Consider the following 125450-nt stretch of genomic DNA (forward strand, 5'->3'; position numbering starts at 1 on the left):
AGTATATTAATTGCCTGTCTCCAAGTACGCACGTACGTGCCCCAAATTGTTCGATAAATATGATGCATCATGGATACATGTCACAATATTATTTTACGTACAACAAACAAATAGTAGCAGTTAGAAAATAATTTGCCGTAATCACCATATATACAGTAATAATGTGCCTTGTATATCATGCTGTAACCCTACATATATATATACATATACATATATATACATATACATATATATACATATACATATATATATATATGAAAGGCACACCAGCATCTATCTTTGTAACCTCTCATAATGCCCGTGTGGATCTATCTTTGTTATCTCCTCCTGTTTCTTTCCCTTCGGTTGAGCCGGTTTTTCAAGGTGTCCAAATGCGAAATTACGATAGGTTCTATTATCCACTAACTCTGCTGGTACAGGTGCTAGCTTGGTGCGGGAACCACCGTTTGATGCTGGTGTTGGTGCTCAACCTGGTCCTATGCTCGGTGGCCTGTCTGCGCCATCACATCGGCAGCCGGCTGGTCTGGACCCTGCAATGTAGAGCGGGCCACCTGCTAGACCTACGCCTAGTGATCCTCCGATCGCACCTCCATCTGCGTTGCTGGTGGTCCGTCTTGTTATTTGAATGCATCTTCATCACTCAATGGTTGACCAAGAGTCCGAGCAAGCTTGTTAGTGACTGCCATGGGTGTAGACACAGCCTTACAGTTCTCCATATGAGCTCGATGAAGAAGATCAGTAGTATACTTACGTTAGGTCAAATACATTCCCCCTGAACTGTAAGTGGCCTCAAGACCAAGAAAATAAGTCAACCGACCAACATCCTTGATGGGAAACACACTAGAAATATTACTTAGCAACTGATCAATAGCTGATTGAGAGGGCCCAACAATAACAATATCATCAACATAGACGAGCATATAAATGAAGATGCCATCATGATGAATACAAACAACGATGTATCTGCAGTAGAAGGTTGAAAACCAAGCCGCTGAAGTCTGTCACTGAGTGAGAGTGCCATGCTTGAGGAGATTGTTTAAGACTATAAATAGATTTATGAAGTTTTCAAACAAATGTAGGATTATATCAAGATCCTCAAAACCAAGGGGCTGCTGAATATAGACATCTTCATCAAGAAATCCATAAAGAAAAGCATTGCTCGCATCCACCTGACGCAAATGTCAGCCTCGAGAAACTGCCAAGGAGAGAACAAGCCGGACTGTAGCAAGCTTAACCACAGGACTGAAAGTCTCAAGATAATCAATACCATATTGTTGTGAGAAACCACGAGCAACAAGATAAGCTTTATACTTTTCCACGGAACCATCTGGCTTTTGTTTCAACTTGAACACCCATTTGGAGCTAACAATATTTGTACCAGGCGAGCGAGGGACTAGCTGCCAGGTGTGGTTGTCTTGAAGAGCCCAAAACTCAGTTTCCATGGCTTCCCGCCATGAAGGATTAGCCAATGCAGCGCGATGGGATGATAGGAATAGTATTGTTAATGACACGACTTGACATGTGATTAATGAGATAACACGCAGTTAAAAAAGCTTCATCCCAAAAACGAAGCGGGAGAGAGGAGTGTGTCAACAGTGCAAGCCCGGTTTCATGCTTCATCTCGGCAATGTCATTTTGTTGAGAAGTATGTGGACATGATATACGGTGAGAAATGCCAACATGCTGAAAATAGCAATGAAGACGATGATACTCGCCCCCTAGTCAGATTAAATAGTGAAAAATTTGGAATTAAGAAGACATTCAACATGCTTTTGAAACATATAAAACATGTGTTTGACATCTGACTTATGACAAAGCAAAAATAGATCCAACAAAAATGATTGTAGTCATCAACAAAGCTCACATAAAACTTGAACCCCCCCCCCTCCCAGGAAGGAAGAGCAGGTCCCCAAACATCGGTATGAATAAGCTCTAGGGGAGCAGAGGTTACATGACCAGAATTATTGTATGGAAGTTGATGATTTTTAGCACGCTGACAAGCATCACAAACTAAGGACTCATGACTAAGCATGCAAGGCAGATTATTGGAGCCCACTACGGACTGGACGACAATTGAGGAGGGGTGACCGAGTCGTTGATGCCACTGGTGGGACGAAACCTTGACACCAGCAAAAGCATGACGAGTAGACGATGAAGACGCACGGCCAAACAGAATGGGGTAGAGACCACCACAGCTTCTACCTTGTACAATTATTTTCCTCATGACCGTGTCCTTGACAAATAAAGAATCCCAGTGAAATTCGACGAATACATTATTATCATAAATGGGTTTATGAATTGATAAGAGATGACGACTAATATGAGGAACATGAAGAACATCTTTAAGACCAAGAGAAATAGTAGAGTCGGGAATCATAGAGTGACCAATATGCGAAATCATCAAACCTGCACCATTAGCCACTTGGACTTGATCCTTGCCGGTGTAGCGCTCGTATACAATCAAGCAATCAAGGTCGCTGGTGAGATGATATGTGGCGCCCGTGTCTGCATACCAATGCACATCGCCAATTGATGCAGAGTTGTCGGCGTGATAGCCACCATGTGACTCGTTCAGCTGGAAAGCATGATTAAAGCACTGGCGACATTTGAGCACTTCATGGCCGAACTTGCCGCAAAGTTGACATTGAGGACGGTAGCGACCACCGTCACCACGTCCACGGCCACGACCTTTGCCACCCCCGCCACGAGCACCGTAGCCAGCAGTGCCATCCTGCTTGTGAGGGACAGGACTAGAGGAAAAGCCACCAAAGCGAGTGGCATTGTTGGTGGAGGAGATGAAATCGCCCATCGAAGAACTGCGAAGCTGCTGCCGAGCCTCAAAACTCAAGAGAAAGGGATAAAAATCATGAAGACTCACGATGGTGTTGAGGACGGTTAAAGACGCCATCAATAGGTTAAACTCAAGTTCAAGACCCACCATGATGTAGCCGATCACTTCATCATCCTGCAGTGGGTGGCCGACATTGGCCATGGTGTCCGCGAGGCCCTTCATCTTGTGATAATACTCAGTGACCGTCATGTCGTTCTTCTTCAACGACGCCAACTGGCACTAGATGTTGACGATACTCGTGCGATTTTGTGGGGAGTACATGGAGTGGAGGGCAGTCCACACTGCCTGTGCCGAGGTCAGGGAGAGTATTTGACCAAGGATCTCCTCGGTCATGAAGGAGAGAAGAGCACTGAGAACCATCTGGTCGATCTGAAACCAACGCATGTACTCAGGATTGGGCACTTGCCGAGCCGCCTCACCCGTCCCCTCGATCATCATCAGAGGGGGAGCTACCATGGTGCCATCCAGGTGTCCAAACAGGCCCTGGCCGGATAGCACAGGCACAACTTGTGCCTGCCACAGTAGGAAATTGGCACACGTGAACCTGACAGTGAGGAGGCCACTGAAGGATGAAGGCGACGGAAGCGTGGGTAATGCCACACCAGTGGAGGTGGAGCTGAGCACGGTGGCAGTGAACGAGGTCACGACGCTAGTGGTGGACATGACACCGATAGATGGGATCGGGGCTAACTGATACCAAGTTAGAAAATAATTTGCCGTTATAACCATGTATGCTGGTGTGTCTTTCATATATAAATATATATATGCAGGGTTACAACATGATATACAAGGCAAGCAACCATCCCTACAATTATGTGATTAGGATTGATTCTTGCTATCTATACAAAGATCCCTACAATAGGATTCTTGCTATCTATACAAAGATCACAGTAGCTAGATAATGTTTTTTAGTTTTCTTCCAATAATGTCTAGAGTGGCAATATCTCTACTATACAAAAACACGAGTTAGTTCTCACGTTACCTATTCCTCCTACTTTTCTCTCATCTAATAAAAATCTCTAAACTTTGAATAATTTATCTACTTTTTCCATGCACTCTCGTCCTTCAGCCTCCCCGCCTCGTTACCAGCTACGAATATGGGACCTGCTTTACTAATAAAAATAAATAAATAAATTAGGAGAGAAATTAGCGGATAATCTTCTCCTCTCTTTTTATTTTATCTGAAAGCAAACTATGATATCACTCCCAACGTATTCGTTCGACGACGCTCCCATGACGTCCCATGACGTATCCACATTTTTATACTTTAAGTTTGTATTCGATATTACCGTATCTAATATTTATATTTACGTTACAATACCGAAAGCCCTCGGCTATAATATAATGTATAGTAGTGCTACGACGACGTACTCGATCGATCCCGTGCTCGACCTCAATTTTGTGGCCGGGAGGGGAGGAGAGAGCGAGCAACATGCAATTGTGTTTTTTCTTTTCTTTTTGCTAGCTAGCTAGTGTGTGCGTGCCACAAACTGAAATTCCCTTGCATGCATTTTAGCTCGATCGATTGATATTACCCACAATGACAGACAAATTATAATAATTATAAGAGTACTCTAATTATAATACATGCACATGATGCAAGCAATGCACCAAATAAACCAGGTGACACATCATCACATCAACAACGCTCTCAACGTATAGATGTTTAGGCAAATTTGCCAATAGGATACTAAAATAGTGTGGGTTTGTCTTCAGCACATCCTCTTGTTTGATTTTGCCCGGGAATACGTGGTTTTATCTTCAGGACACTACAATGAATAAAATTAATCTAATTTCCAGCTGACGAGGAGAGAGAATAGTTTCAAATGACACTAAAACCACATATTCCTGATGTTCAATAGTCAAAATCGAACAAGAGGGTGTGCTGCTGGAGACAAAGATACACTCTTTTAGTGTCCTTTGGATAAATTTGCTATATATTTAATTTCAATTCGTTTGATGTTACTTCAAAATGTCCCATTATTTATATATAGGAGCGAAAAAAAACTAGCTGGATAGTTTAACTGTAATCTAGATACTCATACATATAGCATGGATTTTGTTCGATCATTTGCATGCAGTTGAGTGCAGGACACATGTGCGTGCGCACGTGCTGTTTTAATTTCCTTGTTAGTTATTTGCTAGTGATAGCAAATTAAAGGATATATGGATCAGCAGCTATAGAGCTAGCCAAGGTAATTATCAAGTTAGTTATAGTGGTGATCTAACTCGTATCTTAATTTGCACGTACCATTAACTCCTTGCATGCGTACATTTGTCCTGGGCTTTACTTTTTTCTATCGTAATCAGCACGAGCTATTATTAACGTACGTACCAGCAATGCATGCATGCACATTCGCTTACGTACGTGCGTGTCATGCACATTATATATACGTATATGCTCGATTTCTAGCTTAGTTCAGACGAATGCTGACGAATGCTGTGTGTGTATATATCTTTATTTTAGGTGAACTAATTAGTTTTTAACACTTTAGTTTTGTACCCTAATATGGTGGGGTTGGCAGCGACCCGGCAGTGGGATGCAGTGGCACCGCTAGCCACAAGATTGTAGGAGGGCCAATCGGTAGGAAGTAAATTCTATAGGATCGAATTCGATGAAAGATCTTTTTACTTGTAATGACATGTGTCTCTTTCATCTCTCTTCTCTTCAGCCCAGTCATTGGATCAGAGGATGTGTGGTTGTATCAGGATTTCACAGAGATCTTTCGTAGAAAGGTCCTATATAATTTGCTTCCCAATTAGCGAGTAAGATTCAACCAATAATGGGAGGCAACAACGACTGCCAAGAGAGTCGGAGAACAAGACTGAGAGAGGTGGAGGTCATGGTGGTGGCCTTTTTGGCAACTTAACCGATTTCCCCTTGGGCCTTGACGCTCTCGATCAGTTGCTTGCCAGTCCACTTGTCGCCTGGCACGCACTTCGCTCCCTCCTTCCTTGAAACTGAAAAAAGGTTGAAAATCGAACCAAGAAATGAAATTGAAACAAGAAAAATGTTTCAAGTAAAAAGTTTCAACTCAAAAAAAGTTTCAAGTAAATATATAGTTCTAATTCGAGAAAGTTTCAAGTAAAAAAAAAATTCTAACTGGCGAAGGTTTCAAGTCAAAAAGTTCCAATTCAAGAAAGTTTCAAGTCAAAAATTCCAATTCGAGAAAGTTTTGAGATAAAAAAGTTTCAATTCAAGAGAAGTTTCCAATTATATTCCAAGATAAAAAAAGTGGCGTGGAGGGAGTAGGGCAGTCCGTTCTTACACATCATCAGGGGCGTGACAGGAGGAGCAGGATGGGAGAGATGAGGCACCTATCTTAACATATCAATCAACGTAAGTCAAGGAGGGGAATTAGTATTGATATTGATTGATTACGTTCCATAATTTGTGGTTTGCTCCGTATATCATGTGGGAGGAGGGGGGGGGGGTCCAACTATAGATCTTAAGCATAGGATCAAGATGGGTGAACGCGGTAGAGGTCATTTGGATATGATGCATTGCCAGGTACGTGTGTGCTAGGGCGAGTGGAAATTTCCTTGCCCTGCAGATATTGCTGAGGTGGCCACTGTTGGAGCTGCCCTAACAACAGGCTCCACAAGTGCAGGGGGTGGTTGGTGTTTTGTGTGAAGTGACAAATTTGATGTCAAGAACAGGCCATGCCTGTGCATACATTGCCAATGCTGCATGCTGATTGAAACAAAACTAGTTCCCTCCTTCCTTTGACTTGCGTCGTGTTGTCCCTCTCCTATCTGCTCTGCTGTCGATCCATCCATCCCTGTCTCTCTATATATATCTCGAATTACAAGGTGGTCGCACACAAGCCCAGACAGAGACCCCCAAAAGGAAGAGATCGAGGGCAGACAGCAGGAAATCTATTGAAGGCAAGACAGGAGCTGGTGCATGCCTGCCTAAGCTAGCTAGCTAGAGGAAGAAGAAGAAGAAGCTAGCAGCCCTGAGAAGGAAGCCATAGCGCCCATGGGGAGGGCTCCATGCTGCGATAAGGCGACTGTGACGAAAGGGCCTTGGTCACCCGAGGAGGATCGGAAGCTCAAGGAGTACATCCACAAGTATGGCACCGGCGGCAACTGGATTGCTCTTCCCCCCAAAGCTGGTAATTATCTTAATTTGGGTTTGATCTATCTATCTATCTATCGTCCGCAAAAAAAAATCTATCTATCTATCTATCCAAATGAATCGCAGGGCTGAAGAGGTGCGGCAAGAGCTGCAGGCTGCGGTGGCTCAACTATCTGAGGCCGAACATAAAGCATGGCGACTTCTCTGACGACGAGGATAGGATCATCTGCAACCTCTTCGCTACCATCGGAAGCAGGTGCCTAGCTGCTACTTGCAGTATCTTTCGATATGTGCGTACGTGGACGTATATATATACGCGTACCATCAGATCGATCGGAGGTTAATTCACTTCAACTTTTTTATTCCTGCATGGTTGGATATGCAATGCAGGTGGTCGATCATTGCGGCGCAGCTCCCAGGGAGGACGGACAACGACATCAAGAACTACTGGAACACCAAGCTCAAGAAGAAGCTCATGCATGCCCATGGCCTGCGGCCTCCCACCACCCATAGCCACCACAGGTCCAAGCAGCAGCTCTTCTTCTCCGCAGAAGCATCTCCATCGCCACCACGAGCTGCTCCCTTGTTGCAGCAGCACCTATCCTCTCCAGCTCATAATTATCATCACTACAGCGGCAGCAGCAGCTATAGCTCCAACAACACTTGGACGTCTCTCCTCTCCGCCGGTAGCACCGGAGGCCTCCTCATGTTTGGAGGCAATGGCGAGCAGCACATGATGAGAACATGGTGCTCGGACAATGGCGGCGATCTTGGCCTCTACTTTGAGCTCTGCAATAACAGCAGCTTCCATGGGCATGGCAGTGCCGTCGCGGCGGGCTTGGCCTTGGAGAGCTTCGTCTTTGGCGGCTTGCAGTTGCAGGACGATGAGGATCATCACAAGGCGTTGCTGCTTGCCGGTGCTGCTACCCTGGACCATCAGTACAACGCCGCCGCCTCCTGCTACGAGGAGCATGATGAGGGGAAGCCGTTGGTTAATGTGACAACCGGAGGCAGCGGCAGCAATAATGGTGCCGGTGGAAGCTTCTTCTACGGCTACGGCGAGGAGAGGAGCAGTAGTGCTACCGCAGCCGGCGTAAGCCAACAAGGGAGGTTCGTCATGTATTAATTACCCAGCAACGGATGCACTACGGGCCGGGCGGGCGGGCGGGCGGGATGGTATGCGATCGGATCAGCTACTCCATGTATCAATTTAGGGCCGGTCCTGACATTTGGTGGGTCCTGGGGCAAGTAGAAACATAGACCCTTTTTTCAAAAACCACTATAAGCATCTTAAATTTCTGCTTGAGCTGAGCCGTACAGATTGTAAATCATGTAGGATTGCTTTTTTTTTCTTTACCATTTATTAAGATAAAAACCACAATTACCCAGTTTGTCCGATCCTGTATAGCTCAAAAGGCCGGCCGAGGCGATGTACACCAGTAGCTGCTTGACAGACACGTACGTACACCAATACTCCACAAAACGGCAGCGCCTCTGCATGCACGTCGTGATGGTACGTACTAAACCGCGCGAGCTGACACGTAGGTTTGGTCAGGACGCATGCGGTTCAACGCGTGTGCAACAGCAACCGGAGAACAAAAATTAGGGCGCGCCAGGTGGCCGCGGGTTGGGTGTAGTTACATCTTGGGTGTGTGTAGATTACCCTTCTTATATATATACACACTTGAAGTGTCACATACCTCTGCTAGCTAGATCAGCTCGATCACAACAAGTTGATGATGGCGTCAGCGCTGGCCGTTGCCGCCAAAACCTCTGTAAAAAAAGTCATAGATGATAGATGCTAATCGTCATAGGTAAGTCATAAGTGATATGTTAGATCTGTCATTAATAAGGTCATATGTGACGGTACTAACCGTGGTCTGTCACTGACGTGCCGTATCATTTGGTTCATATTCTCCATAAAATCCTCCAGATCATTATCATTGAAACATAATATATCATCGTTCCTGAGATCATGACTCATATCACCGGGTGTAAGGCCTTGATCCACACTGTTGGTATGGAGGCCCCGATTCATCTCTCATTCATTAAGATCTTCCTTGTCATGTTTGTTCCAACATTTATAATTCTTTTTAAATTCATGCAAAACCAAGTGTGCATGGATATTGTCTGATTTTGAGAACTTCTTATCATTTTTGCAATCGCGATATGGACAATATATTATTGTTTTACCATGATCTTTCATATCCGTCAAAGCAGTACTCCTGAAATATTTCACCCCGCTAGGTACTTCGGACAACTCCGGGTCTTAAGATACATCCAACTTCTGTTCACCATCTATAATGACTGCTGCAGGGAGACTCGTCACTTATGTCAGTAATATGACCCGTTACTTATGACTGCTGCAGGGAGACCCGTCATCAATATGAGAAGTGACGGGTAATATTATGACTCGTCACTAATGACCTGTTATCAGTGATGGGTCAATATCTAGTTCCGACCGAAAACTACATAAATGACATATCGTATAATAACCCGTCACTAAATTGTATTTACTTTATTTGTTTTTCAGTTAACCTTAGACTGGTGTCCGCGACCTCATCAACTCCAGGACCGTGGCGTAGTTGACCGACCTCCATATATAGCTCGATCTATGTCTAGTGGCATAAGGGCTGAGGGGAAGCAAGAAAGGAGGAAGAATGCATGCATGGGTATAACGGACATTTCTTAAAAGAAGGAAGAAAAGAGTCAGTACAAAGTTTGCAAAAGTGGTGATATATACGAGATTAATTAGCTGTTCTACAATGTAAAAAAATATTTCCTCTTAGTTAGTACTGTAATTGACAAGTATGTTAGTCATAAACCTGTGCACGGTATTGTTTCCATTTTTTCTGTTAGGATAACAGTCGTGTGTTTGGGGCCTGAGGCGTGCTCAGTCCCGGTCAAGGCCCCGTTGCGTTCATGCCATGGTGAGCGAGTCATGTGCGCTGATCTCGCGCTCATCGTGGCGTTGGACTCGGACACTCAGTTAGCCTGGGGTATATTGTTTTGCTTCTGCTATATAAGCCACCATCGTTGGAATAAAGAACTGCAACGTTCCCCGTTGGCAGAAACACCTATGTGCTCAACTCTCTCGTGTTCCAGGCGTTCGCGTGCATGTGTGCGCGTGTTCATCTGCGATCCAGCGACAACAAGTGGCGTCAGAGATGTGTGAGGGGGAGTTTATCGAGATGTTGTAGTAAGGGTCACGGTCTCCATCACCTCAGCCTAGGCCGCGTTCTCGTCCGTGACAGCAGCGGCGAGCTTGGCAATGGCAGTGCCAAGCGCAAGTTGGTGGTGCACCGAGTCATGAAGGAAGCTTGTGACGCCGTTCTCTATCCTATGTTGACATGCACAAATTACACCGAATAGGCCCTCGCCATGAAGGTCAATCTGCAAGCTCAAGGCTTGGGACGTCATCGAACCCGGGAACACCGACTTCCGCGATGATCAACTTGTGCTGTCAACGATACTACGTGTGGTCCCGCCGGAAATATTGTCGGTGCTCACCGTGAAGGAGACTGCCAAAGAAACGTGGGAGGCCCTAAAGACAATGCACATGGGGGTGGCTCACGTGCGAGTAGCTAACGCACAAAAGCTACTGAAAGAATTTGAGAACATATCGTTCAAGGAGGGCGAGTCCGTGGACAATTTCTCCCCGTGCATCACTACCATGGTCAACAACTTGAGTGTTCTCGGTGAGTTTATTGATGATTTGAAGGTCATCAAGAAGTTTCTCCATGTAGTGCCTCCAAGGTTCATGCGGATTGCCCTATCGATTGAGACCTTACTTGATTTGAGAGCAATTTTAATCAAAGAACACTAGGCATCTGTGTGCGGCCAAAGAATGCTACGACAGTGGCGACCTTGTGGACAACATCGACTGCTTGCTCCTTACGAAGGAGGAGTGGTAGGCACGTGTGAAGAAGCGGGACCATGGTGAAGGTTCCTCTGGAGCATGGTGAAGAAGCAGGAAGGGGCACAACAAGACAAAGGGACACGATCGTGGCGGAGCCAATCGCAACGCCGGCGACACGTAGAGCGATGGCAATACTCCACGATGTAAAGTGAAGTGTCGGAATTGCGGGATGTATGTCCACTGGGCCAAGGAGTGCTGCCAGCCGCGACGTGAACGGCGCGAGGAAGCTCATCTGGCAAGGGAAAACATTGAGCAGCCAGCGTTGCTCTTGGCGCAGGTCTGCAACATTGCGCGTGCGACACCACAGGCGGTGTTCCTCAACTAGGAGTGTATGTACCCTAGTGCAAGTAATCACATGACCGGGTGCCGGGGTGTGCTCACATCCCTGGACGAGTCCATTTGCGGCAACACTAAATTTGGAGATGGCTCTGTGGTGGAGATCTGCAGTCTCGGCACAGTGTTGATGCGTTGCAAGGACAATGGACACAAGGTACTGACTGATGCGTATTTCATCCCCAAATTGCGAAGCAATATCATCAGCATTGGCCAATTGGAAGAAGGCGGCTGCAAGGTGGTGATTGAGAATGGTGAGTTGATGGTGTTTGATCAAGAACGGGCTCTGCTGGCCAAAGTGCCTTAGACTAGCAATCGCTTTTACAAGCTCATGTTGAAGCTGAGTGCGCTTGTGTGTCTATTGAGCCATAGCACTGATGATGCTTGAATGTGGCATGCTAGATTTGGGCTCTTGAATTTTCGGTCACTATGGGAGCTTGGGCTGAAGAAGATGGCTGAAGGAGATGGCTAAAGGAATGCCAGGTATTGAACACGTCGAGCAAGTGTGCGATGGCTGCATGCTTGGAAAGCAGTACCGCAACCCATTCCCTCAAGCAGCTGCATTACGAGTAGTGAGAGGGCTGGAATTGGTTTATGGTGATATGTGTGTCAAGATCACCCCAGCAACGCCTGGAGGTAAACATCACATACTGTTATTAGTCGATGATTTCTCTCGGTATATGTGGGTGGAGTTGCTTGCATCCAAATCCGAAGTTTTCAGATACTTCAAAAAGATCAAGGTGCAAGTTGAGAATGAGTGCCAACTCAAGATGAAGGTCTTCAGGACTGATCAAGGTGGTGAGTTCAATTCATCTGAATTTACCACCTACTGTGAGGAACTCGGCATTAGGCGTCATACTACAGTGGCGTACACTCCCTAGCAAAATAGTGTCTTAGAGCACCGAAATCAAACCATATTGGAGATGGCTCGGTGTCTCCTGAAGAGCATCAAGGTGCCGCTAGAGTTCTGGGGAGAAGCAGTGAAGACCTCGGTGTACATATTGAACCGATTGCCAACAAGAAGTCTCAGTGGTCGCACACTGTATGAGGCTTGGTTCAACAAGAAGCCCAAGGTACAACACTTTCGCACATTTGGTTGTGTTGCACATGTTAAGAAGCTCGGGCTTGGGGTAAACAAGCTTGCGGATCACTCCACTCCAATGGTCTTTCTCGGATAAGAAGAGGGAGCCAAAGTCTATAGGGTGTATGACCCGGTGGCCAAGCAGGTTCATGTCTCCCACGACATCAAGTTTGAAGAAAGCTAGTCACGAAGAAAGCAACAAACATTGACCATTTGAGACAATGGCCCCTTTCGGACAATAGGGAAAATCCGCCTAAAATCATTTCCTAGCCAAGGAAATGCTGCACACGTGGTGAGTTCTTGCTCAAGTCAAAACTGTATATCCTCAAGTCTTCCAAAGGGCTGGGATAACCTAGCGTCCTGTAGTGCTTGATCTCATGGATGTTGCCATTGTGAACGAGGTGTCAGCCTTGTTCACATACACAGACACTCGATCAGGCACAATTAGGGGTGCTACTCGGCTCGCTTGATGGCAGGCACACTCACGTGTTTGGTCGAGCCGAGCTCACGGTGGATCAAACCAAGCCGAGATGGAGGTGGGTCGATTGGGCAGATGGGTTGGCTGGGCCAGTCAGGGAATTAATACATACACTAGTTACATGCCCGTACGTTGCAAAGGGAGCAAAAAAATCACAAGAAAATATAGTCAGCTGATGAACCATATGCTTCACGTAACATAGCAACATTGCTTGAATGATAGTATGTTTAGTACGTTCGTGCATGGAACTTGAATAAAGGATGTCCATAATCACAACCAAAACTTAGATGTTCGCATGAGTTATGCGCTGGCACCTATGTTGCAAAAAAACATCTTTCATTGTAGAAGTGATACTTCATGGCACGGAACTGTCGGCTTCACCAAATAGAGCCAAGTTTCATACCACAACATGATTAAGGGCTAGAACAAAACACAAATGAGTCCACACAAAACCTATCATGCCACAACATGGCCCTGATTTGTTCATGAACACCTGATATAATTCAGCAATAACTTGACAGATGACAAACAAACTTAATCAATTTAGTTAAATATATAACTAACATGGCAACTTTGTGACACAGATACAATACAATTGAGATTTCCCTAGTAAGGATCATAATGTAAACTAATCCTAGGATATGATGGGCTTCCCTCAATACTCACTATAGTAGAACTTTCTCTATTCTCTTAAAAAAAAGGAATAAGGGCTTACTTCTTTCCCAGATCACTTCCATGATAGCCTAAATAAACCACACACTTAATAACAAAGTGAGTTCCCATGTCCAATGCAGCCAGCAGTCATGAACCATGCCTTCCAGTGACTCTTCATGATTCCAAAGTAGAAATAACTTGGTATCTTAGGTAAAAAAAAAGGCCAAGCTGGAATACAAAGTTGACATACCTATGAAGCTTGAACTATTGTTGAAATTGAAATGCCAAAAACAAAGAACAAATCTGAAATATTTAAGCCAAGCACCAAGATGTTGCAGATGTATGGCTTGTTATTATCCCTTCTAGTGATTCAAGATTTGTGGGTCTAAGGGTGAATCATAACAGCACCGCTTGCAATAGTAGTGAAGATTACTGAAAATGTTCTCCAAACCATAACGACACATAACTTGGATACCTACTTATAGAAGCTACTGCACCACAAATGATCATAGCAAAAACTTGTAGAATGAGGAACACGAGGTCTAATAACTTAGACGCTCTTTGATTAAAAATAAAATAAGGTAGTATTGGTTTTTTATTTCCTCAATTGCCTACATGGAACCATTGAAAACTCATTATGTGGATAACCATCATTACTAATAATTATGAACATGATATTTTACAATGAATTGTTATAGCATTACTGAAAAGACAAACCAAATCAAGAAATTTGTGCATAAAAGTAGCATTACTGAAAAGACAGCATGACATGTAAGAAATTAGAACTTGCATTATATATGCATCAGGTGCAAGCTTGCAAACAGAAATTTCAAGTGAACTTTTCATTTTTTTCCAGAAGAACAAAGATTGTAATCCAAAATAGTTTTCTTAAAATGGGAAGAAAAAACATATCCTTAGTTTACTTGGAGTACAATAGTCAAACATGAGCACAGCCACACTACAGCTGCTCGGAATTTATGTGATGAAGAAAAATCCAAATATATTTCCAGAATATCATACCCATCAGCACAGCCACACTGCCAGGGCAGGAAGCAATGCACGTCAACAACCTTCCACTGCCAAACTGATCTTCATTGTGCGGGTCAAGTGTGTGTCCTTGTTCACGCTTCTCATGCTTCCTCTGACATGGTTTCTCTTCTTTGTTTCCTCAGCCGGAGCCTCACCTTCTTGTCCCTACACATATGAACATCAAACATTAAATGTTCCATTAAGGGAATAAGAACAGCTACATTATATTAACTTAATTTCTTGTTTGAGGTTAAACAAGGAATAAAAAATAGAGATGTGTATCCATAAGCCAGTATCGATTAAGATGGTTTTATTGTGCTTCACATCCATTCAAGACACAGGTATCACTGCTATGCACTTCGTTATTGAAAGACCAAACAAGAAAGTATGTGTTTAAAACATGATATTGGCGAGAAAACTTGAGTTCATAGACAAAAATAAAATCTAAGTATGTAATGCCTGATAGGATTTATATAAACCATGACAGAACAATAATTATGCACTTGAACCAATGAGATGACAGAAGGAGTACCAGCTTAGTATGCAATAAGTCACAACGATGGTGCTTCGTTAATGCACTCACTTGCGATTTATGCAAATAACAATTGTAGATATTTATGCACTCACTCACTTTCTTATGGAGTTATCACAACAGCAGCTCATTTTTTTAGAGGAAAAAAATAGCTTACCTATTATGTCCAATTTTCTTTCCATACATAAACTTAATCCAAATTGTACCTAGTGATTTTGTTGATCAGTTAATTGGAAACAACACTAAAGAATTAAGTAACCAAAGTAGAGAGGTAACAACTCTTAAATGTTGTAAGGACTGAAAACTTTCTTTCAACAATCATGCACAAATTTGATAGCAATCTAGGAGTTTCCCTTCCTAATTTGAACTATAATATTCTATTTATATTACAATTTTAGAGAGTTTTCCTGTACAAGGTCAAAACAGCAGGACTTGAAGCCTAACCATGAAATCTTTACATCCTCCAAAGTGACTTGGTGTTGATTCGGAGGGCAAAAATTAAGGCACTTCAACGAGCTGTGAAATAACAAAATTCTCTCTGAGGCATTTCAACAAACAGGTCATGTACAAGTGGATCGTACAAACCTGGAACGCCGTTGTGCTAGCCAGCGATGCAATTTAGTAAAAAAAAAAAAGAGAAATCGTCCAAATAATATTCTAATTAATTATTAGAGGATCATTATTCATAATCACACATGCCTTTCCAACATGTACATCACAACAAAGCTTAAGAAAGAGCGATTAATTAATATTATATTACAAGTTCTTAAGCATACAACAAGTTATCATAATTTACAGCAAAAGAGAGCTAGGAGGAGACTAAAACCTACTCAACTCCTAACCAGCAAAAGAACTAAGCAGCAAAAGACTAAAAGCTATACAACAAAAAGATATGAAACCACATGTCCTTAAGCTCTATACCAGAACACTGAGTTTGGAGTAGAGTGTGCTACTCCTACCCACCACCTTGATCAGCAGGCACAAAGTAACCAAACACTGTCTCTTCCTCAACAACAGGAGTACCTGAAAGCGCAGGCATGAGTACGAAGGTACTCGCAAGACTTAAACTATATAGAGCACATATACATAGCTCGACTCCAAGGATTGTGCATTGATCATTAGCAAGGATGAACCACAGGTTAAGTAAAACATAAGCACTAAGCATCCTAGACATATATGTGAGCGACTGAAACTTTACCAAAACATATGAAAACTACCCTGCATCTAACAACTGAACAAGTGTAACTGTAATAACATATATATCAATAAGTAACAAGCGCCACATCACCATCTCCCACATACCAAACCACAAACCATACTTGAAACTCTACGACAGGGTGCAAATGAAATAATAGCATGCTCATGACCAAGAGCGTGGCAGTTCGAACTGTTTATACACCCTGTAGGGGGATACTTCTGGACCCACACGACACGAGGACCATACGGCTTGTGCCACCCTCTAAAGTGCACATAAGGCGGGTACCCGTGACAACCTTTTCCAACCAGCTCCAACCGTGTGCGACATGCAATGCTTGGCGTGGCGGTACCAGAACTACTCCCGGAACAAACTAGTACCACTTACAAGCCTGCCCGCTCACACCGTCATTGTTTAAGCCCCACAAAGCCACAGCTGTGAAGGTATTTAGCTCGCCTTACCATTAGATCAGTATGTGGTGAGTAAGGTAAGTGCTAAAGCCAACTACCCCGACGATCGGCCTTAAATGAAGCAAGCGGTCTACGGTATCCGATCTTCCTCTATCGGCCTACCCAGGGGAACTCCACATCCGGGCAGGACAAAACACCATCCTAGCACCGTCCACATCTCATCTCATACTCACCACTCATACAACCATCCCAACCTCAACAAATGTGCGTAACCATAAGAAGGTTCTATGCTCGTGAACAATGGAACGCGCCGTCGTTCGACTTCTACCGAATAACTTAAGCATAGCTAAGCATATAAGTCGAACTCGTGTCTATACATTGACAACACCTCAAGGCTACAAGGAATGTAAATACACAAGTATTCAAGGTAGAAGAATGCAATCAGCATAGGTTCTACCCATTGGTACCCGACACTGACTCACTAAATATGCATACATACATAAGTATAATTTATCAATTTTAGACTTATCCAATTACACAAGAGGGATCAATATGCTTAGTTGCTTGCCTTGTTGTTCAGGTGGATCTCATTCGCTCTCCTGTAAAACCGGCTCGACGTTCTCTAAAAAGAATAACGCGTGCAATGCCATGAGTATGGATGAAATGCAACAATGCATGCCATATGATGCGTAAAACATGTTAAAAGTGCAAACATGCAAATTAGAACAAAATTGAGACTTAAACCCATTTGAAAAGTTACTGAAAGTGCGGAACCTCCGGACATATGCGGACTATCTGCAAAATTATGCGGAATATCTGGATATTTGAGCAACTCAGGCAAACTCCGGACTATCCGGAGAATTCTCCGGATACTCCGAACATGTGCGGACCCTCCGGACTTTGTCCGGACACTCCGGATATTGATAGGAAATGTGTTTTCGCTGATTCGTTGATCGATCCAATTTGAACACTAGAAACACTTTACCTAAACATAGCCATACATTATATAAGGGGTTTAGATCCAATTAATTACGCAATGTTAAAGATTGAAACCATTTCAATGACTCGTTAAACCTTAGCGCGTATTTCATTAACCAATGAAATTCAAACACTCATCTCATGGCTCATAGTATTTTTAATGTGTAGAGCATGTTAATACAAGACTAACAAAAGTGGTTTCATAATTTTAGGATATGGCAACAACTAACCGTGACCTAAACAAGCCGAAACACATTTAATTAACTCACTAATTCTCAAAAATATTTTCTGAAGTTCCAACATTTTTAACACGTATTTCACACTCATACGAAGCTGATGCAACTGGTCTCACGTCGTTTGGAGTTTGGATGAATTAATTATGAATTTTACAAGCCTCAATGCGCCTAATGAATAGTAACTACGGACCCTCCGCACTTTTGCGAACTATCCGCACTTTTCTGCGGAACCTTCGGACAATTTTTTGGAGGTTCCGGACTTTCCAGAACTACTCCTATTTGAGAGAAAACTTTGCCAAATCGATTTGTGATCTTTTCCACTCCAAAGGGGAATATGTTTGAGAAAGTTTAGAGAGTTTAGAACTCAACTAACCACCTAGCAACTCAATTCCTAAATCAAATCTCATCTAAATCCTCATTTTGGTCCAAAACCTCAAAAACTCATGAACTTTGCTAAAACTCGAAATCGACCAACTAAACCACGAATTCTTGCCATGGGGAGCCTAAGAGACTTACTCAAGATGCTTGTGAAGCTGGGTGACTGTTGAGGAGTGGAGGAAATGGAGGAAAATCAAAGAACTCCGGTGTTTCTTGTGCTTCAACCATGAACACTAAAAGACATTAAATCCGGCTTGAATCTTTTGAGAAAACTAAAATGAATTGGATGGATGAGTAGCTTATGAGATCTAGAATGCAATGGTGCCATATGCATACCTTTAATCCTTCTCTAGAGCTCGGATTTGAGAAGAAATGGAGAGAGGGAGTGAGAGGTCTTGCTCTCCTTGCTTAGGCCGGTTGGAGCACGGGAGTGAGGGTGGGAGCAGGTGGGAGAGAGAGAGAGGGTAGGTGAGGGCTGCCCACTTGAGTGGTTGGAGGGTGGGGCCACATGTGGAGCCCACAGGTAAGTGAAAATGAGTCCGTTTTGACTGCGAATTCAACCATTTTCTCTCTCAAATTTCCTTCCCTCATCCAAATGATTTCAAACGAATTGCATTAATATTCCGAATTATAATTACGCAAAATTGAACATAATACTTAAAAAGCATGATTATGCTTAATTGCGTGATTAAGAATTTGGGACGTGACAAACAAGTTGTAACTGCCACCTGGGATTTCGCTACTAATACTCTACTGGTGCTGCCCCATGGATGTTCCTTCCAGCAATCCGTGGTTGATCTGTTTAGAACAAAATACTCTAGAATCAAGAGGTTTGGTGAACGCAGTGCAGATGAGGAGCTTACACGACGGCCATTTGGTGCTGAGGAAGTTGAGAGACTGTGGTCGATGTCAGCGAGGAGGTAACTGCAACGACAACCATGGTCACAACGGTGACAATGTTGATGGAGTGAAGCATTGTCCGTCCGTGGTGTCGTGTGAGGACCGTCGAGCCCGTGTAGATCTGTCTTCCTTGTCGGCATGTCCAGCAGGTGAGCCACCGCTAGATGGTCGCCCTCTCGTCTGTACAAAGGAGAAGGGCAACAGTGGTTAGGTTTTAACCAGATAGATGATTTGCCGATGAGCGCGGCGGGTGGTTGGCGAGGAAGGAGGAGAGGGCAGTTGCCAGTGCATGCTGGACCGGAGCCAGAAGAGAAGGGGAATGGTGATGGCAGCTTGAGAGGAGGTGGATCTCACCAGATCCACCTTGTATCAGAGTAGCGCACGTGCGGGCGAGGGTGAGGAAGCGCAATGGCTTCAAGCAGTAGTGGCGCATGGAGGGATGCTTGCGTGCGGCCGCGATGGTGGGGATGGATGCTTGCGTGGGGGAAGGGGAGCTGAAGCGCCAGGGGTTATCCCCGATGCTTAAAACTATTATTATACCAGTTCCTAGATCAGTCGCTGGTAAATAAGAGTCTTACAACAGGTAATATCAATGCCATACAACTCGAAGGGCGGTGAGCATAATACATCAACCTAATAAAACATACAGCACTAAGCCTAAGTGCATTATTATAAGGGTCCACAACAACAGAGTACGCAGCAGAGGCAACATGGAGAACATGCCACTTCACAGGCAACTCAGGTGTGGACACGACCAAGCCTACTCGTCTTCCTCACCGTCTGCCTTGGTGAAGTCCGAGTCATCCTCTAAAAGTACAAGCAAGGGTGAGTACAAGAGTACTCAACAAGTCTCAACCCTTGCCCTACGGTAGGGATACAAATACATGCATAAGTGGATGACAAAGATAAACTGTAAGATTGAATTTTGCAGAAAGCTAAGTTTTACACATGCATGGTTCATTTTATATAAAGCGGTTTATGAAAATGAAATCAGTAGTAAAAAGGGGTTGTCAAAGTTTTATCGTTGCTGTACTCCCCGTCCACGGCAACCCACAGCACACGGCCGGACCTATATTCCAAAACAAGGCACACCTTATCCACTCACTCACAAGGAGAACTCACGTAACCCATGCTAGTTGCTGCGACCGAACCGTAGTTCGTCCATGACCGTGGATACGGCTATTCAAATAGTTTTACCTTTGTAGAGTTGTACACTTTACCCACAAGCTGAGTTCGACAACATTCCACCGCTGTGGAAGCGCGACTCAACAAAACCATTAGCCACCACAGCATCATCACATTAACCGCCTACGGGAGCTAACCAGGGATTCATGACCTTTAGCTAGGCCTCCAACCGGGTTGCCAAGGTTGCACCTGCTCCATGGTTTCCCCGCTGGACACCTACCTCCAGACGATAGTAGGCTAGCTAGGGGGATTTAGACTATGCCCTGCCCATACAGGGTCGAGTGGTTGAACTGTATAGACTAGGTATAATATCACATCAACTCGATCCTTAAACAAGCCAAGGCAAATATCTCCATATGGAGCCTGCCACACAGGTAGCACTCCTCCCAAAGCCTGTCTCATTGACAGCGCTCTGACTCCCTAGGCATTCCCGGAGGAACCCTGATTTGCCCCAACTCTACCCCAACTCAAGTATTATCATTATCATCCAACAAGGTTTTACCCAACCATAACCCACACAACACCAACACCAAGTTTTACACCTTTGAAAAGCTAGGTATGATTAAATGTGAAGTAGCAATAAAGACTATCGTCCTAAGCATGCTAATAACAAGGTAATCGCCTGAGCTTAAGTAAATGGACTAAGGCGAGATCCTAAGTTTACCAAGATTTAGCACGTAGGGTAAATAAAAGAAGGCTAGCTAAGCTACCATAGGTCATAACTAGTTCAACAGTTTAAAATATGCCAACTAGTAATACTTCATGCAGTATATTAGAGTAAAACGGCTGCTACAGGTCGTGTTGATAAAGCTAGGTTCAATATGGTCAAAAGGGAAAACGGATTGAGACTTACCTTCATTGAAGTCCTCGAGGGGGTCCTGCTCGAACTCCTGGGTTCTTGGCACCTCCTCCTCCTCCTCAATGAACTCTCTGGCGTCTAGTCATGACAAAAAAAACAAGGCAAACACACCATTAAAAACAAATAAATATAAAAAAAATGGTATGAATGGATAGAGTTTGAATTTAGAAGAATATTAGTGGAAGAATCATCGAAATCGGAGTTAAAACGGAGGAGATATGGGTTTTGGAAGTTAATAGGTGGAAAAAAGAGAAAAGGGGAATATCCTCGGAATATTCCACTAAAATTCGGTTTTCTTGGAAAATGTGACAGAGTATTGTGCACGGTGGGCTGTATATGGTGTTGGGCTTTGCTAGTGGGCCATCCTTCTGGGCTGAAGTGGCCCACGGCGGCCTGGCGGGGGTACGGATGGCCAGCGGATGGCGTTAAGACACCGGGCCCACTAGTCGGGTTAAGGCAGAGAGAGGGGTGACGGAAGGGAGACGGCGGGGAGATGTCAGCTCAGAGGGGTGGCAAGGGACAGCGACGGGGAGACTTCCGCGGTGGAGCTCCGCCAGAAAGCTCGTCGGAAGACTTTTCCAGCCGCTGTTTTCGACGGCGAATGTACCGGAAGAGAGAGGGAGGTGTGGGGAATCCGTTTTTGTGATGAATCGAGTGAAGGGAGGGATAGAATGGGCTGGCGTCTTGTGGCTATAGCAGCGGCTCGGGGAGCTCGGCGTGGAGCTCAGTGAGGGCTAGGGAGAGGGGGTGAGTGTGGGGAAGGGTGGAGGCGCTTGGTGCGGTGCTGTGTGGCAGAAAATGGCGGCGGTTGGAGCTCGGTCGAGGGAGATCGACGGTGGGGGTGAGCTCGGAGGAGAGAGAGAAAGAGGAAGCAGTGAGAGTGAGAGAGGGTTGGAGGGAAGCGAGTCTTACCTCAACGTGCTCGGGTGGTCGCGGTGAAGAGGAAAGGAGCTCGGTCGGGCTATTTATAGGTGGGGAGGAGAGGCAGAGCTCGGGCAGCAAGGACGCGCTCGCTGAGCTTGGTACAAGCGACGTAATTACGGCCATAGCCGAGTGACTTGGCTCTGGCAACCCCGTATAGGCGTGCACTGGTGTGTTGGCGCGGAAAAAAAAGGGGCCGGGGCGAGCGGATGACACGGTGGTGTCCGGCGGCCGGGCTTCCTGGGCACGGTCGCCATCCGTGCTGTGGGATGTGACTAAACTAGGCAGGGAAAGACGGGAGGACGGCACAGCGGGATGGCGTGCAGTAGAGGGGGAGGGGGTCATCTGCGCTCGGTGGCTAGGCGAGCTCCAGCGTACGCGTGCGTGTATCGTGTGCGCACGGCGTTGTCCCAGGGAGGAAGAAGGAGGGGTGCGCGGGCTGGGCTGGCGCAACGCGGAAGGAAGAGAAGAAGAGGGGAGGTGGGCCGGGGAAGGAGGGAGAGGGAGGACGGCCCATGGAGAGGAAAATGACCAGGACGGGAAGAAGAAAGGAGCGGGCCGGGGAGAGAGATGGGCCGGCCAGGTGAGAGGGAAAGGAAAGAGAGACTGGGCCGGACCAAGAGAAAGAAGGTAATTGAGTCCAAGAGAAAGGATGAGGTTCTGAGACTTTGGAGAAAGTTTTTAAAATGCTTTGAAATGATTCTGAAAAGATTTGTTTGAATCAAATTTGAAATTTGACTTGGCCAAAATCTGGGATGTTACAGGAGCTTCCAGAGGCTGCAGTGGTGGTGGAGGGCGGGCAGCGGGAACGATGTCGGGGGTGGGAGCGCAGGTGACGAAAGGGGAGCGGACGGGGATGAGAGAGGGGGGGGGGAGGCAGTTCGAGAGACGAGAGAAACAACGGGAGCATGTGTGGACGGCGATGCTTGGTGTGGGTGCGATCGGACGGCGATCCTGCATCCGATCGTCCGACTGTGACTGATAATACATCGATTACAGATTTTTTAAGTAGAATGGATTTGATATAATAGACTATTCTATGTCGGGCTATAGATAAATACATACATATATATAATTAACTATATATATATTAGTTACCACCTGATAATTAATTAATTGGTGGGCAAGCCGGCCTTTTGCTGGTATTAATTGCATGGCATGCTGCACACAGGGCACTGCCACCGCATGCAGATGCAGTCCGAATTGGAAGAACACGTCACCGGCCGGCCACCTCACAGCAGCTGGAGGGATATCTTTCTTGTACGTATGTGGAGTACAAGAGAAGAGACCATGCACGATGGGATGGAGATCATCATCTTGAGGTAGGCATGCAGGGACGCATGTGTTACCAGCTGTACCCCAATATTACATCATGTATAGCTACAACTGACGAGTGTGTGTGTACGTGTACACCATAGTATATGTATATAATACGAGCACTACGCATTGCATTGCACCCAGCATTTATACGGCGCGGCGATCGAGGTAACGTTACGTAGCTAGCTAGCAGCCGGGCGGCCAAATCAACCGGCCGGCCAGTACGTACCCTCTGCTCTGCTCTAGTGTGTATATATAAGATATACGTACACGCGACTCAACTCCAGTTGTACGCGCGTGCACCCTGCAAATCGACCCACGGCAAGAATTGAAGGGGATGGATCGGAAGGACATTCGATTCGATCCATGCACGCTATAATTTTTGAGTTATCGAGCTTAATTATTGCTAGCTAGCCGTCGTCGTCGACTCACAAGCTAGGCACAGCCATGAGGAGCCTCGGGTTCGGTACTGCTGCAGCTGGGTCGCCGGCGACCTTGAGTGCGGCCTGGCGGGCGGTGCGGTGGTCCCTAGTGGTGCCGACGCTGCAGCTGGCCGTGTACGTGTGCGCCGCCATGTCGCTCATGCTCTTCCTCGAGCGCCTCTACATGGCGCTCGTGGTCGCCGGGCTGTGGCTGCTCCAGCGCCGCAAGCGCGCCCCCCGCTCCTGCAGCAAGGGCGCCGCCGACGATGACCAGCAGCAACACGACCTGGAGGCTGCCGACGACCACTGCTGTCCCACAGTCCTCGTCCAGATCCCCATGTTCAACGAGAAACAGGTGACATCACCATGCATCTTCTTCTTCCCTCCTCGGATCCGGCCCTATAGCTAGCTCCGGCAGATCGAGGTTCTTGTTGCCTGAATATATTGTTCTTCTTTAGCTAATTGCCCACTGGTCTGCCATTTTTTTTTTTTTTTTGTACAAGCGCAACCATGCATGGTTTATGCATGCAAAACAACCAAAATGGAGTGCTGTGTTGATGATACGCATGATCACCATGCATTATCTGTGTCATGTGTAGGGCCTTGCATTGGTGTTTAGATTCTTTTCTGCGCGCGGTTAGTTAAAGTTGCTGCTACGGCGCTTTGATTTTGATTTATTTGTTTCGTCGTGCAAAAGAAATCAAAGCTACTTTAATTTTTACTTGCTTTTTTCCACTGCTAGCTAGCTTGCAAGTACGTGTTTCTTGTTAATTTCTTTCCACGTCAAAGCTACAGAAATTCTTCGCTGCTCGGTGCTGGATCGCTAGCTACTTAATTAGTATGCTATAGGCATTATAATATGTTAATTTAGGTAGATGGTTTTCTTTGTTTATTTGCATGAATATTATTTTTTGAAGCAATTATATATATTGCTTGCATATACCTCTGCAGTCTAGGATTAATTGAAAGATAGAAATATGCTATTGCTAGCTAGCATGCATCGGTATTAAGTACTCGATCTGTTACACTTGCTGCTTAATTTCTACACTAGCTAGCCAGAATTTTCAAAAATTACAAAAAACAAAAAAAAGAAGCCTGACAGTATAAGAGTTTGTTTGTTTCAGCTGTGGATTATGAAAAATAGTTTATAAATTATGGATTATGAAAGCTGGATTATACAATCTAGCTCCCAGATTGTAACAATCCAATAATCAGCTTTACATCAGCTTCTACAGATTTTACAATCCAACCTATTTATTTAAACTTTTACAATCCGCAGACTCCAAGTTGAAACAACAGACCCTAATGTAGGTCAACTCTAGCGATTGTCGCTATGCTGAGATGACGATGATTTGCATCATCATGTCCATATATATATCGTCAGACTGTTTGTTTGCTTGCATTGCATTGCTAGCTTATATAGCTTTGTGTACACTCGTACGTACTTTGGTATGTATGTATGTTTATAGTCGGCTGCACATTTATATATAATATTTTGGAGATATATTGATCAATCGATCTTGTCAGAAACGAAACGACAATATATATTAGTCCAGATAGTGTACGTACTGCATGATCCGATCTGCATCTGCATGTGCGTGTGCAGGTTTATCGGCTGTCGATCGGAGCGGCGTGCGGGATGTCGTGGCCATCAGAGAGGTTGGTGATCCAAGTGCTTGATGACTCCACGGATCCGGCCATCAGAGAGCTTGTTGAGGTTGAGTGCGCGCGCTGGGCGGGCAAGGGCGTGCGCATCCAGTACGAGAACCGCAGCAACCGCAACGGGTACAAGGCCGGCGCCATGCGCGAGGGCCTCAAGAAGCACTACGCCAAGGAGTGCGAGTTCGTGGCCATCTTCGACGCCGACTTCCAGCCCGACGCCGACTTCCTCCGCCGCACCGTGCCGCTGCTGCAGCGCGACCCCGGGGTGGCGCTGGTGCAGGCCCGCTGGCGCTTCGTCAACGCCGACGACTGCATCCTCACGCGCATCCAGGAGATGTCCCTCAACTACCACTTCGCCGTGGAGCAGGAGGTGGGCTCCGCTTGCCATGCCTTCTTCGGCTTCAATGGCACCGCCGGCGTGTGGCGAATCGCCGCGCTGGCGGACGCGGGCGGCTGGAAGGAGCGCACCACCGTCGAGGACATGGACCTGGCCGTGCGCGCCAGCCTCCGCGGGTGGCACTTCGTCTACACCGGCGACCTGGCCGTGCGCAACGAGCTGCCCAGCACCTTCAGGGCGTACCGCTACCAGCAGCACCGGTGGTCGTGCGGTCCCGCCAACCTGCTCCGCAAGGTTTCCTGCGCGCCTTGCCTTCTTTAATCTTTCGGTTAATTGATTTGTCGTCAGGAACAAGCGAGCGGTACGTTGTTTAGTTTAATTCAATTCTTCGTCGTCGTCTTCTTCTTGTTGGAATCAACAAGGTGCTCCCGGAGATCCTGCGCAGCGAACGGGTGTCGCCGTGGAAGAAGCTGCACCTCATCTACGCCTTCTTCGTCGTCAGGAAGGTGGTGGCGCACCTCGTCACCTTCCTCTTCTATTGCGTCGTCATCCCGGCCTGCGTGCTCGTGCAGGGCGACGTGCGCGTGCCCAAGTACGTGGCCATGTACGTGCCGGCCGTCATCACGCTGCTCAACGCCGCCTGCACGCCCAGGTCCTGGCACCTGCTCATCTTCTGGATCCTCTTCGAGAACGTCATGTCCATGCACCGCTCCAAGGCCGCCGTCATCGGCCTGCTCGAGGCCAGCCGCGCCAACGAGTGGGTCGTCACCGACAAGCTCGGCAACGGCAAGGCTACCGCTCCACCTCCAACGAGGAAGAAGAAGAAGCAGCAGCCGCCGCCGGCGAGAAAGAGGCTATGCAGCCGGGAGGTGCATGTTCTGGAGCTCGTGATGGGGGCGTGCCTGCTCTACTGCGCCGTCTACGACATGGTCTTCTTCGGCCGAGACCACTTCTACATCTACCTGCTCCTGCAGTCCGCGGCGGCCTTCGTCGTCGGCTTCGGTTACGTCGGCGCATTCGTGCCCTCCTGAGTCCCCCATGCCGCATCGATCATATCAGTGAATGAATGAATAGCCCCGACATACATAGACATACTGATCATGCATCCATCCAACTAGAAAAGGACACAACATGCAGATCCAATTGACGGTTCCAGATCGACCATGCATATTTTCTCCTCTCTCTCTCTCTCTCTCTCTCTCTCTCTCTTTAACACCGGACTCCCTAACCAGAAGCCTACTTTGAAAGTAATTTGGGAGTGTACTGAGACGGAGCCCTCACCGGTTCAGCACCTCCTTGCGCCTTACCACCCGGCACCATACCCGTTCGCATTTTCTCCTCTCTCCTTGGTGATCGATTGTCATCCACCCTTGTACTACTTGATTGTAGCCTTGCTGGGAATAATCATGAACAAATTTAATCAGGCTCAAGTGGGAAAAGGCAACAGAAAAAATTCCTTGCCAAGCTGCTATGTATGCTTCAAGTAATGAACATAAATACTACTCCAGTAGGGAAGGAACACTAAAGAACTCTTTGACATTATCTAAATGAGTACGAGTTCAGCAACAAGCTATATTACTCACCAACAGACCTGGGCTTATTCTTGTCCAATCACGGGGCATATATCAGAGCTACTCTGACTTTCAAGAGACATTTTCACAATGTCATATCTGTGCAAGAACATATCGCCTTTCTGTACATGCATCAGTGTCGTATCTTTTGTGTATCCTGATTAGGAAAACACAAGGTGCTTGGGATATCGCTATTGATGTTATTTAGTACTAATAGGTATGCAGATGAAGCCTGTACACTCATGTGAGGTCTGCCTTTATTTGGAGCAACTGCTATGGTGGTCCTAATATCTGGTTACATGCTAATTTGTTGGTTTAGTGAATGATGCTTCATTTGGTGAACGGAAACTAGTTTGTTAATGCCTCGCAAATGTATGGTGTAAACTGGTTTATTTGGGTCTCCATTGCTTTGTTAGTACATAAGGACATGTATATGACATATGCACTTGAATTCCAGCAATCTTTGAGGTTTTCTTTTCTTCTGTTTTTGTTCATCAACCACCGTACTTTCTGTTGCCCTAATAGTATTCGCCGTGCGTATGAACATCATTTTCCATATATTCTATTTGGCCCCATGCAATTGCAGAAATTTACATGGATGTAATACTTACATTCGTGAATGCTTTCAGGAAGGCAATTGGGAAGGCTACTGATAACCCAGAGGTTGTAGAAGCAATTGGGGTGCCTATAGTTAGAGGACCATGGTATGATGCTTCTCTTGCCGGGGGCCATCGACGGAGATCTGTTTCATGTACATTCCCTGTATCTGGTCCACATGGGTCAGGATTTTTGCAGATTAAGGCTATCCGAAATGGAGGTTATTTCTTATCGTCAGATACCATGTATTTGTCAGTGTCTTTGCTTAAGTGTTTTTATTGCATCCATCTTTTTGGTGAACTAGTGCTTCTGTTTTGTTAGATTAATATGTTCAATTTTCTCCTTTCGTGTGCCTGATTAGTTGCCTGTCTGAAATAAGATGGAAGACGGAATCTGTTTTGTTGTGCAGAGGATGGTCTTCTTTCCTTTTTGCGGCATCACGACTGGGAGATACTTACCATGGAAGCTCATTTGCATGTGCCTTCATATGGTGACAAGCAGAAGACACTAGTTAAGGTGAATCTTGCAAGCAATCGCGGTCCTTCTGGTACTCGTGGGGAATATGAGCAACCTGAGTGTTGTGAACGCATTTGTCGGCAAGACCACGCGCGAAGGAAGAAGCAGCAGGCGGCGTCCACAACTTAAGAGCGCATCCAGAGCATGCTAACGACATCAAGTGCCTTGAGTCCGTTTCAGTTGAAGTTAGATTGAGTTAGTTTGAGTTGATTGAGTTGAGTTTGTTAGCTATTTGTTAGGAGATTCATTTGAGATTGTTAGCTCGGTTTGTTAGGGCCGCCTCTATATAAAGAGCACGGCGGAACTCTTAATGGACAACAAGGAATTAGCTAGCCACGTAATCGGTAGTTCAGAGCCTCTCTCAAGGGCGAACACGCCATCGCCTCCTTGTCTCAGCGAACAGCCAAACTAGCCATAAAATCTTTGGTATCAAAGACTTTTCAATCATGGGTGCCGCTGTCTTCGTGCCTAACTTCAAGGCCATCGTTGACCAGATTCTCAAGGGCCTTGAACGCCAAGACGGTCAAGGACAAATTCCCAATCCCCGTCATCGACAAGCTCCTTGATGAGCTCAAGGGCGTCATCTTCTTCACCAAGCTCGACCTGCGGAGCGGCTACCACCAAGTGCGAATGCACCTCGACGACATTGAGAAAATGGCATTCCGCACCCACCACGGCCACTTCGAGTTCGTAGTGATGCCGTTGGCCTCACCAATGTGCCATCCATGTTCCAGGCTCTGATGAACGAGGTTATGCGCCCATTTATTTGTCGCTTTGTACTGATTTTCTTTGACGACATTCTGATATACAGCAAGTCATGGTCCGAGCATCTTCAGCACGTCCGTGCGGTGTTCGGTGTTCACAGTCCTATGCGCTCACCACTTGGTCCTAAAGCGCTCCAAGTGCCTCTTCGGCGAGAAGAGCGAGGCATACCTCGGCCACGTAATCACCGGCGACGGCGTGGCCATGGATCAGGCCAAGATCGAGGCGGTTCAAGCGTGGTCGTTGCCGCGAACACTCAAGGCACTGCGCGGGTTTCTCGGTTTAACCAGGTACTACCGCAAATTCATCAACAACTACGGCGTGATCACGACACCGTTGACGGCCCTCTTGAAGAAAGAGGCATTCCAGTGGAATCAGGTGGCCACAGACGCCTTCACTAACCTCAAGACAGCGCTCACCACCGGCCCCGTCCTCTAACTCCCAGATTTTGACAAGGAGTTCGTGGTTGACTGTGACGCCTTCGGCTCCGGCTTCGGCACGGTTCTTCACCAAGGCCACGGGCCCATCGCGTTCTTTAGCAGGGCGGTGGCGCCGTAGCACACCAAGCTGGCCGTATATGAGCGCAAACTCATCGGGCTTGTGCAGGCGGTGCGCCATTGGCGTCCGTACTTGTGGGCGTGTGACTTCACCATCCGCACCGACCACTGCAGCTTGAAGTACCTCCTCGATCAACGCCTTTCCACCATTCTACAGCACACATGGGTGAGCAAGTTGTTCAGGTACACCTTGAAGGTTGTGTTCCGGTCGAGTCGCCAGAACGCCGCGGCGAACGCTCTATCGTACCGCGACGAAGAAGCAACGACCACATGAGCGCATGCCATCTCGCGCCCCGAGTTTGCCCTCTTTGACGAGTTCCAGTGCGAGGTGGAGTACTTGCCTGAGGTCATCGCCAAGCGCCACGACATCACCGAGGGCATCGAGGGAGCAACATGGACTCTGGTGGACGGATTCGTTCTGCACCGCGGTCGTATCTTTGTCCCAGAGTCATCTGTGTTGTGGCCGCAGATTCTGGAGACGACGCACGGCACCGAGCACAAGGGCATCCAGAAGACGCTCCATTGTCTTCGAGCTTCCTTCTACAACCCGCACGCCAATCGGTTCGTCCGCGACTTCGTGCAAGGATGCTCGGTGTATCAATGCAACAAGACCGAGCACCTACATCCGGCTAGTCTGCTACAACCGTTGGACGTCCCGCACGCCATTTGGGAAGACATTGCCCGCGAGTTGGAGTTCAATGTCGGCGACCGGGCGTGGCTCCGCCTTCACCAACGCTCCGTGACGACCATCACCAACCAGACCTGCGCCAAGCTCGCTCCACACTACTACATCCCGTTCCAAGTGGAGGAACGCATTGGCTCTGTTGCCTATCGTCTCTGACTTCCGCCCAAGGCGCGCATCCACAACTTCTTCCACGTGGTGTTCCTCAAGAAGCACCATGGTGACACTCCTGCTGATGTCGTGCCTCTACCGGTGATTGCCCACGGTCATGTGGTGCCATCGCCTTCGGTGGTACTGCGTGCGCGCCTCAACCATGGCTCTTAGGAGCTGCTCGTGCAATGGGTGGGACAGAGCCCAACTGAGCAACATGGGAGTGCCTCAGTGAGTTCACAGCGTGCTATCCGGACTTCCAGCTCGAGGACGAGCTGTTTCGCAAGGAGGGCGGAAGTGTTATGGACGCATTTGTCGGCAAGACCTACGCACGGAGGAAGAAGCAGCAGGCGGCGTCCACAACGTAAGAGCGCATCCCGAGCGCGCTAATGACGTCCAGTGCCTTGAGTCTATTTCAGTTGAAGTTAGATTGAGTTAGTTCGAGTTGATTGAGTTGAGTTTGTTAGCTATTTGTTAGGAGAATCATTTGAGATTGTTAGCTCGGTTTGTTAGGGCCGCCTCTATATAAAGAGCACGGCATAACTCTTAATGGACAATAAGGAATTATCTAGCCACTCAATCGGTTGTTTAGAGCCTCTCTCGAGGGCAAACACGCCATCGCCTCCTTGTCTCAGCGAACCACCAAACTAGCCATAACACTGAGAGTGAGAGTTAAGTTGCCATATTCTCTGATCAGAGGCACTGCATGCTATCTTCCTGGCCTCAGTTGGCAAAGAAGATCTTGTGTAAGCTAGGGTAGCTGGTCTGGTCAATCGTTGTGATATGTGATGAATTCAATGTGATGTGCGTATTTTGTCGGTGAGGCCGACCCAAAGAGAAGAGAACCGATAAAACAGCGCCCAAGGAGCAGCAGTTTTCTTTTTGTTGTTCCAAAATTAGCAGCAGCAACAATAAGAGTCATCTGCAAGCACACAATCATGCGCGCACGCGGTTATATTGGTTCCCCTCCAATTGTAGCTAGCCACTGGTTCATATATATATTTATCTCGTTCTGGCCAAGAACAGCTTAGCCTGGGTCGATCTGATCTGGCAGCAGAAGAGATTAGTTCTGGCCTTCACCTTCTAGATAGTAGATTGATGAGATTCCTAGATTGATTCATTCATCGATCGACCATCCAGTGCGTGCGTGCGTACTTGTTGAAATACTTCTTCTCTTCTAGGGCCGACCGAGCGTGCACTGGGTGTCATTAGATAGACAACCCAATCGAATTGAATTGATTTGAATGCTTAGGCAAATTCGAATTTGCTCAAGCATTTGTTTCCATTCCGGGTGCGAGTTGGAGATCAAGGCGGGAGGCAGCAATGGGCATCTTGTGTTGCTTCCAGTCCCACTCCGGTTGGAGGAGCGGGAAGCATGGAGGAGGAGACCACCATGCTGCTTCCTCCTCGTAGGCGGCTTCTTCTTTGTCTTCTGCTTCGTCCTGCCACAATAATGATCGTACCGAGCAGCGGGCCGGTGAGAAGAAGAGCAGCAGCAGCAGCAACGTCGACAACAGCAACCTCATCACCCTCGTCAACGAGATCGTCGTCGAGTCAGGTACCTACCTTAATCACCTCAAGGTGGGCAATTGTTTGCTTCCACATGGTGTAATGGATGATCGATTCGAATGGCGACACTCACACATGCAGTGAGCTACCGTCACAAGCGCGTGGCGGAGGAGATCCTCAAGATGGGCAATGTCACTGCGCACGCCTTCACGTACACCGAGTTGTCCGAGGCCACCGGCGGCTTCCGTGCGGAGTCGCTGCAGGGTGAGGGCGGCTTCGGCCCCGTCTACCGGGGGCGCCTCCCCTCGAGGACATCGGGGCCAGAGGTGGCCGTCAAGCAGCTGGACCGCAACGGCATGCAGGGCACGCGCGAGTTCCTGGCGGAGGCACTCATGCTCAGCCTGCTCAAGCACCCCAACCTGGTGACGCTGCTCGGCTTCTGCACCGACGCTGACCACCACATGCTGGCCTACGAGTACATGCCGTTCGGCTCCCTCGAGGACCACCTGATGGACCTTCCCCCGGTCGCGTGCCGCTCGACTAGGCCACGCGCATGCGTGTCGCGCAGGGCGCCGCGCGCGCCTCTCCGACTTCGGGCTCGCCAAGGTTTGGCCCCATCGGCGACAAGACCCACGTCTCCACGCGCGTCATGGGCACCTACGGCTCACCGGCAAGCTCACCACCATGTCCGACGTCTGCAGCTTCGTCGTCGTCTTCCTCGACATCGTCACTGGCCGCCGCGCCATTGACACCACCTGGCCGCCCAACCAGCACAACCTCGTCCACTGGGCCGGCCCGCGCTTCAACGAAACCTGATTCCCAGTGCCCTTCCAATATCACATGTATTCATCACGTCCAATATGTATGCATCCCTATATTAAGCATAGAATATTGTAGAATACAATATTTTCTCATTTATGTTATGAACTCCGGCTATAATGTAATCATATGTATTGTGCTATCACTTCTAATATGTACGTGATTGTGGTACGTACATGCTATCTTCTGTAATAAAAGTTTTTTTTGTGCGGTTAGAAATTATGTTGCGAAATCATTCAACCTACAACAAATTAACATCGTCCAATTCTTTTATAATAGTCTTACAGATACACACGATAAACTGTATATCTACCAAATAGTATTTACTCCTCTGCCTACCTCATTCACAACCGACGCCCAGGTATAATTACCTACTAGCATCGGCAGCGAGTAATCACGGACGGACGCGAAGGGGCGCGCCTCCCGTCCTAGTTAGTAATACAGCCGACGAAGTAGCATGTTTGCAAAACGGTTCGTGAAGTCCAGGTTTTTTCTCTTGCATCCCCACTATGAGCATTTGGGCTTTAAATGTTTACATGGGCCGGTTTCCACTGGGCTCCTGTTCAGTATCAGGCTTAATCTTGTTTTTTCACTGCGGCGTACTATTGAAAGTGTGTTTCTTTTTTTTAGATGAGAAAGTGTGTTTCTGGTCTACTGCAAAAAAAAAAAAAAAAGAGAAAAGGAGTGAAACCGCGTTTCTGGAAGAGGTTGACCGTGTCAAACCGAACCAAGTGTCCGTGGGCAAATGTGTTGCATCCAGACGTATGTAGATGCATGCGAACAACATGAGTATTTTTTCAAGGTTTTCAGGCTTGGATGCAACATATGATAGTTTAATTGCACGTGGTGCGATGTATATAAGTAGATGAGAGTAGTCAAAGTCAACAGCACGGAATTAAGCTTCGATGACATACAGCATGCAGGTCAGTCCCAGACTTTTCAGCTACAAATTAAAGGCGGCTGATCAGCTCTAACAACTCCATTTTTCCACCACCAACAACAACTCAAAGACGGCTGATGAGCTAAAGAATTTAGCAAACGCGCATGCGTATATGCGTAGGTGATGACCTGATGAGATACAAAATATATATATGCGTAGGTGATGACCTGATGAGATACAAAATATATATGTATCCCAGTCCCAGCTACCTGGTCCTCGACAACGACACACGCACACCAGGTAGGTATGCCTGACACGCGACGACTCTGTTCCAATTCCAAGAGAAGCGTATTTTGTCAGAGTCAGAGCATGCATGGATGGATGGAAAAGTCAGCTGAGCGAGCCAGGCCGGCCAACACGCATGCAGCTCCAGGTACGGCCATGGACTTCTTCGAATCATCTTCATCCACTCATCATCACTCGGTCGGGTCGGTCCATCGATGATGTATGAAATGTATGACCAAGTAGTAGTTGCGAACTGGTCATACATAGCTTATACCAGTTAGTAGCACAACAGCAACGAGGACGACGCATATGTTGCTGCTGATATATCTGTCACCTACCGCGATCACATATATGCAGCTATATATATCCACGCAAACCCAACCCCAAGGATCAGCCACCCATCGATCAATCGATCTCCTCTGCTCGCTCGATCGCCCCTTCCAGCAGAAAGCAGCTGCCATGGCAAGAATCAGCAGCAGATCTGGAGTTCTTGCCGTCGCGGCCGTCATGGCAGCAGCCGTGTTCGGCATGGCGTCGGCGGCGACCTACAACGTCGGCGAGCCGGGAGGCTCCTGGGACCTGCAGACCAACTACGCCAACTGGGTCTCCTCCAAGAGGTTCCACCCCGGTGACCAGATCGGTCGGTGCTTACTGGTTCATTCATTCATCTATCGTTGATCGATTCGAACAATTAAGATTAACTATATATATGTACTTTAATTTGCACGCAGTGTTCAAGTACTCGCCTCAGGCCCACGACGTGCTGGAGGTGAACAAGGCGGCCTACGACTCCTGCTCCACTTCCAATCCCATCGCCACCCACAACTCCGGCAACGACGCCATCGCCCTCACCTCCCCCGGCACCCGCTACTTCATCTGCGGCTTCCCTACCCACTGCACCAACGGCATGAAGCTCAAGATCGACGTCCTGCCAGGGGCCACATCGATATCCCCCGCCCCGGCCGGTGCTCCCAACGCCAACTCTCCGCCGCCTCCGTCGGCGCCCGCTTCCGCCGCTACCAAGGGCGCCGCCGCCACCGGTTTCGGTCTCGCCGTCATGCTCGCCGCCGGCCTCATGGCCTAATTCAATTTAATTCCCTTCCTTTTATACATTATATTGTGCTACCTACCTGCTACGTACGTTACTACTAGCAGCTAGCTAGACATGCATGTACGTATCATTTGTGTATTTTTTTTTTAGAAAGAGATATATGTTGCTGTATGTATAGAGAGAGAGACATGCACACGTACAGTACCTGTCGATCAGCTAGCATACATGCATGTAGTTTATTAATTGTTCTCTATTCCAACCTTGGAGTTCTGTATATTGATTTCAGAGGTGACAGCTTATCTTTATTGCGATCAGCTTCTTAATTGTTAACGTACGTACACTACCGATCGGTCAACACATATACTAGCTAGTATATAGGTTTCCACTTAAAATGTAAAAATATTTTTTTTATCGAAATAGTTATGATAAATTATAAAAACAATTGGTGGTGCCGAGGATCCTATATTCTAGCTTAAAAAAATTCAGCGTGAAACCTACTTTTTACAATGACTAACAAAAAGATATGGACCTCCTCTAAACATTCTATTATACATGCTCTTATAGTGTTCATACAGGGCTTAAGAGTCTAGCTTTAAGCTTGTTATTCTTCTCTAGCTCACATTCTTTTATGAATTTGATATATTTTTTCTTTCGTGTGACTGAGTCAGGATTGCTTTTATTAAGCTGTATGGCTCTTGCTTTAATTTTTTATTACATTAGAGAAAAATATTTTAGCCAAAATCTCTATGTAGTACCCATACCATTTCTAATGGACAGCTTATCCTATTCTCTTAAAGAAACTTTTAGAGGCCAGTTAACCACGATAAATATAAAAGTGAATTATCAATGCAGAGTTGCAGACACCTACACAACAGATAAGAAACTCATTACAGGCTTTACCCTTTTGTATTACACTCCTCCAAGTTCAATACTGTGCAGAGCTAGGGTTTCTTCCGCCGCCACCTACAGAGCCCCTCTCCTTCCTCTGGTGCCCTCGCCGGAGGTGAGAAGGAGCGAGGAGCCCTCCTAGTAGATCTAACCGTCTTTTTAGTATCTTAGGAACAATAAAAGTCCCGGGCCGACTTTGGATCCGCTGTTCCTCGGGTCATCGTTGGGATATATTTATTCTTAGCTTCTTGTTTAGACTGAGATCTCTAGGTTTGTTTTTCCTGTTTGCGAATGGGAGAGAGCTTTTGCTGTCCCCTTGCATGGGTTTTATTTTTGGGTCGTCGTCCTCATCGGCGATGGCGGCGGAAGGTGTTTTCGGGTTACTATTTACGATAGATTCAAGGATGGTGGCGCTAGATATTTTCTTCCTCAATCACATACGGCGGTGTAGTTGCCGATATCCTTTCATAGCTTTAGATATGTCTCGGTTTTCGTTCTGAGATGTTGGATCTTACTGTGATTCCAATATATGGGGTTTCTCGATAGATTTGGTTGGAAGATTTGACTTCGGCTGCGACGTTTTACTTTGCTTCAGTCCTATGGAGCGATGCCATGGATGGCCGAGGGGACTGGACTTGGATAAGGTGAGTAAAAGACCTAAATGTAATTTGCTTGTCTTCCATAGTTTTTGATGTATGGAGTCTATACTGCTCAAAGTTTCAATACAATACCTTCCATTCCCCAAAAAAATACCGTACAGAGCAAAGACGGCAGAAAAATATCTGCGTCTCGCCACGCCAGCACCGTCAACTGACGGTGCATTTCAAACGCTGTCTGGCTGTCTCCACCCTCACCATTTCGCCCGCTTATAAATTCGTCCTGGCGCCGAACGGGCAATTCAAACGCCTCCCCCATCCCCTCCCATCCACGTTGCTTAATCGCCTCGCTCTAGAATTCTCTAGACGCTTCTAGAAGTCTCGCGAGGGTACCGGAGGTGAACACCGGGATCGGAACCCACCGACTCGGAATTGCTCCGCCGTCGTGATCTCGGTAAGGACTGGGCTTATCTGATAGGATTCGAACTCACCTCGCTAGCTTACTTCTCGAATTCTCTCGAAGCTTCTGGAATCTTCGGGAGGTGAAGCCAGGGCTGAAGCAGGCGCTCGCGTCCGAAGCCGTTCCTCCGATTCGGTGAGTGATCTCGACTCCCCGCTAGCTGCTCTTGGTCCAATTCGAGCACAGCCCACGCACCCCGAATCGCGCTCACTCGATTGGCTTCACTTCCGCTCCGAATCACCTCGAAGGTTCTCGAAGCGTCGGGACGTTGCGAGGTGACACCCCCAAATTTCCTACTACGCTCTGATCGGTGAGTGGCGTACTCTCTAGGGCTTGTTCGATGCATTTTTCGTTGGTTCGTTGCACTGAAGCTAGGGCTATGGCCGCAGCCCTGCTGCCTTCGGCGAAATCTAGGGTTCCGTAGATAGGATGCAGAAGCTCTCGGGGTTTAGGGGCCTCGCGGGGTTCCGATCTCTCGTTGGATCGACCTCGACGGCCGTAAAGGCCGCGAACTCCAAGCCCTCCTCGGATGCTGGGGGTATTACGTATGGGAGCTTCGCCAATCTTATGAACACAGAAGGTTCTGATTTTGTTTTCACCTCTGGTTGATTTGAGAAGGCTGCCTTAATTTATGAGGTACACTGATTTCCCTTGGAATTTTATGTTTGGTTGCAGAGAAATTGGTCAAGGAGCAGGCTTCAGTGAAGACTAATCTAGAAATGGCGGTATATTTCTCAACATTTTGCAGCGTTTTTTGGTGCCTTGTGGGGAATTTTACTGAAACCAATATAGTTCGCATCATTGAATTGCATGAATCGAAGTTGTCCGTGAGATTTTGTCCTAGTTGTCCCGTCACTATTTTAGTTTCTGCATGGTTTAGATGTGGTGTCTGTTTGGATAGTGCTACTAGCTGAAAAAGTTTTCTACCAGTTGATCAATGTCAAAATTGCAAAGCTGTATTTTATGTGGATGTGCCAGTTGTATCATCCCTGGTGGTAGGACACATCGATACTCTTCTAGTTTAATCTTGTTATGGTATTCTATCATGTTTTGTGGGCTACAAAAATCATCCATAACTGTTACAGTTAAGAATTGTAACAGAAATTAAAGATACTTTAACTATCAGGTTCATTTCCGAATTTAAATCTTCCATGGAAGTACTACAGTCTCAGTTTGATGTGCACTTTGTCCTCTTTGTAAACATTATATGCTTTTCTTTCCTTTGTATGCACTGAATTATGGAAACCATGTAGGTTTCAAACCGTTTTGTTCTGCAATGGGATGCTTTGTCATGTTTAAATTTCCATTTGATTATAATTGTAATTATTTACTGTTTGACACTAGCAAAAATCTGAAGATAATGTTTCTTAGTCGTACAATGCCTGTGTACTATTTTCTAGAAGTGTTAGTATCTGCCTTCCATATTTTGTCTTCTCGATCGTAAATTTGCTCAACCTCCAAACGTAGTACCACCAATTTCTCTGAACAATCGATGAAAGAAAATATTTTGGTTCAGCTATTTGGATTAAATATCTAAGGAGATGGCCTGATAGTTATATCAGATTTTAAAAATATGCCAAATACTCAGCCATGCTTCCTACTAGATTTTTGGCAAAGTGCTACTTGAAAAATTTAGAAAAATGCTTACCAAATTTTGTCATGTTTGTAGCAAGGCTAATGGACTATTGGTCCAAATTCCTATCTTTTTCCCCCTGTTAAGTGAGACACTAGTTGGTTCTCCTTTCTAATTCTCATAATTTTTTTCGTGCTTGTTACTCAGTCCTTATGAAATACATAATTGTTTCAGGAATATTTTGTTTCATCAATGAAGAGGAGGCATCCATATGGAAGAAAAGAACATGAGCTCCAGTTGGTAAGTCCTGAGACTAAACGGAAGGTAAGATGCCATTCTTCTCAATGATGCACTGCGCACCGCACACTCATTCCAGAAAGTTGAACTTGATTGTTCTTTTATGTTTCAGGATGTAAACTTATCTGGAATTCTACAATCACCAATTTCAAACATGCTGAGAAAGGTAGAGAACGGGTCTCAGGGTATTCCTAAACACAGAAAGGTGACTCGTCCATTACTTTTCACCACTTGATCTGAGCATAGATCAGATTACAATTTTGAATGAGATAATCCACGAAATTCATGTTATCCAATTGCATGGGTTTCTGACTTTTTTTGATTAAATAGGTGACACACCATGCATACGAAGTTGAGACAGCAAATGGAAGAATCACAAAGCACAGGAAAACTAGGAGCACCGTCATGTTTGGTGTATGAGCTTTTACTGAATTCTTCATGTTTTCTTTACATTTTACTGGCTATCTGTTTCACCCATGTTTTCTCTCATTTTTCTCCAGGAGCCAAATACTGTGAGGTCATTGCATACTACTGCGGACAAGGATATTACAAAAATGAGAAAGGTATGATGGCTGTGCAGTATAAGTGAATATTTTCTTCAATTTGTTTTCATATTTATATGGAAAAGATCCACAAAAAAGGTTTTCATATTCCTGGTCCAAAATGCTTTTTCCCTGTTAGCAAAGTGTACTTTATGGTTAGTCAATGTGTCGTTAAACTTTTAGGCTTCTCTATGGAGGTGATAGTCAAAGTCATTTATACTGTTCGTTTCGTCCCGGTTTTAGATTCCTGGGAACACAGCAACAATAATTTTAGATCGAGATAATTTGCGTGCATCCAGTCATAGCTACAAAAGAGGAATCAGAAAAGCTCATGCATGGTGCCGTGCCAATGGCATGTACAGAGATTTATCAGATTATTTTGGACCAGGCGCTGAAGTTTATACAACACCTGCAAATGGCACATTCCACTTGACTTTTGTGTGCAAAGAGCGCAAGTACAAAGAGCGCAAGCTCACATTCTTCCTTCATGGAAGGGATTTGTATTTGAAGGGCTGGAAGGGTGATAAATTTGGTACCTTTGAAATACAGTCAAAGAAACAACAACATAACTACATAGAAGACCCATCATGTACTGTTCTGAAAATAGGGGAGAATTACCACAATTTTCTTCCAAGAGGTAATATTGGAAAAGTGAGGATTGGTCCATTCGCTATGATGGACTCGCTTGAGGTTTTGCATAAGTGCAACGGTGTGATGTCCAGCGAGGATTTGGCTGCCATTGCCGTGTTTGCTGTTAACACTTCTGAAGCCATTCGCCTTGAAGACGTGCTAGAGGAAATACTGGAATCATTTGAACATTATCATTTGGACAAGCTAGACAGTAGACGAACTCTGTCGCTCCAGGTCAGAAAGTATGGGCACTACTCAGGTGAGTATCTGAAATGTGTGAACTTCTTGATCAAAGGAGAGCCACTACCAGAAATAGAAAACCGTTCTGGTGGAGCTATTAAGTCACTGCTGGAATTAATGAGTAAAATTAGAGTACCCCTGAGAGATTCATATGACGAGGGCATATTCGCACATGAGAAGCCGCCAGAGTCACCTGTTTGGTGTCCTCCGTATCTGGATTCCATGGGAGAAGATGAGGACTGAGCTGCTAAAGATCAGGAGGTGGATGAGGAAGAGGAGGAAGTGGAAGAGGAGTGGAAGTGGAAGAGGTGGAAGATGATGTCAGAAAGGCAAAAATGATACATCATTTTAGGAGTGTTGAAGATGAACAGCAGCATCTCCCGCTTTGCTGCAGCTGCCGCCTCCAGTGGGATGAGTTGCATTGGTCAATATGGCTTTTTAGCTGCAGCCTCGGGTGGGAATAGTGTAATTGGTCACAACGGTGCATTTGGTACAGCTTTGGGTATGATGAACATTTGATACAGCTTGGTCAATATGACTTTTTATCCGCAGGGGCTTTCCAACTGCAGAAAGGTATTGAGGGCAACAAGGTTGTGGTTCTTGTGATAGCACCATGGCAACAGTGCCATGCAAGTAAGGGTATCGATCATGTGTGCTACTTGTCAGTTGTGACGCCTCTTACCTCTGGTTTATCATGTTTCAGTTTTGTCGCTGTCCTTAGACATTTAGTCCTGCATATTGACATTTAGTCCTAAATTTGCTGAGATGCCCAGCAAAGCACTCATCAGTTCCAGAGTATTGTCACCATTGATATTCTATACTTAGTTTCGCCAGTCCAATTTCAATTGTAACCACTAGTACATATAGTTTCCCCAGTCCAATTTCAATTGTAACCACTAGTAGATATTTGTTAGTGCCTCGGATCAAAGTTAAGATTAGTGTTAATTATTCACTGTTAGCCCTTAATTATATCCCTGTCGGTGTTAATTGTGCTTTGTTAGTGTTAATAAGGATTAATTATGCGTCGGTTTAGTCATATTTACGTTAATCGTGCCTCTGTCAATGTTGATCAGTCCTGATTTAGCCTTTAATTAATGTTTATTTCAAAATTAAGTGCTTTCTTGCTCTCAGATTAGTGGGGCAGCATGAAGAAGGAGGGAAAATAGGGCGAAATTAAGAACCAAAAACCCTTAAACCCAAATTTCTCCCCAAATTCGAAGCCCTAAACCCAAAATCGCCAAATCCCAAAACCCTTAGATCGTGTTTTCGATAGGGATAAGTACCTTTTTCGCCCGCTCTTCACCACCGCTGCGCGCGCCGCTGGCATCACGAGCCCGCCGCCGTCGTCGTCGCAGCGGTGAACCTCATGCACCGTCTCCGTAGCGCGCTCGTGGCAGCCACCGTCGCACCCCTTCAGTCCACGAGGCACCGCACATCAGTTTGCTGCCGCGCGTGCCGACGGGACTGCTCCGGCTGCGCGTGATCTCTGGCAACCTCGCGCGCGCCGTTGCCATCCTGCCTCCGCGCCGCTGCTTCCCTGCCTGCGCGCCGCCGCTTCCCTGCCTGCGCGCCGCCGTTTCCCTGCCTGCGCACCGCCGCGTGTCCACTCGACGGAGCCGCGTGCGGCATATGTTCGCTGCACGCGTGCGCCAGCGAGGGGACCAGCGGCGTCGCCACTTCCGCCGCCGCTCTCGTGCGCGTATTTTTCTTTTTCATTTTTTTTTGAGCGAAAAGGGGTTAGGAATATACTAGTCTATAACATATATTACCAGGCCAAGAATCCCTGGCTTCCCAGCGCTCCAACTACTGTAGCTAACTATTCATTATTGCACGTGTCGCTCCGAACCGTCGGATGGAAGCACCAGCGTCGATTGCAACCACGTGTTCTCCCACCGACGATTCTAGGCGGAAGCCAGCAAAAAGCAGAGACCGCCCCCCCCCCCTCCGAGCTTCCACATTCTTCTTCTCCCCCCTCCCCCGGACCAACTCTCCCGTACACCTAGTGTTGCCCAATCCATGAACCTTCTCTCCGGAGCCGGCGCCGTCGGTAACTTCGGCCTCTCCCCGAGCACCTACACTCCGGCGGAGGCGGGGGAAGAGGCGACCTGCGAAAGCCCTCTATCGAGCCCCTGCGCGAGTTCCTCCTGTGCGGACGCCGTCGCCGACCTCGAAGTCTACAAAGCGTAGCGCACCTGCAAGCCCGACGAGGCCCTTCGTCGACCCGCTCTGCGGGCTCTTCCCGCGTAGACGCCGTCACCCCGAGCACCTGCACGCCGGCGGAAGTGGGTGAAGCGGCGACCCATCCGTGGATTTCTGTGGTACCGGCACCCTTAGCAAACAGGGCCTCTCCCCCAGCACCTGCACGTCGGCGGAAGTGCGTGAAGCGGCGACCCGACAACGCCCTACAAAGAGCCTCTCCGCGGGTCCTTCCCGTGCCGGCGCCCTCAGCTACCTCGGCCTCTTCCAAGTGCAGCGAGTCGCCGAACCTATCGACTGATTCCAACCGTGGCGCACACTTCCTGAAGCTTGGACTCCGGCAGGTAACTCCAAGCAAACAGCCTGACAAAACATAAAAGATTGAACTCCATTTCCCTCTCTGAATGATCTCAACCGTGGCGCAGACCTCCTGAAGTTCGGCCTCCCGTAGCTAGCTCCAAGGGAATAGCTTGACGAAGCATAAAAGGCTGGCCTCCATTTTCCTCTCTGAATATCTTTCATTGATAATATTAGGTCTCACAGTACAATGACCACAATTGCATCTCTAAGTGAATCTTTCATTGATAACATTAGATTTCACAGTGCAATGGTTAGAGTTGCTTTTCTGAGTACAATGGCCAGAATTGCCTCTCTGAGTGAATATCTTTTATTGATAACATTAGAATTCACAGTGCAATGGTTAAAGTTACTCTTCTGAGTAAATTCATATACATGGGATCTTTTTGGCTTGATCAGTGCGATCTGAAAATTTGCTTGGCTATAATTCAGTTTATGTTTTGATTGATGAGGGCTGAATCGTTGCGAATAGGCATGATCTTGGTGCATTCTGAGTAGAATCTGTGGGGTAAGTTTCAGATATGGTGTTGAAATTGGCAATCTATGAAGAGTTAAATCAGTCAGGATAGATAATTAGCATATATCTTAACGATTCTTCAGTCGATATTGCAGTGGAAGTATACACTGTCATTAAGTTTTTTAGTGGTGTAGTAAATTCCAACTTGATCTGTTAAGTTGTACAGTGATCTCACTCCAACTTCAGCTGTCCATTTTTAGTGCTAGACGTGTTCACAGCATATTGCATAGTAAAATCCCTGCCTGATGGTTTGCCCTGAATCAATATCTTTAATCTATCAAGACATTACTATAATTCTGAAGACCGTAGCATCTAAATTCCGCTTGAAATTGGGATGTCCTTCTTCTTTGCCACAATTCATTACTACTTTTGAGTCCTCAAGCAACTGAAGTAGTCTGAACTGTCAACTATAGTTCTTTTCATATGTGAGATTGTGTGTCACCAGGTTAATGCCTTATTGGAACCTGCAAAACTGCTGCCTATTTGGGATTTTTTGAGAGTCACCAGGTTAGCATCCAACCATCTGAAACAGATTTACATCTTTACAATATATGTTTCTGTTGAAAGAAATACATGTCCATTTAGGATCCAAGAATATTAAAATTCATGCTTCAATTTTTTTTTTACACTAAGTTTCATAGTTCTGTTGCTGACAGTAATTTTTATAGTTATTTCCTTTGGATGATACTTATTATTCGTATATGTCATGCTTCTGTCAATATGTAATAATACTCACCTTGATCAAAATGTTACTTCTTTAGGCCAATGCAGTCCACTGAGGATCCAAGAATATTGAAATTCATGCTTCCATTTTTTTTCTACACTAAGTCTCACAGTTCTGTCACTGACAGTAATTTTTGTAGTTATTCCCTTTGGATGATACTTATTATTTGTATATGTCATGCTTCTGTCAGCATGTAATAATACTTATTTGTCAATTGTAAGTATTTTCTGATCAAAATGTTGTTTTTCCTGTAAATTTACTAGGTTGATTGGTGCGCCTACGCCGCACCCGTCGAGGTTTCCACAACGGTGGATCACCAGGGGTTCGTCAGCCACGGCTTTCTGGCGTTGGTTCTTGATCAGACCAAACTGCCAAGCATCTACATAAAGAGAGGAACTCGTTTTGCGGGTCGTTGACGACGAATGACGACCGAGGCAGACCTGGATCACCGCCAGAGGTGCTAAGATGGTGGGGGAAAACAGGCGGCACCTCCCAAAATTCTATCGCGATCCGGTCCCTGCAATAGAACCCCATTCTACCCTATGGCCTAGGATGATCCAGTCCCTGCATTAGGGTGGGAATTCCCAAACAATTCACTCTCATCCAAAGAGTAACATAACAACAAAAAAGCAACAATACGATGGTCTACACCACTCTTGTACCTAGGAAGGGCTGTCTGCCTCGCTCTCTTCAGCCCAATCTGAAAATTACACAGAAGAAGTTTCTGTAAAGTTTGAAAGATGATGTAAATTTCTAATAGAACAGAAGTTATAGAGTGGCAGAAAATTGCATTGTTTCAAACAAATTAAACAATAAATTAGGTACTGTAATTACAGCTTAGCATGCTTACACTTCTTTAAGCCTTTCTTCTTATTTACTGAACCCAGCATATTCCTTACTACTTTCTTTGCTAAGAGACTCCACCAGAGACATCTTCAGAGCGAAGATAATAACACCAATGACCAAAAATGTCAGGTGTAGCTTGTTGTGCAGATTATGGTGTTGGGCTGATAAAAGGAGTGCATTGGGACCTCTAGAGTTCTACTTCAGTGGAGTTCAACGATTCCACAGGGTGTCATCTCTCTCTCTCTGTCTTTTTTTTTTGGGGGGGGGGGGGTCGTTGTCCACTTGCCATAGTAAAGCAGAGGGGAGGGGGCTATGGAAGTATGCAGTACAGTGAGAGAAACAGGTATGATCGACTTTTATATGCGGTTGGAAGGATTTGACATTTGTCTTAGATGTAGTATGCTATAAAATAACAAAGCCTGCAGCCTTAAAAATTAAAATGGCACCCATAAGCCAGAAATGGCTGTGTTTTTCTGTTTCTTTACTTTGTTATCTTGCTTGGCACCCATAAGCCAGAAATCGCTATGTTTTTCTGTTTCTTTACTTTGGTATGTTGCTTTACCCCTCCTTAAGCCAGGGCCTTCGACATCGAAGGTAGCACCCACTAAGGATATACAAAACATTAAGAGATCAGATTTATGAAATCTTACTGCAACATTATCAATTGGTTCCACTGCAATAGGCACCTAAAATTAAAAAGCCCCCCTTGATCCCCATCTTAAGTGACATGTACTTGTTATTTGTTAATTCTTATGCAAACAGCATTCTCGAGAACATTTGAAAGGAAAAAGAAGAAATATGGTAACACCCCTCCAAATTTTCTGAGAAAACTAATCTCGCCTGGAACCGGTAATTAATACCAGGCAGCAGATAACATGCGCTCTTGGCATTCCAGTGAACACAGTTATCTACCCTTCAATTTCAGTTACTTTTCCTGTGCTATCAGAGTCCCATACAATGCACTGCATAAACTGTTTACAGAAAGAGCAGGCAATTTAATTGAGTTACTTGATAGAATGTTAAGGCCCAAAACATGGTAATCTTAAGATTATCCAATTCAATTCAATTGCAGCCACTGCTTTGTAACATTAATCACTATTATTTGTTGTTCTTATAGCTACCTGTTTTGTAACATTATAGTAGCTGAAGGATTGCAGAGTAGCATTGCTACCAGACTTCACATATGCCCAGCACAGAAATAATCAAAGAGTGCATTACAATCAGCACAGCAAAATGTTATGCATAGCTAAGTACCTTGAGCAGCCTCCTCTGTTGTGGCTTCTTCTTCTGGCTCCTCCACCACTTCTTATTCACCGTCAACCTCACCATCAGTATCGTTCTCGTACTCATCGAATACGGTGGCACCATACCTGGAGTTGAGGTAGTCGATGGCGGCAGGGGTGAATAAGAGCTTGCGGGAGTCGAGGATGTCGTACAGGTTGAGCGTTCTGGGGCTGAGGGGCACATTGTCGTCGAACACCGTGGCAAAGAACATGGCCTTCTGCTTGGGGTCGAGCCCCCACCGCTGCAGAGCGGACACGAACTCCCCGGTCTTGGGCGCCGCCGCGAACGCCTCGTCAAACTCCTCCAAGACGAAGGCATACAGGTTGAGCGTCCTGGGGGTGAGCATCTTGAGGGAGCCGATGTTCCTGCCGTTGAGGTGCACATTGTCGTTGAACACCATGGCAAAGAACATGGCCTTCTCCTTGGGGTCGAGCCCCCACCGCTGCAGAGCGGATACGAACTCCCTGGTCTCGGGCCCCGCCGCGAACGCCTCGTCGAACTCCACCACGACGAAGGCATCCTCGGCCACTGCGGCGCTGGCGATCGCAGTGGAGATGGCTAGGCGCTTCTCCTTGCGGTTGATCTTGATGGACCAGTCATGGAGCTTGGGGCCGAACACGACGCTACAGCCGGGGTGGAGCGGGGTGCGTTGCTACCCGCGTCGCGCCTTCCCCGTCTTCTGCTGGTAGCACCCTGGAGATATTAGGAAGATTTAGGGAGTGCTGATGGGGCTTACATAGGGTTCGGTTAGGTCGGGGAAGGTCTAGAGCATGCCAGCGACGGTGAGCAGCGGCGGCGGCCATGGTGGTTCTCGGTGCTGGCTCGGCTCTGGAATGGAGAGGAGGAATTGAAGGATGCAGGAGGTAGAGGGGAGGGAAGCGGTGCTCACCAAGGGCTCCTAGAGGTCGGAGATGGTCAGCGGCGGCGGATTTGAAGGTGGCCGGAGACGGGGAAGAAATGGGGAACGGCAAAATTTGCCTCGGTTGGTGGCAGTGGAGCTCAATTGGTAGTACAGGAAGGAGGAAGGAAGGCGGGGGGGCTCCATTTTACAGGTGCCCGGGGCTGGCTCGGCCTCCACGGGCGGCAGCGGCGCGATGGCAAAGGAGGAAGGGCCGAGGCTCACCTAGTGGCAGCGGCGGCGCGAGATGAGGGCGATGACAACGATGGTGGTGGATCCAGGTGGCAGCGACTCGAATCCGGCGGCGGCGGTATGGATTTGGGCAGCGACAGCTCTCCCCGGGGCCTGGCTCAGCCTCCACGGGCTGCGGCGGTGCGATGGCGGCCCGGTCCGGGCATGTGCTAAGTTCCTTCCCTGTGAAGACTCGTGCCCACAAAGCCAGCAGGCATGTGGTTCCTAGCTTACACAAGAAGAATCTTGCACACTAAGCTAGCAACAAACTGGGTTTGGAAATAATACCGTTTCCGTACAAAACACATGTACATATTACTGGATGCCAGCAAGAAATGGATAGCGTGTGTGCAGCTCTGCTCTTCGGATCTAGGAAAACAACAAAACAGAGAAGAAAGTGGTAAAGAGATTGATGGCGGAAAAAGTTTTAGTTGCAGTCACAACGATCAATCTACTCTCCATTAAAAAATACATGTACATTGTAGACATACCCCATATTGCAGCCGTATTGTATCCGTTGTGGCAATTATGAGAAAATGATAGAATATTGGAAGTCTGTTAGGGAAGAGAACGGGAAAGAGAATGCTATTGGAGTGCAGGAACCTGAAGGGAACGAATCTGGAAGGGAATTCCTTCGGGAAGGGATTTTGTGCTCGGAAGGGAAGGAAACGTTTGGGAATGGTCTAAGGATCGAACTCACACTGACTGGACAAACATCGACGCACTAAGCCAACCAAACCAGCTTTTGGTTATGGAATCAATTGGCACTTGGTCCAGAACAAAGGAACTACAAGTCGTTGAACTGGCACCATCACCGCATCACCACTTGCCAGAACAAAACTCCACAGAGGGGCGAAGCTAAATGCAACTGAACAATAAGAACCGCATGCGCTCGCTGCCAAGATACTGCACCAGGCTGCCAGGCTCAGATGAGATGTCCTGCCGTTTTGGGATATTTTGTAGCTGCATCAGAGTCTTCTCCTAGTGCAAAGCAGTGACACTAGTATTATTAGAGCATATATAATGAGGTATTAACGTGTTAGAGAATATGTTCATAAAAGAACCAGATTTTTTTTCTCAATGGTACTGGCACATGTGCTTAGACATAAGACAATGGTTTACTCAAGCACCACTGCATATTAGTGCTAACAAGATAATTAACCATGTTTGAAAATCTTAATTCATTCAGGTATTTTTTATTTCCATATATGTTTGTAAGATTGATTGAGTGACTCTCTCATCAACCAATAATACATAGATTTGATAGAGTATTTTCCTTTAGAATTCAAACTCCAAACTACTTCATCTTCAAATTCATTCAGATGCATTTGGGAAGTCTAGATTTTGATTCTATCTCATTGATTATGTAACTCAATACAAAGCAATATTCTAAAGGAAATATTCCATATATGGAAATATATGCATCAAGAACATCGAGAACATCAAGAACGGAGATGTTCTTATCAAGACAGATATTGTATAAGGTAGGGAAAATATTGGCTAAAGGAATTTTCTGAATCCAAGCATCCTCCTAAAATCTAGCCTTCTTTCCATTGTCAATTAAGATTCTTCTTCCTCCTCCCGGGGCCGCAGGTGGCCTGCCCGGGGCCTCCTCCCTCGCCTCTCTCTCTCTCTCTCTCTCTCTCTCTCTCTCTCTCTCTCTCTCTCTCTCTCTCTCTCTCTCTCTCTCGATCGAACAACGGAGCGGAGGGGGAGCGGTGGTGAGACGAAAAGTTTTCCACCGAAGTACCTGCGACAGCATCCACTACCACCGTGCATCTTGAGGTTGGTGCCGCAACCCTTGTTTCTTCCTGATTCTCCCCGAAGTCCGATTGCTGCAGATCCTCCGCCGTTTGCATATGAGGGCGATGCAGATCTGGTTGGGATTTGGGTGTGGGTGAGTTCCTCTCAGAGTAGGCTGCCATCGGGCTGCAAGAGGAAGAGAGAGGAGACGGAGGTGGAAGGGCCAGCGAGACAAGCATCCAGGCACTCCTGCCATTGTCCAAGTGGAAATGGGGGTAGAGAGAGGAAGAAGAGGATGGAATATGGGTCAAATTTTTTTGCAGCTGATAAACATCGTTTGTTTAGGGCCTAAGCAAATCTCGATATAGTACCTGCAGTGTCATTATCCCTTCATAAAAGAAAAGGAAAAGAAAGACATAAAAGACTTTGTTTGATTCAGCTTAGTTAGTCCGAATATTTGAATAATGTAGAGTACCCAGTCCGTATAATGCATATGGCTCATGACCTTTATGCATATCTGAAGTTTTACTTTATCTTCTTCCATAGTTTGGCCTTTTCCTGAATTATTTGTTTGGACTCTTTGTATCACTATTATGTTGTGATGGGAGTCTATGTTGTTTAGTGATTTATCTGAAACTAACCCATAATGCTTTGTTTGTTTCTTAAAAAAAAAATACAAGGCAACATAACCAGGAACACACAAGGAGTGAAGGGACCTAATATTGGTACAAAGGAAAAAGGAAAAAGAAGAAGGTACATTGCACAATCTGTTGCTACTCTTTAGATTAAAATTAAAATTAATAATATGTTGTTTGAACAAGGCTTATTAACCTATACAGTCAGGTGTGTGTGCTTTGTTTATTTTTTATTCATTTATATTAGAATTTTGATTGAACTAGACAATGTTTATGGTCGACACTTGTTCGTATAGTTACTGAGAATTGTGATTACAATGTGTGTAATAAAACATGCATCATTCACAACTGAAATCACTGAAGATAGTTCTTTGTTACATAACAATTGTCCCTTAATATATATTTTTTATTCACGCATTGATGAAGTTACTGATTTTTCAGTATTATGGCCGACACTTTCATGATAAGATGAGTGAATGCTTGATACTCAACCTTGATTAAATCGACATATCTGCTTCGATCAAAGCAAAGCTGATTTGGAATTTTTTGCTATATATTGAACTGCTTATTTTGGAATTTCTTTCACTGTCATAACTTCTAATAATTGTTTTGTATCTGCAGACCTCCCATAATTGTGAAGAAGAGCCGTCCTGGGCTCTTGGTCCTCTCCTTGGAAGGGGAAGTAAGAACCCGCAAGAAAACAACTTAGATCTAAGGTATGGTTGAGAAATTCCTCTAAATGTTTGTAATCTACATTTTTTATATTAAGTAGATAATCTTTTTATCTTCCAATTGTTCTATTTTGTAACTTATTATGATATGTTACTGACAGTATCTTTCTTACCATAGATAATGGTACGAACAAAGAATAGTAAGCGAAAGATATCAGCCATAGATAATGATAACAATACTGCCAAAGAAAATAGAGCTAAACGACGAAATGTAACCATACAAAAGAAATATGCTTATCTATCTATTCCCCATGGTATGAAATATTTCTCACCTGAACATATGCAATATCTTAAAGAATCATATATAGGACGATCATATTTTGGTGCTGCAAACCACACATGTAAATATTGCAGTGCATTGTTTTGGAGTCAAGAAAGTGTGAGACGTGAGGCAAGATATAAAGACAAAAATATCGTGTGTAGATTATGTTGTAAAGAAGGAAAGATCCGTATTCCCCCCTTTAAAAATCCACCTGAATACTTAGAAAAGTTGTTAGATTACAATGGTGATAGCAGATCAAAACATTTCCTTAAAAAAATAAGATATTATAACAGCCTATTTGCTTTTACATCAATGGGTGCTAATATAGACAAATCAATAAACCGTGGAGAAGGACCTTATGTATTCCGTATCAATGGCCAAGTACATCACTGAATTGGAGGACTACTTCCAAAACCAAATTCCATACCGAAATTCGCCGAACTATATATCTTTGATACTGAACACGAGATTGCAAATAGAATGCGCGCTTTGCAACAAGAAGAAAATGATGATATAGATATCAATCCTAAAATAGTTCATGGATTAAAAGAAATGCTAGACACATACAACCCTTTGGTTAAAAAATTCCAATTTGCACGAGACCTATTAGAACAATATAATGGAATAGATGTAAGCATACGTATTGTTGGAGCAAATAAAGGAGATCCAATACAATATGAAATGCATAATACAGATGATTTAGCAATATTAATTGCAGGCGACCTATCATTGGAAAACTATAAACGGGATATCATTGTGTGCAGTAAAAACCAAGAGCTACGAGAGATTTCAATGTTCCATCCTGCTCTTATGGCATTGCAATATCCGTTACTATTTCCATATGGTGAGAGGGGGTATCAACTTGGCATTTATTATCATCAAACAGACCTATCTACAACCAAAAAACGAAATAAAGTCACGATGCATGAATTTTTTAGATATCATATTCACTATAAAGAGGGTCAGCCAAATCCATATCTATGTTACGGAAGGCTATCTAAACAAGCTATTGTTGATGTACGTGCATTAGAAGATGAAGATCGATTACGCTTTATAGCTAAAAATCAAGATAAATTAAGGGTTGAATATTTACAAGGTATAACAGATGCTATAGAAAAAGGAATGTCTGAAGGAGATCAGATTGGCAAAAGGGTTCTCCTACCATCGAGTCATACAGGATCTAGACGATATATGATTCAAAACTACCATGATGGTGTAGCTATATGCCGAGTCTATGGAGCACCAGATCTGTTTATAACATTTACTTGTAATTCAAAATGGCCTGAAATCCAATTAATGTTACAACAAGGACAACAACCTAATGACAGGGCCGATATAATTGTACGAGTTTTCCATATGAAATTACAAGAACTATTAGACAATATAAAAACAGGCTTAGTATTTGGCCCTATAAATGCAATCCTTTATTCCATAGAATTCCAAAAGCGAGGTCTACCACACGTCCATATATTAGTCTGGCTATCTAAAGATGGTATAGAAATTACTTGTGACATAATAGATAAATTTATATCTGCAGAAATTCCAGATCCTGAAAAGGATCCTTTTGGGTATATACTCATAACTGAACACATGATGCATGGACCATGTGGAGATAAAAACCCAAATTGTGCTTGTATGAAAAAAGGGAAATGCTCAAAATATTATCCTAAGGAATTCCAAGAAGAAACAACATTTGATGACAATGGATTCACTCTATATAGACGTCGGAACAATAATATATATACTAGAAGAAATGAGCATAACTTAGATAACAGGTGGGTAGTACCACATAATTTATATCTGATTAAAAAATATCAAGCTCACATAAATGTCGAATATTGCAACAAAAGTAAAGTCCTTAAATACCTATGCAAATATATCCATAAGGGTCCCGATAAAACTAAAGTATTTTTTGAACAAATCAAAAGAGGCGAAGATACACATGCAAATAAAGATAATGGAGGAATAGATGAGATAAAAGAATACCTTGACTGTAGATATATATGTGAGCAAGACGCATTATGGAGACTATTACTTGTAATTCAAAATGGCCCGAAATCCAATTAATGTTACAACAAGGACCGCATGGGACGCCACCGCCCTATGCCAGCACCTCCACCTTCCTCTCACGCCTGTTGATCGTTAGACCTGTGAAGACTAATATATGGACGTGTGGTAGACCTCGCTTTTGGAATTCTATGGAATAAAGGATTGCATTTATAGGGCCAAATACTAAGCCTGTTTTTATATCGTCTAATAGTTCTTGTAATTCATATGGAAAACTCGTACAATTATATCGGCCCTGTCATTAGGTTGTTGTCCTTGTTGTAACATTAATTGGATTTCGGGCCATTTTGAATTACAAGTAAATGTTATAAACAGATCTGGTGCTCCATAGACTCGGCATATAGCTACACCATCATGGTAGTTTTGAATCATATATCGTCTAGATCCTGTATGACTCGATGGTAGGAGAACCCTTTTGCCAATCTGATCTCCTTCAGACATTCCTTTTTCTATAGCATCTGTTATACCTTGTAAATATTCAACCCTTAATTTATCTTGATTTTTAGCTATAAAGCGTAATCGATCTTCATCTTCTAATGCACGTACATCAACAATAGCTTGTTTAGATAGCCTTCCGTAACATAGATATGGATTTGGCTGACCCTCTTTATAGTGAATATGATATCTAAAAAATTCATGCATCGTGACTTTATTTCGTTTTTTGGTTGTAGATAGGTCTGTTTGATGATAATAAATGCCAAGTTGATACCCCCTCTCACCATATGGAAATAGTAACGGATATTGCAATGCCATAAGAGCAGGATGGAACATTGAAATCTCTCGTAGCTCTTGGTTTTTACTGCACACAATGATATCCCATTTATAGTTTTCCAATGATAGGTCGCCTGCAATTAATATTGCTAAATCATCTGTATTATGCATTTCATGCATTTCATATTGTATTGGATCTCCTTTATTTGCTCCAACAATACGTATGCTTACATCTATTCCATTATATTGTTCTAATAGGTCTCGTGCAAATCGGAATTTTTTAACCAAAGGGTTGTATGTGTCTAGCATTTCTTTTAATCCATGAACTATATTAGGATTGATATCTATATCATCATTTTCTTCTTGTTGCAAAGCGCGCATTCTATTTGCAATCTCGTGTTCAGTATCAAAGATATATAGTTCGGCGAATTTCGGTATGGAATTTGGTTTTGGAAGTAGTCCTCCAATTCGGTGATGTACTTGGCCATTGATACGGAATACATAAGGTCCTTCTCCACGGTTTATTGATTTGTCTATATTAGCACCCATTGATGTAAAAGCAAATAGGCTGTTATAATATCTTATTTTTTTAAGGAAATGTTTTGATCTGCTATCACCATTGTAATCTAACAACTTTTCTAAGTATTCAGGTGGATTTTTAAAGGGGGGAATACGGATCTTTCCTTCTTTACAACATAATCTATACACGATATTTTTGTCTTTATATCTTGCCTCACGTCTCACACTTTCTTGACTCCAAAACAATGCACTGCAATATTTACATGTGTGGTTTGCAGCACCAAAATATGATCGTCCTATATATGATTCTTTAAGATATTGCATATGTTCAGGTGAGAAATATTTCATACCATGGGGAATAGATAGATAAGCATATTTCTTTTGTATGGTTACATTTCGTCGTTTAGCTCTATTTTCTTTGGCAGTATTGTTATCATTATCTATGGCTGATATCTTTCGCTTACTATTCTTTGTTCGTACCATTGTCTATGGTAAGAAAGATACTGTCAGTAACATATCATAATAAGTTACAAAATAGAACAATTGGAAGATAAAAAGATTATCTACTTAATATAAAAAATGTAGATTACAAACATTTAGAGGAATTTCTCAACCATACCTTAGATCTAAGTTGTTTTCTTGCGGGTTCTTACTTCCCCTTCCAAGGAGAGGACCAAGAGCCCAGGACGGCTCTTCTTCACAATTATGGGAGGTCTGCAGATACAAAACAATTATTAGAAGTTATGACAGTGAAAGAAATTCCAAAATAAGCAGTTCAATATATAGCAAAAAATTCCAAATCAGCTTTGCTTTGATCGAAGCAGATATGTCGATTTAATCAAGGTTGAGTATCAAGCATTCACTCATCTTATCATGAAAGTGTCGGCCATAATACTGAAAAATCAGTAACTTCATCAATGCGTGAATAAAAAATATATATTAAGGGACAATTGTTATGTAACAAAGAACTATCTTCAGTGATTTCAGTTGTGAATGATGCATGTTTTATTACACACATTGTAATCACAATTCTCAGTAACTATACGAACAAGTGTCGACCATAAACATTGTCTAGTTCAATCAAAATTCTAATATAAATGAATAAAAAATAAACAAAGCACACACACCTGACTGTATAGGTTAATAAGCCTTGTTCAAACAACATATTATTAATTTTAATTTTAATCTAAAGAGTAGCAACAGATTGTGCAATGTACCTTCTTCTTTTTCCTTTTTCCTTTGTACCAATATTAGGTCCCTTCACTCCTTGTGTGTTCCTGGTTATGTTGCCTTGTATTTTTTTTTTAAGAAACAAACAAAGCATTATGGGTTAGTTTCAGATAAATCACTAAACAACATAGACTCCCATCACAACATAATAGTGATACAAAGAGTCCAAACAAATAATTCAGGAAAAGGCCAAACTATGGAAGAAGATAAAGTAAAACTTCAGATATGCATAAAGGTCATGAGCCATATGCATTATACGGACTAGGTACTCTACATTATTCAAATATTCGGACTAACTAAGCTGAATCAAACAAAGTCTTTTATGTCTTTCTTTTCCTTTTCTTTTATGAAGAGATAATGACACTGCAGGTACTATATCGAGATTTGCTTAGGCCCTAAACAAACGATGTTTATCAGCTGCAAAAATTTTTGACCCATATTCCATCCTCTTCTTCCTCTCTCTACCCCCATTTCCACTTGGACAATGGCAGGAGTGCCTGGATGCTTGTCTCGCTGGCCCTTCCACCTCCGTCTCCTCTCTCTTCCTCTTGCAGCCCGATGGCAGCCTACTCTGAGAGGAACTCACCCACACCCAAATCCCAACCAGATCTGCATCGCCCTCATATGCAAACGGCGGAGGATCTGCAGCAATCGGACTTCGGGGAGAATCAGGAAGAAACAAGGGTTGCGGCACCAACCTCAAGATACACGGTGGTAGTGGATGCTGTCGCAGGTACTTCGGTGGAGAGGAACGCGAAGGTCTGGTTGCTGAGCTACACGGCAGCGATGGCTATCGTGGAGATTGCTGTGCAGATGCAATGGAGTATGATGTCCCAAGTTCCAGACGACGCAAAGAAAAGGGATGGCCCATCAAGAATAAGTACCCTCTTCCCAAGATCGATGACTTATTTGATCAGCGTAGAGGTGCGTGTGTGTTCTCCAATATCGATCTTCGCTTAGTATATCGTCACTTGAAGATTCGAGCATCAGATATCCATAAGACAACTTTCATCACCCGTTATGGAGTATATGAGTAAACAGTCATGTCTTTTGGATTGACCAACACCCCTGTCTACTTCATGTATCTAATGAATAAGGTCTTCATGTAGTCTTTGGACAAGTTCGCTGTGGTATTTATCGACAACATTATGGTTTTCTACAAAAATGAGGAAGAGCATAAGGAACACCTAAGGATGGTATTGCAAAAATTCAGGGAGGACCAGCCGTATGCTAAGTTGAGCAAGTGTGAGTTCTGGTAGAAGGAAGTTCCCTTCCTAGGTCTTAGTATATCAGCAGGAGGTGTATCTGTGTACCCATCCAAAGTGAGAGATGTTCTGAACGGGAAACCACTGTAGAATATTTTGGAGATCTGTAGTTCCTTGGGTCTAGCAGGTTATTAGCATCAATTCGTAGAAGGTTTCTCCAAGATAGTTGCAATGGAAATAGACTCAACGCTAGAACAAGAAATAAGGAAGGGTCAGTTTGAGGATGAAAAGATCTTGGAAATCAAGCAGCTTATCAAAGTCAGCAAAGACCCGGGTTTTACCAAAGATGAGCAAGGCACAGGGTGGTTGATGCGCGTTTGCTCGATCTTCCAAAGGTAATATAATAAGTCGATTAGTGGAGTTTCGACGTTGATGATCCAAAGGCTCCAATCAAAATAGATCAAGAACCCTCGCAACCACTACACCACTACTCTGTGGTTGTCAACCGTGCCAAGACGCGGTTGACCTTGCTAAGAAGGCTTTTCCTGCAAGCGAATCGAGAACACAAGCAAGAACAAGAAGATGCAATCTGAATATTGCTAATTACCAATGAAGCACTCGAGTTTGGAGTTCAACAAACTGATAAACGGTGAAACTGTATTAAACAGAATAATCTAAGCTAAACCCAAGCCTAAACTACAACGGCTACTGTGTATATACGGGGGGGGGGGGGGGGGGGGCGTGAGGAGGTCGACCTAGCTAGGAAAAATGTTTTCATGCATTGTAAAGCATATTTTTATGGCATTTCATCTTGTGCATATTGAGGCATGCATTGTTGCACTTTGTTCATACTCATGGCATTGCACGCGTGTATGTCTTATAGTGACCGCCGATCAGTCGATTCCGGAGGCCGAAGGTGATCCCGTCGCGCCGTATCTTTCTGATCCAGGGCAGCAAGACAAGCATCTATCATATTGCACCGTGTTAACTTGAAAGTCTAAAATGTTATCTATGCTTATGTATGTATGCATGTGTCGGGTACCTTTGGGTAGAACCTATGCCGTTGCATTCTTCTACCTTGGTCACGACTTCATGTATGTTCCTTGAAGCCTAGAGGTGATGTTGATGTCTAAAGGTCTTCGCTATGCTTAGCAATGCTTAGGTATTTCGGTAGAAGTCAAACGACGGCATTCTTCGTTGTTCGCAAGGATAGGATCTATTACCGTTTACAATTACATGTTGTTGGTGATGGTATGGTTGGTGAGTGGTGAGTATGATACGAGATGTGGGCGGTGTTAGGGGTGTCGTCTGCCTCGGTGGAAAGTTCAGGGGGTAGGTCGGGAGAGGAAACCCGAGCACCATAGATCGCTTGCATCGTTTAACGTCGATCGTCGGGGTAGTCGACTTTAGCACTTACCTTACTCACCACATGCCGATCTAATGGTAAGGCGAGTCGAATACCTTCGCAGCTGTGGCTTTGTGGGCGTGAACATCGACGGTGTGAGTGAGCGGGCTTGTAAGTGGTACTAGTTTGCTCCGAGAGTAGTTCTAGTATCGCCGCGCCGAGCGATGCATGCCCCACACGGTTAGGGCTGGTTGGGAAAGGTTATCACAGGTACCCCCTTGTGTGCACTTTAGCGGGTGGCACAAGCTGTATGGTCCTCGTGTCGTATGGGTCCAGGAGTATCCCCCTGCAAGGTGTATAAACAGTTTGAACTGCCACGCTCTCGGTTATGAGCATGTCTATCGCTTATCTGCACCCGGTCGTAGAGTTCCTGTTGTGGTTTGTTGATTATGGCATGAGGTTGATGGTTGGGCATGTGATTATGGTCTGGGTATAGTGGTTGGTGGTTGGTGGTTCGAGTTGGCACTTGTGCACATTGATATACTTGTTGTTACATTTACATATGCTCAGTTGTTGGTTATGGTAGGGTAGTTTCATATAAGTTGGTTAAGTTAGTTGCTCACACCTATGTCTAAGATGCTTACTGCTTAATTAACTTAAGCATGTTAATTCTTGCTACCAGCTTAACACATGATCCTTGGAGTCGAAAATATATACCCATACTATGTAAGACTTGCGAGTACCTTCGTACTCAGGGTGCTACCCTTAAGTTGATGTAGGTTCACAGGTTGGCGAGGAAGAGGCGGTGTTCGGCTACTTTGTGCCTACCGATCAGGGTGGCGGGCAGGAGTAGCACACTCTACTCTGAACTCGGTACATTTGGGACGGTGCCTAAGGGCATATGGCGTCATCGGCTTTTGTTATATAGGTTTATCTTTCGCTGCTTAGTTGTTGTTTCCTTTTGATGTAAATTATGGAAACAGCTGCATGTTTAAAGCCTTGTAATATAAATGTTTAATTACCTGCTCTTTATTAAACTATATTGTGATGAATATGTTGGAAGGCATGTGTTCCGATCCTTGGGCACAAAACACGTGTCGGGACTACCGGAGCGATATTTTGATTAATCGTCGTGGTTGTGATTATGTTAATGATCCGCCTGATGATTAGTTTGAATACTATTTGGTCGGCTCCTCACAGCCGCCTGGAAACTTATTACAAACTCTCTCAGATCTGACTCTCCGTCAAACATTACCACTCTAGCCATCTTGAAGCCCGAAGGCCACGGCTGGTTCTGCAAGCCAACGGAGAGCGGTGACTTTGGATCACCCGCGCATGACCGTCGCCGAAGGTCCTGCGCCAGTCGTGTTATGACTTCTGACGGAGTCATGTGGTGAGCCATTTCATTTGTGCGATGCAGCATGTCAATCTCTTCTTGCATTTTCTCTAGTGTTCTTCTGGCTTCTTCTGCTCGCCGGTGATATTCCGCGGCTTCCGACTTGCTGCCAAGCTATCCAGCACGCACTTTTTCTGCGCAATCTGCCTCTCCAATTCTTCGGCTTCTAGCCTGGCTGTTCTTTCCTCTTCTGTCTCATCTTCATCTTCATATTCTCCGAAGTTACCCAGGTCATCCCACTCTTCATCAACATGCACCTTTCTTCGTTCTTCTGCCAAAGCCTCGAAGCGGGCACTCTTGCTGCGTCATCCTGGATGGATGCTTCACGGCTATCTCCGTTATCGCCCGGGGGCGCCACATCGACACCATCGTGTTCTTGGTGGCTGCCACCGACTCCACCAGTCAAAGCGTTGCTTGGACCCTGTACCACCGAAGGGAGCGTTTTAGCCGAAGCCCCGGTTGGAGCCGGGCGCTCCGGCAATGTCCCTAATGTACCGAGTGGCTTCGTCTTCTTTTTTGGTGGCATGGCTTCAGTCTGTTCAATCCCCACGGACGGCGCCAACTGTTGGAACCTAAGTCCCCAGACAAGGAAGACCTTCCAACTGGAGGGGAAGCCGAAGGCTTCAGAGTGTAACACATGTTTAGAGGGTGAGATAATCTTAATTCCTCTGTCACCTCAGTTATAGTGCTAGCCTATTTTATAGCCCGTACTCAACCACTTCACGCTAGGATTTACAGTTTCAACCCCCCAACTGCCACATTATTGGCATATTTGGGGGTATTATGGTACCATCAAGTACATCTGCACATTTACAACTATACCCTGAGCAGCTACGCGGGCTTCGACGCCCACCAAGCACCTTCGGCCAATCTCGACGCTGCACCCCGGGTCACCCTTCGGTCTCCACCCAAAGGTTCGCCAGGATCTTCGCCTATTCTGATCCTCAGCGTCACAGGTCGACCTTCGGGCTCCGACCGAAGGTCCGCTAGAGCCTTCACCTATGCTGGTAGTTGGCGTTGTGGATCAACTTTTGGCCTCCGACCGAAGGCCCGCCAGAGCTTTCGCCTGCACTTCCTGAAACACAACTGCAATATTTATCAGTGCTCAACCACCGGCGGACGTCGACTCGCCATCCGAAAGGGTACGGGAGATCATCCCCCAACATAGCCATTTTTTGATTTTTTTTATTGAACTTCACTCAAATTCGAGAAAACCGCTTGATAAATTGGAAAAACCGAACGATTACCGAGAAATGCGATCAATGCGGAAAAACCTATCGATAAATCGGTAAATTCGCTTGGTAACCGATCCAATTCCAGCGGTTACCGAATACCGATGCGGTCGATTTTTTTCTCCGAATTACAAATTTAATCGAGTAAATTTTGAACAAACTCTCACTAAATTTTAAGCAATTTTCACAATAACCACGAATTTTCGATAACCCTAACCCTAAGCCCATTTCTCACCAGCCTCCCAAAAAACACGCGCAACATTTGGATGAATCAGTGCGATTCATTTTCGTATGGATACCGTGATCTGTCAGTAGATGCTTACTCTCAAGTAACCAAGACCTCATCAGTAAGAACCCTGGCCGGACTTAGGGGGGAGCTCCGAGCTGATAGACTCGTGCTACACTAAAAAGCGATCTCGGGAAGCCTCTCGTCGTGAGCCGGATCTGGCCCCTCCCCTCCGTCTCCGGCTCGCCGCCGGCGTCGAGCAGGGTGAGGGACCCTCCTCTTGTCTAGCAATAGGGTAGACCTATGTTCCTTTAGGTTTAGTTTGGTTTTTCTCTCGCTCGGTTCGGCGTTTCTTTGTTGTTGCTTTCGCGGTGGCAAATTGTTCTTCTCCAACGCCGGCATAGGTTCTTTGCTCTTGCTTTCGTGAGAATTCTGTTGCTTTTGCTGTTGCTCCATCTCCATGGATCTTCTTGCTGCTGCAATCCATGGATTAGACGGGTTGCTGTTGATTTTGCTGGTGCTTTCGCCGATGAAGTTCATCACCAGCCGGGTTGTCCTCAACCTTCTGTGTAGAGGTCCTAGCTGGGTGAGGTTTGTGTTTGGTTGTGTGATGTGTGTGATGCTGGGGCACCGGTGTCGCAGCTGGTGCTACCGGCCTGGTTTGTGTAGGTTCATATGTGCGGAAGGGGGCGGGAAGTATGCGTCTTGGGTGGCCGGATTTCGATCTGGTGACGGCAGTTTAGTCTTCTAGGCCTCCATCTTCGACGACGTCGGGCATGGTGGTGCCGGAATTGGTTTTCCTCTGCTGTTTCTGGCGATGAAGCTGTCCATGGTCTTTTCACAGTGGAAAATGGCGGTGCTGACTATTGCGGTTCTAAAGGTTCGTTCACTTCAGCAGGAGGGGTGATCTTTGCCTTCGTTGTTTCGCGTCGCTTTGCGGCTGGACGACGACGGGTTGCACGGCGGAAGGCGTAGGTTGCGAAGATGATGATGCTGAGGGCCTCATTGTACTCCTTTTCAATTTCTGTGCTGTTTGGGGTCCAGTTGTAAAAGGGGCTGTACTGCTGTTCCCAGTTTAATACTAGGCAGATTGGCTTGCTACGCTACGCCCGTTCATATTATAGTGCAAATGGAGGTGCAAAGAAAAAAGTTACTTATATAGATTATTTTGTAGAAAACAGATAGCACAGTAAGAATTAATAGCCCATTCTTATTATAGTGCAAATGGAGGTGCGAAGGAAAAAGTTACTTGTATAGCTAATTGAATAGCAGCACAACATATATATATTGTCTAAAATTATTTTGTAGAAAACAGATAACACAGCAAGAATTAATAGAAATACTAATTTCAAAAATTCGTTTGAATCATTGTACTGATCAAACAAAGTGGTGCATGCACACTTTTTTTTTGTTAACGGTCAACTGATGCATGTTATCATTGTTGATGTTTCTCTCCGGTAAAATGTTGGGTTCAGAACTGGATTTCAATGCTACAGGAAGAAAACACAAATGACTAAATCACATGAAGGATCAGGAAACTGCATCCGCCTCATCCTCTCATACGCATCAAGCATCATTTAGCGCAGGCAACAAATCCATATTACACAATAATTGAAGCCTTGCATGAGTGGTTCGGAGCTCTAGGCAACTCTATTCAGGGAGAATTTTCTTGACCCAACAACTTAGAGTTTACAATTCAGTCCAAATACCCATATGAGTTGATCTCTGTATGATTGTAGCTCGTTTTACACTTGCAGTTGTTGCTGAAGTTAAACAGGTCAAACCCATGAGAACCTTATCTAACGATCAACAGGCAAGCCAAACATTTTATGAATATTGTTTTGGATTAACCTTTTTAGCAACTTAGAAAAGTATGCATCATTTTTTGTATTGCATTTCTGTAACATAACAAAAACTATCAAATGAATTTAGAATATTGTAAATTGACAGGTTGAACTTACCCAGATTTTTTCTTAGTACAAATTGAGATTCCTTTCCGGTTCTACAGAAAGAGGAAGAATCTTGCAAAACAATGGATTGACATTGATAAGGTATAACTTACAACAGAGTTTGATTCTATGAAGGAAAACATAATCCATTCTGGAATCTTTATTACAGAGTTGATCAAGAAATACATCACAAGGAATATTCTTATGTCTAGTAAGCTTCTTTGGTCTTGATGTTGTCGAGCTGATACTGATCATGGTTTAGTTGAGCTGATCTTTCTTTAAGTAGGAGCTTGAAACTTCTTGTGGCTAGTTGAGAACTTCTTCCGAATATTGAGTTCAGGTTGATCCAAAGTAGGATACATTGTTGGACACCTGTAGATTCGATGTGGGGGCCCTCTATAGTGAAAACATGCTTTCTCATTGGGAGGAGAACGATACCTTTTAGAGCACTCATTGACAAAGTGTCCTTCATCTCCACAGTGTAAACACACTTTCTTCGCGTCAGGCACAAGAATCCTCATGGGACATCAGTTAGCATAATGTCTTTCTTCTCCACAACAGAAACACGCCTTCCTTGTAGGGGTACTCAGGGATTTGCTCTCGACCTGGGGGACTTCGTGATTAACAAAACCAAGTGCTTGTTCTGGCGTGGAACGTAGCCAAGAACTGTGGTTTGCCTGTCGGTCTTCCAAGGCTCTTTTCCTCTTCTTGTTGCTCTGCTTGTCTTCTGCACCCAGAGCTTCTTTGGGCTTGACAAGACCCTATCGATCTTGACTATCTTGAGTTGCAGCTTGGAAGTCACGACGTTCTAACTGCTGATCTGAGATCTCAATCCGAGGCTGATGGTTGATCTGGGTTTGATTGGGGTACATCTTAGGACTATATCTCATAATGTGTCTGTCGGTGACACAGGAACCAAGGGTTCCCGAGTCCCGAGGCCAGATCAGGAGAGTGCCACGTGGCGCCCTCCCGTGGGAATTATCTCCGCGAGGTATGAGAAGACCAAGTCCCGGGAGAGGGTGCTCGGGGCCATGAACAGTGGTCCCCGAGTACCCGAATTCCCCGATGACCCGAGAAGACCACGTGTCGGGAAGAGAGTACTCGGGGCTGCGAACAGTGGCCCCCGAGCACTCAAGTCCCCGACGACATGAAAAGCCAAGTACCAGGAAGAGGGTGCTCGGGGCTGTGAACAGTGGCCCCCGAGCACCCGAGTCCCCCGAGGACCCAAGGGAAGTCAGTTTTGGGAGAGAGTGCTCGGGGCCATGAACAGTGGCCCCCGAGCACTCGGTTCCCCGAGGACCCGAACAGTCAGTTCCGGGAGAGAGTGCTCGGGGTTGTGAACAGTAGCCCCCGAGCACTCGGTTCCCCGAGGACCAAGAAAGGGCATATTCGGGAGAGAGTGCTTGGGGTTGTGAACAGTAGCCCTCGAGCACTCGGTTCCCCGAGAGCCTGAGAAGTCCTTTGCCGGTGGCCCCCACAGAGGCCCAACGGTGAGGTGTCAACTAGTGAAAGGCTCGATGCTGCATTTAAGAAGGCGCATGGCCTATCACCTCCAACTGCTCCCCCACGCTTGCTGTCAGTCCCTGCCACGACCTGGCAGGGAGGCGTGGGGACATTTAATGCATGGGTCCCATCGCGGGATAACATCGTGAAGCCCAAGGTGCCCCGCCTGCCGCCCTGCTGTGTCAGGCTTGTTCTGACCGGGTGGGCACACCGGGCTGCTCGGTGGCTGCCCGGTGGGCCCTCCCGCGGCGCCCGTTGAAGAACGGCATGATGACATACAAGACCGGACGGGGCACGTTTTCAACCCTCCCCGTCACCTCGTGCAGCAGCCCATGATGGTTGCTTTCCATTTATGGTGCCTTGGAACTCGTGCCATCCCTTTCTGGGCACGCTACTGCCCCGGTGGGTATTTAAGTCGGGCGGGCTCCCCAGAGAAGAGGACAGTAGCCAAGTGAAGCACAGACGAAGTAGAGTTCAACACTAACTGAGCCGAGTTCAGTACGAGCTGAGGTAGAGCACCGAAGAACAAGGAGCACAAAGCTCTAGACTAGACAAATATTCTTGTAACCCAGCAAACACTCAGAGAGACATTCTCAGAGCATTTATAGCATACACACAGGAGTAGGGCGTTACGCTCAGTGCATCCCGAACCTGTCTAAAAATCCCCTGAGCATTTACTGCTTCCTGCATCCGATCATTCCATTCCACCTACATCGTATTTACGCCCATTTATTTCACCCGCAAAACGGATTCAGAATCATCCCTCGGCCGAATCTCAAAGGGGGTCCCTCCGGATCCCTGCTTGAGGAGTTCACCCTCCGACAGTGTCCTTCTCCTCCGCAATGGTAACATCCTTTGCCAGAGGTGGAAGTAGCTAGGCTTTTCTTGGCTTGAGGAGTGGCAAATGGAGTAGAACAGGGTGTCTGATAATCGGAGTGTTGAACAGGTGATTGAGGCCTATACTGATTGTTGGGATGGAGTATAGGCCCTTGCTGAGGAGCTTGAGTTGACACATAGGGACGTGCATTGGTTCCCTATCCTTGGAATGACATCTTCTTCTTCTACAGTTTCTTTGGAACTTGACTGATAGGATTGCCTTCTTCATTGCACTTCTTGAAATGTTTAGCCTTTTTCGGTTGAAATTCATTGTAGGTAATTACCCAATCACTGAGGTTGAGATCCTAAGTACTGCCTTGTGCCCGGGTGTTTTATTGGTCCTTGGGGTTCCGTCCTTGATCATTAATGGATTGGGGTTGAACTTGACGCTGCTGGGGGTGTTATAGTCTAAAGACAAGAATTACTTCCGGATTGCTGATATGGGAAGGGCATCTCCATCTTCTAGTTATCTTCCATCCCATAACGCTTGTGTTCCACATCTGAAGCTTGGTTAACTTGTTGCAGGCTTTTCATGGACTAAGCCATGGTTTGAGGGATCTGTATAACCAAGAGTTGCTCCATGTTGAATTGAGATGGGCGGTGTTCTGGTAGTGGATGTTTGTTGTTGTCGTTGTTGCTACCTTTACCAAGATGTCCTTCCTTCGAGTTCATCATACGATCGGAGATGAAAAGTGTTGGGACCAAAATCCCAGACAATATGGACCTTCAGTTACAGGGATGTCGAAGGGTCCTCGGGGTGACACGTGTTTGGGGTGGAACAGTTTATCGATCCTTCTTCCGGGTACAGTATGGCCCTATTTATAGCCCGTACTCGATCACTCCAGGTGTGGTTTACAGGTCCTACCCTTTTACTTGCTACATTCTCGGAATATCTAGGGGCATTATAGTACAAGTGAGCATATTTACATAATTACAGCTCTGCCCCAAACGACCAAAACGGGCCCTACTGTCCAGCCATGATCTTCGTCTCCGAAGATCCGCCGAAGTCTTCTCCATTCCATCGTCCGTTCAATGGCCTTCGGCTTCCAAGCGAAGGTCGGCTTTAACCTTCGCCCGCCGCGGTCAATCAGGACCGCTGGCACGGACTTCAGCCTTCGGTCGAAGGCTCGCCTCCGTCTTCACCGGCACGGGAAATCGAGACTGCGGGCACACCTACACCCTTCGACCGATGGAGCTTCGCAATCTTCGCCACCTTCAGATGAGGTCCCTAAAACGGAATTGCAATGACAAGCATGCGATCTTTCCAGTAGACTTCGAGCTATCCTCCGAAGAGGGGGGCGGGAGATCATCCCCAATCGTAGCCCCCTACTGGTATGGTTTATCTTCGATGGGCCGAACCTGTAGTCTATAAGATGTATCTCAACGCCGTCCCCTTCGGCCTCTCAAAGTCTAATGTGGCGGATGCACTTCGTTGAAATTGCTTAATTTTTTTAGCATGACCATGCGGCCCCTTGGTAACTGTATAGTTGATATGCATTTAATGTCCTCGATGTATACTGAAGCGTAATTTTCCTCGTCGGTTCAAGTTTTGATGCGCGCAGTTTTAACCGTCGCCCCCCTTGCTATAAATATCGCCCCGCGGTCACTTGTTTTTACCGCGCCTTTGCTGAAGCTTTCGCTCTCGTACGAAGCCTCGTACGGTCTTCTAGGTCTTTCTCGGACGAAGCCCCCTTTCAGCTCTTAGCGTATTTTCCTGTTCAAGGCATCCTCGTTGATCCGAATGGCACCGAAGGCCAGGTCTTCTCGCCCAAAGACGTACTGGATTGGGCAGTCCAAGGTGGATGACAAAGTGTTAGCAAGTCTCGTGAAGGAGGGGTTGATTAACAATGTTTCCAAAGTTTGGCTCCCCGGCGAGCAGGAGACACTGGAGCCCGCTGACGATGAAGCGGATGTATTTGTTCATTATTTTTGAGCAGGTCTTCATCTGCCTTGCAATGATATGGTTATTAAAGTGCTGAAATTATTTGAAGTTTATCTCCACCAACTGACACCCAATGCGATAGTGAGGATGGGGCTTTTCGCTTGGGCCGCTCGGTCAGAGGGAGCGAAGGCATCCGCGAGGGCCTTTGCTGCTGCTCATCGTCTTCATCACCAACGAAAACCGGTCTTCGCCCGAGGAGTCCAGAGCGAGGCTCATTACGGTTGTTTGAACTTCGCGTACCGCGCTGGATTAACTATGCCCGTCATCGTATACAAGAACAAATGGCCGAGCAACTGGACTCAGTGGTGGTTCTACCACAAGGTGGATGCCGAAGAGTTTCTTGTGTCGAAATGTGAGGAGGTTAGGGGAAACCGTGCGCCAGACGTGCGAAAGCATCCCAACAAACAGCTCTCGAAGCCTTCGCCAGGTGCACAAAGTATCTATCCACCTGCGACCTGGTAGAGGAATTTATAGCTGCTGGGGTTTGGCCTCTTAGCCGGGATTGGAGTATCCCGGAATTTGGGGAGAAAGGGCCCGAGGGTTTTTGCCGACCTTGTCCTCCTGTACACGGCTTCACGGGTATGCAATTATCTGTAAAACATCCATATATAATTTTTAACTTTGGCTGCATTTTCTGATGCGTATTGATCTTTTCCAGATTTGTCGGTGTCCAAAGTTGAGGCCAGAGCTATAATGCTTGTTGGCAAATTTACATCGGGCAAAACACAGTTATGCGCCAAACAAGGCCTCGTTCGAAGACTCAATCGAGTCTTGGAATACCGGGGCCTTTCTTACAGGGAAAGGTCAAAGGCTTGCGCAGTGCTGCAGGGTACCGGAGATGGCTCTCTGGCGGAAGATGTCGGCGAAGAGGTTGCCACTGGCCCAATGAAGAAAAGGAAATAGTCCGAGCGATCACCGCAAGGTGGTAGGAAAAAGAAGCCGCTTGCCCTTCAGAAGAGGCCACATGAAGTTGCCTCTGATGTTTCCCACGAGGAAATGTCTCTGGAGGGTTTGGCCGCGCCGTGCGACGTGCCCAGGCGGGAAACTCCAAAAGGCACCCAGGAGCCCCGGCCTCCGAAGTCAGTGTTTTGATCTCGCGTGGACCTCCCCACGTTGATTCTCAGCGACACGAGGAGTTAACAGAGACAGGAACCATCCTTGAGGCTACCGAAATTGAAGGAGCCAAAAATATTGAAATGGTAGCCTATTCTTCGCCGTCGTCACCTTCGAGTTCCTCTTTCGGGACTAAGACGTCGACCCCGAGCGCGCCACACCGTGGCAGAAAAGGGTTGATGGGCCACGGCAGGCTACTTGACGCGAAGTCCATAGCGCCCGAGGCGTTCAAGGCTTCATCCTTCGAACCAAGCGCTGGGGAGGTCAATGACACGAAGAAGATTTTTAGTACCTTCGTCCTCCCCGAGCTTGAAATTTCGCTCGGCCGGAAGCCCATCAACGAACTTCTTGACGCTTCCGATGTGGCAATTGCGAAGGTATACCAGCATGTTCCATTATTATTATTGTGTCCTTATGGTGATTGCTCATATCCGTGCGACATTCCAGGTGTTGGTGCCACAGGAACTGGGGGTCCTCGAGTCCCGAGGCCAGAACAGTAGAGTGCCACGTGGTGCCCTCCCTCGGGGGTTATCTCCCCGAGGTCCAAGAAGACCAAGTACCGGGAAGAGGGTGCTCGGGGCTGTGAACAGTGGCCCCCGAGCACCCAAGTTCCCCGATGATAAGAAAAGGCAAGTTCCGGGAGAGAGTGCTCGGGGCCATAAACAGTGGCCCCTGAGCACTCGGTTCCCTGAGAACCCAATCGGCTAGTTCCGGGAGAGAGTACTCGGGGCCACGAACAGTGGCACCCGAGCACTCGGTTCCCCGAGGACCCGAACAGTCAGTTCTGGGAGAGAGTGCTCGGGGCCGTGAACAGTGACCCCCGAGCTCTCGGTTCCCCAAGGACCAAGAAAGGGCATATCCGAGAGAGAGTGCTCGGGGCTAGAACAGTGGCCCCCGAGCAGTCGGTTCCCCGAGGGCCTGAGAAGTCCTTCGCCGGTGGTCCCCACAGAGGCCCAGCAGTGAGGTGTCAACTGGTGAGAGGCCCGATGCTGCATTTAAGGGGGCGCATGGCCTGTCACTTCCAACTGCTCCCCCACGCTTGCTGTCAGTCCCTGCCACGGCCTGGCAGGGTGGCTTGGGGACATTTAATGCACGGGTCCCATCGCGTGTCATCCGGCGCACCTCGGGATAACGTCGCAGAGCTCGAGGAGCCCCACCTACCGCCCTGCTGTGTCAGACCTGCTCTGACCGGGCGGGCACGCCGAGCTGCTCGGTGGCTGCTCGGTGGGCCCTCCCTGCGGTGGCTGTTGAAAAACAGCATGATGACGAACAAGACCGGACGGGGGGCATGTTTTGAACCCTCCCCGTCACCTCGCGTAGAAGCCCATGATGGTTGCTTTCCATTTATGGTGCCTTGGAACTCGCGCCATCCTTTCTGGGCACGCTACGGCCCCGGCGGGTATATAAGCTAGGCGGGCTCCCCGGAGAAAGACAGGTCCAGCTCAGTACAAGTTCGGAACACTCGGCGAGGTTCAAGCTGAAGACAACAGATGACGAACACCGAAGCATAGATCAGCCAAAGAACAAGGAGCACGAAGCTCTAGACTAGACAAATATTCTTGTAACCCAGCAGATACTCAGAGAGACATTCTCAGAGCATTTATAGCATACACATAGGAGTAGGGTGTTACGCTCAGTATGGCTCGAACCTGTCTAAAAATCCCCTGAGCATTTACTACTTCCTGCATCCGATCATTCCATTCCACCTGCATCCCATTTACTCCCATTTATTTCACCTACGAAGCGGATTCAGAATCATCCCCCAGGCCGAATCTCAAAGGGGGTCCCTCCGGATCCCTGCTTGAGGAGTTCACCCTCCAACAGCTGGCGCACCAGGTAGTGTGGTTGCATCCCTGAATTCGTTTTGTTCTCGCCAGAAAAGATGGCAGGTGGACATCGCCTCCAACGCACCGGCTCTAGCTCTAGTGAGGAAATGGAGCCCATTGCCCAGGAGGCCCCAGTATCTGCTGCTCCTCAACAGCAGCAGCCACAGTCCTCCCATACGGTGCTCTCCTCTCATGGGGACAATGGCGTTGGGCCCAGCAGGTCCGCTGCAGCTGTTGCAGGCGCGCCGCCTAACCCTCAGCAAGTGGCAGAAACTCCTGCCACAAGATCCGCATCCGGACAGCGCCGGGCGCCATTACGACGCAGGCTCTCCTTTGGCAACGCCAGTCCTGGGAGCGCGCTACTTGCGGCGCAAGTGCTCCTCAGGCACCCGCCTGTCTAGGCGGCAGGGGAAACCCCAGAAGGCCACTGGCTCCAGGAGGTGGCCGCTCTGGTGGGCACGGCTCACCGGCAGTTGCTGGCCAAAAGCTCCCGTGCCACCTCCCACCGCGGCGCAACCAATACCGGGCCATCCTCAGATGGCGGCCGAACTGGCCGGGGGGCCTCCAGGCGGAGTGCCGCCCCCCTGGCCACAACCGGAGCTCAGGACCTCTGCTTGCACCTAAACGAGCGGAGGGCCACCGAAGATGCGCGCGTCACCCTCGCGCACCATCGGATGTCCCGGCAGGAGGCTGAGGCAGAGGACCAGGCTTCCTATATGCCGGCCCATGACCGCCGGAGTTCCCCGGCTCGCCGGCGCTCACCACCCAAGGGCGCTGCCCATGCTTCGGGGTATGGCAAAGGCTGCCGTGCCTTCACCAGCGAGCTCTGCCGGGTCAACTGTTCCACGAAGTTTAGGCCAGAACTGCCGGAGAAGTACGACGGGTCCATTGACCCCGTCGAGTTCCTCCAGATCTACACCACCGCCGTCCAAGCGGTGGGCGGTAGTGAAAAGGTGATGGCCAATTATTTCCATATAGCCTTGAGGTGCTTTGCCTGTTCTTGGCTTATGAACTTGCCCCCGGGATCTATTAGTTCATGGGATGATCTTTGCCACCAGTTCACGGCTAACTTTCAAGGCACATTCACGCGCCCTGGCCTGGAGTGCGACCTCCACGCCGTAAAGCAGCAGGAGGGGGAGGTGCTACCGCGCTTCATACAATGCTTCAGCTAGGTCCGCAACACCATCCTGCAGATACCCCCCACGCCATTATCGTCGCATTCCGGCAAGGCGTCCGCGATGAGCGGATGCTCGTGAAGCTAGGGACGCACGAGGTCGAGACCACCACGGAACTCTTCGCCTTGGCCGACAAGTGCGCTAAGGCGGCGGAGGCTGGGGCATGGCACGTCCCGCGCCCTGAGCAACCCGCTGCCGACCAACCAGGTTCTTCCCGCTTTGACAGGTGGGAAAAGAAAAAGAGAAGAAGGCGCAATGCTGCCCCAGTCGTGCCGGCTGAGGCCCCTGCCCGTAGGCTGGCAGAAGGTCCTGACCGCAGGTCGGCGCGCCGAGCGGCTGCCGACAGAAGGCCCGCGCCCGCGAGGGCTCCAGCTCCCGCTCCCGCGAGGGCACCTGCTCCCGCAAGGCCTGAACCAGAAAAGTGGTGCGAGATCCACCAGACTGAGTGGCACGACCTCACAAAGTGCCGAACGGTCAAAGGCCTGGTCGAGCGGCGCCAGAAGGAGCGCGAGGATCTCCGCAGGGGCGGCGACGACAGAGCCGCCCCCGAGAACCAAGAGCACGGGTTCCAGGTGCCTAAGCACACCGTCGCCTTCATCGACGGAGGCGCGTACACGCCGTCCTCCCGCCGCTGCGTGAAGACCATGCGGCGCGAGGTGTGCTCGGCGACCCCGAGCACTGAGGCCGCGAGGCCCCTGAAGTGGTCGGATACCCTGATCACGTTCAGCCTGGCGGACCACCCCGCAAGTACTGCAGGCGTGGGGCGACTACCCCTGTTAGTGTCCCCCACCATATGCAATGTAAACGTCAGCAGAGTGCTGATCGACGGGGGTGCAGGCCTAACCTCCTCTCCTGGGAGGCCTTCAAGAAGCTGCAGGTGCCTTCTAGGCACCTAAAGCCGTCGCTCCCCTTCTACGTGGTGACATCGGGGCACACCCTGCCCCTCGGGCAGGTCGAGCTACCCGTAACATTTGGGAGCCGGGATTTTCGGACGGAGAACGTCATCTTCAATGTCGTGGAAGTCCCTCTCCCCTACAACACCATCCTCGGGCGCCCGGCGCTCGCTCGGTTCATGGTGGTCACGCACTATGCCTACCTCACGGTTAAGATGCCGGGCCCTGTAGGCCACATCTCCGTGGCTGCCGAGACCGGCAGCGCCGTCTCCTGCGCCGAGCAGCTTTACTCGGCCTTGGTCCCTGCTCGGGCCGAGGTCGAAGGACACCCAGGGGGCCCAGGACCCTCTTCATCCAAACCCCAACTCGCCACTGACGCCTCCGTTCCTACGAAGGAGGTCGTGGTGGGCGAAGATGCTTCCCAGGTCGTCCGAATCGGCGGTGACCTGGGCGACAGATAGGAAAGCGCACTCATCGCCTTCCTCCAGGCTAACATCGACATGTTTGCATGGCAGCCATCCGATATGCCCGGGATCCCTAGGGAGGTGATCGAGCACCACCTTGCTGTGCACCCTGACGCACAGCCAGTGAGGCAGAAGGTTCGGCGATAGGCGCCCGAGCGCCAGAAATTCATCCAGGAGCAAGTCAGTAAGCTCCTTGATGCCAGCTTTATCCGAGAGGTCCTCCACCCAGAGTGGCTGGCAAACCCAGTCATTGTCCTAAAGGCCAATGGCAAGCTCCGCATGTGTGTCGACTACACCGACTTAAACAAGGCTTGTCCGAAAGATCCTGGTTATCACCAAATCTGCATGGCCAAAAAGGATAAGGAAAAAACTTCTTTTACCACTCCGGTGGGGACTTATTGTTATGTGTCAATGCCATTTGGTTTGCGCAACGCTGGGTCATCTTTCCAGCGCGCCGTGTGCATTACCCATGATTCTCAGGTTGGCCGCAACATCGAGGCGTACATTGACGATCTCATGGTCAAGTCCTGAGACCGTGCCACCCTGCTGGAGGACTTAGCTGAGACTTTCAACAGTCTCCGCACTACCCGCTTGAAGCTCAACCCCGAGAAGTGCGTCTTCGGAGTTCCCGCGGGCAAGCTCCTCGGTCTCTTGGTCTCTAGCCGAGGAATCGAGGCCAACCCAGAGAAGATCCGGGCCATCGAGCAGATGCGACCCCCGGCTCGACTCAAGGAAGTTCAGCGTCTCGCTGGCTGCATGGTGGCCCTGGGGCGCTTCATCTCCAAGCTCGGGGAGCGAGGGCTCCCCCTCTTCAAACTCCCGAAGAAAACCGGTCACTTTGACTAGACACCGGAGGCCGAGCAAGCCTTCCATGACTTAAAGAAGTACCTTACCTCACCACCCGTACTGGTGGCCCCCTCCGAGGGTGAGCCTTTATTGCTCTACGTCTCAGCCACACCTCAGGTCGTGAGCATGGTACTGGTGGTGGAGCGTGATGAGTGCCCGGGGCAAGGTGCTGGGTCCCAGCTCCCGGCCACCCCCGAGCAGTCTCTAGTTCTCCGGGCTCCTCCCGACCAAGGAGTCAAGCCCGAGCACCTGGCTCCTCCCGACCAGGGAGACGAGCCCGAGCACTCGGCCGGCCCCGACCACTGCGCTGAGCTCGGGGGCTGTGACAAGCCCTCGGGTGAAGCCACAGTCCGGGCCCACCGTGTATAGCGACCGGTGTACTTCGTTAGTGAAGTCCTCCGAGACGCCAAGACAAGGTACCCCCAAGTCCAGAAGCTGCTCTATGCGGTGCTCGTCGCTTCCCGGAATCTACGCCACTACTTCCAGGCGCAAAAGGTCTTGGTGGTTACTACGTATCCACTAGGGCCAATCCTCCAAAACCGAGAAGGCACTGGGCGCATCATCAAGTGGGCAGTGGAGTTGGCAGAGTTCGATCTGCACTTCGTCAGCTGCCAGGCAATCAAAAGTCAGGCCTTGTCTGACTTTGTGGCAGAGTGGACGCCCGTCCCCGAGATCGACCATGAAGAAATTTCCGCATATCCCGGGCACGATGCACCGGGGTACTGGGTTATGCACTTCGACGGCTCCCTCACACTGAAAGGCACCGGGGCTGGAGTGGTCCTCATGTCCCCAATGAGTGAAGTACTCCGGTACGTCGTGTAGCTGCATTTTCGAGCAACCAACAACATGGCGGAATATGAAGGCATCATCGTTGGCCTCCGGGTCACGGTGGGCCTTGGGATTCATCGCCTGCTGGTCAAGGGAGACTCCCAGCTGGTGGTCAACCAAGTGTCCAAAGAATACGAGTGCGCGGATACTCAGATGGTGGCGTGCGTAGCGGAAGTCAGGAGGCTGGAGAGGCACTTCGACGGCCTGGAACTGCGGTACATATCTCGCCGCGAAAATGCTTTGGCCGATGACCTCTCTCGCCTGGCTTCTTCCCGGGCGCTCGTCCCTGCCAGAGTCTTTAAAGAAAGGCTAACACGGCCTTCCGTAATGCCTACCGACCTGGACGAAGGGAACCCTCAAGCCTAGTTGAGGGAACCCAGGCAGCGCCCTCAGTGGGAAATCCTGTCAGGGTGCCACCGCCCGGTGAGTGCGCTGCGCTTGCCGGTGGTTCTCAAGATGCCACGTGGATCGACGAGATCCGAGGGTACTTGAAAGAAAATATCCTTCTCGGGGATGATGCCTCCGCCAAGAGGATTGCACGGCAGTCCAAACGCTATGCCATAGTAGACGGGGGTCTCTACCGGTGTGGCACGGACGATGTCCTCCTGAAATGCATCACCCGGGCAGAAGGCGGTGAGCTTCTCACTGAGATCCACGAGGGCGAGTGCGGTGGCCATGCATCGTTCCGCACGCTGGTCGGGAAGGCCTTTTGGCATGGTTTCTATTGGCCTACAGCTCTCCAGGATGGGTAGCCACTCCCAAACGCATGAAACATCGAGCATCTACGCAAGTTCTATCCCTAGGCAGACATGTTTGTGCTCGGGCCAACCAGGCCGGGGGTCTCCCCCACCCAGGTTGGCCGGGGGCTGCCACTAACCATGTAAGTTACCACTTCTGTACAAAATTGTCAATATACACCCTTATTTTCAAGTTCTTTCTCTGGAATCCATATGTTTAATCTGTTTGGTGAGATGCTTGATTGTGCGAGAAAAACACGCTCTCTCATTTTTCCCGTTGATAAAAACGAATCTCGGTCGGTATGCGCGCAGGCAGCTGCTGCTGATCGTCTGTTGTGGTAGGCTGTGGTGTTCGGATTGCATGGTAGTGCCCCGAGCATCATCGAGCCTCTGGGGTTCTCGGGTAATCCTACCGCTAGAGCAAAGAGTGGTCGGGACCGCCTAGACCCCAGGGGCGGGCTGTCGATGCCCGGTCTGGCCAGTCCTATCCCGGGTGCCACCGAACCATTGGACCTCTGAGTTATGCCTCTGTCTGTATACTTCGCCGGTCTGGATATTCGAGAGGTCTCGAGCCAAAAATGAAAGCAGTCTATAATGAGTACCGCACTAACAGAGCACACCAAACAAAGAAGTCTTTTTCTATTTTCTTAAAGCTTACAGATCAACAATCAAGAATAAAGCAGCTCGACCGCAAGGGCCTCAGTGCCCAGGGCGCTGCTCGAGCCTATGGGGTCCTCGGGTAATCCTACCACTCAAGCATGAGTGGTCGGGACCGCCTAGCCCCTGGCTCTCTCACCCATATTTCCAGTGCTCGGGCACTCCATGCGAGGGAACCAAGCTCCCGGGTACCCCGAGCTCAGGGTGTGTACCCCTCTTGGATCGGTCGGCCGAAAGGCAGACAGCTGTCCGGTGAGTGACTAAAGTCATATGAATTTCCATTCTTACTTACACAATAAACTATTGTTCCCGAGTTATCCTCGGGACCCTTGCATTCTAATATGTTCGGCGAGATGGTCTCCTCGCACACAAAACCCTGCCCACGTGCTCGCTTTTTCCGGAATGACAGAAACAGACAGTAGTCAGGTGTACCGTACGGATGGCGATGGCTAACCGAAGTCCTTTATGGTGGCCGTAGTGTTCAGCCGGCTTGGCGGTACCCCGGGCACTACCGGTCTCTGGGGTTCTCGGGTAATCCTACCACTTGAGCATAGATTGGTCGGGACTGCCTAGACCCCAGGGGCGGGCTGTCGGTGCTCGGTTTGGTCAGTCCTACCCCGGGCACCACCAAGCCGTGGGGACTCTTGGTCGCATTTTCGCCCGCACGAGTCTCCGGCCTACTTGTCTGAGAGGTTGCAGAGTGGAAAAGTGTTCACTGGTCGTGGCGTGCTCCGCGCTGGATTGACTTATCTCCCGAGCAAAAGAAGTTCATGCCTTTGTCTCTTGACTTAGCAGCTGCGGACTCGGGGGCTGAATGCTCAGTTGGTCCCACTACTCTGCGATGAGTGGTCGGGGTGACTTCACTCTTGGGGAAGGAAGGTCGGGCTCGGTCTGGTTAAGTACTTTTTGGGACATCAAGTGAAAAGCGAAAAGCATCAAGACAAGCACTGCAGTTTCGATCCCGAAGAAAGGCTTCTATTATATATTTCAAAAAAGAACCATTCTGGAGGGGATCACTCCCATATTTACAACAGTCAAAACACAAAAAATAATCTAAGTCGGCAAGCTCTGAAGGAGGCGAGGACGCTTCGCTGCTGCTACCGCTGCTCGGTTCCGGCGGCGGGCTCCCACGCGCCGCCACCTTAGTGGCGGCGTCGTGGACAGCTTCCCGGGCAGCCGCTTCCTCAGCCTCGACCACTCCCAATTGGACCGGTTCCAACTAGAAGGTAGGGTCTCGGTTCGGTAGCAGGCAAGGACGTGCTCGGCCACTGCCTGGGCCAGAGCGCACCCCTCCCGGGACGCCAACTCCTGCATAGCCCTCGGGAGAGCCTTGAGAAGCCGGTTGATCTCTTCGAAGCCGAGGGAGAGGTGGCCGATATTCTCTTGGTCCAGTGCAACCGCCAGGCGAATCTCCCTCAGGCCGCGCGGTTGTCAGCGGTTGCCGGGCGCACTATCCTCGATCAGCTCGGTTGCTACGCGCGCCGCCTGCCTCGTTATCACGGGCCTCGGGAGTCGGCTCGACGCGCGTCCGTTCGGCTCCCCGTTGGGCCGTACCAGAAGCCTGGGTTGAAGAGGCCAGCGCCTAAAAGCGCGCCGCGTGGCGACGGTGCTGGGTTCGGCCTCGATGACGACGAAGGCCCCATCCGTAGTCTCTGGGCCATCGCCTGCCAACGGGCCCGGGGGCTGCTATCGGTGAATCAGGAACCAGGGGTCCCCGAATCCCGAGGCCAGGCCAGCAATCCGCCACGTGGCGCCCTCCCGCGGGGGTCATCTCCGCGAGGTAAAAAAGACTAAGTCCCGGGAGAGGGCGCTCGGGGCCACAAACAGTGGTCCCCGAGTACCCAGGTTCCCCGATGATCTGCGAAGACCAAGTAACCGGGAAGTGGGTGCTCGGGGAGGTGAACAGTGAACCCCGAGCACCTGAGTCCCCCGACGACCAGGAAAGCTGAGTACCGGGAAGAGAGTGCTCGGGGAGGTAAATAGTGGCCCCCGGGCACTCGGTTCCCCGAGGACCCGAACAGTCAAGTCCGGGAGAGAGTGCTCGGGGAGGTGAACAGTGACCCCCAAGCACTCGGTTCCCCGAGGACCAAGAGAGGGTGTTCCCGGGAGAGAGTGCTCGGGGAGGTGAACAGTGACCTCCGAGCACTCGGTTCCCCGACGACCCAAGGAGTTTCTCATCAGTGGCCCCACAGAGGTCCAACAACGAGGTGTCAGCCAGTGAAAGGCCCGATGCTGCATTTAACAGCGCGCGTGGCCTGTCACCTCCAACTGCTCCCGCCACGCTCGGTGTCAGTCTCTGCCATCCTCTAGCAGAAGGGCGTGGGGACATTTAATGCACGGGTCCCATCCCGCGCTATCCGGCGCGCCTCGGGATAGCATCATGAGGCCTGAGGCGTTCCATCTGCCGCGCTGCTGTGGCAGGCGAACAAGACCGGGCGGGCACGCCGGGCCGCTCTGCGGCTGCCCGGTGGGCCCTCTCCACGGCGTCCGTTGCCAGCACCATCATGACGACTAAAGACCAGGTGCGGGGTGCAATTTCAATCCCCGTCACTTCGCGCAGAGGCCATGATGACGCCCTTTCCATTTATGGCGCCTTGGAACTCGTGCCCTCCCTTTCAGGGTACGCTACCGCCGACGGGTATGTAAAGCAGCCGGCAGGCACAGACAAAGACAATAGAACACAGACCGAAAGTAGAGGCAATCCCAGACAAGTTGTAGCAAACAGAGGATGCTCGAACTCTAAGGCACTTGCTTAGAGATCGAAGAACACCTTCGTAAGAGCATAGAAGCCGAAGAACAAGGAGCCCGAGGCTCTAGGATAGACAAACATTCTTGTAACCAGCACATTCCTGAGAGACATGCTCAGGGCATTTATAGCATCCACACAGGAGTAGGGTGTTACGCGCAGTGCGGCCCGAACCTGTCTAAAAATCCCCCAGCGCATTTACTCTTTTCTGCATTGGATCATTCCACCCCACCTGCCATCACATTTACATCTATTTATTTCTCCAGCAAACATACTCAGAATCATCCCCCTGGTCGAATCTCTAAAAAGGGGTCCCTCAGGATCCCTGCGACAGGACTTAACCCTCCGACAGCTGTGCTGGTCGGGACGCTGCTGGTGGCCAGGGCCTCGGCTTGCCCTCGCTTCACCTGCTCGGCCAAGGCTGTGAGGGCCTGCCCCCGGGCGGCCAGCTCGGCCTCCCACTTGGCGGCCTGCTCCTCCCGGGCAGTGAGGGCCGACGACGCTGAGGCGGCCTCCACTTCGCATAGTGCAATCTGTTCCTCCCGGGCATCCTGAGCTGTCGCCATGATCCCGACCTCCTGCTCCTGACAAAGGACTTCGGTGCGGCTTCGCTCGAACTCGTCGTTTCGGCGGGCTAAGTCTACCTGGGCAGATTGCACGGACTTCTCACGTTTGACGACCGCCTCCTCCCGAGCAAGGAGCAGCCGCTCCCAAGCGAGCAGCTCCGTGGCCCGCCTCCGCGAGGCCTGGTCGCGTTCGGCCGCCTGCAGCTCCATGCAAGTGGCCTTCTCCTGCGCGGTGACAGCCTCATCGCGCACCTCCTCCAACGCCTCCCGCTCCTCAGCCACCGCACGCATTGACCTCTCGTGGGTTGCACCGGCCGAGGCGATCCGGGCCTCCATGAGCCTGCCGACCTCTTCTACCCGGCCCCTCTCTTCGACAAGGGCGGTGCGGTCCCTGTCAAGCTCAGCTTGATCCGCCGCCACAGCCGCCTCCAACCGCTCGATAACCTCCCGGGCGCTTCCGAACACATCCGGGAGGGGTTCTGGGCCTGACTTGACTGTGGCCGGGCGCTGGGTCCCCTACGAGCCCTCTATGCAGAGGCGCTCGGGGTCCCTGATAACTGCCACGCCGGTGTCACCCTCGCCACGACCTCCTCCACAGCAGCCAATTGCTCCGCCCTCAGATAGTTCAGGGTGGGCTCGGGCAACGCCGGCTGCTCTGGTGCGGCCGCTGCCCTCAGCTCAGGGCAGGGCGGCGCCTGCGGCTCCGGTTTCGCCGGTGCGCTCGGCCCCGGGGCGGGAGCTGGCCTCGGCACCTCTGGCCTCCGGCGGGGTCCTTTGTCCACCTGAAAATGAAAAAGGTTAGTACCCCGACTAATATCTGGGCGAACACGCTCAGGACAAGAAAGGAACTTACGTGGACTTCGGTCTGCGGTACTGCCACCGGGACTCGGGGATCTTGAAGTCCGGTCCCTGCGGCTTCGGCCCGGGATCCGCCTTCCTCCCCTTCGGTTGGGGGCTCTGGCCCCCAGGCCATTGAGGGGCCACCGTGGAGCTTGCCTCCGGCGGCAGGTCGGCTCGGGCGCCCGCTGTTGCGCCGCTGGGCCAGCCCGGGTCCTCAGGCTCCCGCGCCCTGGACCTGGCCTCCGTCCTGGATTCCGCGCCCAATGACTGGCCGCCCCGGCCTCCCTCCTTCGCGCTGCCTACCGCCGGCCATTGTCGTGGAGGCAACGGCGATGATGAGGATGACGGCTGGGGCATGAACGATCGGGGGCATTTCCCTTTGTTCCCCGGGGCCGCCGCTCTGCTACCGGTGGTGCCTCTACCGCCGGCTTGATGGCTGCTGCCTGCAGCAGCTCCACGGCCGGCCTGCGTCCTGCAGCCCGTGGCGTCCCTACCGCCGGCATGCGGCCTGCCGCCCGTGGCGTCCCCGCCATCGGTCCACTGCGCGCCGCCTGCCTCTTCATCCACCCCAGGAATTTGAATAGTCCTGGGGTTCCGGCGCCCCAGACGATCCACTAAACCCTGGGCGTCGAATTCCGGCAGCGTCGCTTGCAGCGCCACCCGGCCCGGGTCCGCGCAGAGCGCCAGCTGCTCTCTGGGAAAGACCGCCCAGGTGAGCTCTTTGACGCCGGTCACCACCCTTAGCAGGGTCGCCAGCGCTCCCTCCACCAGGTTCCCTTCCTCACCGATGTGGGTCCTCGTGATGTTGTTCGGACCCGTGTACATCCAGGAGGGGCAGGCCCGTTCCTGCAGGGGTGCCAGTTGGCGGCGCAAGTAGTCAGCAACCACCATCATCGAGGTCAGCCCCGCCTGGCGCAGATCATCGATGCGGTTCAGGACTGGCCGCATAGGCTCGTCCTCCGTCGGGGCCACCTCCCAACTCGTCCTGTGGGGCTCTACCGTCATCTCCTGTAGCGCGAGGCGGTCATGAGGGCTGACGGCGACGTAGACCCAGTCGCGGTACCAGTCCTCCCACTTGCTTTGCAGCACATGCAGAATGTACAACTCGGCGAGCCCGTCCCGCAGCCGGAAGTTGCAGCAGCCGGCGACGTCCACGCCGGAGGAACCTCTCTTCTTCCCGGCCGCTCGCAGGACGAAGAAGTGCCGGAATAAGGCCACCAACGGTGGCACTCCCACGAACATTTCACAGAAGTGCGCGAAGATGGCCAAGATGACCACCGAGTTCGAACTCAAGTGGACGAGCTGGATGCCGAAGGTGTCCAGCACTTGGAGGAAGAAGGTGGAGAACGACGGCACCAACCCGGCGGCGATGAAGGAGACGAAGATCACGATGCGCTCTGGTCGGTCCGTGATGGGCGGAAAGCTCGCCGGTGAAACCACCGACGCCTCCCGCTGGCCTTCGGGCACCATAAGTTTACGGACCTTCTCCGCCCCCTCCTCATTGACGATCCTTGACTTCGGCAGCACGCTGTCAGGTCCCTTGTCACGGTGGCTACTTTCTGCCCTCAGCATTTTTTTGGGGTGGGGAGTGAGCTGGAAGGTTGGGGAAGAGAGTGCGCTGCGGGCCGAAGGAAGGGCGAGAGCTCTCGAGCGCAAGGAAGAAGAAAGCAAGAGCGATGATCACAAGAATGGCGTAAAGGGGCAACGGTTCGCTCCCCTCTCCTTTTTTATATCCTGGAGATTTCGAACGGCGCTTTCCGCAATGCATTCGGCCAGGCAAATCTCCCTCGATCCTCGATCTGCGCGGTTGCCATGCGCACCGCCTGCCTCGTTATCACGCACCTCGGGAGTCGGATGGACACGTGTTCGTTCGGTTCCCCGCTGGGCCGTACCAGAAGCCTGGGCCAAAGAGACCAGTGCCTAAAAACAGGCCACGTGACATCAGTGCTGGGATCGGCCTCGATGAAGACGAGGGCCCCATTCGCAGTCTCTAGGCCATCACCTACCAATGGGCCCGAGGGCTGCTATCGCTGCCACAAGAACCGGTGGTCCTTGAGTCCCGAGGCCAGAACAGCAGAGTGCCACATGGCACCCTCCCTTGGGGGTTATCTCCCCGAGGTCCGAGAAGACCAAGTACCGGGAAGAGGGTGCTCGGGGCTGCGAACAGTGGCCCCCGAGCACCCAAGTTCCCTGATGATAAGAAAAGCCAAGTTCCGGGAGAGAGTGCTCGAGGCCGTAAACAGTGGCCCCCGAGCACTCGGTTCCCCGAGGACCCAATTAGCCAGTTCCGGGAAAGAGTACTCGGAGCCGTGAATAGTAGCACCCGAGCACTCGGTTCCCCGAGGACCCGAACAATCAGTTTTAGGAGAGAGTGCTCGGGGCCGTGAACAGTGGCCCCTGAGCACTCGGTTCCCCAAGGACCAAGAAAGGGCATATCCGGGAGAGAGTGCTCGGGGCTGCGAACAGTGGCCCCGAGCACTCGGTTCCTCGAGGGCTTGAGAAGTCCTTCGCCGGTGGTCCCCATAGAGGCCCAGCGGTGAGGTGTGAACTGGTGAGAGGCCCGATGCTGCATTTAAGAGGGCGCGTGGCCTGTCACTTCCAACTGCTCCCCCACGCTTGCTGTCAGTCCCTGCCACGACCTGGCAGGGAGGCGTGGGGACATTTAATGCACGGATCCCATCGCGCGTCATCCAGCGCGTCTCGGGATAACGTCGCAGAGCTCGAGGCACCCTGCCTACCACCCTGCTGTGTCAGACCTGCTCTGACTGGGCGGGCACGCCGGGCTGCCCGGTGGGCCCTCCCCGCGACGCCCTTTGAAAAATGGCATGATGATGAACAAGACCGGACGGGGGCTCCCCGGAGAAAGACAGGTCCAGCTCAGTACAAGTTCAGAACACTCGGCGAAGTTCAAGCTGAAGAGAACACACGACAAACACTGAAGCATAGATCAGCCAAAAAACAAGGAGCACGAAGCTCTAGACTAGACAAATATTCTTGTAACCCAGCAGATACTCAGAGAGACATTCTCAGAACATTTATAGCATACACATAGGAGTAGGGTGTTACGCTCAGTGTGGCCCGAACCTGTCTAAAAATCCCCTGATCATTTACTACTTCCTACATCCGATCGTTCCATTCCACCTGCATCCCATTTACTCCCATTTATTTCACCTACGAAGCGGATTCAGAATCATCCCCAGGCCGAATCTCAAAGGGGGTCCCTCCGGATCCCCGCTTGAGGAGTTCACCCTCCGACACCAGGCTTTGCTTATATTGCGGGCTCAGCGCAAGCAGGCAGAGAAATCTGAAGCCCGCGCCCGAAGTGCAGATGCCCAAATTGATATGCTGCAGAAGCGTGCCGAGAAAGCCGAAGGGCAAAAGCGTGAGTTCTCGCACCGAGCGAGGGAAGCTGAGTCACGCTAGGAACAGCTTGAGAAGGAACTCAGCACCCTTCTCTCAGAGAAGCAAGTGGCTGAAAAGGAGGTGAAATGTTTGCGCCAAAACCTGCAATCCTCTGAGGCGCAAGTATGTGACCTGCAGGCACTTTGCGCCTCAGAGAGTGCTAAGGCACAGCAGCTGCAAGGCGAGCTGAGCGAGGCGAAGGCTCTCTCCGAAGATGCTTTGAACGCGCTTGGGGAGCTCGAGCCGAAGGCTGTCGCTGCGTGCGAAGCTATCAGCAATACCTTCGAAGGTATTAGTGCCTCAGCGACGGCCCCAACAATCGATCTTGTCGGGCTGGGCAGACATATAGGTTGGATTAGTGAAACCAGCGGGAGCCTTCTCCCGGCGGCTCAGTTGTATGGCGACTTCTGCGCGATGGTCGCTGCCTGGAGTCTTGTGCAGTCAATTGAAATGACAGACTGTGACCATCATACCACACTTCAAAAGCCTACCTTCCGTTACCCGACGGACATGTCAACTTCAGCCGTCATGAGGGCGACGAAGACCACCGCCCGATCATTTACCACCAACTATTGGTGCAAACAGGGTCACGAGCTCGCCCTCCGAGAGGCGGAGATGAACCGGCAGTGAGTACGTTGTTTCATATTACTTGTTTTGTGGTCTTCTTGGCCGTACCATATATATATATATATATATTTTTATGAAATATTTCTTTTGCAGGTGAAGGCGAGGGATGATCCCTCATCTAAAGCTACAACCGCGGCGCTCGAAGATATCGGGAAGGTGGGATGATTTAGCGCGAAGCGTCCTTTGTTTTGAGTTTTCCTTATACGATGGGGCAATGTATTATACATTGGCAACGTAATATACTTTACATTTGTTATGAAATGTTCTTGACGTGTTGCGCTCCCTTCGCAAGTCCTCCCTTCGGACACTGCGCAGGTAGTCGAAGAGGCTGCCCCGTTACCATGATGAGGGACATTTTTTTTGTGTCTTGCTCTTGCTGGGAGTCTTTTCGCTGCCGTCATCCCGATGTTGAGCTTGAGCGGTATTGGCATGCGAAGTGTAAAGCATACGATGCTATGAATACTAGGACCAAAGCATTTTGGAATTCTATTAGCCCCTCGACGTTAGTTAACAGCCGAGCTGAGCGCAACTTGCGTTGTACCACGCACGGAGACGTTGAGGGTCTGGCCATGCTCCTTGAGCCGAAGATTGAGCCTGAAGATGACGAAGAGCTTCCACTTTACCGGTCGTAGCTTTGCTATCGCCGCGGCCCCTCTTCGCAACTAGTTGAACACACCGGAAGCGAAGATGATCTTCAAGCGCCTTCGTCGACTTCGACTCATGTTGGGTCCCCATTGGCTCCAACCATGCGTTTTCATGCAAGTGAAGGCATAGCTTTTCAGTTTGCTTTTAGTCGGTGTTATAAGGATTTTATTGATCCTGATCTTGACCGCTTTGCGGAATAAATTTTGCATTTACAGTATTACTTCTTTCCTTTTTTGGGCACTTAGGCGACATCGTGCTTGAAGTGACATATTGGCGTTTCGCGATGTTTTCGGATGTTAGGAACGCCTTATCGCTTACTCGAGCGAGGTTTTCTTCGGCGAATAATATTCTTGATTATTCATGTGGGGTGTCGCTTTGGCAACGATGTATTTTTAATATTGAATAATGCCGTCCCCCCAATTTTTCGCCGCAGCTACCTGCGACTGCCACAGAACAACTTTTTCGAAAACGCCGTCCACCCCCCCCCCCCCTCAATTTTTGGTCACAGGTAGCTTCGGCTGATAGAAATTTATTTTATTGAACGCTCTTAAGGCGGTTGTTTTAGGTTTCTTTTTTCCTTTGGTGCGGGGGCAGGCACTCTTAGCCCCCGACTTTGGTTCGAAGTGCGTCATCTTTTCTTAGGTCGAGCGACACTTCGGCTTCTCTTCTGAAGGTTTGTTTTTCCTTTGTTGTGAGGGTAGTCACTCTTAGTCCCTAACTTTAGCTCGAAGTGTGTCACCTTTTCTTAGGTCGAGCGACACTTTGGCTTCTCTTCCGAAGGTTTGTTTTTCCTTCGGTGCGGGGGCATGCACTCTTAGCCCCCGACTTTGGCTCGAAGTGCATCACCTTTTCTTAGGTTGAGCGACACTTCGGCTTCTCTTTCGAAGGTTTGTTTTTCCTTTGGTACGGGGGCAGGCACTCTTTGCCCCCCACTTTGGCTCGAAGTGCGTCGCATTTTCTTAGGTCGAGCGACACTTCGGCTTCTCTTCCGAAGGTTTGTTTTTCCTTCGGTGCGGGGGCACTCTTAGCCCTCGACTTTGGCTCGAAGTGCATCACCTTTTCTTAGGTCGAGCGACACTTCGGCTTCGCTTATATATATATATATATATATATATATATATATATATATATATTTTATTGTTTCTTAAGGTCGAAAGTGTACGTCTTTTTTCATTGACACTTCGCACCTTTAGTTGCGCTGTCCACTTGCGGCCCTTCACTCGTCGATTGGTGCGTCATCCCGCTCTTAGGGTGGCGCACTTCGACGACAAGTTACCGATACTCGAAACAAGCAAATATTTTCTGGGGGTACTTCTACTATATCGATGTTTACAAGGGTTCTTGCCTCATTAAAAACCTCACCCCCTAGCGAAGGGGTCCCCCTGTGAGGAAAAGAGTGCAGTTCCCGTACAATTTGATTACATGAAAAGAAAAATTGCATAAAGAAAAGTTACACAAGCTGTCTTAGCCGCCATCGCTTTCAGGCGTAGAACTTGCGAAGGTTGTCCACATTCCAAGTATGTGGAAGCTCCTCACCCTCCATATTAGCCAAGTGATATGAGCCAGGTCTTAACGACCTTTTGACCAAGAAAGGACCGTCCCATTTGCTTTGTAGCTTTCCCACTGATGATGCATTACTGAATCTTTGCAGCACCAAATCTCTCCATTTTCTTGTCTCCTGTTGATATCTGCCCAGATTTTTGACGGCCTGCAATCTCATTTCTCGAGGGCATCCTTTGAGGATGACTCTTCGCCTTGCTCTGGTTTGTTGATGACCCTAAATGATTTGTTTTTGCATTCCTCTGCGGTCATTGGCTCCTCGCCAAAGAGGAGGCAAAAAGGTGTGAAACCGATTGGTCTTGCTACCGTTGTTCTTAATGACCATAATACTTTAGGCAACTCTTCGACCCATTTCTCTTTTGCTAGTCCCTACAGGTGCTTCGCGACACCAGAGAAGATGATGTCGTTCGCTCTCTCGATGGCACCATTAGACTATGGGTGGTATATAGACGTGAAAAGCACTTTGATCACCAGACCTTCGCAAAAGTGTCTGAATCCTGCACTATCAAATTGAGTGCCATTGTCTACTGTTACTTCGTGCAGGACACCGAAGCGGCATATGACATTCTGCCACAGGAATTTCTGTATATTTCTTGATGTTATGCTTACGAGTGGCATTGCCTCCATCCACTTGGAGAAGTACTCGACCGCAACGACGGCATATCGCAAATTTCCTGGAGCGGCTGGCAGTTGGCCAACAATGTCAATTCCCCACCGTCTTAATGGCCAAACTGGTGGGATTAGCTATATCTTTGCCGAAGGTCTGTTTGACCCCTTCGCCCAGAATTGACACTATTGACAACTTTGGACTATGTGATCCGCATCATTGATCGCCATCAGCCAATAGAAAACCTGTATGTATACTTTTCCAACTAAGGCTCGTGTACCCATATGCGAACCACACCGTCCACTATGAATTTCTTTTAGTAGACTCTGTCCTTCTTCCTTGGATATGCATCGTAACCATGGTGCACAGACTCCGGCCTTGTACAGATTGTTTCCCACAATTTTTTAGTTTCTAGCTCTCTGGGCCATACGCTTTGCTTCAACATGATCCTCGGGCTCGTGATGACCACGAAGATAAGCCAGTACCAGAGAGCGCCAATCTTCGCTTTCAATCATAGCAACGGAATGTGCTGGTTTCGATCTTCGGCGGCTGGTTCAATCAGCTTTTGGTAGAAAATATCTAATGGCATAGGTAGATTTTGCGCAGCAGCTTTGGCTAGTTCATCTGCTTTGAAGTTATCATTTCTCGATATACTCTTGATTGTGAACCCCAGGAAGTATTTTTCCATTCTTCGTATTGCTGCTTTATACTTAACCAGTTCTAGTTCTTTTGCCTGAAACGTCTTGACAATTTGGCCTGCTATTACTTTTGAGTCTGTTTTAACCAGCACCCTTCGGGCGCCTAAGGCCTTCGCCTTGCGAAGTCCGAGGAGGACGGCTTCGTACTCCGCGGTATTGTTTATAGACCGGAACTCTAATCTGGCAGCATATCTCAGCTTTGCGCCCGAAGGTGAGGATAATATCGTCGCCACGCCTGCTCCTGTAGCTCCCCAAGCCCCGTCACAATATGCGGTCCAGACCAGTTCTGATGGTTCTTCTTCCGGGGCTTCAGTTAGCGGAGTCCATTCTGCTACGAAGTCTGCTAATGCTTGCGATTTCAACGATGTTCTTGCCACAAATTCTGCAGCTCACTTTGCTATTCTTCCTATGGCTTCTTTGTTCTCAAACAAGTCACGAAGGGGCAAGGAAGTTGGTACTGTGATCTTGTGAGCTGTGAAGTAATGGCGAAGCTTGCGGGATGCCATGACTAGTGCATATGCTACTTTTTCCAGTTCTTTGTAGATCTTCTTCCGGCCTGCAAGAGCTTCTGACACATAATATATTGGGAACTGTCGTAATTTGTTATCTTCATGTCTTTCCTGCACAAGTACAATGCTCACTGCCGAAGGGGATGCCGCTATGTATAATAACAAATCTACGGCTGGATCAGGGCTTGTAAGTGTTGTGAGCTTCGTCAGATAGTTTTTCAATTCATCGAAGGCTTCTTGTTGCTCCACATCCCATCTGAATGGGTTGAAGCTTTTCAATATTTTGAAGAAAGGTAGACTTCACTCTACAGATTTGCAATGAACCTGTTTAGTGCCGCCAACCTCCCTGCCAAGCGTTGTGCTTGCTTTCTGTTTTGTGGAGGTTTCATATCTATTATCGTCTGTATCTTTTGGGGTTCCACTTCGATGCCTCTCTTTGACACCAAGAACCCTAGTAGCCTTCCGGATTGTACTCCGAAGACACATTTTTTTGGGTTCAATCTTAGCCCTATGTCAGAGTTGCTGTTACACAACCGGCAGGAGAGAGCGACAAGGAAGAAATGAACTGGGAGCTGACCAGGAAGAAGAGCAACCGGGCCAAGTTGAGAAATCCTAAATATGCTGGGCCCGAATGGGTTCTGTAATAGCGAGTGGGCTTAGCCTAGTGCGTGTGTGTGGCTGCCCTGTCTGAGCAGCGTGTCTCTCGTTATAGCTGTCGCCGGTTGGGAGGATAGACAGGATTGGACAGAACCTTTTCCTTCCTCCGCGAGCAGCGCGCGTTTTACTCCCAGAACTCGTGAAATCGGCAATGGAACATCTCTGATTTGCCGATCCTATCTCTAATTCTCTCTATTCCCCACTACTTTCTTCTAGCTACTACCCTCTACTAACAACTGGTATCTGATTCAGCGATCTTGTGCCTACTCTGGAGTCTCACGAGCACATTACTCGTCGTCAGAAGAAGTTGGGTGCCATGGATCCAAGCACTAAGCTCATCATCGAGAAGATGGAGTCCTTCAAGTCCGACATCGAGAAGCAATTACACGACTTTGATCTGAAGCACGACGCGCGCTTCAAGGTGCTGGAGCCCGTCATTGAGTCATTGGGCGTGTGGAAGCCGAAGATGGAGGCGGAGGTGGATAACCTCAAATCCGCCATCTCTCGGCTCACCAAGGTGGTCGATCGGGTGGTCTTCGAGCAAGCTCCATTCGTACCGGGATTGCTCAAGAAACCGGGGGCGGCAGCGGCTGCTTCATCTGCCGGTGATCCTGCCGTCGGCCCTCATGGGCACCGCGTTGATCATCGTCACCAGGAGACGGGTTTTGGGTCGGTCACGACCTACACCTCTCTCCCGGTCAAGGGTACGAGTGATTCTCCCCCTCCTCATCCAATTGCTAATGAGTTTTTCGCTGATCCGCATTTCGGTCGTTCGTCAGTTCATCCCCAATCTAGCTATTCTCATGGTTTCCACAACAAATTGCCAAAACTAAATTTCCCATACTTTGATGGTGAAAATCCCAAACTATGGCAGTCACGTAGTGAAGATTATTTTGAGATGTTTCATGTTGCCCCTGAAATGTGGATCAAAGTCGCGTCCATGCACTTCATGGGTGTCGCGGCTCGTTGGCTTCAATCTGTCGATCGACGTATTCGTCAGAGTACGTGGTCTCAATTTTGCCACCTTCTACAGGAATGTTTTGGCAAAGATGAACATGATTTGCTAATTAGACAGTTATTTCAAATTAAACAATCCGGGTCTGTTGCTGAGTACATAACCCAATTTTGTGAATTGGTTGATCAGCTTACGACGCATGAGTCTGTAACTGATCCTCGTTACTATACCATGAAATTTATTTATGGGTTGCGTGATGATATTAGATCCATTATTTTGCTTCAACGTCCAAAGGATCTAGATACTACCTATGTGCTCACTGCTTTACAGGAAGAGGTGGTGGATTCTTCTCGGCGGCACAATTACCGTCGCCCTGATGGTAATACTTAGAAGGCTCATTTCCGTGGTCCTCTTCCTTTACCGCCACCTCCAGGACTCCTGAAACCTGCCCCTCAAGTCGATGAGAGAAGGTTGCCTGACACTGCTCGAGTTCCTTCAGCTGATGAAAAAATGGCCCAACTTCATGCTTATCGCAAAGCCAAGGGTCTCTGTCATAAATGTAATGAGAAACGGAGCAGTGATCACAAGTGTGCTCCTACGGTCCAGTTACATGCCTTACAAGAAGTATGAGAACTATTTCAGCTTGAGGAAGACTCCTTTTCCGATGATCAGCATCCACCTTCTACTACTGAACAATTGTTCATGGCCATTTCAGAAGCTGCAGTCATTGGCAAAGAAACCTATCGCACTTTGAAGCTTCAGGGTAATATCCAAGGCACTGATCTTTTAATCCTTGTTGATTCTGGGAGTTCCCACTCTTTTATTAGTACAACTGTTGCTTCTGCTTTGCATGGAATTAGTTCAGTGCTTCACCCATTGAAGGTGCAGGTGGCCAATGGCAGTGTACTTGAGTGTCAACAAGAACTGGTCAACACTGAGTGGGCTATTCAGGGTTTTGTCTTTCATTCCACCCTTAAGGTTTTACCATTGATAACATATGATCTTATTCTTGGTATGGATTGGTTGGAGGAATTCTCACCTATGAAAATACATTGGAGTCAAAAATGGTTATCTATATGTTATCATGGAAATCCTATTATTCTGCAAGGCTTGGTTACTGAATTCCCCACTTGCACTCTCATTGAGCTGGCTCAAATTACTGCAGAAACTGATAAAATCCTGGACACACCTATTCCTGCAGTTATTCAGTCAGTTCTGTCTAAATTTGAGTCAGTATTTGTAGAACCCTCTGGTTTAACTCCTCCGCGTGCTTGTGATCACCACATTCCCTTGATACCTGGTGCTAGACCTATCCAAATTAGGCCATATAGATATGCACCTGTCCTCAAGGATGAAATTGAAAAACAGATAACTGAAATGCTGCAATCAGGAGTTATTCAGCCAAGCTCTAGTGCCTTTTCATCTCCTGTTCTATTGGTGAAAAAGAAGGATGGAACATGGCGTTTTGTGTTGATTACCGACATCTTAATGCTATGACAGTTAAGGGCAAGTTTCCACTTCCAGTCATTGATGAGTTCATGGATGAATTAGCCAATGCAAGCTGGTTCACCAACTTGGATCTTAGGGCTGGTTATCATCAAATCAGGCTAGCTGCAGGAGATGAATACAAAACTGCCTTCCAAACTCACTCCGGGCATTATGAATTCAGAGTTATGGCCTTTGGTTTGACAGGTGCACCTAATACTTTTCAAAGTGCCATGAACAACACTTTGGCTCCTCTGCTAAGAAAGTGTGTTCTTGTATTTTTTGATGACATTTTGATTTACAGCAAGACCTTGACAGATCATGTGGAGCATATTAGATTGGTTTTACAGCTGTTGACTCAAGACAAGTGGCACATCAAAAGGTCTAAGTGTTCTTTTGCTCAGAGACAAATATCATATTTGGGCCATGTTATTTCTGCTCAAGGTGTTAGCACTGATAAGTCCAAGATACAGGCTATTCAAGCATGGGCTGTCCCTACTAATGTGAGGCAACTCAGAAGTTTTTTGGGCCTTGCAGGCTATTACTGAAAATTTGTCAAACACTTTGCACTAATCAGTAAGCCCCTCACTGATCTCCTCAAAAAACATGCTATATTTCAGTGGACTTCAGAACACAACATTGCATTTGCTACTTTAAAGCAAGCACTTGTAGATGCTCCAGTTTTAGTATTACCAGATTTTTCAAAACAATTTCAGATTGAGACCGATGCTAGTGATAAGGGTGTGGGAGCAGTTTTGTTGCAAGGTGGTCATCCTTTAGCATTCATTAGCAAAGCTTTGGACACTAAAACTGGAGGTCTCTCTACTTACGAAAAAGAATATCTTCAGCTAGCAGAATTTATCATCTATGACCAAAAAAGCCTCACACACCTCACTGCTCAAAGAATTCATACACCCTGGCAGCATAAAGTGTTCACCAAATTGATTGGCTTGCAGTACAAGATCATTTACAAAAAGGGCTCAGACAATAGGGTAGCTGATGCCTTATCTAGACATCCTAACCCACCCGCCCAGCTGCTATCCACTTCTGTATGTAAGCCTCTTTGGTTGGATGCTATTCAGTCTAGTTATGATTTTGATCCTCAAGCACAACAATTAGTTGCAGCACTCTCTGTTGATCCAGCAGTTGTACCTCATTTCACATTTAGGGATGGTCTATTAAGGTACAAAAATAGGATTTGGGTTGGCAACAATCATACTTTACAAGCACAAATTCTTGCAGCTATGCATAACTCAGCCCTGGGTGGCCACTCTGGCATACCTGTCACTTACAAACGCTTGAAGCACATTTTTGCTTGGAAAGGTATGAAAACCTCCACTCACAACTTTGTGAAATCTTGCACTACATGTCAGCAAGCAAAGCCTGACAGAGCTAGTTATCCTGGTCTCCTTCAGCCCTTGACTGTTCCTCAAGGTGCTTGGCAAGTTATTTCGATGGATTTCATCGAGGGATTGCCTAAATCAGGGTCAGCAAACTGTATCTTGGTGGTAGTGGATAAGTTTTCAAAATATGCTCATTTTATCCCATTGATGTACCCTTTCACTGCTATGTCTGTGGCTCAAGCATTTCTGAACTCTGTCTACAAACTGCATGGCCTTCCACAAGCCATCATTTCCGACAGAGATCGCATCTTCACAAGTAAACTCTAGCAAGAATTGTTCAAATTGGCAGATGTGCAGCTTCGAATGAGTTCTTCCTATCATCCTCAATCGGATGGTCAGACAGAGCATGTTAATCAATGTCTTGAGACATTTCTCTGTTGTTTTGTGCATACTTGCCCACAACAGTGGTCTAAATGGCTCTCCTTGTCAGAATACTGGTACAACACAAGTTACCATTCTGCCTTGCAGCGCTCTCCCTTTGAGGTATTGTATGGTCATCCTCCCCGCCACTTTGGCATTGATTTTCTGGGCGATTCTGCAGTATCAGACATTGGAGTTTGGTTAGCCGACCGTCAGCTCATGCAACAACTCATCCGACAACACCTTCTTCGGGCTCAAATTCGAATGAAGCAGCAAGCCGATAAGACAAGATCTGAAAGATCCTTCGCAGTGAATGATTGGGTATTCCTTAAACTCCAACCGTATGTGCAAACTTCACTCTCCAATCGATCTTCTCAGAAACTAGCCTTCAAATACTATGGGCCATATAAGGTGCTTGAGCGCATTGGAACTGTTGCCTACAAGCTACAACTTCCTGCTGACAGTACAATTCATCCCATCTTTCATGTCTCTCAGCTCAAGAAGGCCATCGGTACTAACCAGGTAATGCTTGTACTTCCTGACGCTTCTATCCAGTTTCAGGTTCCAGAGAAAAGCTTGCAGCGCCGTGTCATTCAAAGGGGGGGACAAGCCAATTCACCAAGTCTTGATCAAGTGGTCTCAAATGCCAGAGGCCATGGCTTCCTGGGAGGATACTGAGGCGCTTCGTCAAGCTTTTCCCTTTGCTCCTGCTTGGGGTCAAGCAGGATTTCAAGACCCCGGGAATGTCAGAGCTGATGTTACACAACCGGCAGGAGAGAGCGACAAGGAAGAAACGAACTGGGTGCTGACCAGGAAGAAGAGCAACTGGGACAAGTTGAGCAATCCTAAATATGTTGGGCCCGAATGGGTTCTGTAATAGCGAGTGGGCTTAGCCCAGTGCGTGTGTGTGGCTGTCGTGTCTGAGCAACGTGTCTCTCGTTATAGCTGTCACCGGCTGGGAGGATAGATAGGATTGGACAGAACCTTTTCCTTCCTCCGCAAGCAGCGTGTGTTTTCCTCCCAGAACTCATGAAATCGGCAATGGAACATCTCTGATTTGCCAATCCTATCTCTAATTCTCTCTATTCCCCACTACTTTCTTCTAGCTACTACCCTCTGCTAACACCCTGCCCTTCGCAAGCTTCCGAAGGTTTCACACAGGTCTTCGAGATGTTGGCTTCTTCTGGCACTCTTGACCACTATGTCGTTGACGTAAGCTAGGACATTTCACCCTATCTGTGAACTTAGCACTGCTTGCACCAACCTGGTGAAGGTTACGCTAGCATTTTGGAGGCCGAAGGGCATCCTTACAAAGCAGTATATGTCGAAGGAGATTCAGAAACTTGTCTTCTCCTCATCTTCCTTTGCCATCCAGACCTGGTGGTACCCTGAGTATGCATCTAGGAAACTTAACATCTCGCAACCAGCTGCGGAGTCCACCAGCTGATCAATTCTAGGTAATGGGAAATCATCCTTCGGACAAGCCCTGTTCAAGTCTGTGAAGTTGACGCACATTCTCCATTTTCCGTTGCTTTTCTTGACTAACACTGGGTTAGCTAGCCATTCTGAGTGCAATACTTCACGTATCACTCCGGCATCGAGCAGCTTTTTTACCTCAGCCTTTGCTGCTTCTTCTCTTTACTCGAAGCTTTTCTAAGCTTTTGCTTCCTTGGCTTCGCCCTGGGATCCACTGGCGGTGGATGAACACTGCAAGCGGGGATCCTGAGGGAGCCCCTTTGAGATTCGACCGGGGGGCTGATTTTGGATCTACCTCGTACGTGGGGTTAATGCGAATGTATGAGATCTAGGTGGGACGAATGATCGTCGACCAGTAAGAGTAAATGCACAAGGAATTTAGATAGTTTCAGGCCGTACGGAGGCGTAATACCCTACTCATGTGTGTCTGGTGTGTTATTAATGCTCTTGGAATGCCTTTCTCTGGATCTCTGTGTTATAAGATTTTTTGGTCTATCTATCAAGTCTTGAGCTCCGGTCTTCAAGTGCCAGTTTCTTTGAACTTGTGCGAGGGTGAGCTCCAATTAGCCTGTCCTTCTACGAAATGCTCCCCCCTTTTATCCTACCGGGGGAGGCTCGGCGTGCCCAGATCGGGGGCACAAGTTTCTGCAAGCCATAAATGGAAAGCAACCATTATGGGTCTACAGTTTGATGTTACAGGGGTTGAAAATGCGTCCCTTGGATGGTCCCATCGATCTTTATGCCCCAACTTTAGCAGGTGCAGGGGGGCCCACCGGCCAGCCACTGAATATCACCGCATGCCCGTCCGGTCAGAGTGGGTCTGACACGGTCTGACACGGCAGGGCGATAGGCGATACGCCTCAAGCCCATCGACGATATCTTCAAGCCTTCTTCCTTTATGGGCCCCACAGGGTGACGTGTGATGAGACCCGTCGCATTAATTGTCCCCACGCCTTCCTGCCAGGCGGTGGCAGGGGCTGACGTACTTAGTACGACAGGTATGGGGGGAGTGGTTGGATGTGACTCGCCACGCTCCCCCTTAAATGCAGCATCGGGCTTCCCACCGATTGATACCTCACCGTGGAGCCCTTGTGGGGTCCACCGGCAAGGGGCTTCTCAGGTCCTTAGGGAACTCGGGGTACTCGGGGACCAACTGTTCTTGGCCCCGAGCACCCCCTCCCGGGCCTGGTTCTTCTCGAGTCCTCGGGGAACTCTGGGTACTCGAGGACCAACTGTTCTTGGCCCTGAGCACCCCCTCCCAGACTTGGTTCTTCTTGGGCCCTCGGGGAACTCTGGGTACTCGGGGACCAACTGTTCTTGGCCTCGAGCACCACCTCCCGGGTCTGGCTTTTCTTGGGCCTTGGGGAGATGGTCCCCGAGGGATGGCACCACGTGGCACTATGCTGTCCTGGCCTCGGGACTCGGGAACCCCCGGTTCCCATATCACTGACATCCACATTTAAGCTATGCTGAATGATTTCCCTGCTTACTCCTTATAAGTCCTTCGGAGACCAAGCGAAGACATCGTCATTACTGCGGAGGAACATTATGAGTTGTTGTTGGTCTTCCTCTAGGGCCTCCGCTCCTATGGTGACTTTTTTATCTGGTTTTTCTTGATTTAACAGCACTATTCTGGTTGCTCCTTCCGGTACAGCCTTCGCTGCTTTGTTCATCTTTGGCTGGATGTCACTTTCCTCTCGATTTGCCGAAGGTTCTGTCACCATGTGGACATTTCGCCTTCCTGGAGTGATTCCCACTTCGATTCATCTGGCCACTCGCTGGTCTCCTAATACCATTATGACGCCTTCCGGACCAGGCATCTTCATGCACGAGTACGCGTGGTGCGGTATTGCTCCGAATGTGTTCAAGACTCCCCTACCAAATATCGCATTGTATGGGTAATTAATGTTGACCACATCGAAGGTAATTTCTTCCGTCCGGAAATTCGTTCTTTCGCCAGACGACATTGGGATTGTTATCTTTCCCAGAGCGTTGATTACATTTTCGCCGAAGCCTAGCAATGGTGATCCAGCTTGATTCAGGTCGCTTCGACGTAGACCCATTTTATCGAAGGCATCAGCGAAGATGATATCCACTGAGCTTCCTCCATCTATTAAGATCCTATGCACTTCATTTCCCGAGATGTTTGCTGTGATAACGAAGGCGTCTGTGTGTGGGTAATCTAAGACTCTCATGTCCTCTTGCGAGAATGTAATGGGAACGTTTGACCACCTTGAATGAGTATATGTTGGCCCCACACCGACATGGTTAACCCTCCGCACGTATTCTTTCCGCTGTCTCTTAGATTTTGTCTGCTGGTTAGACCCCCCTGAGATAGCCAACACCACATTGTATCCACGATTTACCGTGTTCACGGACTTACTGCTCTCTGGTGATGCTTCGATCGCAGGCCTTGGTGGTGGCGGAGGTAGCTCCCCTTGGAGGGTCATTTGCCTCGTTTGATCCAATTGAGCTGAGGCTGCAGGTGCACATTGCAGTGCCAGCATCGGCCGCCACTAGTTTTCAAATGCCGTGTTTTGATTGTGGTTTTCCCACGCTTCGCTTCTCCCGAAACTCGCTGCGTGGTGCATGGTTTTTGCATGGTCAAGAGATTGCTTCGCCAAGCTCTCTTTCATGGCCACAACCTGCGAGCATTGCTTGGTCCTGTGGCCGACTCCTTCGCCATGCAGCTCGCAGTAAAACATTGTTGGGTCCTGCGAGACTCGTCCTCCTCGGCCTCCGCGGCCCCTTCCTCTATTGGTTCGGCCTCCTCGAGTAGCCGCACTGTGAGATTCGCTTGCCACTTGAGCGACTTCAAATGGGCTGGAGTTTATCTGATTGACTTCTTTTTGCCTTGTGTAGTCAGATGCTTCAGATTTTCTCGCATGATGCAATCTGTCTTTAGGATTGCTATTGCCTGCCTCTCTGGCCGATGTATGTGATTTTACTTTGGAGGCTACCATTTCATTTTTCCTTCAAAGATGATCGAGCTCAGATCTCACGTATTCTTCCATCTTGTTAAGCAGCTCTTGTACACTTCTAGGTCTTTTTCTTGTGAGCTTTCCTGCTAATAACCCCCCTCTGATGCCCTGTATCGCCGCATCGATGATTGTATCTTCGCTCAGCCCCTTCGCTTGGCAACGTATGTGCATGAAGCGGCGCATATAGTTCTGCAATGATTCTGTTGGTTGTTGCTTCAGTGCGAAGAGGTCACTCGCGGTTACCTTGTCTGCCCGATTTCCCTGGAAATTATTCTACAGGGCATTACGCAATTGCTCCCATGAGTATATGGATCCCGGGGGCAATGCGGAGTACCAAGATCTTGCTATCCCTTTTACTGCCAATACGAAGGCTTTCACCAACGTTGTACCATCCCCTCTGGTGGACTCCACAGTCGCTTTGAAGCTCATTACAAATTCCCTTGGGTCTGACTCCCCGTCAAACATTACCACTCTTGGCATCTTGAAGCCTGGTGGCCACGGCTGGTTCTGCAGATCCATGGTCAGCGGAGATTATGGGTCTCTTGCGGACGACTGCCGTCGAAGGTCCTGCGAAGTTCGTGCCGTGTCCCATGGCGGCGTCAAAACCCTAGCGAACTTTTGCAAATATTTTTCATGCATAAAACCCTATTGCAACTACTGCAGCCTGAATGCATCAAACTTAAATATAACCTATGGCAAATTTCAATTTATAAATTAATTTCTCTCTAAATTGAACAAAAATTCTACAACACCTACTTAATTCTTGCAAATTTTAAACTATTACAAAAATGAAATTTTTTGGGTGTTACAGAACCAAAGAAAGAAGGAGAAAAACTCCAAAGGAAATGTATGAGCCATATTGCCTATGTACTTAAAGATTGGGACTTTAAATTCGCTAGGACATGACTCAATGGGCATTAAGCATTTCATCCTCCTAATCACACTTATAGAGGTGTAAGTTCACATCGAGAGAGAACAACAATCTCAAAGAGTGATATCCTCCTTTATGATCTCTCTACCGCCAATGCATATGCAATGCAAGACATATGCATGAAATTAAACATGAGGCACGCTATATGATGTGTGAATGCATATCATAAAATAAATCTATCTTGTCATAATACTTCCCTCTCAAGCTTCTTCATGGTCAACCCATCAACATGCCTTGAGAGAACCCTAGGGGACCACCATCTCAAGCAAAACCCATGTTCACCACTATCTTGAGAATGTTAGACAAGCTTCTATCGTGAATGCATCTATATAACAAGGAATCACATGATATTTGAAGCATCTATAACATTCAACTTATTTCGCAACCGACAAAATATGGCTTCATCTAGAGGTTTTGTGAAGATATCCGCCAATTGATCTTTCGACCTTACACCGCAAAGAGAGATATCATTATTAGCCACATGGTCTCTAAGGAAATGATGGTGAATATCAATGTGCTTTGTGCGAGAGTGTTGAACAGGATTATTTGCAATTTTTATGGCACTCTCATTATCACAAAGGAGTGGAACCTTCTCTAGATGAACACCATAACAAGGTTTGCTTCATATAAAGGATTTGAACACAACATGCTCCGACAGCTATGTATTCCGCTTCCACGGTGGACAAGGATACCAAGTTTTGCTTTTTAGAAGGCTAAGAAACTAGGGATCGTCCTAGCAAGTGGCACCCACCCGAAGTACTCTTACAACCCACACGACATCCGGTAAAGTCCGAATTCGAGTAACCCAAGAGTAGGAAACTAGCACCTTTGGGGTACCACAAGCCTATGCTAGGTGTATGCTTTAGGTATCTAAGGATTCTTTTAACCTTACTAAGATGTGATTCCTTAGGATTAGCTTGAAAGTAAGCGCACATGCATACACTAAACATAATATCGAGTATAGATACGGTAAGGTAAAGAAGTGACCCAATCATAGAACGATAAAGCTTTTGGTCAACCAGTTTACCCGTTTCATCCAAGTTGAGATGTCCATTAGTAGGCATGGGGGTCTTGATTGGCTTGCAATCATCCATCTTGAACTTCTTTAGAATTTCCCTTGTGTACTTCTCTTGATGAATGAACATCTCTTCCTTTAATTGCTTCATTTGAAATCCAAGGAAGTAGTTGAGCTCGTCAATTATCGACATCTCGAACTCTCTAGACATCATATCACCAAATTATTTGCAAAACTCTTTGTTAGTTGAACCAAAGATAATATCATCAACATAAATTTGACACAAGAAAAGCTCATTGTCGATGATTTTTGTGAACAATATGGTGTCTACCCTCCCGATCTTGAATCCTTGGTTGATAAGGAAGTCACGTAGGCATTCATACCAAGCTCATGGGGCTTACTTGAGTCCATAAAGTGCCTTGTGCAACCTATAATCATTATTAGGATATTTAGAATCTTCGAAACCGGGGGGTTGTTCAACATAAACAAGTTCATTAATGAAGCCACTTAAAAAGGCACTCCTCACATCCATTTGATAAAGCTTAATATTATGATGTGAAGCAAATGTGAGAAGAATACGGATGGCTTCAAGCCTTGCCACGGGAGCAAATGTTTCGTCAAAATCCAAATCTTCAACTTGTGCAAATCCTTGCGCAATGAGTCTTGCCTTGTTGCGTACCACCACACCATGTTCATCTTGCTTGTTGTGGAAGACCCACTTGGTTCCAATCATGTTCTTGTCTTTGAGCCTCTCTTCAAGAATTCATACTTCATTGCGGGTGAAATTGTTGAGTTCTTCTTGCATAGCCATCACCCAATCCGGATCTTTGAGAGCCTCAACTACATGTGTGGGTTCCAAATAAGAGACAAACGAGTAATGTTCACAAAATGAAGCATATTGATGAGAGCAGAGCGAGTTCGTACTCCCCTAGATAGACCCCCAATGATCAAGTCAATGGGGTGATCCTTGGAAATATGCATATGCTTCATTTGTGGTTCTTGAGGTGTATCTTGCGGTGGTCCCACATCTTAAGCTTGAGCTTGAGCTTCCTCTTGAGAGATATGGATATCTTGTGATGGAAGTGGTTAATCATCCTTGTCCGCATCTTGATGCGTAACCAAAAAGAAAACTAATATCACAACATTTTTTAAACTTTCCTAGGTGTTCTCTTTTCTTGAAGATAAAGAACTTACACCCGAATACTTGGAAGTATGAGATATTGGGCTTCCTCCCAATGAGAAGATCATATGGCGCCTTCTTCAATAGTCGGTGGAGATATACTCGATTTGATGCATGGCACGCCGTGTTAATTGCTTCAGCCCAAACCTTCTCCGGCGTACCATACTCATCCAACATTGCTCTTGCAAGGGTGATCAAGGTCTTGTTCTTCCTCTCCACCATGCCATTTTGTTAAGGGGTGTAGGTTGATGAGAACTCAAGCTTGATGCCTCTATCATCGTAAAATGTTTCAATTTGTGTGTTTTGAACTCCGTGCCGTTGTCACTCCAGATCTTCATAAGTGTGGCCTCAAACTCATTTTGAGCCCTCTTCGTGAACTTCTTGAAGATCCCAACGGTCTTGCCCTTGTCATCTAGAAAGAAAGTTCAAGCGTATCTTGTATAATCATCAACAATGTGTAGAAGAGGTCCGAAGAGGTCCATGTGTAAAAGCTCCAAGGGTCTTGACATACACATCATGGACTTGTATGGATGAGAGCTTGCAATTTGCTTCCCCGCTTGGCAAGCACTACACAACTTGTCCTTCTCGAATACCACATCCTTCAAACCAACCACCATTCCATTCTTGAACACCTTCTTAAGTTGGCTCATTCCGATGTGTGCAAATCGACAATGCCAAAGCCAACAAATAGATGTCTTGGTGAAGAGGCATGTAGTCAAACTAGCTTCATTAGAGGAAAAATCCACAAGATAGATATGTCCATGTCTAAAGTCTTTAAAGATTAGATCATTGCGCTTCTTGCTAGTTATGACAACATCAACATCGTTAAATAAACATGTGAAGCCTAAATCACATAGTTGAGCTACCGAAAGTAAATTAAAACTAAGAGACTCAACTAAAAGAACATTAGAAATAGAGAGATCATTGGAGATTGGCCACCTTACCCAAACCTACTACATTTACCTTAGAGTTACCACCAAAGGTGACTTTGTCATGATCGCCCACTTCATCTTCTAGAGAGGTGAACATCTTTACATTGCTGGTCATATGTTGTGTACATCCACTATCAAGCACACAATGCTTTCCACCGGCTTTGTAGTTCACCTACACACATGGGATCAAGTTTTTCTTGTTTAGGTACCCAACCAAGTTTGGTATCTTTCATGTGAGACACAAGAGCTTTAGGCACCCAAAGTTGCCTAGGAAGCCTCCCCTTAGTTTGAGTTCCAATAAATTTAGCCATGACTTTTCCACTTTTAAGCTTATGCAATAAGAAATGATGATCATTGAAAGTGGACTTGTATTTTTAAGGCAAAGTAGGGAGGGGTTTAGTAGGAATTGGACACTCCCTTGTGTGGTAACCAGTGACTTGGCAATATTGGCAATATGAACTAACTTCTTTGATGAAGCAATTCTTGATCTCCGGTGACTTGATGATCTTTTCCATCGGGTTAGGGAAGCATCCAAGGCCTCTTTTGTTGTAGTGCAATGCATTTTTCATGAGAATTTCCTTGTGCTTGTACTCCCCCTTAGTCAACCGAGCTACACATGAGTTGAGACTCGTAATCTTATTCTTAAGCTCTTGCTCCCTTGCATGGTTAGTCTTAGAAGATGATATATTATCACATAAGGAAGAGTATGATATATCAAGAAGATCATCACAAAAAAGTAGATGCATTGACCTTAACAACATCAATAGTAGGGAATTCATTCATGCTAGAATCAATAGCATCAGAAGCTAACTTAAGTTCTTGATATTTGCATTTCAAGTCTATATGCTTAAGTTTTAGCTTCTTGTTACAAGCCTCAAGAGACTTACTAGATGCAACTATTTCATCATGTTTCTTAAGCACATCATTTTATTTAGAAAGAAACTCATCATGACTAGAACTAAGCTTAGCATTATCATTTTCAAGAGACTTGATTTTAGCTTTTTGCTTCTTGATTATAGTAGCCTAGTCATTCATGAGCTTAGATAGATCATTAGGAGAAAGACCATCATCATCACTACTATCATCTTCCTCACTACTCACCTTGTTGTTACCTTTTGCCATGAGGCACATAGGTGGTGGAGGTAGAGGTGGATCATCATTGGTGATGGTGAGGCCTGCGCGGTTGTTGTCTTCATCATTACTTGAATCATCACTTGAGCTCTCGCTAGAGACCCATTCACCAATAATGTAGGTCTTATGGTCTCCACTCTTCTTGTTGAAGAGTCTCTTCTTGTTGTTGTTTTGACCCTTTTTCTTGTGCTTGTCCTCATCCTCACTTGCATCAATCCTTTTCCCTTTGTTCTTGTTTCTCTTATTGGGATGAGGGAAATCATATGACATGTGGTCAAAGATACCATATTTGTAGCACTTCTTTTTGTCTCCGCCACTGAACTTGTCAAATTTCCTTGAGCGAAATTTGTTCTTCTTGGGATCATAGTTGTAGCCCTTCTTTTTGAACTTGGAGATCATTCTCGTGGTTCTTCTCATGAGAAGGGCAACCTCGGTGTCGGAGTTGTCATCATCATCATCATCTTCATCGCTTTCACTTGATGATGGGAGCTTCACTTTTTTCTTCTTGTTGTCAACCATCTTCGCCTTGAGAGTAAGATTCTTCTTGGATGAGGACTCTTAGTGTCCAAACAAAAACACCTCATGAGCACATATCTTCCCAATGGTGTCAGTGACGGTCATATTATTGATGTCTCTTTCATGAAGAAGAGATATGACAATGTTGTATTGTGCCTTGGGAAGCACCATCAAGATCTTACGAATAACGTCTCCTTGAGATAATTGAGTGAGTTCAAGAGAATTGATTTCTTCCACAAGCATATTCATGCGGGAATACATATTATTGCATAACTCATTAGGAAGCATCTTCAATTGATTGAGAGCATTCATAAGCACATGATATCTTTTCTCATGAATTTTCCTACAAACCTCATGAATTTCACAAAAAGCGGTCCAAATCTCATGAGTGAATTCCTTGCTCCTAACTCTAGAGAAAACCTCTTCACTAATTCCCTCAAATATAGAATTTTTGGCCTTAGTATTCCACCTAACTTATTGGTCGGTAAAAGGTTAATCAAACCCAGTGGAGGCGGCTAGCCAAACTTTGGGGGAAATAGCCTCAAGATAGCTTGCCATGCGAACTTTCCAATAGGCGCAGTTCTTTCCCTCTAATTTTGGCACGCTACTTTCACTATGCGGGACTATTTCTCTAGGATTTTAAGCCTATCAAAAGCACGAAGCTCTGATACCAATTGAAAGGATCGAATAGCCCAAGAGGGGGTGAATTGGGCACTAATTAAAACTTCTACCATTTTCTAGTACAAGTAGCAACTTTAACCTAGATGCATCAATTTTCACTCTGCAGAGGTCATACACTTTACCTACAAGATGTGTCCTCCTTCTTGCTCGTGTCGATCAAACACTTACACACTTCAAGATGTGCGACTAGGATTCCACTGCAAAGTCTTTCCAACGCTTCTCTCAGCACGTGTTGACCTACTGAGGTTTCACCGCCGTACATAAGTGGAGTACACCCACCAACCCAGAAGCTCCCTCTTGCGCCTTACGGTTCCAGGAAGTACACCCTTTTTTTCCCCGTACCACCAAATGATCTTCACCATACTGAGAGACAATGAATTACTCAGCTAGACCCGTCCCATACCAGACTTGTGGTTGTACTATTTTCATGGGTAGTTGGTCCACGAACTGGTCCTTAACATGGTCTGGGCAAAACCGCCATCATTCCACATAGGGAGATAACCATTATCCGAAATGCCGACAGTTTTGCCTAGAATACATCAACAGGCCAACCAACATGCCAAACTTGCCCAGACCCTATTTTCCAATACCAAGCATCTTTACCAATCATCATCATTATTCACATTATTAAACAAAACCTCATTTGCCTATACTACCCATGAATAAGCAACACTAAGCAAGATCTATCCATAACACTATAACCAAAATTACGGCTACAAGGAATGTTTCGGAAAAGCTAGTAAACCCTAATCATGGGATATCATATTTGACGAGCATGCAATTTGTAAAACAAAACTTTATAAAAGTAGACGCAAAATGTTCAATGACACTTGCCTTCCTCGTTCTGCTGCTTAGAGCCTTCAAATTCTTAGTCTTGTAGACTTCCGCACTGCTCTTCGGCTAATCGAACAATTACCCAAAAAACACACAAATAAAACTACTAAGAACAGTACACCAAACAGAGATAAAACTTGGTAAAAACCCTATAGAAAGATTCTACATGTCGCTACGAGAATTTGAGGGTAAAAATCGCCTAAAATAGAGCTATGAGCAAAAAATTATGATGGTTTGAAGTTCCAGGGGCTAAACTGCAAAATTACCTATTTTCCGAGAATTTCTAGATTTCTTTTATTCTGAAAATCATTTTTATTGCACATGTTGATGTCATAAATCAGAAATGAATTATTTTTGTGAAGGAAAACCCATGTGGACCAAGTCCACCAGGCAGTGAGCCGAGAGAAGCCCCTCGGCCCACAGGTCCACCGTGGACCGGAGGTGCTGGAGAGGCTCGGCCCGTTAGCGATCGGCCAGAGGGACGTCGGAACCGAGTGCCAGTGGCCGGGATGCTCCAGTGAGCGGCAGAAAAGATAGAGGAGGGGCTGGCGAACTCACCCCGAGCAAATGCGAGGCCAGAGTGGGGCTGTCGAGGCCGGGCGATGGTGAGGGCGGCGACGACGGTCGATGTGACTGCGGAAGAGGTGCTTCAGTGGCCAAACATCAACCACGAGCCACGGAATCGACTCCGGAAGGTCCTGCAAAGCTGGAGGGAAGATTAGTTTGGTCGGAGACGGTGCACACGCGAAGAACGATGGTGGCGGTGCATCTCACCGGAGTCGAAGAACAAACGGGTGGCAACGGTTATTTGAGCAGGGAAAAAGGGCGTGAGCGGGTGGAGATGTTGCGGCCATGACCTTGATGGCCGACAGTTTTCTGCCTTGAATGCACAATAGAGATGGAATAAAGAGGGGGAAATGTGCAAGGGTGCCTTGATGACGCTCCAAGCTTTGAATCCGGCCATTATTCAGAGAGGAGAGGGCGCGGGGAAGAAGAAACGACCGGCGGCCGGATGAAGCTCGGGCATGGGTTGGAGGAGGAAGAAAAGGAGCCGGGATGGGCGGCTTGGCTCGGCAGCAGCGCGGCTCAGCTCGGCGCAGCTTGAGTCGAGCCCACTGGTCAGTGGGAGGTGGTGGCACGTGCGGGAGAGGCTGGCTCGACTGGGCGGCTCGGCCCGAGAGAGTAAGGAGGGGAAGGGTGAATGGGTCGTGGCCCAAGCGGGAAGGAGGGGGAGGGAGCAGCTCGGGCTAGGTCGAAAGGAGAGGCAGAGAGCGGGATTTAGGCTGAAAAAGAAAGGATTTGGCCCGAGATGATTTGAGAATTTAGGAAGAAGGCTTTTCTATTTACTTTTGAACTATTTTTAAAAAAGATTTTAAACGAGCGTCTTCTATCAATTTTTTACAAACTTTATTCACACATAAAACAATTTTTTTTAAACTCTAAATTTTTTTTAAAAAGCTTTCAAATTTTTTAAAAAATGTTATTTTATTATTTTAAAATACTCACAACCTAAAATTCAGAATTTTAGGTGTAACATGCCACCGCCGCCGCAATCGTGCCCTCCTGCCCCTCGCCCACACGCCGCCGCCCCCGCACAGCCGTGCCGCCGCATACCCCTCCAGCGCCTCATAGCCATGCCACACAACCACCACCACACAATCACACTCCTGATCCCTGTGATCAATGTCGGACCCCTCCTTTGGGGTCACCTCGTGCAGCTCATACCAGTCCCTGGATCGGTAGCTGGTACGCACGAATTCTAACAGAAGTAGATATCACAGACATACATCGATTAAATACGATAATAGAGTACAACAGAGTTCATTACAACAGATGCCCGAAGGAATAAATTAACAAACCCTCACAGCACAGCGGAAACACATAAAGCGACCCATGCCCTACAGGCAGCTTGAGTGCGGACGAAACTGGCTTCACTAATCTTCATCTTCTCTTTCGACGAAGTCGGCCTCTGGATCATCTGGATCCACAATTAGCAAGTGTGAGTACATAAGGTACTCAGCAAGTCCCAGAGATTGGCTATAAAATTTGAGAAACCATTTGAATAGAGACGTTCATATATCCTAAGAACACAACGCTACGGCATGGGTTTTGGTAGATCATCCCCTGAGAGGAAGAATGATCAGTGGAGATGAGATGGGTGACGGTTGCGACATGTTGTGGTTGGCAATCGCGTTCCGATCGTGTCGCTGCACAAATAGGGATGGGCTCCTAGGTCACATAGAAGACTCGATGAGACATGCTGTGACGTGGTTGGTGCATCCATACGGCTTTTGGATTGACAGTGAACTCAAATGCAAATCCGGTGTGTGTGCAGAACGCGTCTAGAAACCGGACAGCAGGCATGTCCACCTTGATCCTCGTGGTTTAGCTACTCTATTGGCCGACCTGGTCGGTGAGGGTGTGGGTAACATCATGGGTCATGCACTAGTGAAAGGGCATGGCGATTTGACTTCTGGTCGGCCGGGAACGTCGATGCCAATTGGCAATGGCGCGGCTGTCCGCGACGGCGACGACCGTGGCGGTGTAGATCGGGCTTTGGCTGGAGTTAGGGCTTGGCTAAGGACTTAGTATGATAGTAAAACAATAGTAAGGGAGGAGAAGAAGGGGTCCTCACCATGCTTCGATGGTCAAGGAAGGAGGATTCACGTAGACGACGACGTAGCGCATCACAAGCGGCGGCGGCGGCGACTCTGGCAAATGACAGCGCACAGGTAGGGCAGCAGCGGCGTCTAGAGCTTGGGATGTGGAATAGGGGTAGGAGACGGTGTGCAACTCCTATTTATAGGACTAGGGGCGGCTGCTTAAGGTGGAGTCCAAGCCAGACACGAATTGGATTCGAGTTCAAGTCAGTTAGGATTTCCTTTTTTGTAGCTCTCTATTACGAGGATGATATCGCCACGGTCCAGACTCCAACTTGGACGTTTTTGTACTCTAAATTGTATTACTTGAAAAGATCTACAACTTTCGAATTCATTGGAACTTCTGAAAAGGCCATATTGATTTTCAAAAATACATCACAAGATAAACTATTTGAAATCAGACTTATCTACGCAGCACTGATTTCGAGGGCCATAACTCCTAGCTCCATTGTCCAAAAGGGGAGTTTCATAGGTTCAAATCGAATCTGTCGATGGGACCTACAACTTTTGTATTGTCAAGATTTGCATTTGAGGCCGTTTTGAACTCCGAAACTTCATGTGAAGATGAGGCTGTCCAGGACTCCACGAAAATTTACAGATTTCGTGGATCCTTTGTGTTTGGCCTTCTAGAAGACTTGGCTAAGAGTTTGGACTTGAGCAATATTGAGCCTAAAGACACTTTAGGTATATTTTGGGTTTAGAAAAGAGACTTTCGCAGAGAAATTTGAATAGAGTTTGAATTTGAATTGAGCTTGGAGTGAATTTAATAGAAACAAAAAATGAGGTTGAACAAGAATAGGAGCAGATAAGGAATTTGAATTTGGATTTGAGTAGAATTTTAGAAATAAGGATTTGGATAAGATTTTAATTGAACTACAAAAGGATCAGGTATGATCAAGGATTGAATAGATGATGAATTCAAGGATTTTGAATTCTAACCATTAACATCGTTAACTAGTTTATTACAAAGTTTTGTAAAAACCTTTTTAAAATCTTTTTCACTCAAAACACCAAAGAGAAAGAGAAAGAAAAAGAAAAATAACTCTAATGCATTTACCTAGCTCCTAGCAAAACTCAGTATGCAATGCACACAAAATAATAACCTATTTTGATTGATTGATTAAGAAAATAGGTTTTAAACCTGTGCTACTGGTGAAGCTATTTAATAATCTTAGAAAATTTTAAAAAGTTGTAAATTATGAAAATCAGGGTGTTACACCCGAGCTTTCCTCCTCTCCTCCTCTCGCTCTCTCTCTCTCTCTCTCTCTCTCTCTCTCTCTCTCTCTCTCTCTCTCTCCCCCCAAACCTGAGCTGGTTCATTTCCCCTCGGCAACCTTCCGCTCACCTGCCTGGGCCTGCGCACGCGCTCCTGGCCCAGCTTGCCGTTTGCCTCGGCCTACCTCCGCGCCAGCCCACACACAAAACACGCTCGGCCGCTTTCCGCCTTCGCTCATGCCCTGTGCCTTCGTCTCCGAGTCGGAGTGCACCACCACCATGTCCATGTCCGAGATGAATCCACCATTGCTGCCAAGGAATCCCAGTCCGCCCCGATGCCTTCCTAGCCGTCTATATAACCCCAGGTCCCCCTCCCGTTCTCATCTCGTCCCAAAGTTGCCGAAACTTGAGCCCTAGTCACCAAGACCAAGCCCCACCGCCGCCATTGCAGCCGCCTCTAGCCTAGCTCACCAACGCGCCACACCATTGCCACCTAGCATTGCCTGAGCCTCCCAGCAGGAACGCCTACTCTCGCCGAAGCTTAAACCGTAGATGTCTTTGCTGTTTGACCGTCGAAGCCACTGCCCCCGAGGAGGTTCGAGCGCCTCCGCTATCGCCGTCATCGCTGACCACCCTCCAGTGTTGCACCTCCTTTTGGTAATCGCAAAATTGGGTTCCATATGAGCTTCTTGTCATGTTTCGTCGCTCACCGTCACCGCTGGCGAGCCGAAGCACCATCCGACGTGTTTCCCAGTCGTGTACCGCTGTCTTCCCCCTCGGCGTCGCCACTCTCTCTCTCTCCCCAGCTACTTGATCCTCTCTGCACCGTCCAATCTATAGCCAACCACCCAGATTAGAACCTTGCATACCCCTTCAGCACCCAAGAGGATGTTGACACGTGTCCCTCAATTAACCCAGTCAGTAGCCCTAGCCACGTCAGCCCCGCCATGTCAACGCTACGTCGGCCGTAATTACAAATAGGTCACTCTATTTTTACAAAAAGGTCCCTAAGCTTTCTGTTATTTCAAATTAAGTCATTTTCTTTTTCAGTTTTAAGCCTAATCTTGTTTTTAGCGTATCTTTGTCGTCCTAGCTCTGTTTTAAGAGATTTTTGCATCGTTGGATTTTTTTTCAAAGCTCTATCATTTTAGATAGATTTTGTCTTGTTGTTATTTTGTTTGTGCCTTGTTCTTAGTGTATTTTTTTTGTGTACTTTGCCAGTAATTATGCGGTTAGACGTCAACGCCCCGGATCAGTTTGAGGAATGTCAAGACCAAGAGCTAGAGTACACTAAGCAGCAGGAAGGAGAAGGCAAGTGCCTTTGATCATCTTGAACCTATGTTTTTTTAAATATTTTGTTTTACAAATTGCATGCAACGTATATTAATCTGACAGGTAGTCACCTATGTTATGGTGCCCTAGTTTTTCCTTTACATCCCTTGAAGCCTAGATGGCAGTTGTTATGAGTCTTTTGGGTAGAATTGCTTAGCCATACTATCAGGATGTTAGGAAGTGTCTTTTACAGGATTAGTGGACATATGCAATGGTGTTGATGAACTTGTTTTAGTAACATGGAACGCTAGGACTTGGGAAAGGAATAGGTTTGATAATGGTGGTTCATATGGTGGGCTTATGGATACTTTCCAAGCAAAAGATGTTAGGTTTTGTTGGTTATTTTCCCTGTTGGATAGTCTTTGCCCAAGTGTCACATATAAAGGCCAGTTCATGGAGCAACAACCCAAGAAATACTGTAACAAACACGAGGTCGATATGGGTAAGGCTTAGCATATCGATTAGACACCTGGCTGGCATTCGTTGGAGTACCAGGACCTAATTGATGGACCATGCTTTGTAGTGATCTCCTAGCGGCACACCATTGAAGTGTGTTAAGTTTCTTGCAAATATGGCAACATGGATATCACGACTCGTGGCTAAAAGTTGGATAACCTCTGCATAGTATAAAATCTATTATAACAGTCGTGCCACGGTTATGGGTGACTTGGATGCTCACGTGATTAGTTGGAGATGGTTATGGTCATAGTTTTGGTTCTAGTACATGGAGTACTAGATGTTATAGTTTACATGATGGTTAGTCTCGGATGGAGTAATAGATATTATCAGTTGAAGATTCGTTTGTCAAATATACCCAAGACCGCCTTCAGTACTCGATATGGATTATATGAGTATACAGTTATGTCTTTTGGATTAACCAATGCACCAGCCTATTTCATGAATCTCATGAATAAGGTGTTTATGGTTAAGTATAGATGCTCACACATTTGTGTCAAAACATGGCTTTCGCATATGAATTTACTTAACCTTTGGCCATTCCTTGCTAAATATCCGAATGCATAATCCTTGGAGTCGGGTTATTTATATGTACCAATCATGGATTAAGTCTTGCGACTACCTTCGTACTCACGCAGCTCTTTCAGGTTATGTAGGTGAGGAGGAGCTAGTGTTTGGCTACTTCACGCCTGCCGATGTAGGTGGCGGGCATGAGTAGTGCAAACTACTCGAATGGCGAGATTTTGGGGTGGTGCCTCAGGGCAATGGCTCCACCCACCTTTTGTTGTTTATAGCTTTACTTTCCGCTGCGTAGTTTCTCTTTTGGGATAGGAGATGGATCTGTTCTTTAACCTCCTAGCTCTCTTTTGTTGTAATTGGTAATTCTCTGAAGACTTGTAATATAATTTTAATTACTCGCTCTTTATTAAGCTTTGTTGTGATGATATGTTGGAAAGGCGTGTGTTCCGATCTTAGACACAAAACACATGCCGGGACTACCGGGATTGCATTCTAATTAATCATTGTAGTCATGATTATATCAATGATCAACTTAATGATTAATTAGAATTCAATTTGGACGGTTCCTCACATGACGCATGCACACACCCAGCTGCAACAAGCCCATAGCCGCCTGAGCTAAAGCTTCTCCAGAGCAGAGAGTGAGAGTTGGGTGTGGGCATGGCAAAGGACATCGCTGAGTTCATCGCCATGCTGCTCTTCCTCTACATCACGGTGGCCACTGTCATCGGGTACAAGCACCAGATGGACGCGTCGGGGCAGCCCCGACGTAGTGTGTAGTGGCGTCGGCATCCTCTGCTTCGAACGCTCCAGGCGATGCTCTGGACGGCCTCGCATGCTCCAACGCTGCTCCAGACAGCTTCACGGACTTCAGCGTCACTGGCTCTAGCTCTAGACGGCCTCTGGCTCCGGCAGGCTCCGATGTCACGGGCTCTGGCTCCGGTGTTGCGGGCTCTGTCTCCGGCGTTGCGGGCTCTGTCTCCAGCATCGAGAGCTTTGTCGGCTCCATCTGGGTCCGACCTTGTGGGCTCCAACTCTGGCCAATCTCCGCGCACCACTCCGGAGGCCGCGCGACCGCAAGACGCTCATCGGCCGAAGCCCCTCCAGGATCCGCTGCCCGGAGCCCATCCGCGCACCACTCTGGAGGCTGTGACCAAGCGACCCTCATCGGCCAGAGCACCTCCAATCTCATCTGCCCGGGGCCCCTCTGGCTCACAGGCACTCCAAAGGCCCCCTCTGGAGGCCCCTCTGTCTACTCTCACCGGAGGCTCATCCGACCCACTACCACTCTAGAGGCCCACTCCGCCAACTGTGGTGTCAGAGGCCTCTCCGTCCACAGCTGCTCCGGAGGCCCCTTGTAACGGCCCAGAGTTTCTAAACACGTAATTAAGTGCTAATGAGCATCATTAGCATCATTTGTTTTTGTTTTGAGCAGTATAGACTTACAGTGTGGATTAAACCGAATTTAGTTGAACCAGGTTTAACTGATGCGTTGTGAAGCATCTCCCAAAACTTCTATGGAACATAGGGCTGGTGATAATTTTAGAAATTAGTAGATGCCAGGAGAAGAATATAAATGAATTTTCCCAAATTTTTGGGAAATATTTAGAAGGCACAACAATTATCACAAGTTGGAAAAGATAGCATCTTTGAACAATTTTTATTCAAAATTAGCTCAAGCATTCTGGGTCAAACAAGTTCAAATGGGTTCCCTGTGAATTTTAGTTTCCAACAAAATTCGTTTTACCAATTTTGGACTTTGGGAAGGCATTCATATGGATGGCTAAAGGAGTGGGGATATTTTTGCCGGTCGGTTACTGTTCATCGCCCCACCTGTCATCCCCTTCGTACGCACACAGCTCTGCTCCCCCTTCTCCCGCTCTCACAGAGCAAGCGGCGGCCTCCCTTGTTGACTTTGGTGGCCAGGCCATGTCGCCGAAAGCCCGGGCACGGCGCCGTGTCCTTATCCTCCCCTCCCCGCCCGCTGCTTTCTCTCTCTCTCTCTCTCTCTCTCTCTCTCTCTGCTCCTTCTCTCGCGCGGCTGGAAAGCAGAGCACACACACACGCACTGGCCGCCGGCCAAATCACCGCGCCGCCGGCGTGTTCCACCGAGCCCGAGCAAGGTAGAGCGCCGAGGGAGGCGCCAAGGCCCTCCTCTGCCATTTCCCTTCCTTCCCTGGTCGTTTCCCGCAAGGATTGGAGCCGTCCGCGCCTTCTTCCCCAACGGCGGCAACCGAGCTCCGCCGTCCTTCGTCGACCCGCCGCGTCCTCACTTCTCCGGCCCAACCTGCTGTACGGTGAGCTTCCCCGTTCTCCTGTACACCTTATGCGCGCGTCGTTTTCCCTTCGTCCCGTCACCGGCGCGTGCTTCCGCGGTGGTCGAACCGCCGCCGCCTCCTCGCGCGCGCCGCCAGTCGTGCCGCCGTCGAGCTCGTCGGCCGGCAAGCACGCCGTTAGGTCCACGCGCTCGCGTAGAATGCGTAGGTGTGCTCGGCCGGGCTTATTACGCCGCCGTTCGCCGTCGGCGAGTCAACCGAGCCGCCATCGTGTAGTTTCCGCCGTCCGCCGCCGCTGGCCATTCTCCGGCCGTCGCCGGCGACCACGTATGCCTCAAATGGATCCGCGCGCACATGCTGGAGCCGCAGCTGCCCTTCCCAGCCGCCTGGACTGCGCCGCTCACCTCCGGCGGGCACGACCCGAGCCCCGGCCGGCCGCGCTGCGCAGTGTCCCGGGCGCGAGTCAATTTTGACTCGGGTCAAAATATGCCGGTCCCACTGTCAGTCACAGTGTCACAGCGGCTGGCCGAACCCGAGTAAGAAAAGCTTTTAGGGTGTTTAAGTATTCGGAAAAATCGGAAATTTGCAAAATGAATATCTGTTGAGTTGATAAATCGGCTGAAAACTTGAAAAATACATAGGAAATTATGTAGAGCTCCAAAATTCATGAAACCAATTTTGTTGGCTTTATTATGACATGATCTATCCATTAAAAATACCAGTGGCCATGAAATGTGTGCTGTGAATTATTGAATTAATGAAATATGTCTGAGCTTTGATAATTCTTAGTTAAAGTTTGGTATTTCCAAAATTGATGAATCCAATTTTGTTATTCTTGTTTTAATACCCCCTGTTCAGCAAAAATAATCACCCACATGTTAGATGTTGTTACAATTCTATATGGGGTTAAGCTTAATTAATCCTGGAAGTGTTCAAAAGTTTAACAGTAATCCCATTTAAGAAGAATCTTCGATGCTTTAGAACTCATGCCCTGACGATTTGCACTGTTATCGCATTCTATGGAGCATCCTTCATTTCATAACATTCATATTCATTGCATTGCACGCGTGATTCTTTTAGGGAACTTCGACGAGGCGAACGAGGCTGTCCCCGGAGGTTCCCGCAGTGGTGATCGTGACTCGGGTAGCTGTGAGCAGCAGCTAGGGCAGCAAGGCAAGCATCGTTCATATTGCACCGTGTCTACTTGAAAATCTAATATGTTATCTATGCTTATGTATACATTGCATGTGTCGGGTACCGAGTTGGGTAGAACCTATGCCGATGCATTCTCCCATTTCGGTCACGTGTCATGTGTTATTCCTTGGAGCCTAGTGGTGTCATCGAGGTCTAATCATAGTTCGCTATGCTTAGTGGTACTTAGGCTTTCCGGTAGAAGTCGACGACGGCGTCCACCGTTGTCGCGAGCCTAGGGCTTATTACTTGTTCACACTTGTGGTTGTGTTGATGATGAGTCGGTTTGGTGAGTGGTGAGTTGAGACGAGGTGTGGGCGGTGTTAGGGGTGTCATCTGCTCACGAGGAGTCCTCAGGCAGTTCGGGAAGGGAACCCGGATACCGTAGACCGCTTGCACCGGTTAAGCACCGACCGTCGGTGTAGTCAGCTTTAGCACTTACCTTACTCACCACATGCTGATATAATGGTGGGCGAGCTGATTACCTTCGCAAACGTGGTCATGTGGGCCTCGTCATAGACGGTGTGAGTCCGGTTTGAGTCCGGGCTTTTAGCGGTATTGGTTTGCTCGTGGAGTAGTTCTAATACCGCCGCGTCGAGCTATGGTTGATCCACATGGTTGGGCCTGGTTGGGAAAGGTTGTCACGGGTACCCCCTTGTGTGCATCTTAGCGGGTGGCACAAGTCGTATGGTCCCTGTGTCGTGTGGGTCCAGGAGTATCCCCCTGCAGGGTGTATAATCAGTTCGAACTGCCGCACTCTCGGTCATGAGCATTGCTATCGCTTATCTCCACCGAGCGACCATGTTTTGGTCGTAGAGTTTCGATGTGGGTTGTGGCATGGTTGGATTGGGGTGGTTTGGTCGGTATGTGGTCGGTGGTTTGGTGGTATTGGTTTACTTTTATACACTTGTTGTTTACATATCTGTTATGGTCAGTTGGTTGGCAGAGTTTGAGTCGGTGGTTGGTTAAGTCAGTTACTTACACCTAGAGTCTAGGTTGCTTACCGCTTAATGAACTTAAACATGTCTTAATCCTTGCTACAGCTTTAAATGCATGATCCTTGGAGTCGAGAATATATATATATACTCATACTGTGTAAGACTTGCTAGTACCTTCGTACTAAGGGTACTGCCCTTAAGTTGCTTTCAGGTTCACAAGTTGGCGAGGAAGAGGCGGTGTTCGACTACTTTGTGCCTGCCGATCAGGGTGGCGGGCAGGAGTAGCACCTTCTACTCCGAACTCCGACGCTTTTGGTATGGAGCCTAAGGGCATACGGCTCCATATTCTTTTGCTGTATAGGTTTATCTTCCGCTGCGTAGTTGTTGTTGTTGTTCCTCTTTTGTTGTAAATTGTGGAAGCAGTTGCATGTTTAAGAATTATAATCCAGTTTAATTACTTGCTCTCTATTAAACTGTGTTGTGATATTTGAGTTGGAAGGCATGTGTTCCGATCCTGGGCACAAAACACGTGCCGGGACTACCGGAATGGTATTCTGGTTAATCGTCGAGGTTGTGATTATGAATAATGATCCTCCTGATGATTAATTAGAATACTATTTGGACGGTTCCTCATAGCTTGGTATCAGAGCTTGGTTTAATTTAGTAGCCCAAACATAATTAGTGCGTTGTTTAGTAAGTCGACAACTCTACCTAAACAACCCACAATTTATGTTTATGCCTCTTCATGTTTAATATGTATTGAATTGCTATCGTTTATGCCCCTAAGTTAAAATGCGTATTATGAGTGGCGTTTATATGTCTTATACCACATTGTTTCGCTTTCGACCTTGCATTGATTCATGTTGAGCATTGCATCTTCGGCTTTGCATCGTCGGAAGGTAAGGTACGACGCTCGGTGGCGGTTAATCACCGAGGGCTCAGCCGGATGCGACCAGAGGGTTTGATGTGTACTGCGACGCGTTCGGCATCGGGCTCGGCTGTGTTTTGATGCAGGAGGACCGAGTCGTTGCATATGCATCCCGACAGTTGAAACGTCACGAGGAGAACTATCCGACACATGATCTTGAACTTGCAGCTGTCGTACACGCGGAGATGTCTTGAAAACCTTCGCGTGTGGAGATGTGAGAAATCATTACACGCGGAGATGTCTTGAAAACCCCCGCACGCAGAGATATCTTGAAAACCTCCGCATGCGAAGATGTTTTGAAAAACCTCCGCACGTGGAGATATCTTGAAAACCTCCGCACGCGGAGATGCCTATGTACCTATGGGCATAACCCCGGTGATGGAGATGCCTACGCACCTGCGGGCATAGCCCCAGTGACGGAGATGCCTATGCACCTGCAGGCATAGCCTCGGTGGCGGAAGCTGTCCAAATCAGCTTATTGATTAATCTAAAAATTACTTCATTTCATACATCATACATACATATACACATACATTCATGCATCATACATACATACATACATACTTACTTACATACTTACTTACTTACTTACATGTACACATACATACATACATACATGCATGTGGTATAACCTCCTTAGAAGCTTCCCTACGTTGGCTAAAACCATGACAATAGCGCAAATATAATGCGCCCTCCACTCCCTCACGGCCGAAAAATGTTAGGGGGTCGGGGAGTCATGGAGCCAAAAGGCTTGGCCGATCCTGCACAAGTTGCAGAATTTCACTAGCTCCAAAAGGCTTGATCGATCCGGCATAAGTTGCAGAATTTCTCTAACTCTGTGAAAACACATTATTTTCAAAGAATTACAGGATCGGTGCAAGAATCAATATCCACCGTCTCCAGATACCGACGTGGGGGGGGGCTCTAGACGGCCCTACCTCCGATGAGCCCCATCACGCTTACCGTTGAAGGGGTAGCGTACTGCCTCCAACAACCTTGCTGTCGACTATGTCTCTGGCTACCGACGCGGGGGGCTTCGGACGGCACCGCCTCCGATGAGTCCCGCCGCGCTTACCGCTAAGGGGGTAGCATACTGCCACTCTCAGCCTTGCCATCGACTCTGTCTCTAGATACCAACACGGGGGGCTCCAGACGGCTCTGCCTCTGATGAGGCCCGTCACGCTTACCGCTGAGGGGTGCGTATTGCACCCCTCAACCTCACCAACGACTTCGTCTCCAGCTACTGACGCGGGGGGCTCCGAACGACCATGCCTCCGATGAGTCCCGCTACGCTTACCGTTGAGGGGGTAGCATACTGCCTCCCTTAGCCTCGCCATTGACTCCGTCTCCTGCTACCGACGCGGGGGGGCTCCGGACGGCCATGCCTCCGATGAGTCCTGCCACGCGTACCGCTAAGGGGGTAGCGTACTTCCCTCCTCAGCCTTGCCATTGACTCCGTCTTCGGCTACAGACGCGGGGGGGGGGGGGGGGGGCTCCGGATGGCTCTGCCTCCGATGAGTCCAGCCGCCCTTATCGTTAAGGGGGTAGGGTACTACCTCCCTCAGCCTCGCCATTGACTGCGTCTCTGGCTACCGATGGGGGGGGCTCTGGACAGCTCTGCCTCCGATGAGTTCCACCGCGCTTACCACTGAGGGGGTAGCATACTGCCCCTCTCAGCATTAGCATCGACTCTGTCTCCAGCTACCAATGCGGGGTGCTCCGGAAGGCTCTGCCTCCGATGAGTCACGCCGTGCTTACCGCTGACAGGGTAGCGTACTGCCCCCTTCAGCCTTGCCATCGACTCTATCTCCGGCTACCAATGTGGGGTGCTCCAGACGGCTCTGCCTCCGACGAGTCCCACCACGCTTACCACTGAGGGGGTAGCGTACTGCCTCCCTTAGCCTCGCCATCCACTCCGTCTCTAGCTACCAACGCGTGGACCTCCATACGGCCCTGCCTCCGATGAGCCTCGCCGCGCTTACCGCTAAGGGGTTAGCATACTGCCCCCCTCAGCCTCACCATTGACTCTGTCTCTGGCTACTAACACAGGGGGCTCCGGATAGCTCTGCCTTTGTCGAGTCTCATCGCGCCCGCTACCGAGGGGGTAGCGTACTTCCCTATTCAGCCTCACCATCGGCCTCATCTTCGGTACCACCACGAGGGGCTCCGGACGGCTCCTCCTCCGTCGAGCCCCGTCACGTCCACCGTTGAGGGGATAGCGGACTGCATCCGTCTGCCTCGCCGTCATCCTCTCCTCTGGCCCTCGCAGCCCTGTGACAGCCACGCCTCCATCGAGTCCCACCGTAGTGGCACTCCGAGTGATGCAGCTCCTTCGGGCCACGCTACCATTGCCCCTGGTGTGCAACCCAGAAGAGCTTTGCGACACTTCACTCCTTGACCTAGACGTCCACGTCAGAGCGGTAGGGAGCGATCCGGGATAGCCTGGCTTCAAAAGGGTTGAAGCTAGTTTTATATACATCTGTCCATCCCTCGGGACCTCGGAACTAGCGGATGAGGGGGTGCTGCTGGGGGAATACCCCAGCCTGGAGATATTTAGATGATGCACTGTGGTATTACTATAGCTATCATAGTATCTCAGCCACCACGTCATATGTAAAGGGTGAAATACCCAAAATACCACTCTATAGACATTATTGTAACATAATATCTTAGGGGTAAACTGGTAATTTCCTCTACCCCTTCTCTATATAAATAAGCCCTCAAAGAGCAGGAGAAGGGGATCCCAGAGGTTTTCCCCATTACACTGGCTTTATTTCTCTCTGGCTCTCTCCTTGCGACTCATTGTTCATCTCTAAGTTTGAGCCTCCTCTTATAAGCGAGGTGAGCATGCTGTTGGGGCATATTTTCGTGCCCCAACGAGTCCACACTAGGCTAAGGTTTGTTTAGGGGTGTAGTTAGAGAGTTTTTAAAGCTTCGAAATACCCAATTCACCTCCCTCACTCTGGGGTCACCTCAGTCCTACAACCAGGACATGTGTCAGGGACGACCTCCTCCGTGACGATGGACATAGAAGAAGTTGGGAACACTAATGTCAAGCTAGTGACAGTGACACCATCACTCCCCTCCGTAGCCACAGGCTTCTGGAATGACCCATACTAAATGACCAATTGGCAACAACCATGGTACATATTTCGGCTATGCAATTCCCCAAAGGCTTCAATAGCATCATACTTTGACTTGGATAGAAGCCGATAGTGACCTCGAGGATGCGATTTGGGGGCGTCCAGCTCTAAGATCCGCCAGTAGGCAATCCATCGAACAACTAGTAGGCGTTCTCCCCATAGGAGTTGCCCTTGCCCGAATCCGACCACAGGATGCAACAACAACAACTACTGACCTTCCACATCATCTCCTTGTTTGAATCCCACGGATGGAACGGCTTTGATTACCAATTGTTAACCACCTCGATCACACCACCTCCATTAGCAAGCATTGATAGTAGAATTTGACACAAAATGAGAGAGATGGAATTAGGGATAGGAACCCAAGCAAGGGGAATCGAGAATAGAAGTACAGCCAAGTTCTAGGAAGGAAGATCAGATATACATGGAAGGATATTTGGGGAAGAAAGCAAAGAGGCAGAGGTAGAAGAAGCCAGTTATCGGTTTCTTAATATTCAATCCGAAAATGTTGATTAGCACGCGCGCGATTTACCGCTACCCCCCCCCCCCCAACAGGCCCCACTTTTATTTTTTGATTTTTTTCCAAAAACATTTCCTCAAAATGTTTTTGAGTAAACTTTTCTTATTAACTTTTTCGAATGACTTATTCAGAAATTTTTTCAAAAAATAGAAAGATGTGAGAGGGGAAAATTTTCAAAAACAGAAAGTGGAGGGGGGCTATCTGAAAAGTTGTTGGTTCCCTCCCAAACGCGCGCGCATGAATTAGAAACGTCTAAATTTCTTTTTCACACGCGTGCGCGGTTGCCTTGCTCACGCTGCCCCCCCCCCCCTAACAGACCCACTTTCCATTTTTGGAATTTTTTTTCGAAAACTTTTTCTCAAAACTTTTCTTACCAAACTTTTCTTGTTAATTTTTTCTCAAAACTTTTCTCGTTAACTTTTGTTTAAAAAACTTGTTCAGATAACCTATTCAAAAAACTTTTTCAAAAATGGAAAGACACGGGACGAAAAACGAGTTTTTTTATTTATATATTTTTTCGAGTTTAAATTTAAATAAATAGATTCCCGGTGAAAAGATTTGCAAAAGTAGGCGTCCACCGCCCTCTGCAGCCCTCTCAGAGGGCGGGTACGGTGCTAACCGCCCCCTGAGAGGGCGGTAGGCCTTCCCGCCCGGGCCCCACAGCTTACCGCCCCCTCAGGGGGCGGGTAGAGGTCCTTACCGCCCCCTGAGAGGGCGGTAAGGGCTCCTCCCGCCCGCCGCCCCGCGCCGGCCCCCTGCGCCCTGAGTCTATAAAAACCCCGAAAATTGGAGAAAAAACCAGAAAATTCGGAAAAAAAAAAAGAAAAGTTGAGAAGAGAGAGGAGAAGAGAGGAGAGGAGAGGGGAGGAAGAGAGATCGGCGAAGCCCTGCTGCATTTGGGCTGCGGATTTGGAAAAAAATTTCAGGTCAATCTTTTTATCCTTTTTATTGTTGTTAATTAGTGCAGTAGTAGTATATGACATAGATTTTAGATAGTTAGATCTAGGGTTTAGAAAATTGTAAAATTTAGTTAGAAAATTGCACGATAATAGTTGAATATAGAATATTATTTTTAGTACATTATTTTCAATTTGTTACCTGTAGTATATTATTTTTAGTATATTATTTTTAGTATGTTGTTTGTAGTATATAGTTTATAGTATATTACTTGTACATGCAGACGTATGAGTCAACAGTAGATGATAATTTGCGAACCTAGGGTAGCATTTTAAAACTATTTTATCCGATAATCAGAAATATAGTTTGTTGTCTTAACATGTGTTATGTTTGCGGGTGTTTCCAGGAATGGGAGATAAATTAATTTTTCAGATATATTATGGTGAGGGTGAAATTATGTACGGTCCCAACGGTGTAGATCTCTCTGGATTTCGCCATGTTATGAAGGGGCTTAGTAAGGCTAATGAGAGGACTATTGTGGGGGTGTGCAAATGGCTCATGCGGTTTTTCCAACTGGATCCGCAGCAATATGAGCTGAAGTTGAAAGGTGTTCTGAGCCGTGCTAGTCATGGATACTTTGGTGAGCTTGTTCCCATTGAAGCCACATCAACTTGGAGGCAGTATGTAGATATATGCTGTGAACGTGGCATGCCGCTTGTTTTATTAGCTGCGGCGTACCTAAAAGATCAAAATGAGGTGAACTCTGAAGAAGCAGTAGCAGGACCAAGTGAGGCAGTGGAAGATGAGTCAGAGGCGGCTAATGTAGGGTCCAGAGAGGAGGTTGGTGATGTTCCAGACCTGGAGCCGATGGGTGTAGCTGATGAAGGGGAGCACATCCCTAGCATCATTGAAGATATGGATTTGGAGGATGAAGAGTTGGAGGAAGGCCTTGCCGATGGGGATTCTTCTGATGAGGAGGGTAATGCTACAGTTCCTGCGGAGTGGCGGGATCAAGAATTTTCGAAGTTGGTGGTTAGCGAGGCTGACCAGACACCGTGGCCATACCATGAGAATGAGGTGTCACAGGGTGCTATGTACCCTACAAAAGAGGCAGTTATTGATGCTGTGAAATTCTGGTCGTTGTCTCTTCGTAGGCAATTCAAGGTTGTTAAATCAAGTAAAAGAGAGTACGATGTGAAGTGCTTGGTTCCTGAGTGCCCTTGGCGGGTGCACGCATTTAGAGGGAAATGGGCAGACTACTGGCAATGCTCAATAGTTAAGGAACATAATTGTCATATTGAGGAAATAGAGTTCGCCCATCGGAACCTGTCTTCTGCTTTCATTGCAAATGTTATGTACGGAGAGATTGTGGACAACCTAAGGTATGAGCCACGATCAATAATCCGTGCTATTGAGCAAAGGTTCCAGTACACAATAAATTATGCGAAGGCATGGAGGGCGAAACAAAAGGCTATTGAGATTAGGTTCGGTACATATGAAGATTCGTATCACAATCTACCTCGTCAATTAGCCACAATTTGTGCAAGAAATCCAGGCAGCTACTATGATATCAAGCATTACCCCTCTACTGATGTGGAGTATAACGAAAAAAGAGTGTTGCAGCGTGCTTTCTTTGCATTCGGTGCAACTATCAAAGCATTTAGATATTGCCGACCCATCATATGCCAAGATGGAACATTCCTAACTGGGAAGTACAAAGGGCAGATATTGTCTGCAATAGGGGTCGACGGTAACAACCAAGTGCTGCCACTAGGGTTTGTGTTCGTGGAGAGTGAGAATGGGGACAACTGGTATTGGTTCCTAGAGCGGGTGAAGCATGCAATTGTTCTTGACCGACCAGATGTGTGTCTCATTCATGATAGACATGCAGGATTGTTGCAGGCTTTGCTGGATATGCAACACGGTAGCGTGCGACGGGGTGTACCAGTACAGTGGCCAGATCTCAAAAGCAGGTGGTGCATGCGCCATATGGGTGCGAACTTCTACAGACAGTTTAAAAACAAAGAGTTAATGAAGCTCTTCAAAAAGTTGTGCAGTCAGAACCAACAACGTAAGTTCAATGCATTATGGGCAAGACTTGATGAACTGACTCTTAAACAAACTGCGGAGGCCGCACCTAACCGTGAGGAACCAATAGCTCTCGGTCGGCTCCCAACCGATACTCCGCAGATTGTACGGAGATCTGGCTCATCTATTAGGAGCTTTTCACAGTGGATACGCAATGAGCCCAATGAAAAATGGGCTCTGTTGTACGACAGTGGTGGTGCCAGGTATGGAGTAATGACTACAAACCTTGCAAAGGTTTATAACTGGGTCATGCGAGAAATGAGGTCCCTACCACTAGTTGGAATTGTAGAAGGCATTTTGCATGGCACCTGCAAGTACTTCATTGATCGGTTTGCAGCTGCTAAGGTTGTAATTTACATTAACAGTTTCGTTCGTACTATGTTACTCTCTAAATATCTGTATTGATGTTTGTCACTCAGCCACACTGGGCCCACGAGCAACCTCGCAGCGCGTACGAGCATTTTCGTACCCAGTTTGACAGGCTACGTCCTAACGATGTGGTATGGGAGCCATACAACGTTCGGGCCGTTCATACACGTGCAGGGTCGGGATTGTCACCCTTGTGCACCCGTGACGAGGAGTACTGGCTCACCAAGGCGCCCCTTGTCTTCGATATCTACGTCGAAGAGTACTCACCGCAGCGCGTCATGCGGCAGTTTGGCCGTCACCAGGCATTCCCGCTTGTCCCCATCCGTACAGTCCCCTTGCACGTCCACAGGTACATTTGATAAATTTTAGTTTGAGCAACCTTCGTTTCAGTTTGCCTTACATTTACCGTGGTTTCAATGCAGGTACACGCGAAAAGGCCAGCCAGCTGGCCACCTCTGGGCGGACCGCTTGGCCCCTTACGTGGCAACATGGGCCCAAGCGCTACAGGACGTCGTTGATGAGGCGCGTCCCCACACCGAGGGAAACTTTAGGGAGTACCTACGGTGGTACGTACCTCGTACGCGGACTCGTGTCACCTACACCCCTGATGATGTCTGGGGCCACGTCGCATCGACAACGGAGACATACCCGGTGCATTGGGACGAGGACGCCGCTTTAGCAGTAAGTCATTTTTTGAAGTCCGTACTACATATTGAATGAACATAACCGTATACTTTAATTGTTCACTATTGTTCGCATCCACAGACAGATATCATTTATGATGTAAATAGGGATGCAGCTGCTGCCATGGACCGCGTCCGGCAAGGGCATCACCTAAGTGCGTTGGATGTTGCGAGCTTCATTAGACGGGTTTTCGACAAGACGACGCGCGCCCTGAAACTCACCTCCTGCCGATCTACCACAGATGTAGCAAGGCCGCCTCCCAGGACGAGTGGTGCACACGCCGAGTCGTCTCGGCCGTCAGACGTGCACCGACGTTCTTCAGTGTCGGCACCCACACGACCCCTTCTATCACGTCTTGGAGGGTCCGAGCAACATGGTACGAATTATACTTTTGAAAATTATTGATCAATATCCTTTACTTATTGTTATTAAACATTCATTAGGTCCGTCTGCACAAGTGTCGACGCAGCCTCGCAGATTGAGCCCTGTACGTCCACAGTCAGGTACTCCGGGAACCCTTCTTCCTAATTTCTAGTACTTTCAGCAAAATAAGTTACAACTGTGCTCAGATTACTTCGGTGACGAGGCCGGTCCGTCTTCGGCGGCCCCACACCCTACCCCCCCCCCCCGCCGCCGCAACGTACTACGGCACGTCAGCGTGGCCTTCTTCTGCTGCACCGTCGTACCACGCAGGTACAATTATACATTTTTTACTACTACTTTCAATACCATATTGTTCGTATCTAACGTGATTATTTGTTCACAGGCCCCTCCAGCCAGTACACATGGACGCCTGCCGAGCCTTCACAGTCCTCCTACCCTAGTCAGGAGGATGAGGCTGGCCCCGACACCGCATACGACATCGTCCGTGACTTCTTCGGGGGCACACCTGACTACGACGTCCTTCAGCGGTCCCAGGTTTCCAGTGCACCGCTTCGGACCCAGCCCACGCATGACGAGCCCTCGACACCGGTGGTCCCTACTAGGCCTAGCAGACACGTCGGCCCACCTGACCCCCTCACCTACTCCAAGGGTCACGTGAGGGTTAACCAGCGGCATCGGGACCACGATGGGGCGCACGGACGACGGCAACGAGGGAGGCATGAGTAGCATTTTACATTTTTTGTAACTAACATATGCGTATTCGCTTCGTGATGTGCTCATATGTATTAAGACACGTTCACTTTGTATGGTCGACTTAGCATTTCGTAAATGTATTTTATATTCAGACACGTTCAATGAACAAGTGACCACACCACTAAACTTTAACTATGACTTGACAACACATACCTCCTGCCGCAGGCTTTAAACAAGATGTGACAACACTACTCAGCTTTTTCAAATCAGTAAATGACAACACGGGTACCAATAAACGTGGAATCTCTGACCATGGGCAACGACAAAACTGTCCTATTTCTCGTTAACTTTTGTTTAAAAAACTTGTTCAGATAACTTATTCAAAATACTTTTTCAAAAATGGAAAGGCACGGGACGAAAAACTGCCAGTTGGGCTCCTGGCGCGCACGCGTTTTAGAAGGGCCCTCCTCAATGTTGTTACTCCTTTCTTATACTTCGCATTCAACCCGAATTCGCCAAAGCCCATGGCCCATGTGACAGGCAGCCCACTGAGTCCTAACATTTCCCCCTCCTTCAATTTTGGCTTGCTCTCAAGCCAATGCAGAGAATTGAAAAAATATTTCCGCCTCCTTAATTTTGGCTTGATATACACATACATGTGCTGATGTACATCAAATTTTTTTCTCACAATCTTTGTACACAATTTGTATATAAAGGACAGCACAATAAGATGCAGAAATTTGCCATTACAATTGACTGAACCTCTCTACAACATGTCTTTGTAAAGAAAAGATGCAGCGTCAAAGCACAAAAGGAGAAAACTTGCAGCAGCCTAGAAGCCGAGCAAAGTTCTAAAAGTTGCTGCAGTGCAGCTACTCTGGAAGCCAAGCAAA

General features: G+C 47.8%; 7 protein-coding genes and 3 long non-coding RNA genes across 10 annotated transcripts; 8 read left to right on the top strand and 2 right to left on the bottom strand.

Moving 5' to 3' along the window:
- Nucleotides 1-6615: 6615 nt before the first annotated feature.
- LOC133897652 (transcription factor RAX1-like) lies at nucleotides 6616-8080 on the top strand. The gene is made up of 3 exons (XM_062338448.1): nucleotides 6616-6969; nucleotides 7059-7188; nucleotides 7323-8080. Exons 1-3 carry the CDS (start codon nucleotides 6834-6836, stop codon nucleotides 8056-8058), a joined length of 1002 nt encoding a protein of 333 aa, XP_062194432.1. The 5' UTR covers nucleotides 6616-6833; the 3' UTR covers nucleotides 8059-8080.
- Nucleotides 8081-25438: 17358 nt separating this feature from the next.
- On the top strand, nucleotides 25439-26789 carry LOC133896611 (glucomannan 4-beta-mannosyltransferase 1-like). Its single transcript, XM_062337210.1, is given in 3 exon segments — nucleotides 25439-25459; nucleotides 25462-26052; nucleotides 26181-26789. Coding segments are annotated over 3 exon segments (1221 nt in total).
- A 632-nt stretch (nucleotides 26790-27421) lies between these two features.
- LOC133896613 (uncharacterized) lies at nucleotides 27422-28889 on the top strand. The gene is made up of 2 exons (XM_062337211.1): nucleotides 27422-28146; nucleotides 28336-28889. The coding sequence occupies exons 1-2, from the start codon at nucleotides 27924-27926 to the stop codon at nucleotides 28569-28571; spliced, it is 459 nt and encodes a 152-aa protein (XP_062193195.1). The 5' UTR covers nucleotides 27422-27923; the 3' UTR covers nucleotides 28572-28889.
- A 5521-nt stretch (nucleotides 28890-34410) lies between these two features.
- On the top strand, nucleotides 34411-35451 carry LOC133897334 (uclacyanin 1-like). Its single transcript, XM_062338033.1, has 2 exons — nucleotides 34411-34726; nucleotides 34818-35451. The coding sequence occupies exons 1-2, from the start codon at nucleotides 34438-34440 to the stop codon at nucleotides 35168-35170; spliced, it is 642 nt and encodes a 213-aa protein (XP_062194017.1). The 5' UTR covers nucleotides 34411-34437; the 3' UTR covers nucleotides 35171-35451.
- Nucleotides 35452-37510: 2059 nt separating this feature from the next.
- LOC133897079 (uncharacterized) lies at nucleotides 37511-40651 on the top strand. Its single transcript, XM_062337649.1, has 7 exons — nucleotides 37511-37661; nucleotides 37757-37806; nucleotides 38889-38978; nucleotides 39064-39156; nucleotides 39282-39365; nucleotides 39452-39514; nucleotides 39737-40651. Exons 1-7 carry the CDS (start codon nucleotides 37511-37513, stop codon nucleotides 40604-40606), a joined length of 1401 nt encoding a protein of 466 aa, XP_062193633.1. The 3' UTR covers nucleotides 40607-40651.
- A 1670-nt stretch (nucleotides 40652-42321) lies between these two features.
- Nucleotides 42322-44635, top strand: LOC133897883 (uncharacterized). The gene is made up of 3 exons (XR_009905992.1): nucleotides 42322-42903; nucleotides 42985-43940; nucleotides 44421-44635. It is a non-coding gene; the product is annotated as an uncharacterized LOC133897883 (long non-coding RNA).
- A 96-nt stretch (nucleotides 44636-44731) lies between these two features.
- LOC133897882 (large ribosomal subunit protein uL4c-like) lies at nucleotides 44732-47572 on the bottom strand. The gene is made up of 2 exons (XM_062338708.1): nucleotides 46258-47572; nucleotides 44732-44857 (listed from the first exon to the last, which is right to left on the bottom strand). The coding sequence occupies exon 1, from the start codon at nucleotides 46697-46699 to the stop codon at nucleotides 46310-46312; it is 390 nt and encodes a 129-aa protein (XP_062194692.1). The 5' UTR covers nucleotides 46700-47572; the 3' UTR covers nucleotides 44732-44857; nucleotides 46258-46309.
- Nucleotides 47573-49162: 1590 nt separating this feature from the next.
- On the top strand, nucleotides 49163-50535 carry LOC133897884 (uncharacterized). Its single transcript, XR_009905993.1, has 3 exons — nucleotides 49163-49201; nucleotides 49840-49912; nucleotides 50416-50535. It is a non-coding gene; the product is annotated as an uncharacterized LOC133897884 (long non-coding RNA).
- A 3256-nt stretch (nucleotides 50536-53791) lies between these two features.
- Nucleotides 53792-56180, bottom strand: LOC133897885 (uncharacterized). The gene is made up of 3 exons (XR_009905994.1): nucleotides 56013-56180; nucleotides 55302-55374; nucleotides 53792-54798 (listed from the first exon to the last, which is right to left on the bottom strand). It is a non-coding gene; the product is annotated as an uncharacterized LOC133897885 (long non-coding RNA).
- A 33861-nt stretch (nucleotides 56181-90041) lies between these two features.
- On the top strand, nucleotides 90042-90836 carry LOC133897723 (uncharacterized). Its single transcript, XM_062338535.1, has one exon. It carries the CDS (start codon nucleotides 90042-90044, stop codon nucleotides 90834-90836), a length of 795 nt encoding a protein of 264 aa, XP_062194519.1.
- Nucleotides 90837-125450: the final 34614 nt, after the last annotated feature.

The sequence above is a fragment of the Phragmites australis genome, chromosome 17, assembly GCF_958298935.1.
Source record: "Phragmites australis chromosome 17, lpPhrAust1.1, whole genome shotgun sequence".
Lineage (NCBI taxonomy): Eukaryota > Viridiplantae > Streptophyta > Magnoliopsida > Poales > Poaceae > Phragmites > Phragmites australis.

Bases quoted from the DNA above. Each gene is read 5' to 3' on its own strand.
- LOC133897334 (XM_062338033.1), top strand. From the start codon at position 34,438: ATGCAGCTATATATATCCACGCAAACCCAACCCCAAGGATCAGCCACC. The intron at 34,727-34,817 runs GTCGGTGCTTAC...ATTTGCACGCAG, and splicing joins CCACCCCGGTGACCAGATCG to TGTTCAAGTACTCGCCTCAG.
- LOC133896613 (XM_062337211.1), top strand. From the start codon at position 27,924: ATGGATGTAATACTTACATTCGTGAATGCTTTCAGGAAGGCAATTGGG. The intron at 28,147-28,335 runs GTTATTTCTTAT...TTTGTTGTGCAG, and splicing joins TAAGGCTATCCGAAATGGAG to AGGATGGTCTTCTTTCCTTT.
- LOC133897652 (XM_062338448.1), top strand. From the start codon at position 6,834: ATGGGGAGGGCTCCATGCTGCGATAAGGCGACTGTGACGAAAGGGCCT. The intron at 6,970-7,058 runs GTAATTATCTTA...AATGAATCGCAG, and splicing joins TGCTCTTCCCCCCAAAGCTG to GGCTGAAGAGGTGCGGCAAG. The intron at 7,189-7,322 runs GTGCCTAGCTGC...TATGCAATGCAG, and splicing joins TTCGCTACCATCGGAAGCAG to GTGGTCGATCATTGCGGCGC.
- LOC133897723 (XM_062338535.1), top strand. From the start codon at position 90,042: ATGGCCATTTCAGAAGCTGCAGTCATTGGCAAAGAAACCTATCGCACT.
- LOC133897882 (XM_062338708.1), bottom strand. From the start codon at position 46,699: ATGTTCTTTGCCATGGTGTTCAACGACAATGTGCACCTCAACGGCAGG.
- LOC133897079 (XM_062337649.1), top strand. From the start codon at position 37,511: ATGCAGAAGCTCTCGGGGTTTAGGGGCCTCGCGGGGTTCCGATCTCTC. The intron at 37,807-38,888 runs GTATATTTCTCA...TAATTGTTTCAG, and splicing joins AGACTAATCTAGAAATGGCG to GAATATTTTGTTTCATCAAT. The intron at 39,366-39,451 runs GTATGAGCTTTT...ATTTTTCTCCAG, and splicing joins GGAGCACCGTCATGTTTGGT to GAGCCAAATACTGTGAGGTC.